The sequence below is a fragment of the Haemorhous mexicanus genome, chromosome 3 (genome assembly GCF_027477595.1).
Source record: "Haemorhous mexicanus isolate bHaeMex1 chromosome 3, bHaeMex1.pri, whole genome shotgun sequence".
Lineage (NCBI taxonomy): Eukaryota > Metazoa > Chordata > Aves > Passeriformes > Fringillidae > Haemorhous > Haemorhous mexicanus.
The window spans coordinates 7,990,007-8,131,875 of NC_082343.1; the positions used below are offsets into that span (position 1 = coordinate 7,990,007).

Consider the following 141,869-nt stretch of genomic DNA (forward strand, 5'->3'; position numbering starts at 1 on the left):
AATAATCTTGGGAAGACAAATGATTCAGGAGAGGTCAATCTGTGCCCAGGAGAAGCTTAAGAAATGCTTTCCTAATCTAAACTTGAAGGTTTTACCTTCACCATGGGCCATCTCTCAGGGGAGGATCATCAGAGAGCAGCCTCATTTTGGAGTGGCCTCACTTGGAATGGAGATTGGACCAAATTAGCTCCAGAGGACCATTCATGCCTGCTCTGCACCCACAGGGAAATCCTTCACAGCACAGAAATTCCTACCAAGGAAAAACAGTAAAAGAAGCATCCATCAGATGAAAAAGTAATATAGACTATATTCAATATATTTTTGTTTTCTTTTCCTCCCAAATCTACAAGTTTTAAAAGCTGTCAGGTCCAGCTCAGCTTTCATGTTAAAAAATACCATTTATACCCAGTGAGGCCATGACTGAGCTTGGATCACTTGCTGAATTAGGTTCTCCAGAGAAGTCACAACCACCACAGCCTTCACGTGACAATGTCCAGCCAGCTGAGATGGTTCCTGCACTTGTCCCAGAAGTGAACAGAGGGGAAGGGAAGGAGCAGGGGTCTGTAGAAATGCACATCTGGAAGTTTAACTTGACCCTGCTGCAGAGTTAAGTTAGCACAGCCTCTGTGCAGTTTTGCTGGCAGGACTTGGCCAGTGCAAAACCAGCTGGCACCAGGTTCATCTTCCTCCCCCTCTGCTTAACAGCCCTTTCATGCAAAAAGAAATTGACCCCACTGTACTCAGTAACATTTTTATCCTCCCTCCCCTGAAGTTCAGGGGTACGTGAGCAGTCATAAATCCATATTTAAAGTGCTGCTGACTGCTTTAGAACTTGGGCAGTAAAGGAAATAAAGTAAGCACATAAGCATGTAGCCCTTGCACTGTTAAACATGGCATCTAGTGCTGGGGATAACTAAAAGCATGGTTGACTAAGGAACTAAATAAAACTGGAAGGCACTACAGTATGATTTATATCACATGGGTTTTTCTGTAATTTTTGTAAGTGGAAACCAGGAATAGGTGCAGGACAACAAGAACAAACATATTTTAGGATTCTTACTGCAATCAAAGCACTGGGGACAAGGAAAGAGTGAAAGTATACAAACATACTTGAGCACTGGAATTTTTTTGAAAGAGAGAAATTCACTCTATAATGGTATCCATGTAGAATGGATGCTGTTGGCTTACATTATATCAGATGATTGATGATGGTGCAACATAAATAGCTAATGAGCAATGTAATCTGTATTATTTCATGCTTAGTTTCAAGAGGTGATACAAGAATAAAGTAAATTCTACAGCTTCATAAACTTCAGCATCTGTTTCTTTTTTCTGTTTGAAAACTTTTAACATCAAGCAGGTTTTGGGACCTGCAAGCAAGCAAGTTAAAATTGCTTCCTCATGTCTAACCCAGGATTTTCTTATTAGTCATTATGAGTAAAGATGTCTAATATAAGAATAGCAACAGTTTAATCCTCCACAGAACCCAAATATTTCAAGTCCATTGCTAATATTACCAGGTGAATTTGCATTGAACTGTGATATGGATTTTATCAAAGGCACTGCTTCTCTTCATGGAAGCTATGGATCAAATTTTCAAGACTGCTGCAGGGTCTTTACACACAGGGCAAGCTCACCATGGTACAATCCTCACCTTATTTTAGTCCTTTGGTAAAAGGGACTCAGACTGCTCCTGTACATTTCTGCAAATGCAGTGACAATCTCCTGTTCCCAAAATTCTTTAGGAAAGCTATGTATTTTCCTAAAGAAAATGCTGTCAGAGAAACTAAAGGAAAGCTTGAACTACGACTTTACCAGAAAGTCCTTTTTGGCTGTATGATTGCAAACGTTTGTAGATGAGTGAAACTGGTTTGAGTCAAACTTAAAAAAGAATGTGGAAATAACCATTAGCAAGCCAGAGGTGTCTGTGAAGATCATAGAGGATATATTGAGGGATATTAAGAGAGTGCTGCGATTCAGCTGGGGAAGATCAAAGAGAGCCAGATAACAGCCAGGGGACATCAGAGTACCATGAAAGTTGCTGAGGATGTAGGATAAGCCTGTGTAGTGCTGTGGGACATAAGGGAAGCTGAATAAGATATGTATGCCAAGAAACATCCCAGGGTGATACAGAAAACCAGAGGACACATCCTCATGGCACAGTTGTCTGAGAAGGCCTTGTGGTGGTGTGAGATGCAAGCCTCAGGATGATGAGGAAAACCAGAGAAGGTTGAGAATTGCTGGGGACACAAGACAGTCAGCTAACAGGAAGGAATGATACTGAATGCAGTCACATCTAGAAGGGCTACAGCTGCTGGGTAGAGCTACAAGGATGTTTGAAATAATCCAGAGTGTCCCTATTTTATGGTGAATAACACATGATGCTGGACATCAGTGACCAATAAAGACAAATGAAGAACAATTAGAAATATGCCAAGGAAAACACATCATATCACAAAATAGGAAAAAAAAATTAATTGCTAGAGAGCATAAGGGAGAATTTGGAAAATGCTTTCAGCAAAAAGCTCCTCAGCCTTAGGAACTTTCTTGGAGCAGCTGCTAAGCCTGAAGAAGGCTATAGCATGTTAGGGAATGAGAGAGCAACTGTAAGGTGCCAGAAACAGTGAAGCAGATTGTGAGCTGAATGACAAATGTGTAAGTTGCTGGTTGCTATAAGGGACCACAGTGTCAGGAAATGTTGGAGCCTGCTGTGCTGCTTCTGGAGGCATCCAGGAAGGATGCAAGTTGAAGGAACACTGTATAGGTTAAATAGCATCAAGAAATGTCAGAGAAGACCATGAACACCTTTAAACCTGTTGAGCAGAGGGATCCAGACTAAGGCAGTGAATTATTGGAGTGGCCACATAGAAACCAAGGCAAGGCTGTGATCTCCCAAGGGCCCAAGATACCAGGAGAAAGAATGCAGATTGCCAGGGGGACTGAAGAATCCTGCATATGAACTAGGCAAAACTGAAAGCTGTGAGATTGTCAGGAACCACAGGGTAAGGTCAGACTTAACTGAGATGTCTGGTTTCACCCTTTGACTAATAGAAGAAAGATGTGACCCAAGATAATCCTGCCTGCTTCTCTTTCAGAGAGCAGAACAGAACTCCTTTCAGTACTGTCTTAAAGCAATGTAGGCTTCCTGCTGAACAACCATACAAGGCCATGTATGGAAAATAGCTATCTATCCTATGTCATTGTATGTGTTTAAACTGGGCCTTGGAAACCACACGAGACCAGGAGAGGAAAATAATTTCTTTGGGACAAGGGAAAATCTCAAAGGACTAAGTTGTGTTAGGTCTGTGTGCTCATGCAAGGAGCCCTTCTGCCCTCCTCAGCACAGTCGTAAGCAGGTAAATATCCCCAGTCTTTACCAAGGGTTTATAAAATACTGAGAAAGAGAAAAGCAGCGTGGAAAAGATATTTTATTCATGCATTCATCTAACTCCAGAGCACTGATCCTAAATAGAGTAACATGGCCAATGTATTTATAATTCACAGTGCCAACTGGCTCTGGAGCAATGCCTTGCTGGAGCCTGGGCAGAGCGAGGCCCTCAGCCCCCATCTGGCAACCCAGTTTTACAGAGGAGACACTGTGTTTGAAACCTGCTCCTTGCTGCACATCTTCCCTGGGGAATGCCAGGCACCAGGACTTGAGCAGCACAGCTCCACCCTCCCTCTAGCACAGCTCAGCCCCAGGAGAGCCACCCTGCAGCCTGAGTTTGGATGGGGAGGTCCAAGGGGGAAGAAGACAAAGGGTTATTTTTTGTCAGATCTGCTGTGGAAGGCTGAAAACAGCCAGGTTTCCAACCTCTTTCCTTTGTTTGCCTTGGGTCTCTCTGTTTCTATATCAGGCTCTGGTTCAGCTTCCATTAACGCTTCCTCATCAACAGCACTAACAATGGTTTCTTCACTGAGGGTATCACTAGGATTATACTTACTGCCAGAATCCTCTGGCACAAAATCACTGTCTGAGTCAGAGCAGAGAAATAATTAACCCTCATGATACTTCTCTGAAGAATGAACAGAATACCTAATAAGATTTATGGGACATCAAACTGATGCTGCTCCTAAGGAGAAAAGCATCCGCTCGCTGAAGTTGTCATTGCCACCAAGGAGTGAGGAGGTTCCTGAGTGGACACAGGAGACATCCTCATCTCACCTTAAGGCAACCTGCATCCTCTTAATTGAGTTAGTTGCCTTACATGTCCAAACAGCAAACCACTTGTTTACTGCTCTGGCCCTGGATTAGATCATGGTTTCATTTCCTTAAAAAAAAAAATCTATCAGAGTCAATGGATTCTCAGCTTCTGTGAAACTGGCCAGGCTGGAGGAAAGTAGGGCAAGACTATCTTACCTGAAATTACCTGCATTTGATTTGCAAATGGCCTTCAAATACTCCTGATCATATTCTTGTTATGTAATTAGATTAGATTTATCATTTAACTTACTTACAATTCCACAACTAAAAGAGAACTGTCGAAAAATTTTCCCCACATATGGAGAAGAGTACTACCCCACAGAAGAGAAATAAGCACCAAAATATATACAAATTTGCAGGCTTTTGCTGTTTTCAACTCTACAGACGAGTTTTCCTTCCTTCCAAAAAGTAATCAGTCACTTCAGTGGCAGACATTTGCAACCAAAACTAATTAACTTTCTAGGTCCAGCAGGATCCCCTCCCAAAAGCTGGTAATGTGTCTCAGTGGGGTAGAAAAAGGATAGTACAGTCCTAGCTGGCTGGGAGGGATCTCTGGAGAAGCACATATGATACAGATTTCTGTCTGCAAAAAAACAGTAGTCTGCTAAGATCTGGAAGCTCAAAATCCTTTCACTTCTGCTGGGAATTTAGTTCAAAGCAGCTGCATGTAAATGTTGCATAGCAAATGCTACACTGGCAAATCTTTCTCATGATTCTTGTTTTTAAAGCAACAAGAATAAACTATATGGAAGAGGAGCTTGCTTTAGGACAGCCAGTTTCACCCTGTTTTAAACTAAAAGTGAAAACAACCCTAAGGAAAAAAAAAGGGAAATATTTGAAATATGTATGAGCAACTGCACTGCCCTGCCTCATCTCTTTGTGCTGCATAAAGGGGACACAGATTGGCTGAATCTTTTACAGAGAGAGATCAGGCCACAGATTCATCAGAAAGCATGCAGCTACCATTCCCAGTTCCTGTCCCTCCCAGCCAGGAGTGGGTAAGAGGCAGGGAGACAAAGCAGGAGGATCAGTAGCAGGCTGGGAATTGCCTGAAGGCTCATCATCCTTCTCCAGGCCCTAAAAGAGTGAGAGCAGTGAGTATTTCCTCCTCATTCACATCCCTTGCATAAGTGTTTCTGGTATCTGTGCACCTCCATACTTCTGCCTCATCTAAAAGAAAGGGGAACTCTGTCAGTAATTCCTGAAGGAGGAAGATCACATCAACCTTTGACTTACTCACTGCTCATTAAAAAAAATGAGATCAGTAAAAGTTGCTAATGGAGAGAGAAAAACACCTCAGCAGGAACGCAATGGTTAGGGCACATTGTAAATCTTGTTGGGAGCTATCCCTTCAACATGAAATTACAGCCATGGCATGGAATTTATGCAGATATTCTCCCTGCCCCCACTCCTAAACACCACCTAGGTCTCCTTTCATATTTTTAATCTTTTGAAAACACTAACCTTAGAGATTTTGAGGTTAAAATTCCCCTGCAGACCCAAGCCAACTAAAGAGCCAGGTTAAACCTTGCATGACAAGGGTCTTAGCAGCAGTATGTTGGAAGTAAGGAAGCCCTTCCCAGCACTGATCCCAGCTCTTGTGTATGCTTTATGTGGGTCTGTGAGCCCAGTACTACACAAGCTCTGGATCAAACACCTCTTAGAAGAAGCTGCCATACTGCAGACATCCAAGGAATGTGTGTGCCTGCAGTTGTTCCAGGAACTGGCAACACAAATGTCAAGCATCCATTTTGATGCTAATTTGACCATAATTTGGACCTCCACCCTCACCAGCCGTGACCAAGGACAAAGACTTGAACAGGGGAGCTTGAGGAGCTTGCAGGGTCTTTATTCTGCTGGGCATTCTTGGCCACAGCTTCTCTGCACAAAGTTCTGCTGCTGCTCTAAGTCTGGGAAGGGGTAAATGGGGAAACTGCTCCTCTGCTGCAGCTTCCCAAGCTATACCAGCCAGGCTGCCCAGCAGGCCCATGTGCTGGAATCCTCCTCTGCCTGCAGCCCAGGGGATGGGAGAAGCTGCTGATTCAGATCCGCTCCCCCTGCTCAGCCCGTCCTACTTCTTGTGGAAATTCCCACCTCTTGAGATCTGCCTGCAGAGTAGGCTCCTGTGGACACCCCCTCAGCTACCTCGGTCAACCTGGGCCAGACTTAAATGGATTAAGTAGGAGGTTTTTGCTAGCCCAGTTTGATTGAAGTGGGTTGAGGGGTACTTACACATGCATTTCTGCAAACACATCCTGAGAGGGCATTAATTCCCGGGAAGAGGCATTGAACAAGTAGCAGGGACTACACAGCACTTGTACTGCCACAGCTAAATCAGGAGTCCACTCAAATGAGGCTCTGTGGATTCAGGGACAGGCATGAATTTTCTTTTCAAAGAGTGAAAGCTAATATTTCCCACCAGCTGCAGGTTGCTGCTCTCACAGCAGCACAGGGGGAAGGAGAAGCCTGTTACTCTCACTTGAGCAAGAAGTTGGCAGGGTTCACCTGCCAGGAAAGTTCAGGCCTGAGCATTACAGCTGCTCTGTCTCCCTTTCTGTTGGCTGAACTGAGGAGGAGGCAATTTCCATCTGATCCAGGCTCAGACAAGTAGCTCAGAATTAGAAGTCAACTTCAGTTAAAAAATTCGGAAAGCCCTTCCACCGCAGCTGCAGTTACACAGCTCCAGAGGATTTGGGAAGGTATCACTGTAAGCATCTAATCTCTCTTGCCTCTTCTGGTGCTTTGTACTCAATTACGTCAGCCAGGCAGCATGAACAGCACAGGTAAACCAGCCTTAAGTCATGCCTATCAAATAAAAAGCTTTGCTGCTTAAAGATTAATGTAAGAAATCAATGTGCTTGCAGCTTGTGCCAGCAGATGATCTAAGCCCATCTTAAGCAGGCTCAGAAACTTCACGTAATGGTGATACAAAATCTATGAGCAGTTAATGCTGAGACTGTCTGTCTGCTTCCAGAGTGCTTCAGATGCTGGTTCATGAGCTGGCTACCAGATGTGCTTCTCTTTTCCCCGAAGGCCATCACGAGGACTGCTATTTCATTCTCAAATCTCAACAGCCAGCGTGGTGACAGCAGAGAGGCTGCTCTCTAACATATGTCTCCTGCATGACAGCACATCCATTTGAATACCTTGTTATGCTGAAGGAACTGAAGTGACCACTTAACAGGAAGGGATGAATCTTCCCAGCTATCAAAACTGAGCAGCTTAACAAGAACACTGTCAGAACAGCATCCAAAAATGAAAGGGCAGTTTCTGTTCAGGACAGAACATAGGAAGGGATGACTCTCTTGCCAGAGTAATGGCTGTTGCCATCCACATCCATACACTCCCTAACAAAGTGAAATTAGACCATATTAAATGACATTGTCTTTTCTGATGTTAAAGCAAATTAGGGAACCAAGCTGCATTGGGCAAGGTCATTGCTCAAGTGTCTGGCAAGTGTAGATCACGGTGTGCCCTGATCAGGGCCATGTTTGGAGTGTGCTCCTTTCTCAGGAGCAGGGGCACGGGGAAAAGGAATGAGGATAGTGACAGGTGTTAAAAATAGGTTAGAAACTGTTGTAAAATAGCTGATAGATCGTTAAGCATGTACTGCTAGTTTGGTTCTTATATTGTAAAAGGGGTTAAAGGGTAGTTACAAGAAATCCGGTACTCAAGTACTATAACATACCTCAGGCAAGCGCACCCCTCCCCAGGCGAAACGAGCCAGCCTGCACAGAACTGTAATGGGCCAATCAAGCGCCTTAAACCTGCATGCAAATGAAGGATCCAAAAAGAAACTAATCCGGAGGGACAAAAAACAGGATAAAAAGGGGCTTCTGACCCACTGAATCGTGCTGCTCCATTTGGGACATCGGGAACATCGCTGCTGAGAAGGAGCCCCGGCGCCGGCGCTGCAGCATCCTGGACGGGAGCGCTCCTGCTCGGCCCGCGGGTCCCCTTGCTTTGGGCCTTTCTTTTTTATCATGAAAGCTGAAATCACTTTAGTACCGGGAGCCTGCTCTCGTTTTTATCAACAGGTTTTACCCTGCCCTGAAGCTGTGACTCGGCTGTGACAGGCACCAGGACAGGGCCCTGGAGTCCTGCTGTCCACATACAGCCTCAACTGCCATGAATTCTCTTTTAACCACCAAGTGTCACCAACATTTAATTATCGTGCTAAGACAATATGAGCCTGAATCACTCTGTAAGATGCTTGTGTCCAAGAAAATAGAAAACTGGCATTGATGTAATTAACTGTGTATGGCTCAACCTGGCAAAACCTTCAGCCAAGCTGCGTAAAACATCAAACCCCGAAAAAGGAGCCGCGTGCTTTGTGCTCCTTCAGGAGCTGCGGAGTGAAACCTGTGGCTCAGACTGGCGTGTTAGAACCCATCCAGGAGCACAAACTGCTTCCCGCTGCAGCCTCCGTTCTCATGGGCACGGAGACTCAGGAGCCAGTGAGAAGTCAAGACCTCGAATCTCAGGGTATTCAAGATTTATCTGCATCCCCATGCACATAAAAGCCCTTTCAAAGGAAAAAATAGCCCCGCGTGATTAAAGTCAGCATCAGTACAAATCCCAGGCTGGTTTAGACCGTACACACACAAGAATGGAATGTATAATCACAATGCCGGGGATTCTCCTTAACTTTGCTAAGGGCTGGGTTGAAGCTATTTTGAAAGAAGCAACTGTATCTCCTTTAAGCATTAAGCACTCTTGGCAGTAATAATTGCCTTGTAACTAACTCCTCATTAGCACTCTCTCAGACCTGAATTACTGCGCTGACTTTCTGTTGCTCCCGGTCCAAGAACAGGATTATCATCCCGGCACCAAAGTCTGCTCTTAATTATACTGTTACAGATACCAAAAAAAAAAAAAAAAAAAAAAAATCATCCAGTGAAATAACTGGAATGACTCTGGATTTAGAGCAGCATAACTGAGATCAGTTTGTCCCATTGTTTCCCATCTAATCCACAATTTAGCATGATAAAGCACAGTGTTCTATACAAAGCTTCCTTTACCTGGGAAGACCAGCTTGTTTTACCCACCAGTAATACGTCATGGTGACAGATAACTATTTTAAAGAATTTAATACTCTTATCTGAATTCCTTATCCAGGAGAAAAAAATAGTTTTGCCAAAAAAAAAAAAAAAAAAAAAAGAACATGGCACCTGCTTTAGATAGAATAAAAGCATTAATGTGAAGAACAGGAAACCAAATGTCTGACCCTGAGTGATGCTAAGCAGCTGCAGCTTCCATGAACTTTGCAGGAGTTGTAAGATCTCTGTGGATGATATTTTAAGATCTAATGCAATGCTTTCTCCACTGTTTTATTTCAGTTTGTCATTAATGCAAAGGAGGACACTAGATAAAACACCTGAAGAGATCACCAAGTACAATCCAGATGCCTGAACACAACTTTACGAAGCAGAACTTGCAGTGGCAATGCATGTAGGAGCTTGATCAAAGAGAGATAATTAATCATGTACATACAGGTTGGATGAGGGGAAAAGGCCCGAGGAAAACCCACATGAAAAGTCTTCATCACACAAGTACTTACATTATTGCTTCATAGCTTTTTATGGCCTTAAATCCAAGCAAAAAAAAAAAAAAAAAAAAAGACATTATCTAAGGTGGTCTAGGGAATACAGCAAGGATATACAGAGACAGACTGAGGAAAGGGTAAATGAGGTTTTACAGCATTCCACATTTCATTTGCAAGTGATGGAATGGGCCGTTAAGACCGTTGGAATGATTTCTTGCATGGCAGAAAGCAGAAACTCAAGAAAAGAAAGCAAGATAAGTATGTATGTTTTAGCAGAATTCTTACTAACTACTAAATTATTATTGGCTGCATACCAAACACTCCACACAGTGATAAACAACTGTTCATTTTATTTCACTAAACAAAAAGCCCATTGAAGGATTTCTACTATTACTGCACTCACTGGAACTCACTTGAAAAATACAGTTTTGGACATAGATCAAATACAACTTACAGTTGAATAGCTGCAGTGGTCTGACTTACTTTCCAAACATGTCAAGAAAATGTTCTGTTCTCGGGGCAAAAGGAGAACAACAGAGCACAGCAGTGCACTAACTACAGGTATCAGACATTCCCTGGGGCTCAGAAATAGCTTCTCTTCTTAATTGTGGAGAGTTCAGCAACTGGCCCTGCTTTCAGGGCATCTGGGCTGGGGGTGGTTTCATATCCAGCCCCTCATTTTTGGTGGCAATCCAGCAAAACCAGTAGGAATTCCCATATTCTGTCTTGCCACCAAAAAAGGTACATTTTCAACAGCTGTGGCAGCACAACAGCACATAAGGCCACACATTAAACTAGAAAACCAAGCTCATCTCAGTATAAAAAGAAGTGTTGCTAAAAATGGTGCTGCTTTTAATCCCAGCGTTGGTTCCATCCCCAGTGCAGAGTCACAAACAGCTGTGGCAGCACAACGTGGGGCCACAGGTGGTGATGGCAGTGGCAGGGATGACAAAATCCTGAAGATCTGCAGCCAGGAACAGGTTATGCAGAGCTGTGTACCAGGCTGTACAGAACTGTCATTGTGACACATCCCATTTCCCTCAGAGGCAAGGCCAGTTATGAAATCCCTCTCTGCTCTTTGCCCTGGCTGCTGCAGTTTGTCACCTCCAAAATTGTGCCTATAGAACAGTTTTAGAAGCTGCATCCCAAAATGGATCGTGGAAATCATCTAGGTTATGGGAAAAAAAATATTACAATGGGTTTTTTTTCTGATCTTGCTTTGTTGCATTAGCCCAACTGCAGGGCTAATGACTGGGCACTGGCAAGCTCCTGAACCACTGCTGTGTCAAAGCAGACACAAAAAGCCCTGAACATTTGAGTCGAAACTAAAATCCTCTCTAAAGTGCTTATGACTGCACAGCCCAAAACTGAGGCTCTTTCAGAAGGTGCACCTGTGTCCCACTTGGAGACTTGGACCCAGATTTGGTGAATGATGGTTCTGTAAAATGTGTGTTACAGGGTTTGTGCTCCCCACACATTTCTTTTCCACGTGTTTACATCCCCTACATGTCTGTACAACACTACCAAATGCAATTCCTACTCTGCTGTTATAAATAGCCACCCAAACTTAAGGAGAGTTGAGAACCATTCTTTCCAGGTCAGGTTCTGAGTCTGGGATGATTGCTTTAGACTCTGCCCATATACCTATCACCTGATAATCTGTTGATTCTCAGCATCTCTGAAAGGCAACTCTTGTAGATCTGAAGCTGGGTTCTGTGACACATCCGTGCCTAAACCCTGTGAACAGTTCTGGAAAGAAAGGAAAAAAAATCCTTAAATCTTTCTACCCTTCATAGCCCCCACTCATTGGTGCAAAGCCCTTTAGCAGAATTGTTTAGACCACATAACACCCACAAGTCACAATTTATGAAGTTTGTCAGCCTAATCACTGTAGACTTTTTCAGAGTAGATCCCCACAGTAACAATTATTTTCTGCTTTACTGACTCAGGGAATTTCATTCTAGTTTTTCTCCCCTTACCTCCCATCCACCCTTTTATTTCTAGGCCACATTTCTTCATTCTCTCTTGCACGTATTGTGCCTTTTGTGGCTAAAAAAGCCTGCAGCTATAGTATTTCCCCATGTTGCTAGTGGAGACTGCAAGAGCCTGCATAATTTGTCCCCTCAAATGCAGATCTGCCCTCAGCCTTCCGGTTTATTTTTTTGGCCACACTGGTGAGTTTCAAGTTGTTCAGTAAAACTTGGAGCTTTTGGGTTTTCAGTGAATTATCAGGAATTATCTGAATTACCTGAATTATCAGGGGCTTTTGGGTTTTCAGTGAATCCCTGTGAAAGAGAGAACAGAGACTGCAAGTTTTACGTGTTATTGTCACTGCAGCAGCTACACAAGCCGTGTGACATGAGCACAGCTCAGCTCTGGCTCTGGCTACAGGCTTTGTTCTACGAAGGCACAGAAATCATTGCAGGAAATGGGATTTTAAAACATACCAGGAGAAATCTCAAATCTTTTTTTTTTTCCTCCCTCATTTCCTTTTTAAAGGGGATTTTAAAGTCAGCTCGATGTAAAAGCTTTACACACACCCCCAGGCCTGAAGAGCAGACTGCCCCAACATTTCATCATTTTATTCCACGCCATTCAGCTGTAGTTTAGCGATGCCTCAGCACCCCTCAGCAAGGCAGACCAGGGAAGGCAGCGAGGGGCTCCCACACATCCTTTTTGCTCCACACGAAGCCAACTTCCACCTTCACGCAGGTTTTCCAGCCTGCCAAAACCTGGGAATTGCCGCAGCGGGGAGGCCCGGCCGCGCACACACAACACCTCAGGTGCACAGCCCTCACCCCCCAGCCTCCCCACTGGCCCACCCGCCTCCCCAGCGTCCCCCGTGCCCTCAGACCGTGAAGTTACCGTGGAGACAGCCCGTACCTGGCCTGGCAGAGCCCCGCAGGTGCCGGCTCCGGGCGGGTGGGCGCTCCGCCGGCGGCGGGGTTCGAACCCGCCACCCGCCGCCCTCAGCCCGGGCCGCCACCGGGCGGCTCTCCCTGCGCGGCCCCGCCGCGCCTGCAGGGGTCGCTGTGGCGGGAGCGCTGTGTTACGCGCGCCGCGATTGGGCGGCGCTGTGGCGCGGGCCAATGGCAGGCGGCGTCTCAGCCGCGCGCCCGCCCGCCCGCCTCCGGTGCCATCTTGCCGCGGCCGCGGGGAGGGAGCGGGCCCCGCCATGCCGCACTTCCAGGCCTGGGAGGAGTTCACCCGCGCCGCCGAGAAGCTCTACCTCGCCGACCCCATGAAGGTGGGATAACCCGGATCGGGAGGGGAGGGAGCGCGGCCCGGCCGCGGGAGCGGCGATCTGGAGGCGGCTCCAGCTGCGCGCAGCCCGGCGGGGGCGGCGGGCGGTGTCGGGCCGGGGGGGGATTCGCTGGTGGCTGCACGGGGGAGGCAAGAATCGCAGAATCGCAGAATGGATTAGGTTGGGAAAGCCCTCTGAGATCGTCGAGTCCAACATATGGCCGAATCAGCCATATTAAGTAGTCCAGAGATAACCCTAAGTGCCACGTCTGCTTATTTTTTGAACGCTTCCAGGGGTGGTGACTCCACCGCCTCTCTGAGCAGCCCTTTCCAATGTTTAATCACCTTTTCTATGAAGAATTTTTTTCTGATGCCCGCCCATAAGGCCCCTAGCACACCTTAAGCCTGCTGTCAGGGAGGTATAGGGAGAGATAAAATCACTCCTGAGCCTCCTTTTCTCCAGACTGAGCAACCCCAGCCCCACTGCCCTGCTCCGGGCTCCCTCCAGCACCTCCACGTCCTTCCCGAAGTGACGGGGCCAGAACTGGACACAGCACTTGAAGTGTGGCCTCGGCAGTGTCGAGTGCAGGGGAAAAGCACCTGCGAGGGAGGGCATTGCTGGTTGGTGCTGCAGCTGAGCATCCTTTTCTGTGGAGCGGGAGGAGGCTCTCGTTTACGAGCCCGAGAGCATCCCTAGGGAGCAGTGTGTCAGGTGGTGTTATTGGCAGCTGGGATGAACCTCAAGGGCTGAACTTCAAAGACATTGAGCTGATTCACCCGCTATACCTGCGTGTTGGAAACCGAGGTTAAGAGTTCTGCTGAAGTATCAATAATTCGTTTATGAGTTTCTAGCATTTAAGACCTGCATTATTTGAATTTGTCATTTCATTAGCTCAATACGTTGCATTGTTGCCTGCAGTGATGTTTCAGACTGGAAGGTTTTTGTATCCTAAAGAATAATTCCTCAAGGACTTAACTTCTTGGTTTATGACTGTTTCTTGTTTCTGGTCACTTTTTTTGGAGTGTGGTTTATGCAAATATTAAAATTAACCTCAGTCTTCAGAAAAAGCATCATAAAAGTTCACCTAAAAAGCAGCACAAAAATGTGATGTGAAACTCACACCTGAGAAATCTCCAGTAAAAAAGGCCTAGTGTTCTTCACCAAAAATAGGGGAACAAGAGAAACCTTCAGAAGATTAGATTAATATCTGATTATTTAAAGCAGATTAGCTCTGCCTTTTAATTAGCACAGAGACACTATATGTGATTGCTGCTGATAATAAAATTGCCCAGTTTTGCCTTCCTAGGCTCTGTGACATTCAGTTAAATGAAAGAAGGGATGTCACCGCAGCCAGGACTTGTTCTTCCCCTTTTCCTAAAGGAAATCTCTTCCAATCCATGGCAGTAAATTTGTCTGGTTACAGAGGGGTTTATATAGGCCCTGTTGTCACAAGTACCCTCCTGTTAATTTGGCAGAGAGTTAGCCCCAGCAGTTTTGCAGTTGGGCTTGCTGGGAAGCTGGAGGAAGAACCAGATCTGTGGGAGATGGGTGTGTGTTTTGCAGCCAGGTACTGAGTGGTCTTGCCTTGGCAGGAGCAGGTTATTGATGCATTGAGCGTGTTCCTGCTGCCTGTGGCAGCCTCTCTTGTGCTTTTGGGGCTGCTCTGCAGGGAGCTGTGCTCTTACACTGCTGCTGTGCTCAGGAGGTGGCAGTTTGTTAAACAAAAAGGATCAGTCTGTGATGAAATCCACTCTGGAACAGGAATTTCAAAATGTATTTGTAGTGAAGGAGGTTGGTGACCATTAGCACGAGTTTCTGACAATAAAAACTGTTTGCAGTGTGAGTTCAGAATGCTCTCAAAGGCCACCTTGCTTTGTTTCTGATGTTAGCTGAGGCTGCAGACTGTGCTCAGGAGGAGCCACTTCATGCTCAGCCACTGAGGATGTGGATTTTTATCAGTGTGGCTTTGAGAACTTTGGTGAGTTGAGGGTCCAGAAGGGCTGGGTGGGTCAGAGCCCAGGGCAGGTGACTCCAGGAGTAGCTGTGATAATTACCATAGGAGAAAAAGTGTTGATGTTGAGCCTACCCCACTCAACTGATCCCTTTCAAGTCTTCATGTACAGCTGCTCTTTTCTGAAGTGTTTCAAGCTCACAAATTCAGGCTTCCAGTTGTTTTTTCTGGGGTGTGACACACAGCCAGGGGGTGTCTCCTCTCGACAAGACTCTAGTGGTTTGTCCTGCCTGTCTCCAAGGTCTCTGCAGCTGTTGTTGCTGTATTTGCAGGGTTTTTGAAAGTGCCCAGTGTTAACCCTGCTGATGCTGCTAGAAAACCAGCCTAGATTGTAAGGCAGGGAAATGTGGTGGGTCAGCTTCCACAACACCTTGGCTATGGGACTATGTGCAGCTCCCACAGCACCAGAGCTGAGGACTGCCACAGAGGTGCTGAAAATATGGAGCAGAACATAATTATAGTTAAGGGTAGTCTGAATGTGGGCAGATTCCCTTCCATACATACTGAGAATTGTTAGCTGTCAGTGCTAATTCCTAAAATATTTTTCATTTCAGGTCCGTGTTGTCCTCAAATACCGACACTGTGATGGGAACCTCTGTATCAAAGTAACAGATGATGTGGCTGTAAGTACAGAGCACATTCCCCTTTCAGAGCTTCTTGCAGCACTCACAGACTTGTGTTTTGCTGTCAGTCAGCTTGGGAGCTCTTGGACCCTGCCCTGAGAGTGCCTTTGCTAAAAACTTGTACTCGGCCTTCCCTTGTTGCTGAGTCTGTGATTGACACTGACCAGTTCAGGAGCATTTTCAGACTGGTGGTTACTGGTGTGAGTGGGGTCCTTTTTATCTGCTCAGAGTGGTGAAAACTTCCAGCCATAGGTGAAGTTCCCCTTTTGTGATAATGAGGCTGAGTGACAGCAGTGTTACAGCTAAGGAGTTGTTTTTCTGCAGTCCAGGTTGTTCTGGTATTCTGCAGTCCAGACACAGTATTCTGCTCTTCTCTTGCCTTCAGACTTGGAAAAGAGTCAGATTTCTTCTTTCCAGGAAAAGTAGTCTGCCATTGGAATTTCAAGTGCCTGGAATGGATGTGAAACTCCAGTAAAGGCACTTCTTTGATAGGGCAGGAGGGCTTAACATGGGTGAGCTGTTGAGTGTGGAGCACTGATAACGGGGAATTTAAGGGTAATTTTGTTGAAATCTCCTGTAGGGGAAGTTGGAGGCAGGTGATTCACAGACATAAGCTCTTCTGGGGCATAGGCTACCTTACCTGCTTTCAATCAGAAAAGGATGTTACACCAGGTGGGGGAAAATGGGGACTGGTTTCAGGATTTTGGTTGGGTTGTTTTAGTGTTTGGGGGTTTTGTTTGTTTGGGTGTTTTTTTATTTTAATCATACTCTATGTTACCTGTTTAGGGCTCTCTTAGGTTTTGCTTTGCTTGGGGTAGGGTATGCTCTTCAATAGGAAATACTGAATTTTATGTCCCTGGCAGTGTATCATTAAGGACTGTAAAAGGCAAAATAAGCTTGCTTTCAGAATATAAAGAATTGGCAAGGAACTTCAGGTTTAAAATCTGTTTCTGTGTTTAGACAACACAAAAAAAGGGCAGCTTTAAAACCCAGGTTTTAACAGCTTTTTGGAGCTAGATGAAACTAGGATAAATTCAGAGTTTCCCTGTTTTCAATATGGGAGGCATGAGCATTAGGGAGAAGCTTAAAAGCAAACACAGATATGTTTGTGCTCTGAAACAGGGTGGATGTGTTGGTGCTGCCTCCTGGTAACTACTGAACATTTCAATGCTCTCCTTGTTTTGTGTGCTCCAAGCACAATGAATACACAGCAGCTACAAACAAGATAAAAGCAGTAGAAGTGAGATCTGATATCAGGAACTTTGTCTTGCAGTGTTTGCTGTACAGAACAGACCAGGCACAAGACGTGAAGAAGATTGAGAAATTCCACAGTCAGCTCATGCGACTCATGGTGGCCAAGGAGTCCCGCAGTGCTGCCATGGAAACAGACTGAAGGGCTGCCAAGAAAATCACTGCTCTGCTCATATTTCACTGGAAGCAAATCTTTGGGATTTCAACAACAACCAAAAAAAAAAAAAAAACTGGGGCAGGAGATGCTTTTATGTACTGAAGTGGACTGATGACAAGTCTGAAGCATTTTCACCCCTCAGACTCCACTTTGGAAAGCTAGGAAAATAAGTGCTTTCAATTGAAAGCTTATATTTATTTTTGGGTATTAAGCAACTATTCTTACATGTTAGGTATGCTAAGAAGACAAGTAAATATTTTAAATCTACAGTATGTTAATGCAAATTTGTTAGGCCACAGGCATACTTCTGGAAAGTTACTGTAAAATTTCATAGAGATTTCATTGTGTTCCTACCTTATGCTGGTGTATTCTCAAAATGAGAGGGTTTATTAGTCTAATACTGTAGCATGGTGACTGGGTTTAATAAATATTTACATACATTATATAAATCTGTTGGGTTTAGAATAACAGATGTTTTCTGAACTGAAATGTTGAAATTGCCAATTTGTACTACCACTGTCGCTGGCAGCACTCTAGCTTTTGGTATTGCACTCTGTCATAAGATGTGCAACATTATCCATAATGCAGTTTGTACAACTCTTATATTGGCTAAGTGATTAAACTTCTGTATCTTAAAAATTAAAACAGAACTTCACTTGAATATTCCTGGAGATCTCTGAGAAACTGGGAGGGTTTTTTTCTGCTTGTGCAAGTACTGTTACTCAAAAACAGTCAGTGGCTTTTTTACATACTTGAACTATTTTGTACTAGCTGGGGTTTGTTTTCCCATCCTTGCTTCAGGCAGAGTTGAAGTTTATCAGCAAGACAAATTCTAGAAGCTCTTGCCTATTATGCTAATAGAGAATATCCAACTGAACAGTACCCAGACTCCTTACTCTAGCAGCTTGTTAACTGCAATTTCAAATGTTACATGTGGCAGGTGGATGTCAGCCAAATGAATAAATGGATGCAAACACCTTAATAAATACTTAAATACCACTGTCAGAAATAGACCAATGCTCCTGTAGCTTAGATGTGTTTCTCTCAGTAACCTCTGGTAGGCTGATGGAAGCTTTAATTGTCTCTTGTAAAAAAGCTTTTTGTTTGAAAACCCAGTAGCTAAAATTGATACTTGCTTTGGCTAGGTCTTGCATACTTGAAAACAGAGGAGCATTTTCATGTAATTAGGCTATTGGTATAACTAGGTGCTTTCAGAACTGATTTTTTTGGGTTAAACCAAGCCACCAAAGTAAAGCAGGACCATACTTGTAGTGGCATTTTTATAAAACTAAGCAATCTATTTAGGTAGCTACCTGCTGTCACTTACATAAAAATAATGGAGCTACTGGGAAGCAGTGAACTTTTCCACATTTGCCAAAAGCTTGGAAAAAACCCACCAGGCTTGAATATTGCATTAGAGTACCCTTTCAGCTGAACATAGAATGTTGCAGTTGTTGGAAAATACTGCAGCACTGAATTCCTGGTGACTGCTCAAAATTCTGGTCTGCAACAGTGACTGATGTGTGTAACATTTTTGTATTGGCTTTTGAAATATAAATAAAGCCAGAGAGAAGGCTGGACTCGGTTCATTGTTAAACTTTCATGAGTTACTGTAATACTGAAATTTTTCTTTGGTGCTCCAAATAACTTTCCTAATATTTGCAATAAAGTAGTAGAGAGACTGGGTGTACCAAGTGGCTGAAAGGCTTCAGCTTTATACCCCAGCAGGTTTCAGAGGAGGAGCAATTACAGCACTGTATGTTAGAGCAGCAACTTTCAGGCAAAACAGGCAAGGGAATGCATTTCTACTCTTCTAAATTCAGAAATGATTTCCCTAAAACCCTGTTTTAGGGTTGCCATTTTTGTAAGAGTGATGTGTTATTAAGCCTGTTCTCCATATACTCAGAAAAACACTAGAGTTGTTCTGTGCAGTCAGAATACTAAAGAAAATATTACAAAGCTGCTGCTTAAGAAAATTAAATGCTATGGAAACTTGTTCAGAAAAATATAGATGCTTCATGTCTTTGTCCTGGAATTTTCAGCCATTTCCATACTGTGTCCGTGGGGCAGTAGAGAAGCTCTGAATTCCAAGCTCTGTCTCTTTCATGCCTGTACTCTTGCTGAGGGTATGTGTGCTTATGTACCCTGATCCCTTCCCTAATAAACATCCCCTGAGCTGCTCCATCATGCTGCCAGCCACTTGAGTGTGTCCTCTGGTTTGATTAAAAAATCAGTTTATAGTGGCTGCTGCAGCAAAGAGGTGCTCACAGTAGCTGAATCTCAGCTTGCCAGGGACTGCTGCTCTCCAGCCAGGAGCTGGTGCCAGTTACAGGCTGCAATCAGGCAGGAGCACATGGGCAGCCTGTGCAGTGACAGACAGGTGACCTTTGCAGAAATGGAATGATTGAAAAAAATAGGATGCTTTTCCCTGCTACAGCTAATTTTGTTGCTGCCTCTTAGTTATTGTTCTGTTGGGTGAGAGTAGTTTAATAAAAAGATAGGTGCCTTCTTATTGCTCCAAGACCTCGGGTTAGTTTACCCATGGAATTTATTCTCTTTCTTTGGGGTTCTCACCTGCTGGGTTCCCTGAGTGTCTTGATTTCAATTCTTTGTGCAAAGCACTTCATATCTGAGTTCTCACTTATATGCAGCTACTTACATGCAACCACTTCTGTTTCCAATTTTAGGGGTTTGAGCCCTGAGCTGCTCCATATGTAATCCATTGTGGAAGTGCATTCTGGAGTGCAGGAAGATTTTTAAATTATCTGTAGAAGTGATAAGTGAGAAGTTTGGTCACAGGTCTTTGTTTTAGAGAGCCTTTTGAAAGAGGCCTTCCTATTAAAGTCCTGACTTAACTTCTGGGAGTGACAGGTTTATTCTGGAAAACTGGATGCTTTGGTGCTGGAGTCTGTCAAAATGGGAAATGGAGCCAAAGCCAAGCAGGTGCTTTCAAAAATGTTTTAACTTGTCAAAAGAATTATATTTCATCTCAGTAAGTTTCTTCACACAGTATAAAAGTAGGTAACAGCATTTTGCTGGAACAAATGTGAGGAAACTGTTTTCTGTCAGTAGGACTGGGATGATCACTTGTTACTGTAGGCTGATCTTAAAGGATTAAGTTATTTTAGATGTTCTTAGGTGGTATTTGCTGGGTCTCCAGGAGGAAGAAAGGAAGATTGAGAATCTTGGCTCCATGTTCTTAGAAGGCTACTTTATTATTTTATGATATTATATTAAAGAATACTATATTAAAATTATACTAATGAATATAGAAAGGATACTTACAGAGGGCTTAAGAAGATACTAATTAAAACTGTGACTGGTCCCAGCATTTCAGCACAGCTGGACTTTGATTGGTTATTAAGTAAAAACAATTCACATGTTGGATAAACAATCTCCAAACTACATTCCAAAGCAGCAAAATTGGGAGAAGTTAATGAGATAATATTTTTCCTTTTTCTCTGAGGCTTCTGAGCTTCCCAGGAGAAGAAATCCTGGCGAAGGGATTTTTCAGAAAATGTAACAGTAAGGTTCTTAAGCGTCCATCCTGCTCTAGGGAGGATGAATCCCCTCACTTGGATCACCTGGAAGGATAGAAACACAATTACCTTACTCCCTGCTTTCTCCCTGCTGGCCTGGGGGACCACAAACCTCTCACAGGAATTACACTGTAACCACCTCTTCAATGAAGTTTGGATCTGAAGTGGAAGTACAGAGAGAATAAGTAGTTTTGGGTTTTTTTCTGTAAATTTACCTAGGCTGCAGATTATGCACAAGCCCAGATCCTTGAAGATTCTGTGAGCATTAGTGGGTGTCCTTAGGGAGTAGGAGCTTGGTTGAAAACTGGTGTTCTTTGTACAGTGCTGTGTGCTGAGGGACCTCCCAAGTGACTGAAGCAAAGCTGTTTTGATCAAATAAATCCAAGGACTCCTTCTGTTAGATAACTGTCTTAAAGGAGCTTCACTTATTTTCTTTAGGAGAAACTAGTCTATGAAGAACTACATCTAATTCCTTGCTTATGTTAATAGTGATTTGTTTTTCAAGACATAGGGGTGTCTCTTCTGAAATGCCAATACTACTTTAAGGGTAGACGTTGTGTGACTCAACACAACTTTTGTTTATAAAGATATTATCTGTTAAAAAGAGCTTTGATAGTTCAAGGACTGGTATTTGAATACAAGCAAGGGTTGAATTGTCTTTGTTGCTGGGCATGACATAAAAACATGCCTTTCATCTCTTATTACTTTCACACAAGCAGATCTTTAGTCTAAGTAGACTCTTCAGGCTGGCTTTCAGATAAACCTCCCCACCCTGATGCTGGGCTGAAGTGTTTGAGTCACTACAGACTGGAGACAGATGTGGGCTTTTTAGTCTGTAGAAATGTTATTTTTGAGACGAGAACGATGCCTAAATGTATTTTAGCAGCAGATTAGTTACTCAGCAGAATGCAAAGCGTGGTAGTTTGTTAACCCCTGCTTGTTATGCAAGAATGTGTGTGTGCCCAGTCCCAGCTCCAGCAGAGTAAATGCTCCTGGGGGAAAGTGGGCTTAAACTGGACCATGGAACACTGAGGTCTGTGGGAACTGAGCAAATAAAAACATGGTCATGGCACGATAGAAGAGTTAACTGCCTTCCTGCAAGTCCAGGCCCATGCTGTTGAACATGATCTCTGTTTCTGGGGAAGGTGAGTCCTTATGTTCTTACACTGTGCCAGGGTGGTTGTAGGGGTGTGTTCCTGGAGTCCTGTGATGGGAAAGCAATTACTCTCTGCCATTCCAAAAGCTTCTTAAGCCCTGGGTGCCATCTCTGAGTGCTCTGGTGTGGAAGTGCCTGGTATTCCAGCAGGAGCCAGTGTGCTCAAGCCATAATGACTCCTCAAACAGACAGTCCTGGGTGTTGGGAATATTTGGATTACAAAACCAAGAGTACAGAGCTTCTCTTAAACTGTAATGCTGGTATTTATGAAAGTGTTTTCCATTTAAATCAAGACCAGCTCTGAGGATATTTTGCTTTGTTTAGCAAGTTTTGGTTTTGTGCTCACATTCTTTTGCTGCCTTTTTGGTGGCAATTCTTGGTAATTTTTTTTAGAACATAAAAGATCAGTCATACCGTGAGGTCTGGGATAGATGGATTCTTTTTTTTTTTTAATTTCCTTTGAAGCTGTGTGTGCATGTTGGGTTCTTTTTCTGTCTAGAAGAAGACATGTTCTGCTCATGAAAGGACTGGTCTGCATCGCCCTGTGTCCTGCCTTTACTGAGAACCTTCCTGAGCTGCAGGCTGTGCTTACAGCAAGATTCCAAAGACTGGCTCCTTGGAGAGGGGCTTGAGTTTTCTGGACACCTCCTCAATGGCTGTGCAGGCTGCTAGTGAGCAAAGGAGAGTTCAGGCAGCTGAAATATGCATTTTAACTGGGTTGCTCATGCATGTAAATACAGCCACCTCCACTGCAGCCCTGCTAGCATTGTGTGCCTGGGAGATGAAAGGCTCGCCTCGGGGAGCTGACAAAGAGCTCTGGCAAACTGAGTGCGGCTCCAAATGCTGCTTTGCAAAGGCATCTGCTCGGGAAGGAGTCAGCAAGGCAGGGGATGAACTAATGCCTCAGACACTGTCCTGTGAAATTCGGCGTCTTGCTTTAAGTTGCCTTAAAAGATGGCTTTTAAATTTGGGGGCAGGAGGCAAACTGACCTTTTGGTGGTCGACAGTTCAGGGGTGGGTGTGGCATTCACATTCTCTGAACAGAGATTCTCTCTCTCAGAAAACTCTGCATTGAGATCAGTTATTGGGTTAAAAGGGAAAATAATCTAGGTGTCAGTTCTTTTTTCCTGGAGAAGCACAGAGAGAAGAAAGAGAAAACAATTCTCATCTCTACTTGCTGCTCCTGTTGTTTTTGCACATGTGGAATGTGTTAGGAAGATTGTTTACCTGAAGTGATTTGTCAATTGGATTCTGCTGAGGATTGTTTTGTTTCCTTAACCAATTGGAAAAAGCTGTCTGGAGACTGTCACGAGTTTTCTTTAGTATTCTTTGAAGTATAGCATCTCTTTAATATAGTATAGTATAATGTAATGTAATAGAGTTTAATAAAGCAATTATTCAACATTCTGAATCAATGGAGTCAGATACCAATCATTCCCTGCATCGGGGGCACCCTACATTACTTTAGGTGGGTTTTTTGAAAACACATTTTCTGTGGCAGTGCTCCCATATAGCTGAGGTCAGGAACCAAAGGAATAAACAAATTTCATCAGGGATTGTTGGTTTGTGCCCAGAGGCAAACCTTCTGTGCTTGCTCACACAGCAGAGCCGGGTGACCCGTGAGTAAAACCCTGCAAAAAAGCAGCCATGGTTTGAGCAGAGCAAACAGCTGCTCTGCAAAGAGCTCCTGACCCTCCACAGATGTTGATGGTGCCATGAATGTGCAGGCTGGGATTCCAGAGCAGCCTTGGTCCTTAGAGCAGCTGGCTGCTGGTCCCCCTTGCCTCTAGCACCACTTCCAGTGGGTCTGAGCCTCAGCTGAACTGTTCCCATTCACCAGAGCATCAGAAAAGCCCTTGATGTTCTGGAGAGCTGCTGGTGTGGTGTTCCACCTGGTTAGTATGCTGAGATGGTCACAAAAGGTCAGCTGAGGGTTATTGGTTTCTCTGTGTCTGCACTGAAGGCACTTGAGAAGGTAGCTTCATGTGAATAAGCCTCAAGTGCTTATTATTTCTTATCAGAAATAGAGGACAGGAAAAAATGCAAATTTTCATTAGTTAAAATTGCCAAATAGAATGTTGTGCTGGCTTTGGCTGGGGTAATTTTCTTTACAGTGGCTGGTGTAGGGCTGTAGTTTGGGTTTGTGCTGATAAGAGAGAGATGTTTTTGTTGTTTGGCAGTGCTTGCACACATCAAGGCCTTTCCTGCTCCTCACCCACCCAGCAGGGAGGGGGCTGGGGGGGCACAGGGAGCTGGGAGGGGTCAGAGCCAGGCCAGCTGACCCCACTGACCCGAGAGACATCCCACACTGGGGCATCCTGGTCAGCAGGGAAAGCTGGGGAAGGTGGAGGGTGGGGGGATGTTGGAGTCACTGATTTCCCCAGGAACTGCCCTGTGGGATGGAGCCTCTCCTTCCAGGAGGTGGCTGAACACCTGCCTGCCCATGGGAAGCAGGGAATTCATTCCTTGGTTTGCTTTTCTTGCATGTGCATCGGTTGCTTTACCTCTTGAAGTGTCTTTATTTCTATCCTTGAGTTTTCTGACTTGTACTCCTCTGATTCTCACCCTGATCCTGCTGGTGGGGGAGTGAGTGAGTGACTGTGTGGTGCTTGGCTGCCAGCTGGGGTTAAACACTGCCAAGTATCTGTGTGGTAGCTGTAATAAAGGGTTGTGACCCTGGCACACAACACAGTTGCATTTTTAACTTTCATCCCATGGAAGTCATGTTTACTGTGAAATTCAGCACAGTCTTATTTGTAGGTAAGTGAAATCTACGTAGTCCTACAGAAGAAAGATGGACTGCTGCTAATCTTTTTGGTGTCTCAAGAAAAATAGTACAGAGCAGTTTGAAGATAGATGCCCCCAAAGGGGTAGAACTCAGTCAGTGCATTTGGTATGGAAGAAGAAAACTACAAAAAGGGACAAAAATTACTTACAGAACAGTTTAGGGACATGTTGCTTTAGGGAAGACTAGGTTTTAATTTAGGTACTATTGCTGCTCATAACAAAAGAGAGTGAGAGCTACACCAAAGGCTCTGGGCAAAGGACAGCTTGAGCAGACTGTGATGGTTGGGCTGAAGAGGTTGAAAGATGTGAAAGGAATTGTAATCACAGATCTGTGATTACTTGTCTGTCTGTCTGTCAAGAGCCCAACAATCCAAACAGGAGCTGAGATGGTGTGGAGGTGATGAAAAAAGAAAATTGGATCTTAGGAGTGAAGTAATACCTGAAAACTGAGACTGAATGGTAAAACCTCAGACATGATGAGGAGCTTAATGTCTGCTTGTTTTGTTTTTCCTGGTGGGATGAGCTTCTACAGCTTGACCTTCTGAGGCTTGTTTAGCTCTCTCTGCCCAAGTTTGCAAGACAGGCCTTGGAGAACACGGCTTCAGAGAACAACAACACACGAAAATGCAAGTTAGATGCATTCTCGGCGTTTTCCCTCTCTCGGGCACAGCCTGTGTTTCTCTCGAGTTCGATCAACTCGCAGCGAGCGCTGCTGAGCCCGGCTGGAAGCCGCAGGGCAGCTCCCGGGCGGTGGCACCAGCGGCTCCCGGCCGTGCCCAAATCCCGCAGGGCAGCTCCCAGCACCGAGGGGCTCCCGGCCGTGCCCAAATCCCGCAGGGCAGCTCCCAGGCCGTGTCCGGAGCCCGGGGGGCTGCGGGGACAAACCTGCTCCGCTCCGGAGCCTCTGTCCCCGGGCAGAACGACACCTCCCGGCGGGTTGCGGAGCGGGGGCACGGCCCCGGAGGCTCGGGAGGCTCGGGAAGCGCGGCGCCCGCTCCGGCCCGGCAGGTGAGAGCGAGCGGCGGCCGCGGTCCCGGGATGGGTTTGGGAAGTTCCCCGGCGGGGAGAGGAGCTTTGGCTCCCCATGCACAAAGGAAAGCTCTTTTCCAAGGCATCCCGTTTGTCCAAGCCCACCTCGGGCGCTGAAGGTCCGTAAATGCCAGGGAGTTAAAGAGTGCGCGGGGCTCCGCGGCTGCTGCTGCTGCTCCACGCATTCCTGACAATGGGAATTGTCCGAGGGCGGGTAACGCGCTGGGACCGCTGGGGACTGAGTGCTGATTTCGGGAACAGGAAGGCCCTAACCTGCATTCCTGGTAGGGGAGCGTGGGTGGCATCCCCAACAGCTGGAGCCAGAGGTAAGGTCCCTGCTTGGCGGAATCCTTTTCCAGGGTAAGGTCCCTGCTAAGCGGCTCTTACCAGAGCTTATGGAATAAAAACATTAAAAAGTTTTATTTTTTATAAGTAAAAAACATTAAAGAATTATGCTATATATATGTTTATAACATATGTATATATATATAACATAAATTTTCGTGTTTTCCATAAAACATAAAAATTTGTTTTATTTTATTATTAAAATTTCCATTAAATTGTTATTTCCATAAAATTGTTATGGAAATAACAATTTTATTTATCGTTCCTCGGGAATGTGGCCAGGTTTCCCTGTTTAGTTAAAGTAAGTAGCTTTAACTAAGGGCATGTAAATGGTTTTGGTTTGGTTTATTTGCTTATTTCTAAATGGGAATATGAAATCGAGGTTTTATTTATTTATGGATAATTTTGCCAGACCTGAGGATGATTTGATTGAGTACTATATGCGTAATTCCCTTTGCTGAACAAGCATTTTAGGCACGAGAAGAAAACCTTGTAAGTTTAATGCCCATATTTTGTTGCATAACTGAGCAATCTGCAAAGACTAAGCAAATTATGTACTCTGCTCAAGCTGGGCTTAGTTTGCCAGAATTCAGTTGGGATTTTGATTGCCCAGGAGTTAAAACATACCATTTTTAAATGCATTGCTTAATTTTCCAATTCTATTGACTTAGGCTGCTTTCTCTTCCCTTCTTTCCTAGCCTAGCTTTACCTTAAATAAGAGGAATTGCCTAGTAATTTTAGGTGAACCTACAAGATAGGATCAGTCTTAGAAGCCAGTGTCTCAGAGTCACTCAGAGAGCCACAAAAGCAGGGTTCATATCTGGGTTGGCACTGCTCCTTGGGGATGCTGTGCTTCTCCCCTGAAGCAGATATTGCTCCTGTTTGAAGTAAGCTAAAGCTGAGGCTGGAGTGCACAGATTGCTAATGCTTACTGAAAATCGATGGAAGATAGCCCCCAAAAGCAATTAAGCAGCTTTGAAAATCAATCCACAGTTGAAGTTGTCCAAGGACAGGGATTAGATCTTTGTCAGAGCTGAAGTCTTTGTGGGGAAGGTCCTGGCACAGTGTCAAGTCCGTGGCTCTTTGTTCTACATCTTTTCCTGTCTGAATGCATTTCCAGTCAAAAAATTAAAAAAAAAATCATTCAATCTTGAGTGAGATTTGCTAAACTCTGCTGGCTTGTTGTTTTTCCCAGAGTTTGTTGTTTTATTTTATGTGATCATAGCATTGAAGTAAATAATTTGAAATAAAGCACGGTGGGTAATAACCAGTGCAGCCAGCATCCACATGCAATTTGTCTGTATGAATTGCCCAAAATAGGCTTTGGATTACTGGGTGTTCTAAAAGGCTTTTTTTACCCCCTGTTGATTTACTGTACTTTAAGTATTTGGTCATTCTGTAGGGCACTACCATTCCTTTCAGCCTGTTTGTTTATCCAGGGTTTCAACAAAGCTTTCAGACCTACCCAGGGTTTTTAGGCATCAAATGGCAATGTTTTAATCTTGTAAGCACTGTGAAACAAGCTCAGGCTCCATAGTGGAAGGACCAATTTGTTCTGAGTAATTACAACTGGTAAATGAAAGTGTTAGGGGTAATAATTCTGGACTGGTAATACTCCCAGAAATTCTTGTTGCTCAGTAATAGTTTGTCAAGTAATTTGTCAGTGGAGAAGTGGCAAAGCAGAGCTGGGGGTGGTAGGTGAAGCACAGCTTATAGCTCTGGGCATAGTAAATTGATTATCTTACATGTTCCTATGCACTTTTCTTGTTGGAGTATTCAAATTCTGTGGCCAGATGAGCAGAGGTAAAGCCTTGCCTTTGTGGTAGAGTGTGCACTATTTCATTGAGCCTGCAAGAGTATTTTCTTCATGCCATGCACAATCCCAGAACCAGGGCAGACTTCTGCAAAGTGCAAGTTCCAAAAGTGGCAAATAGATCTCTAATTACTGTCTAAGTCCCTGAAGAAAAGTCACTTGGAAAGTAGAGCATCTTGCTTCTCTCTGAAGAGCTTTGGTCTGCTTGTAATTAATGTTGAAAATACTTTTTTCCCTTCTGAATACCACTGCTGAAAAAGTCCTGGATTCTTCCTCTGCACACATTATTTTTAATTAAAAGCATCACTGTGTGTGTAAATGGGTATTTACATCAATGGTAAAGCACAAAACATCATCTTCTAAAGTGGCATTTGCTGTAAAATCTTGGTCATGCTAGACATGGCAGGATGGCTGGCAGTGATTTGAATATACCCTGGGGTTTATGGCTGGTTCTTTTAAGCAGCATTCTGAGTTTTTTCTATCTATTTAAGCATGTTGTTATTTATGAAATGCTTTCTGATTGGCAGGGCTGGGAATATTTTTGTGGGAATTGTGGTAGCCATGCTTTGTTAGCTGTTCTCCCTTATAATGCATTTGCCAGAGAGAAGAAATGACCTGTGGTCATATTTCTGGAGGGATCCTGCTGCATTGAAGAACAGGAGCTGTTTGCCAGGTTTCCTCCCTGAAAATTGAGCTGTCACCTAACATTCCTCCAGCTTTTGAAACATCTCTGCAGGAGATTATTAGGTGGAATCCATGGGACAAGAAAGGGCTCAGCAAATTTTTGGGTTTTGTCGTTTCTTTCTGTCTCAAGCAATTCTCCTCACATTTATTGCACCCAGCAGTCAAATTTTGTTCATCTTGTGAATTCTGTAGTTAGGACACACAGCTCTCTCCCTGTTTGTCCTGTATCTGCAGCCTGGGTGGGCTTTGCTGTCTGAGAGAAAACAAATCTTCCTCTCAGGTAAAACACCCATGTATGATGAATCAAAACCCAAGCTCTGTTGGAGGACCAAGCCCTCTTGGGTGCTTCATCAAGAGTGTTAATTGCTCTCATCTGGTGGGTACAGGTAGTGCATTTTTCTAGGTGAAGGCCATGAATCCAAACAGAACTAAAGTATTGTTATTAAGGGAGAGATAAAGTAGCAAGAATTGTTCTTGTTACATGTTTACTCTGGCACATCCTTTTGCTGTTGCAGTTATTTGACAGAAAATGATGGCTACCATCTGTTCCCCTCCTCTGGCAGCATTCAAAGTTCCTTTCCTCCTTGGGAATGAAGTTTTTGTACAGAGACAACAAGTTTTGATCTCTTTCTGTTTCCATAGCCACATTTAATATTCTTTTTTCCTTTTGCATTTACAGCTCTAGGCAAAATGAGTTGATTATCTTATATATTATTTTGCACATTTCTTGCATTGTACTCAGAGTATGCAGGTTTTGTGGCCAGGGAGTCTGGTGTCCCAGAAAAAGAAGGAAATCTGAAATAGTAGATGAAGTAAGGAGTCTCTCATGGAGGTAAGAGGGTGTCAGACATCATCGAGGAAGGAGGAATTGTGGCATCATAGAAAAAAGAGGAAATGTGGAAAAGTTGGACATCACAGAAGACTGAGGTCATCTCACACTGAAGAAGGAGAAGGTCTCACACATGGGGAAGAGGGAGTCTGGCACCATGAAGGAAGAAGGGAGTCTGGCATCACAGAGGTACGATGGATTTGGACACCTCAGAGGTAAGAGGGAGTGTGGATCACACGTGGAAATGGGAAGGAAGGAAGGATTCCAGGAAGGAATCATAGAGGTGAGAGGGAATCTGCCATCATAGAGGAAGGAGAGAGTGTTGCACAGAGGTAAGAGCGAGTCTGGCATCAGGAAGGAAGAAGAGAGGGACATCATTGAGGAAGGAAGAGAGGGGTCTGACATCACAGGGCTGGACATCATAGAGGTAAGAGGGAATGTGGTGTCCTGAAGGAAGGAGGGGGTCTGGCATTGCTGGGAAAGGAAGAAATCATCACAGAGGTAAGAGAGAGTCTGACATCACAGAGGAAAGAAATAATGTGATGTCACAGAAAAAAGCAGGAAATCTTCACTACTGGAGGATGGAATCTCATCCTAAAGGGAAGAGGGAGACTGGTGTGACAGAGGTCAGAGGAAGTCTGGCAGCACAGAAGATGGAGGTCATCTTGCTTCACAGAGGAAGGGAGGGAGTTTGGCATCACAGAGGTTAGAGGGACTCTCACATCATGGGGCAAGGAGCACATTCTCATGCTGCCCTTAATACTTGGAGTCATGATCCTAATTTAAATTCACAATGTGCACCTCATCTGTCTTGCAGTTTGCCAGAAAATTCCTCTGGCAGTCTTTATATTCATCATTTTTATCTCCACACCTTCTTTTAACTGAAGGGTTGTCATGTACTTTGTTCTTATGTACCTCAAACTGCTTGCACTCTTTTTTTTTTATCCCCTCCTCTAAAGCAGCACATATACATCAATTCTTCATGCTTTAATAATTAAAGGTTTCAGTAACACAGTTTTCTAACAGTGCTAATACAAAAAGCTTGTAAATCTGCTAGCTGGAAATCTCCCTGATTCCATGGAAGAATCTTAAGGGACTCAGACTGATGGAAGATCCTGAAGTAAACAGGAGGGGACATGCTGTGCTGTTCCACCAAGCAGTATGGGATGAAAACAAGTCTTATCTGGAGATCAGGGCAGGCAAAACATTGGCAATAACACCATGGCAGGCAAGGAGGGCAACCTTTTACTCTTCACTGCTGGAGGATTTGGTGAAGCTAAAATTAGAGCACAAATTTGCCCTAAGGCCTGAGGAACAATTACCTGGATCTCATTTCCTTATCTGTAATATCTCATTCTTTTGGTTCATTTCCACCTCCTCTGTAAAATGCAGATGCTGGCACAGGGTGAGGAGGTGAACCTCATTACTGCTAGAAACTCTAGTGGAAGGCAAACCAGAACCACGTGCTGCCCGTGATTTCTTTTCAGACACTAGGAATGAAATGTTGAGGTAAAGCTCAAGATGTGGTGGAGAAGAATTGTTTTAAAAACTTATTAGTGGCATGGTTTCCTTCCCTCTCTTAAATGGAAGATGGGACTTGAGAGAGCTTTCAGCTGTGTTCACCCTCCATTGTATACCAAGCTGTTGTCACTTCTCTGCACCTGTGCAAAAAACCTGTTCTTGCTGGGATTTGAGGGTCACTAAATAGAGTAAAGGCTGGCTAGGATAAATAAGATAAAATCTTTGCATGATCTCACCTTAATGCATTATTATGGTAGTTTGAACAGCTCTTTCACCCTTAATTATCATGAACAGTGCTGATTTAAGAGTTCTTTCTTGGCTTTTCTGTCTGCAGAGTCTGAAACAGAAATTATTGCAGATGGAGAATGCATCTCCTTTCCCCTGAATCATGCACACAGTCATTAGATCACATTAATGGGCATCACACAGATCCCAAGCTGGATTCTGTCAGTTTGTGTAGCCCAAAGGCTTTTTTTAGACTTTTGAAAGAGAGTGGGTTTGTTCAAACATAATAGAAGCAAAATAAGGAAAATTGAGGTAAACAAATCATGTTTTTAAGCAGCACAGAATAATGTTTATTGCATGGCTTTGAAAGAACAAGGAATGTTGCTTAGATATGTGTTCTTGTAAATTGAGTTTCTTCCTCTTAAGAAAGCAGTGTGCAGTATTTTAAATAATGATTGGGGTATGAGCTTTGGCTGGCCAGTGATTACAGACATTCTGCCCTGGGTGAGGCAAAGTACATAACAGTGAACTTAGTCCCATACCACTTTCCTTTTAGGCCTAGTTAGACTTGGGTCTCAGTGCCTGTGGACTCTCAGTGTAGTACTGGAGAGTTAACAACAGATTGGAACTGTAGGAAAAACGAGGTGGGCATGTCTGGTGTAAGGTGCTCAACCACTCCTCTGGAATAACGAAGTACAAGTGCTGTAAGTGCAAGCTCTGGGTGATGCAGAGGTGTTGTGAGGGTCCCCAGGACAAGGTGAGAGATGAGAATTGACTCCAAGTTCTCAGAAGGCTGATTATAATATAATGTAATGTAATACAAATATAATATTATATAATAAGTATAATATAAAATACATTATGCTATATTATACTATATTATACTATACTATTATATTAATTATAAAACTATACTAAAGAAAGAGAAAGGAGACATCAGAAAGCTAAAAAGGAATGGTAATAAAAACCTGTGACTGACCAGAGAGTCTGACACAGCTGGGCTGGGATTGGCCATTAATTAAAACAATTCACATGCTGGATAAACAGTTCTCCAAATTACATTCCAGAGGAGCACAACATGGAGAAGCTGAAGCTTCCCAGGAGAAGAAATCCTGGTGAAGGGATTTTTCAGAAAATATCACTGTGACACAGAGGGGCACTCGCAGAGCCTGAACTGGCCCTGTGCCTTGTTCCTGTTGGCCAGGGGACAAAGCAGCTGAAGAGCTGCATGGCAGCAGTGCCTCAGTGCCAGAGGTGTGGGGTGTTCCTCAGCAGGGGACCCCCAACCCTGGCTGGGAGCAGCATGCCCCATTCCTGGGGGAGGCCTGAGGCAGTGTGCTCTCACTGCTTTGGGGACGTGACCTCACTCCTTGCTCACAGCCTTCTAATTAAGTTCCTTCTGTACTGGTTAATTTCTGATTGTGAACAGCCTAGGAAAAAAAAAAAGGTAAAATAGGATGATATCATCTCTTCCTGCTGTTTTGGAGATAGCATTGTGTGCCACCTCCCTGTGGCAATAAAAAATGTAAATGCTAAATTTCTTATCGAGACAAGGCAGAAACTCTGTTGGATTTGTATTTCCTGTCTTTGATTTGCTTTGCTTTATTTCATCCCATGCCTGCCTCTCCTCCTCCCCTCCAATGTTAATGCAGCATTCCATGCTCACCTGGGAGATGTTATCACTTGTAGGCAAAGCAATTTCTGCTGTGCTAAGCTATTTTCAAGCTTGTCATGATGCTCCATAAACTGCAGAAATAGGAAGATTTTCTTCTATGAGTGACTTGATGGTTTTCTGTCTGTTTCTGGTGCAACATGATGGCAGAAATGTGATGCCTGGGGAGGGTAGGGTGAAGCAGTGGGGACTGTGCCATGTCTTAGTTGCTTGTAGGCTGTGGCAGTGCTCAGGTACTTTGTTCCAGGTGCCATGAGTTTTTGAAGTCCTTCAGTGGGGTTGTTTTTCCTTCAGGTCTCTTGGGAAGAGTAACCTGCAATTGCTGCTCTTTGGGCAAAGCAGGGTGTAAACAAAGGTGCTGCAGCAGAGAGTGCCTTTCTGGTAAAGCCTGATCTGGGACTTTATGTAAGGGAACAAAAATACACAGAAAAAAACCACTTCCAAGTGGAGCTGTTCTTTCTCCTGCAGGGTAATTATTAATCAATAAACCTTGTGGCTCTCAGAGTGTGCCAAGTGCCCTGAGCTGCCTTGCAGTGTGCTGGTAAGCCAGTCCTGGAGAGAAAATGTTATTAACCCTAAATCATGATTAGCCCTGAAAGCAGCAGAGTCTCACAACTCCTGCCTCAGCCATGCAGCAGCAGTTTTGCCCTGGCAGGGTGTGGTAGCACCCCCAAAGCTGTGGGTGTTGTGCATCATTTGTTGCAGCTGGGTGGTGTTTGGGCCAGAAGGCATTTCCAGCATTAAGCTGAAGGTCTGCACAGTTGCTTATTTCTCCAAAAACATATTTCAGATGGATTCTAATGCTGCAAGGCTAAGATGGATGGTTATTCATAGAAGTAGAGGGGGATTTTACCACTGAGCTGCTTCACAGATGACCTCTCTGAAAATGAAGAGCTCTGTTCTCTGGGGCATCTCTTCCTGTGTGTTGATGAAGACAAAGCAAGAGACAGGACACAGCTTTAATGTAAATAATAATTGCTCTGTTCCTGATGTTAATGCACAGGTAGGGGACAAATCAAAATGCACAAAGGTGCTGAAAACCAGGAGTGTTTCCAATAGGGAGCTGTAAGATACTGTTAAGGAAGTTCTGGGGTTTTCTTGCAGAAGTATTTCATGGCATGTGCTTGGCCTTCTTCAAGAGGAGCTTGGTTTTGGACTATTTACTGAGCCCATTGCACTTTAACATTTTTCTTTGAAAATGTGTTTTTAAAGCAGCAAACCAAAAGCATTTCTCCTTGAACTCTTTAGGCTAAAAGTACTGTCTAAGGTATTTAAGTGTTGTCTGCAAACAATATCCACCCTAGGGGTACAGCAAAGTCTCAGAGCCTAAGGACCACGGAATAAATGGAAATATTTCCTTCTATGGTCTTGCCTTTGGTCACATAAAAAGAGGAAAAAGCCAAACCAAAACATGAAGTCCCTTTGAAGCACTCGTTTATAAAGGCATGGTGCCAGTGTGGTTGCCTCAAGAGACTTCAGACAATAAAACCACCGGCACTTTGTTGTTGACATCTCTGAAAAATGAGGGTAGAAAATTGTTCTTGTATCTGTTTGTCCTTCCACGTTCATGGCACTGTATTGCTGCATCGTGGAACAAGTGTTAAGGAGCTGATAGCTTCACCACACATCCCAGCAGTGATTAGCAGAGGAAATTCTGGAGCAGGTGCCTCACAACTGAGGCTGCCTCCTGCTGCTCAAACAACACACAAGAGCTCCAGAGAAGCAGCTTGAATAGTGAACTTGGGAAATCATTGCTCTGCGTGGCCTCCTCTGGGCCCAGGCTGGAGCAGCAGCAGCTCATCCCTCCCAAAGCAATCCCCTTGGGTGAGCTGGTGGAGTTCAAACGCTGCTGACGCACTTGGTCCTTCCCTTCCCAGGCACTCACAGAAAAATGTGACACTCTTGGAGCTCTGGGGCCTGTGTTCATTATCATCAGGAATTTTACAGGCACTTTCAAGGCAACTGGGAGAGATTGAATACACAGAGTCTCTCTCTTAGCAAAAAATAACCCAACCAATATCAGAGGTGGCTTCTTCCAAGTCAGGATGACATCTCGTGCAAATCAATTTGTCACCAGCCCCAGCTATCTGCAATGGAAGTCAGGATTCCTGTGAGACCTGAAGTTGGTTTTGGCACTTACTACTGGGTGGTAAACAAGCTCATCCTCCAGTCTGTTTGGAATTCTCTGCAAAAAATGGGAGGCTGTTGACACAGCCAGTTCTTTCCACCCGTGGTCCAGGGTGAATGCAAAACACACAATTTGAGCATGATCCCTCCCCAGGTCTTCTGCTGCAAAAATTCTGCTGTCTCAAATGTCCTTGAGAGGAGATAGGGGGAGCAGAAATGGTTTTGTAGCTCTGGGTGTTGACATGAGGGTTTCTGGCTCATGGAGGTTCAGTTCCTGGGCAGAGCAGCTCCATGTTGGGAGCTGTGTCCCTGTCTCTGTGCTGGCAGGAAGGAATGATGAATCTGACTCCATGTTCTCAGAAGGCTAATTTACTATTTTATGATAATATATACTAAAGAATACAGAAAGGATACTAACAGAAGGCTAAAAAGATAATAATGAAAACTCGTGACTCTTTCTAGAGCCCCAACACAGCTTGGCCCTGATTGTCCAATGAGTCCAAACAACTCACACCAGAATCCAATGGAACAATCACCTGTGAGTAAACAATCTCCAAACACATTCCACATGTGAGCACAACACAGGAGAAGCAAATGAGAACAATAAGAATTGTTTTCCTTTTTCTCTGAGGCTTCTCAGCTTCCCAGGAGAAAAACCCTGGGTGAAGGGATTTTTCAGAGAATGTGAATGCCACAGGCAGGGGCCGTGGCGCTGATGCAGCAGGAGCCAGGACAAAGAGAGCTCTGGTTTTGGAGGCAGCCCAGCCTGAACAACAGGGCTGGCACTGACAGCAGCTCTTCTGTTTGCTGGGGAGCTCTGGGCTTGGCCAAGATTTGGAATTTTCTGTGTGGTGCTCACACAGTTATGGTGGTGAACCTTTCTAGTCCAGACATGGCCCCAGCTGTGTTGTGATTTTGGGGAAGCTGCTGTTTTTTCTCCACGAAGGCTTAGGAGTAGAAGTGTTATAAAATGCTGTGGTAGGTATCATTTCTATGTAAAGTGCTCTGAGGTTTCTAGAAGCCCCTCCAGTGGTGCTTTGCAGTAAAATTTAATTGTGCTCAGGATGCTCCTAAACTGCATTGGTTTGTGTGCTGAGGCAAGCTGAAATTGGATAATTTCATTCTGGGGAGAGTTATGGCCTGGGTGTTGTAAAGGTGGGGAAAAAGTGTTGTCTTGTGCTCCAGATAACATTGTGAAGAAAAACAAGTGGCAGAAATTATGGAAGCACCAGTGAAACAAAGAAAGAAATCAAGTTTTTTCAGTGCCTATCATCCAATAGTTCCAGCATCTGAGGATTCAGACACTTTCAAAGCTGTAGCACTTGCATGTGCAAAAAAATAATTTTTTTCTTTTTTTTCTATATATTTGTTTAGCTTGTTCTATCTGCACAGTGCCTGGACAAATGTTCAATCTGCACAGATGTTTTATGGGTGCTTATCTTTACTTGTGTTTCTATTTATTTAATTATTTATTTATTGCCAGCCATTAGAAAATTAAACTCAAGAAGTTGACTAAAACATGTCCTGTCTCATAAAGGCACTTAAACTATTCCATTCAGTTTCATTCCTGCTCTAATCCTGTGAATTCCTGTTAACTTGCGCTAAAATTCCCTGTTTGATCCAGGAGTAAATTTGGTGCATTCTGAGGACTCTTTGAACCATTCCAGAGCATCAAATTACTCTGCAGCAGCAAAACCAACAAAACCTCCTGGCTCTAGAGAGAATGAAGATGTTCTGGGTCATAAACAATCCTTGCCCTACAGAAGTTTTGAAATACTTGATGTCTTAGTAATTCCCCAGCAAATGAGTGTTTGAAGCATGACATTCTTTAAAATTATGCATTAAAATGATGACAGTACTGTTCCCCAAACCACCTTACTAAGGTTTCTTACACTTAAAGGCAAGCTTGAAAACATTAATTATTAAAGACAAGTCTAAGTGTTTTTTCTACTTGCAGCACGAAACAGTCCAAATATATTCAAGATGATTTTCTTTTCTTTTCTTTTTTTTGGGGGGGGAGTGTTCTGTTTGAAGCACAGCAGCCCTGCAGCTGGGTTATGCAGATGTGCTGTGAAATCAGGCTGCTCTGCACCTTGACAGAATTTTGTCACTTTTTCTGGCAATGTGATCACATTTTAGAGCATGGCCTTTTGTTTTCTCTTTAAAACAGTTCACAGGGAGAAGGAAAGGGAAGGTCTGACTGCCCTTTACACTGCTGTTCAAGGGTTGTGCAAATATATCCCTGCTCCACTTCCTGGCTGACTGGGAGCTACAGGGTGGCTGCCCTCACACTGCTGGCTTTTTATTCTGTATGTATAATCTGTCTTGCTTTTCTTTCCTGCTCAATCTGCAGCAGTGGACATGCAAGCCTTGCTGAAGAGATGCTCTGCCCTAGGATTTGTGGGGAATCTAGAACTTTAGAGGAAGAGAAGGCATTAAATGTGAATTGTATGATTGTAATTATTATGTTATATTTATGTCATATTTACATTATAATGACTAATTGCCACATTATCCCTTTAACTTACTTGGAGCTCTGTTTTTATCATGTGTCTTTTATTTAAAACAATTCTTCCTCATTTGGGCAGGTTGAAACATTCTGTTTCAGAAATTTCACAGAAGGATTGATATCCTGTGAGTGCCAGAACATCCTGCAGCTGGAATCCTGTCCAAAAAGAGAAAAGCCTTCACCAAGGGTGTGTGTCTCTCTGAGCTGGGCTCACCAGAGTTCTGTTCTTCTCTTGCAGGCATTATGCTGCTCGAGGTGTTCCTGGTCCTGGGGACACTCCTCATCTACTTCTTCTTTTCCAAGAAGAATGAAGAGACACTGCCCTTCAAAGATGGGTGGTGGGGCAGGGGACAAAAGCCTGTGACCAAAGAAGACTCCAGTATTAGGCCATTTAAGGTGGAGACTGCAGAGGAAGAGCTGAGTGTAAGCAAATCTCTGTGCTGGGGGAAGGGAAGGGAAGGAAGAAATGGCCAAATGATGTAGAATGTTTGGAAGTAATTTTTAAATTGAACCAACAGAGTGCCAGTGATGTCCAGGTCTTGGGGGAAGGGATTTTTCAGTACTTCAGAAGATAGGTATGAATAGGCAGATCTCACTGTATAATTTTGTTCTCAGCTGGCTCTTGCATGATTGCTGGTAAATAAACCTACTCTGCAAAGCCTGATAAACATAAAAATCATATTACAGATTACTCAACTCTGTTTTTCTGTTTGTGCATTTCCCTCAGTTTGTGTAGACCAGAATAAGAACAATGTCTTGTTTTCCCCCCCTTTCTTTCCAAAGCAATTACAAATACCTCATTTTCTTGACTGCTTTATGTTTGCAGCTGTGTTGGATGCTGATTCTTCTGTAATTAATAGTCTACTTTGGTCAACACTAAATTACTGTGGTAATTACAGTAAACACATACGTTGCAGAATTTGTTGCATAGAAAGATTTTGATTGTGTGTGTTTAAGGCAGGGATTGAACAATTTCATAGATCTTTGTGGAGTCATGGTTCAAACAATACTCATGGGATTGCTCACATTATTAATTTATAATAGATTCCTAATTTCTCAGCAAGGCCTGGGGTCTTTAACACTTTGCTTACCCTTCTTAGTAATATCAAAGGACATTGCTCTCCATTCTGCTTTCCCCTTACACTGCAGACACTAAGATGGATAATTTCTAACTTTAAAGTGATTGAGCAGGATTAGATTTCCAGACCTGCCTTTCAGCTGCTCTGTGGTTCTGTTTGCAGTAGGAAGGGGCTCTTGGCTGTCCTCCCCTGCTGAGTGATTTTGGAGTGATCTTGCAGTGCCACCAGCATCCCCTGAAGTGCAGTGGGAAGGTGACTGATTGGCAAACTTAAATTTCAGTCTGGTTTCACCAACTTTCTGTCTGTGCAAAATCCTTCTGAATGTTTCCTGATGAAAGACCTCCCATCCCTGAGTTTGGGAAGGAAAGCAAAAGATTTGGGCCAGATCCAAGCAGTGACTGTGAGGAAAGTACCCAGGAAAGGCAGCAAGTGTTACCCCTTGCAGCCCCAGCGGTGCCAGCAGAGCAGCTTGCCCTCCGTGGTTCTCAGCCTGGCAGCCAGGTTAGGCAGCCCTGCAGAACAAAGGCTGAGAACAGCTGGGAATGGAAGGGGAAGGAGGCCACCTGCAGGAGGAAAAAGAACTGGAACAGCTGATGGAGCATCAACAAAAGGCACAGTTGTCTAATTAGAGATGCTATTTCCATTGTTCTCGTTTCACGTGGGATAACTAGAAACCACACACAGCCCAAGACAGCAGATAAAAGGGCTTTTAAAGTCTCTTCTCTCTCTTTCCCTGTAGGATTTATTTAGGAGACTGGACCAGGCTCGATTCACTGAGCCATTGGAGAACAGCTGCTTCCATTATGGAACAAATGCTGTGCACCTCAGGAAGGTTGTGTCCTACTGGAAAAACCAGTTCAATTGGAAGAAACAGGTTGAAGTCCTCAACAAGTACCCACAATTCAAAACAAAGATTCAAGGTGTGCTGTTTTTTCCCTTAAAACATAACCAGCAATAGATAAATTTGTCTGCAAGGGAGTTTGGTGGGAAGAAGGCTCTGGTTGTGTCACAGGGCCTTCCCTCCCTGGCTGCCATGGTCTGGATCCTTGGCATCACTGCTGAAGGAGCAGGGAACTCCTTGGGGTTGTAACTGAAGCCTTCAGGACAAGGAATGACAAATGGAATTCCCTGTGCATGAGCAGCCTGTCAGCTGGTGTTAGCAGGAGCCAAGCACGAGTGTTTGGAAGCAGAAGAGGATCTTAAGCTGTACACATGTTCCCTGCCTTGCATGCAGCCATGCAAAAACTGCCACAGATGTCTCCTCGTGCTCTGTGAAGCTGCCCAGCTGCTGCTGTCACAGTGAAGCCATCAGCCTGGCAGCCCTCCTCAGCCTGGCAGGGCAGATGTGCTCTGCTGCACCTTTTCAAGCATTCCCAGGCTTGGGAGTGCACAATGCCTCTCCCCTGGGGTTGATGTGCTGCCAGCTGTGAGGGAATGATTTCTCTTCCTTCATTCTTTCCAAAGAGTTCATTCAGCCAAGGTCTGCTGGTGCTGGAGCTTGGTCAGGCTGGGCTTTTTAAAATGCCTGATTTAGGGTGGTTCTTGGGTCCAGTTGTAGGTGTAGAGCACAGCAGGCAGTTGTCTCCCATGATGGCAAAATTTACCCTTAACAGGGTATTTTGTTCTGTTTTTGCTTGCACCCATATTTGTGTGTTATTTCAAAAGGTACAGTTTGCCATGGTACTTTAAATGGATTTGGGACAATAAATGGTGCTACATAGTGGTTAGAGCTTAAAGCACCTATTTAAATGATGGTCAGTGCTGAAAAAGATAAAACCAGAAAGTCTTTCCTTGAAAAAGAAGAAAAAAGCACCGTCTGGGACAAGAAAGGGAGGAGCAGCTAAGGACAATGCACTATGTATAGCAAGGGGAAAGGAAATTTCAGTGTTGGGAAAGATTACGGAGAGCAGATATGAAAAGACAAGGTCAAACATGCTGTGGATCAAATTCCTACCTTCTGTCATCACTTGAAAGCTTTTCAGAGAGTGCAGAGATTCACAGAGGTGTCAAGGATGGGGAAATCTCAAGGCAGTGAAAGACGATGGGATTGCTGGTGAACTGGAGTTGATGTGAGTAAAACAAGCTTAAAGACATCAAGAAATGAGGAATTCAGGGAACAAATTCCTGTTTCCTGGAAAACAAAGCTCTGAGTTAGTTTGAGGAAGAGTAGCTCACCTGAAGCAGGTAGTGCAATGCTGTGTGAAGCTTTCCTGCTGGGAAGAGTCAAAATGGAAACCACACTGCTGATTTTACCTTTTACTGATCAAACTGGAGACTGGCACTAGAACAGAGGTTCCTGGTTTGGTTTATTCACTTAAAGAAATACTGAAAGCTTTGGACAAAGGGTAGGAAAGAACTACAAAAATGAACACTTTAACTCATTTAGTGAGGCATAAAATCCTTAATTTGGCATGATTGGTTTATCAGCAGTTAAGATGTGTGACCTGATTACAGGAGGCTTCCACAGACAGAGAATATTTAGTGAAGGCTTTTAAGATTCCTTTTGTGCAGCATTTAGAGTCAGTGGCTGGGCACAGAAGCCAGACATATTCAAATGGAAAGTAAGGCATGCACAAAATGAGGAAAGTGATTCATGCCCCCAGACAAACAGCTGCACCTTGTGATGGATTCCCTATCTCGTGGTGCCTTCAAGCTGCAATTGCAGGCCTTTCAGGAAGAAAAATCTCTGGCTGGCTGAAGCCTATCCTGTGCCATGTAGGGACATTTGGGTAAAATTTAAGGGCACTTGGACTAAATGATGTAATTGTCTCCTCTGCCTGTAAGTTGGGTGAGTCACTGTGTTACCGTTGGTAGATTGGTTCACTCCTATGTCTTAATTTGCCAATTTATTTTAAAACAGAAATAGCCAACCTCATTTGGCTGCTGCGATGCTTAATTGCCCATTATAAAGTACCTTAAGGTCCTTGGATAAATGTTTACAGAGAGGTGCACCAAAAAAAGGGACTGGAAAAAAGCTTAATTCCTAATCTGTTCTGTGATTAGTTTCAGTGTCACGGTAAATTTGGGTGTGCTAATTAATGATTTTATTTTTACAGGCATTGATATCCATTTTGTTCATGTAAAGCCTCCTCATCTGCCTGAAGGCCAGGCTGCAAAGCCACTGTTAATGGTTCATGGTTGGCCTGGCTCATTCTACGAGTTTTACAAAATCATCCCTCTCCTGACGGATCCTGCGAGCCACGGCCTGGGGGATGAGCACATCTTTGAAGTCATTTGCCCATCTATCCCTGGTTATGGTTTCTCAGAAGCACCCCACAAGCAAGGTATGACACAGCAGAAGAAATTGAACCCCCACAAGCCCAGTCTCACAGTGGGGCAGCCTCTGTTAGCAGAACAGCAACTCCTGTTCCACACTTCTTGTTTTCCCAGTGAGGAAACAGAGATCTTGTGTGTTGTGTGGGATGAGGGACATAAGGGGGTGACTTCAGGTGGCATCACTGGCTAGTTCCTGGAGCAATGAAGTTACAACTCAAGAGTTGTAATTGCATCCATGAATTATCTGTGAGTGAGCAGGCAGGGTAAATTTAATTTATTACTGTTCCTTTTTGGTGTTTTGCATCCATATTCGACAGCATTGTACAGGTAGGTGAGAAGGAAGAGTTGAAACAAAGCAGTTCATGTGTCCACATGGCAGATTGCAGCCACATATCTCCTTGCTCAGCTTGTGCTCTGAGTTATACAAACACAAACTGCAGCAAATTGAGGCAAGGTAGTGTTTAAAGTGACACTGAGTTTACTGTTTAATTCATGTGCAGATGTGGAGAAAGTTGGGTGTGGTATTTGCTGGGTCCCCAGGACGAAGGAGGAATTGAGAATCTGACTCCGTGTTCTTAGAAGGCTTATATTATATTATATTGTATTGTATTGTATTATATTATATTATATTGTATTATATTATATTATATTATATACTATACTAAAGAACAGAGAAAGGATACTCACAGAAAGCTTAACAAGATACTAAAGAAAAACTCATGACTCCTTCCAGAGCCACACAGCCTGACTGTGATTGGTCATTAAGTAAAAACAATTCACATCTTGGATAAACAACCTCCAACCACATTCCAAAGCAGTAAAACACAGGAGAAGCAATCAGATAATTATTGTTTTCATTTTCTCTGAGGCTTCTCAGTTTCCCAGGAGAAAAAATCCTGGAGAAGGGATTTTTCAGAAAATGTGACAGTGACAGTTTGGATTGCTTTTCTCTGCTTCCCTGGCTTTAAGTATCTGCTTTAGTATCTGAGTATTAAGTGTTTCTATTTTAAAAACATCTTTTGTGACTGAATTGGACAACTGAGTCAAGAGTACTGACTACCTTTTAGTTTGGTGCATCAGCAATTCACTGATGGATTTTATTAAAAAAATCCACAATTTTTGTGGTCAGCATTCAGAGCAGTGGAGAGGTCTGCAACAAAGGCTGGAGTTTGTCCTCCTTGGTTTCTGCTTGCTGTCTGTGCTTGGATGCTGAGCAAGGGCTTGCATGCAGTCAGGCAAGGAGGAAGGGACTTGTAGCTTTTGAGGAGCTGGAACATTGCCTTGATGCGGAGAACCAGTGCTGCAGGGTCAGAAGTGTGGGTGGAATTAATGCAACAAAAGTCTTCTTTCCTTTAAATGCAGGCTTCAATTCCGTGAGTGCTGCTTCTGTTTTTTATGAATTGATGCTCAGACTGGGATTCAATGAGTTCTACGCCCAGGGAGGTGATGCTGGCTGGCTCATCTGCACCAACCTGGCCCAGATAGCACCCAGGTGAGTACCCCCTTGGTGCAGCTCTTCTACTCTGTGAATAGTTATTTCCTGTGCACTTGGGAGCTCCTGCCCAAGTCCTCGCTGTGTAGGTGTGACGTTCACATTCTCTGAAAAATCCCTTCACCCAGGATTTTTCTCCTGGGAAGCTGAGAAGCCTCAGAGAAAAAGGAAAACAATTTCTTCTCTCATTTTCTTCCCCTGTGTTGTGCTCATGTGGAATGTGGTTGGGGATTGTTTACCCACAGGTTCCATTGGATTCTGCTGTGAGTAGTTTTCATTGGCCAATGGGGGCCAAGCTGTGTCGGGTCTCTGGAAAGAGTCACCAGTTTGCATTATTATCTTTTTAGCCTTCTGTAAGTATCCTTTCTGTATTCTTTAGTATAGTTTAGTTTAGTATTCTTTAATATAATATATTATCATAAAATAATAAACTACCCTTCTGAGATCATGGAGTCAGATGCATAATTCCTCCCTTCATTGGAGCACCCTACAAATACAATACGTAGTTTCTCCCTTTGGTGCTCAGTGTTAAGTAAAGATCCAAAATTACATAACTTTAATTTATATTCAATGTGTTTTCTTTCAAACAGTTGTGCAGCAGTTTGGTAGTGGCCTCACTGAGGTCTGGAGTGGAACAGCTGCTTGTAAAGAAAAAAAAAGGAGGATTTGTGGCTTAGTGCCCTGGAGTGTGTGCTGATTACTGACAGTTGTCCCCTTGACTTGCCATTTTTGTGTGAAAAGTCACTACAAAGGGCAGCTGAGGTCATGATGTAATTAACAGGTTAGAATTCAAGTATGTCCATTCCTGTTAATAACATTTTAAATGTCACAGGCCACAGCACCAAGCCTGGCAGAGTTCAAGAAGCATTTGGGCAACAATCTTAGGCACATGGAGTGATTTTTGGGGCTGCCCTGTGAAGGGCCAGGAGCTGGACTTTGATGATCCTTGTGGGTCCCTTCCAACTCAGGATATTCTATGATTCTAAATACACCAACTTTGAACTTTTGTTAACTTTTTGGTAACTTGTGGGTTTTTTTTTTTCCTTTAGCCATGTGAAAGGTCTCCATTTAAACATGGTCTTGGTTACGAAGCTGGGGCTGTCTCACCTGCTCTCCATCCTGCTGGGCCGGTACTTCCCAGGGCTCTTTGGATTCCAGGATGAAGATGTCAGGAGGATGTTCCCCTTCTTGAAGAAATGGCTCTACAAGATCTTGTCTGAGTCTGGCTATGCTCACATACAGACTACAAAGCCAGATACTGTTGGTAAAACAAACAAAAAATACCCCACAACCTTTTTTTGAGCTCGGGATGCCTAAGTCTCTTCACTTTAGTTGTACTTTCATAGATACAAAATGTACTGCTTAAAATATGTAGAAAATAGGGGGATTTTGCAGTGTATCTGCACATCCACACTGCGCATGCTCCAAGTGCCACTGACCTCATTTTCCAGTTTTCATAAATAAAATAGATTGTTTAATATTTTTCCACTTCTGCTATCACTGGGGACTGTAATTCCATTTCAAATGCAGCTCTGCTGAGAGCAAAAAATAATTTCTTCTCAGAGAATAGATCACATTCAAGTAATGTAAACTACAAAAAGCTTTTAGCTGTCTCAGCACACAATGTAGCTTATTTATTATAGTGATAAGTAATACTTGAGAAGTAAAATCAAATTTCACTTTCACTCATTGTTCTGAATCACCTGCAGACTTTCAAGGAAAAAAAAATTGTAGCTGTGAATGTTCTTTCTACATGAGCTAGTCACTCAGATGGTTTAACTGCTTAAAGTATCTGAGTATTAAGTGTTTCTATTTTAAAAACATCTTTTGTGACTGAATTGGACAACTGAGTCAAGAGTACTGACTACATTTTAGTTTGGTGCATCAGCAATTCACTGATGGATTTTATTAAAAATATAGCTAAGGGAAATTTTTCTTAATGGTTTTCCATAAGCTTACCTACAGAGGCAGGTATGTTCTTAAAATGTGTAGGCAAAAGGATAATTGTATGGATTTAAAAAGATTTTGCTTCTGTTAAGTTTTGGGTTCTAAAAATTGCCAGGCTTTTGTGCTTTAGGAAAGAGAGGGGAGCTGGTATCTGAAAGATGCCTGAGCCATGCTCCTTCTCAATCAGAATTCTGGCTGATTCTTGTCCTTACCTGTCATGTGTGGTCTGTCAGAGCAGACTGGGAACCAGCAGCCAGTTCATGCTTTGGGGGCTGGAGCATTTCTGCAGTTCTCCTAAGGACAAAGAAGAGAGGATCAGGGCAGTGGCAGGTTCCTAAAGGGGGAAAAACACTCTGAAGAAATTTCTGGCAGGAATGCCTACATTCCAAGTGCTCTGAGGGTCAATGTCAGTTTTTCTCTATGTAAACAGATGCACTCTACTCACAGTGAGTAGCTGAGAACAGACTTGTCATGTCCAGCACATCTGCAAAGTGCTCAACAGAACTTTTTCAAACACTTGCTATTTCAGTTAGCAATAGTAGTTGCTTAATAACTGAAATCCCACTGTCATGTTCAAATAGCAGTTACTGGTGAACTTGTGCCAGCTGCAGTGTTGGGCACCTTCCTGGAAGGCTGGGTTGAAAGGGTGGAACTTCAAATTCCACCTAATTCCCAACTTCAACTTCAAAGCTGTTCCCAAGGAAGTTGCTGTTCCTTGGGAACAGCTTTTTCTCATGTTTTACTGAGAAGCTGGGACAGTTTACAGTCCTGTATTTCACAGCACTAGGATGTGTGAGCAAAGTTCCAAGTGCAGGTGTGTTCCTTCTGTCCAAGAAAAGCAAACTATAAAATCTATCTGAAGGCTTGTTCTACATGAAGGCAGTTTGCTATTGCTAATTCAGAAGATGGACCATTTAGCAGAGCCTTGCTGTTCCTTAATGACTTTCTAATAATCCTTAAAATGTTTTTGCTGTTAGATAATGCTGCAAATCCTCCTGGTCATGTGTAGGCATGTGGGGTTTGGCTCTGCAATGCTGTTTAATACATGACAACTTCCAGATTAATGGAAGCAAACCCTCCTTGGCACATAGAGCTTAATCTTATTAGCTCACCAGAAAAAAAGAAAAGCCAGCAGAAATCCAATACTGTTCCATCAGTTCAAAAAATGTTCAGTGTGAGCTAATGTGGAGCCTGCTCATTTCCAGACACTTTCAGATTATGATTTGGCATTAAATGTCTCCAACTCATTGTACTATTTGATTTATTTAAGAGAGCAGCTGATGGAACAGCTTTGTAAGGTTACATCCCCTATATGATAACAGGCAGCTTCTCTAACACTCCGAGTTCTGCAGTTGGATATCAGTTACAGGTAAATTTTCCTCCTCCTTTACAGGTTGTGGTTTGAATGACTCTCCTGTGGGACTGGCTGCATACATCTTGGAGAAGTTTTCTTCATGGACAGATATGGAATTCCAGAATCTAGAGGATGGAGGACTAGAGAGGTAAGCCCTTTCTCCCCTGCCATTTTGCATGAGGTGACTAAGCCCAGAGTCACAGCTGAAGAGGTTTGTCTGAAGTGGTCACCTCACACCTCAGGGAGCCTGGAGTGACCACAGCTGGTGCTGCACTCCACCACACAGAGAGGCAAACAGGTCATGGAGGCTGATGGATTCCCTTCCCACTTCCATCTCTTAGAAAAGAAATACACCCTGCAACTCCTGGATATTAAAAACTGACTTATGGGGAAGAATCTCATTAGGACACAAAATCCAAAAGTTTAACCCACATTAAGATGCTGGCAACCCATGATTCATTGTAATATGAACAATTAACTCCCTGTGGATTGGCTTTGGATAAATTGTTACAGCTTCATCTACCTACCATTTGCTGATAAAGGATTATGTTTAGTGTGCAACAGAAACCAGAGCTGAAATCCCCTTTGAGAGCTACCTGGCAGGAATGGAGAGAGGGGGCATGCTATGGAAAGCAGATTTGCATGGAATGTTTGCCCTGCATATAGCTAATAACTTTATATTAAATATGCACTGTTTACAGCACATGTTGGTGTGTGAGGACTCACAGCAGCATTTCAGATTATCATTAATAAATGGCACAAGCTGCTGCATGTGCTGTTCTGCTCCCACCCTCCCAGTCTGTGGACAGGAGAGACAACCATGCTGGAGCCTAAGGTGCTTGTTGGAATCTCTTGTATTTGCTTTATATCTTATATTTGTTTTATATCTCTTGTATCTGGGGTTCCCAGATGAAGGGAGGAAATTATGAATTTGACTCCATGTTCTTAGAAGGCTAATTTATTATTTTATGATGCTAGAATATATTAAAGAATACTAAACTAAACTATACTAAAGAATACTAAAAGGACACAGACAGTAGGCTAAAAATATATTAAAGAAAAATTCGTGACTCTTTCCAGAGCCTTGAAACAGCTTGGTCCTGATTGGTCATTAAGTCAAAACATTAAGTGAAACCAATGAAACAATCTCCTGTTGGATAAACAGTCTCCAACCACATTCCAAAGCAGCAAAACACAGGAGAAGCAAATGAGGGAAGAATTGTTTTCCTTTTTCTCTGAGGCTTCTCAGCTTCCCAGGAGAAGGATCCTGGGCAAAGGGATTTTTCCAGAAAAAATGACTGCCACAGAATCTGCCCTCCATGTAGGAGTTAAAATGTGACTTCCCAGTTTGTGTCTGAAAGCTTTTAGCATCCTTAATTGGTCACTGGCAGACAGAGGGGGAGTAATAACTTCACCTCTCCACACTTAACCACTATTTATTTCCTATAATTTTTTTTTCCCTTACAACCAAATCAAAGTCAAGCCCCTGCTGAAGTGATGCAAATCAGCTTTCAGTTCTAATTAAGCAGTGTCTAATTAAGCTTGCCTTTTCAGGAAGTTCAGCCTGGATGACCTGCTCACCAATATCATGATCTACTGGGTGTCAGGCTGCATCGTCTCCTCCATGCGTTTCTACAAAGAAAACCTGCAGAAGGGGATAGGCACACAGAAACATGAAAAGTAAGTGTGGCTTCCTCTCTTTAAATATTTTGCCCTGATTTTAATTTTATAGTTGCATGCCTTATAGATTCCTGCATGCTGAGGAAAACCACTGCTCTCTCACAGTATTCCTCTGCAAGACAGACCAGGTAGCTGATGTACTGTGCTGTGCTTGCAAAACACGGTGCTTAGGCAGGAATCCTGAGCACTCAGTGAGGAGACCTGACTGGAGGCACTGCTTGAGGGCCTCCCATTCATGGTGTAGCCATGTAGTTCCCGATTTTATTTCAGTTACTAATCAGTCTGTGACTGAGTCACACAGTCAGTTTTGTTTAGTTTAGTTGGTTGTAGTTTTAGTATGTTCCTGGAAAAACTTTGCCTGTTTGTGCAAAAGGCTTATGTCCTTCCTTTGGAAGCCACTTCAGCCTGCTGACACACTGCATCTTGAGAAGTCAGTGAGACTGTGCCTGCTGCTGCTCAGACTCTTCAGGCAGCAGCTTGGTTGCATGTACTTGTGTCAGCCTGAGTATAAGTGAAGGCTTAAACCTGCCCTGAGGTATTTGCACCCACAGCTTAGTGCCATGCTATTCATTTAGCTGTGAATTATGCTCCTAGGAAGCTGACTCAGTTCCTGAAGCTGTTGTGGCTATGCTGTGGGCAGTATCTTGCTCTGGTTCTGCCTGCATTGGATGAGCTGTGTAAGCTTCTAAGTGCCTGGAGGACAGAGTCTCAGAGTCTTGTGCAAAGTTCTGACCTCAGCCTTCCAGTGCCTACGTGCCCAGCACTTTTTCTATCCACATTTTAAAGTCTGTCACTTCTGACAATGCAGCTTATGTGTATGGGATATTCAAACCTAGAAAATGTGCCTCTTAGAACCAGCACAGATCATTCACACCCCTCAAATCCAGCTGCTTCCTAATGTGAAGAATGTTTTGTAGTGTGCATTTGTGCCAGTTTAAAGGAAAAGCCATTTTACAAGGTATTGCTCCACATATAGAAATGTTGCTTCTGAACTAGTCTAGATTACCAGTATTCCTCTCTTCTCCCCCCTTATTAAGTAACTATTCTCCTGCCTACCCTCCAGTTGTCCTGCCAGGCTTAGCATATTTGAGTGGTTATCTTCTCTGTAAATCTCTCTCCAGCTCTTATCAAATTGTGTGCTTGCCCATCAATTTGAGCCCTGTGTGCAGCAAGAGGAAATTTGCTGCCCACCACCTCCTAGGGCTCTCCTCTCCCTTTCCATGCTTCTGAGCCTCATGCCCTGGATCCCCTGCAAAATTTCCTTAAATCACTGTATGCAAAAATAAAAGAGAGGTTTTTTCCTTCAGGAATTATAGTGCTGTCTTCAGTTTTAGGATCTAGAAGTCCAATTTTTAATGCCTAACAAGAGTGTGCCCAACTGTTCAGGAACATTTCCTTGGGACTTTTGATTTGCTGCAGATTTAAGTGTTTGGAAGATTACAGTGATTCTCTCTCCTCTCTCAGGCTCACAGTACAGGTACCCACTGGCATTGCTGCCTTCCCCAATGAAATCCTGCACATACCCCAGGCTTGGGCCAAGAAGAAATACACCAACATTGTCTCCTTCCACTTCATGCCTCGGGGCGGCCACTTCGCAGCTTTGGAGGAACCTGAACTTCTTGCTAAAGATATTCTGCAGTTTGTTGACAAAGTAGAGAAAGAGCAACTCTGGAAAAAGAAAGGGGAATAACTTCCCTAAGAAACAGCAGGGTAATTACTTTTAGCTTAGCACATGTACAGGGCTTACTAAATCTGCTGTAATCCATGTAATTAGATTTTATTGTTGACCAGATGTGAGCAAGGACAGAAAGAAAATTACAGTGTATACTGCCATGGGGACCAACAGATTTTGGGCTGGCTTTTTTTTTTTTTTTTGTTCAGTTAAGCTAAGAAAGTAGCATGAAGAGTGCTTGAGTATCTTCTGAAATACGTTCTGTAGTATTTTTGACTCTTGCTTTGAGATTAAAAAATAGACCTCACAGCTACCAAAGTACCTAGTAACAGTAAAATTGTTATGAAAGGCTTTTTTTTTTTCATGGCACCAGTAAAATTTGAGTTGCTGTGAGTATGAAGTTCCTAACATAAAGAGTAGGGAGCAGCCTGGCAGGACCTAACTTGCATGAGTGCATCAATCAATCAGTCAGCATTGATGAGCTACAGTATCTTTAAACTGCCTTCTGCTGGCTGCCTTTCTCTTCAAACATGGGCTCTAAAGCAGCTTCCTGGCTGTAAAGAAGCTGGACTGTCCTGTGCCAGGCTCCTGGGATATGTGAGGAGCAGCTGAAAGACACAGGTGCCTGTAGCTCAGCCCAGGAGGTGGGGCTGGGTAGGAGTAATTGCAGCCCCAGCTATCTCTGTACTGAATTTGTACTCTTAAATCATAGCCCTAGGTAGGCTCAACACACTGTGGCTTTGCTCTGCTTTGGCAGGGTGTTATAAATACCTCTTGCTAAAGAATAAAAATATTATTAATTCAAAATTAAAAGAAAAGTGAATTAAAAATTTTAATAACTCCTGTGTGGTTATTTTAATTCTTTTAACAACTGAGATTTTGCTTGGTACCAGCTAGGAGAATCATCAGCTCAGAACCTATCAGTTCTGTACTCCATCTGTCACAGAGGTCAGCTTGAAGGCAAAGTGCTCAAAGAAAATTGAAGGGCTGTATGGCTTTACCAGCTCCTGTCCCTAGTGTGTGCAGCTGAGCTTCAAACAGGTCTTAAACCATCTCCAGATGACTGATTTCAGTGTGATTTTGTTCTCCAGTCACTTCTGATGTCCTTCTCTACTTCTGAAAGCACAGGGAAATACAATCTCTCAATAACACTTGCATGGATTAGTATTATTTCACAATAGTAATTGAAATGGAAGCTAAGATCAGAAGCTCAGCAGATCCATGCTCCATCCCACAAGGCTTTGGACTCAAGCATACCACACAGCTTGTTTCACAGGGGCAATGGGCTCTCCTGCCAGGCACATTCAAATCCTAGTGCTGAGAGCCACCACCACCAACCCTGACAGAAAAGCATCAGGGCAGATGGGCTGTGGACCAGCCTGGATCAGTTTTCTGAGCAGAGATAAGACCTCTTGCTCCCTTTCCCCTGCCTGCTGCACCTGGGTGCTGGTAGAGAGAGGCAGAGGAGCTCTCAGGTCTCCCTGCTAGATTTGATCCTCAAGCTGTTCTTCAGTTAAGACTGCTCCTTGCTTCCAGAACAGCAGTGAGCACTAATTCCATGATTACTTGGAAATGTTTTCATTCAGTCAAAACTTGTCTTCACATTTGTAAAATGGTGTGTGATGCAGGCCAGTCTGTTTTGAACACTCTGGAAGAAAACACAGAATCATTTCCTTTGAAATGGACTCTCCATGGAGAAGAACCTCCCCAAACTTGTTTCAGGAGCAGCATGGTGAAAGAGAGATCCTTATTCAGGAGGAATTGGCTCACCTCTGACAAGAACAGCTGCTACACCCTGCACACCCTCCTGCACAAGTCTGTCCTGCCTTGCTCTGTACACCAGGCAATTTTCTTCAGGGTTTGATAAGCTACTGTCTGAAAGAGAGACAAATCTGGACCTAAAAGGTCTAGATTTTAGGAGCTTAAAAATTATAATTAAATACCTGATATATAGCAGAGTTTGTTCTGAATTTTGATGTCACACTTTTCAAACCTTAAGCCCACAGCTATCAGCAGCTGTTACTCATCACATACTTACTTACAGTTAGATAAAAATGCAGTGAAATGCTATGACAAAGTGAAAAAGCATGAAATTACCTATACAGTAGTTGTAAAACCTGCCCTCAGTTCCTCTTCCCTTTTCAAAATAACCCTCTGGTTTTAGCAAAACACAGCAAATCTCACCACCTCTAGTGCAAGGTTTAACACTAATGAACTGTGAGCCTGTGGTAGCATCTGCATCTCATCCTGTAGGGAGCAACTCCCCCAGGAGCCTGAAATCTGGATTTGACAAGCACCTTGAGTGAATCCAGATTCACTTCTGATACTCTCTTGTACTGGCTACAGGCAATTATTTGGTACAGATAACCAGAAATAATTTAACAGTTTTAACATTTAAGTTTTAACATTTCTGTTAGCAAGTAGCTGCATATCAGACTATTGCAATAACAACAAGCAGTACAAAAGGAGTCCCTGCTCTGTTACAATTGTTCTTATTTATGTTACCCAGCTGAGAACCTGCTATTCAGCCAGGGAATTTTCTCTAAAAAGGCTAAGTGTGATGCTCTTGGGCTGGCTGAGCTGTTTCTTGGGAATAAGGCTCTGAAAGAGTAGCTACAGCCTTCATCATAACACAGAATATGGTGACACTTTGATACTAAACACATTATGTTTTGCTCCAGGGCCACTTCTTAATGAAGCTCCAGTTTCTGGCCCAAAGTTGCCCCAAAGTCTCTGCTCAAAGAAAGTGCTGTCCTAAAAGCTCTGCCACATTAAATTGCTCCAAAACATGCATTTATCCCACGCTGAAACCAGAAGCAGCTGACCTAAACCCTGCTTTTTAATTATCTAGTCAAAGGTCATTAAGAGTCTTGATAAGGGGTTTGGAACCATGGAGATGCCACTGAAAATAAACAACTTGTACTCTTCCTCCCCAGCTGAAGTGCTTTGAAAAGTGTCTGCTTCTGGTATGGAAAAATACAAGTAAGGTCATAATCTTCTCACACAGCTCCAGATAAACAAACTCCCACTACAACCAAATTTGACTTCTGATTTTTAAACTGCAAACCATAATGTCCTGAAAAATCCAAGTCAGCACATGCAGCCTTTGGACATCTTACACAACAAGACAGGACTTCATATACATTAAGCAAAAGTGTCAGGCATTACTCAGATCCTGAATGGAAAAAAATAGGAATAGAAATCACACTTTCATAAGAAAAAGGAAGTGAAACCATCATTTGATGGAAAATAGGATGTGTTCAGCCTAGCATCAGAGCTAGCTCTAGATCCATGAAGGGTAGCAGTCATCACCACTGAGTCAGCTGCAATTGCTCAGGGCCAGGACTGAAGTCAAAGGCAGTCAATCAAATGCACAATTCTGTTTTACAGCAAGTGCAATACATAATATGCACTAAATGAAGACACATTTTTGTCTGCAAGAGCAGTGGAAAGCTCCTCCTGGTGCTGTGGAAAGAGACATGGAATAAATCCATATTGATTTCAGTGTAGCTTATTTTAAACCACTGAGAAATGATGCTTCTTGTTTTACTTGCTGTAATAGCACTTCAAGGAACATAAGTCACACTAAAACTGTCTTGCTCAGGATTAGTTTTCTTTCATGGAAGAAATACCCTGTGCAGTGCCAGACAGCCCTGATGGTGTTATGCCAGTGCTGCTAGAAGAATTAGCCCCATTACAATTGTCAGCTGTCTTCTGGAGAGCAGATATTTATAAACAGACCTGTGCTGGGTGGTGACAGCTCCTTCCCCTGGCTAGGTGTGCTCCAAAGCTCAGGCTTCCAAATCCCTTCCTGACTGGGTTGAAAGATGCTGAGGATGATGGTGCCCTCCCTCTGTTTAATAACTGAATGTCTGCAGTTTTGAGGATGTGATGAACAATAAAAGAGATGGAAATTGATGAAAATGAGTTTCATCACCCCTGCTTACATGAAAGATAATCCTTTGCAGCAGTAGTTCAAACCACAAACTGATCAGAGGGAGTGCAGCACAAGGAAGAGGTGAGCAGAAACACTAAGGGACAAACTCCAGTCAAGCCCCCAAGGAACCAAGAGTTCTTCAGCTCTTTTTCAGACAAGCCTGCAATGTTGGGTTATTTTGTGTACAAACACATTTGTACCTCATGAGTTCTAGGAATTCTTGTACAGCCTTCAGGGAGCTAAGGCCCAGCCCTGCATTTTTGTCTCAGTGCAAGTTTTTTTAATCACCCTAAGTCTTTTGTGGCTCATAAAGCTTTTTACAGTAATCAGAAGGCAATTCTTAATATTTCAGAGAAACCAGTGGCAAAGAGGGTTTAAGCAATATCTCACACAAACTGGGCAGAAGAACCCTGATGATGTCATTCTCCTAATTTACCCACTCTTTTTCTTTTTTAAGATAAATAGCTTAAATGATTCCTCTTAAAGGTGCTCAATTGATTTATTTCTCAATTTTTGCTCTTTTCTTCCCAGCAGATTCTGATTCCCCATCTCAAAAGGGAATTAATTTTTCCTATTTCATGAACATTTTTGAAGTTACACATTTAAAATATAAAAGAACAAGAAAGCCCTACTTCATTCTCTAAATCTAGAATCCTATCATAAAGAATTTCAATGCCTGCAACCAAATTATGGTACTTAGCAATTCTTTAAAACACTTGTTTTTTCCAGTTTCATCTGTGGGGAGAGCTGCTGGTTTTATTTCTCTGTCTCTGTAGATGGAGGGGAAAAATACTGATAATTTGCCTTAGGGGGAAAAAACCCATTTAGAATTCCAAATAAGTTTTGACATGGAACATCTTCACTTGAAAGAAGCAACTTAGTGCTTTACATTTCAGGAGAGCAGGCTATAAAAAAGCCAATCAGTCTGAAAATCCAAGCATAAAGCAGCACCAAATGCATGAAAGATTTTCATACAGAAGGAAGGCCAGCTGTGTACAAAAATACATATCTCTTAAATTTCCTCAGCTCTCAATCTTCCTCCTGTAGTGCAAATTTAAAAAAAAAAAAATTCAATGAACATCTAAGAAGCACAACACACAGGTACCTTTCAAAACCAGCCCCTAATTTCTATCACAAACTTTCACCCTTTTGGGAGGTTCACAACCACAGAGCAGCAATGATGAGACAGCAACAAAATCTGGCTCCTGTTTTATTTAAGAGCATCTTATGACATACCATACATTGGACTTCTAGAATTCTGTCTTCAACATCACTTTTGAGAAGAGTGCTTTCATTAATTATTAACCAGCACTTAGTTAACCACTGAGTCTGGGAGCAGATATAAAAATTTCCCTCTCTCCTCTTGGCTATTTACAGCCCCACCTATTTCCACTTGAAGTTGTATTGGCTGCAGCTGAGATGCTCCCTTCTAACCAACAGGATGTGGGATGCAGAGCAAATGCCAGGACTTCACCCAAGAACCAAAAAATTATAGGGAAGAATGTTCCATTATAATGGAACAATCTTCAGTCTCTCCACTTTTAGTTGTTTCCTTTCTGTTTTTATCCTTCAGACAGCTGTCCTCAGAAAGAAAAAAACAACTCCTGTACTTCTGAAATATCTGGAACAGGCACTTGCAGCTGTTACAGACAGGTGACAAGCAGAAGCCTTCAAGAAGTCTTGTCTGGATGTGACAGAGAAGGAATTTGCAAGACCACTTTCAGATAAGACACTTGACCCTGACCATAATTTGGAATTAAAAGTTTGCATTTCCTTATATTGTTGCAGTTTTGAGACAATAAAGGGTGTCTTTTCTTTGTAGTCAATAGACTTGGGATAAAGCTCCCTTCTCCCACAGTCTTCTGCCTCTCACCTCACTTTTGCTAAAAGCCAGGTGAAAACTCTATGGTCTGCTGCTTCTGGGATGAAGAAGCAGCAGACTTGAAGCCTTCTCTTCTTGAAGAGAAAGCTTCCAAAAGCAAAAGGCTTCCAAACCACTCCTAACCAGATTATCTGTAGAACAGACACAAGAAAGCTTCAGTTGTGCTGCCAGCATGTGTGGGCAAGCAGAGCTGGGAACTGGACTTCTGTAAAAAGACAGAAAGAACATGGCCTACTGCTACGCTGGAGCACTTGGAAACTTAGCCAGCACAAAGATCTGCTTTTGGCTCAGGATATGGGAAAGGCCCAGAGGAAAACAAAGCACAAACGTGTGCACCTCATGCAAATGAGAAATTGCAATGATTTGGGTGTTGAGGATGTGTTGTAAGAGGGCTGGAGGTGAGCCAGATGGGCCTGGCACACAGAATCCTGGCACAGAGCTCTGTGTATCCAAGCAAGCCAAGGCTTCTGAGCCTCAGCAAACCGTGTAGAATTTTCCTCACTCTGGAAGAAATTCATCTGCCCTGAAGTCTTTGCAGAAGTGTACCCTGTGGTACAGTATCAAATGAGCTCCATTCTTCAAAGTGTCAGAGGCTGCCCTGTCAGCTGTGGCACAGAGAATCCCATCACAGACCATGCTCTGGGGCTTCCTCCTGTGAAGGGAGAGTGTCAGCTTGTCCAGGATTCCTCCTGTGGAGGGAGAGTGTCAGCTTGTCCAGGATTCCTCCTGTGGAGGGAGAGTGTCAGCTTGTCCAGGATTCCTCCTGTGGAGGGAGAGTGTCAGCTTGTCCAGGATTCCTCCTGTGGAGGGAGAGTGTCAGCTTGTCCAGGATTCCTCCTGTGGAGGGAGAGTGTCAGCTTGTCCAGGATTCCTCCTGTGGAGGGAGAGTGTCAGCTTGCCCGGGATTCCTGCTCCCGGGAGCACTGCTGGAATGTCGGGAAGGACTCGGCCTCAGCGTGGGGGAGGCGCTGCTCCAACTGAGCAATGCGAGGCAAGCAGCAGGAGCTGGATCCCAACAAATATGGGAGCTTCTGGGAGCCACAGTCAGCAACTCCAGCTGGGCCATTTGCTTAGGCTGCCTGCCAAAAGGTTTATAAAAAGAACAGTAAAGAATGTGCCATGGCTTTAAATACGAATTTCAAATACAGTGCAGCCAATATCCACATTTGTTGAGGCTTCCATCCCTCAGCTTTTCTCTAAGGCTCAGTCAGGAATGCAAGGAGTTTCTCCTGCTGATCTAATTATATTCCCTTGCAGATATCCACCAGCATGAAGGAATGAAGCAGAGCCAGGGCAGTTTCCTAATTACTTCTAGCTCTCAGAGAGGGACCCAAAAGATAATAGTGAAGCAAGCACAACACAGCAAAGATGCTAAACCAGCCTATAATTTGTGTGTTGCTGTACACAGCTCTTGTGATAATTTACTAATAGGTGACCCCAGCCTTTTCTCCAACTGGGGCCTGTCCTAATACCACAGACATTTCTATGAGTTTAACTGCAACAGAGCACAGTGGCAAACAGGAATGGCTGCTACACAAAAAGTTAAATAAGCAGGTGATTTCCCCATCAGAAAATACTACTGCAATTTTCAAATGTTTCAAATACTTCTGCAGTTTTCACTATGAATAATGCTGTGTTGTAAAACCTGCAGAAGAAGATAGGAATCTTTTAGGGATCACTTTTTCCTGTTCTGTCAGTGACAGACAGCAGAGAAGGGAAAGAGCACCAGAAAAACAAAGCAGCTAAGAAACTGAAGTCCTAGAGTAGGGACTGTTTTCTTTCCTCTCTTCTTCTCAGGCTCTGTAGTCCTTCAGCTTGGCACAAACCTCTGATCAACACCTCCTCTACATGGACACGTTTTTGCAGTGTTTGGGGCTCTTGCTTTTTACATCTCTTTGGAATACAATGAAGTGAGGCTCCGGGTATAGATTTCTCTTGGGAGGAGCACTGTTTTACCCCTGTGATAACAAGATAGAACCCTTGACACATGAACTGGTTCCTCATATGCCAACAATGACTTTTTAGCAAGCTGTAACTTTTCATTACCTCAGGGGTTTTCCATATTCTATATCTGAAGCACCTTAGCATGAGTGGAGGTGGGTTCATTCAAGTTCACAGGAGAGATGGCCCTGCCTGTGCTGAACCAGTGCCAGCCACAAGGAGTGTCACCACCAAGGTTCAGCAACCTCCCAGGCACAAAAAGGAAATCAAATCATTAAAGGAGTTTTTGTCCTCAATATGACACATACAACCTCACAGTGAGTATCAAAAGTCATCTGTTCAAAAAATTGAGTTATATCACAGAGCATAAAACCCCCACAGCAGCAGCACAGTAAACAGGTCAAGTGTGGGAGCTGAATGATTTATTTGATTCTTCAATAAGCACACACATAAGCATCCACTGCTGCTGCAGACACCTGGATGAGATGGGGTAGTTCAGCTAGAAACAAGTCAGAACAATCACAGGCTTCTGATCTAATCAACACAACAAGCTGCCTCCTCCCTGTGACCTCACATCTGTGTGAGAGACTCACAGATGAGTAAAAAATTGGAGTCTGTTGGGTTTTTTCCCTTCTTGATTCCAACCTGGAATGGCAGTGTGTGCACAAGGTACACACCACCTCATAATGCCATGATTGCTAAAAATCAAAATGCACAAACACACATGCACAAACCCCTGACTAAACTGCACACTGAAGTGAGAGTATAAAATAGTCTGACAAATTCATGCCCCCCTCACTAGCCAAGGCTCCTCACCTGCCTTTTAAGAACCAGGAGTTGCATCTTCAGCTAACAGGATGGGTTTGTAATCAGAGGGCTCAGAGCTCCACAGGATCCTTCTTGCAGCAGCCAGGTCTCATGCTCAGCACTTGCCTGAGTGCTGTTCTTGGGAAGCTGGAGTCAGTCCTGCAAGACACTGAACATCTGCACACATTTATGGCATAAAATCTCCTTCGAGCTCAAGATGTTGCTGCTTTACAGACAGACATGCTAGAAAAGGTCAAAATCAGGAAATAACAGTTTAACAACAAGCAAGGAAACAGAGGGCCAAAAGCTTCTACCCATAGGTCACCAAGATTCATCCCCTAGAGAAATCCAAAAGTATTCAAATTCCTCATGGGACATACTGTCATCCTAAGGCTTGTGACAGTGCTGTTATGAAGAGTTCATGACCATGCTGTGAGGCAGCCAGCAAAAGGACTGTTTCAACACACAGAGAAAAGAATAAATAAATCAAGACAGCCTGAAATCTTTCTAAACTCAGTGTTTTATTGCTCCATGATTATTAGTTACACTTTGAGACATTGCACTTCAGAATAGATTAGCACCTACTACATAATTTAAAAACTTAGTATCTTACAACTCATAATTGGCACTATAGAGAAAACCCAGAGATCTGTCATTTTAACCCAAGACTAAAAGAGATAAAATGTTTACATCCTTTATTGTTGGCAGGTGAGCTTTCGTTGTGGAAGGCCCTTAAAAATAGTGAACAGAAACGAAGAACCTAAATGCCCTCCAAAAATATATAAAAACAGTATCAGATAAATCACTCCCTTCTTTACACCAGTCTTTTTGCTTTGGTACTTTTAGTACCCAAGTGCACAGTTATTCCCTCATCTCTTTCAAGGAAAAAAAAAAAGTAACATGATCAAAACTATGCTGACTACTTTGGGTGAATAGAGGAGAGACTCCCACACACCATTCTCAGCACCCACACAAACAGCATTTTCATCAAAAGTGGCATTGTCTCAGGATTTAACACATCCCAAGAGGTTTATAAATAATAAATGTTGGGGGTTTTTAAAAAGGGAAGAATTATTTTGAAAAAATAAATGACAGCTCTAATAGCTGCATTGGCTTTGGTGACCAGTTATCTAGATGCAGCATAAGTTATCTTCATAAGGCAAGTGATGAGCTAGCAGAAGTGAAGTCCCTGAGGATCAGCATCTCCACGTTCAACTTATTTGTTTCACAACGTGTGTAGACAGCCTGGAAAACAATCAGTCCCAAGGCATCTGCTTTTTAATCTCCCAGCACAGCTGCAGACCACACAATTAATTATTTCTGTACCTTTTCTGCAGGCAGGAATACATAAATAACGCCGAATACTTCGGAGGAGGAGGCAGGGAATTAGTTCTGCTAAACCTGGGCCAAGTGCTCCACCTTGTGTTCGTGCTCACAACAGAGCTCAGAGAGAAGCTCCCGATGCCTGCTCCCCCCCTGCAGGTCCTGCGGTGTAGCTTCTGATTCCTTCTGCCTGGGAACAAGTGTTGTCCATAGTGCCGTAGGACTGCTGCTCCGCGGGGGCCAGCACGGTCCTTTCGGTGGCATGGGGACGCAGAACCTGCGGGACGTACATCTGAAATCACAAGTGAGGGCTCTTAGTGGTCTCTCAAAGCACAGTGCTTTGAGATGGGATACCTGGAGGCAGTCCTGCAAGACACTGAACATCTGCACACATTTATGGCACAAAGTCTCCTTCAATCTCAAGGTGTTGCTGCTTTACAGACAGACATGCTAGAAAAGGTCAAAGTCAGGAAATAACAGTTTAACAACAAGCAAGGAAACAGAGGGCCAAAAGCTTCTCCTATCCAGGAGAATTTTCCCCTTGTCACTCTTCTCTTCATCCTTTCCCCATTCTTCACTTTAACACCTCAGGCCTTTTGCACCCTGCTGGAGGCTTCCTGGTGCAACACTCCCCTGCACCTCTTGACTGTGGCACCAAGGCCTTTCCTCCTACCTCAGTCCTACATCCTTCTCAGTGACACGTCAAGCAAGACCTGCTACGTGTCACAACATTCAGAATCACAGCAGTGGGAATTGGCTGCATTTGGCAGCTGTCCAGATGTGAGGCTCTGTCTGGGGCAGGGCACAGAACACAGCACACGGAGCTGCTGGAAGCAGTGTGTCTCAGCTACTCCTAAAACAGCAGCCAAAGGCACTTTTGGAACACCACCTGGGACCATCAAGGAGCCCAGCTGCAGAACTCTCTGGTCTCACATGCACATGGGGAAATCCCACAATCCATGCAGAATAATATGTGCTACACAAGCTCTTTGGTAAGCAGGGTGAGAAATTAGGTTTTTCTAGGAAAAGTAAGGGAATAGTAGTAACTCTTAGCTTCTTACTGAAGATGTTGGGACTGTTGGTACATCTGTGTCTTTTCCTCTTTCACCTTGTGTGTCTTCAATCTGTAACCAGCAATAGGTAGAGAAGGAGAGAGAGACAACATCAAACTGGTGGGTGAAAACAATACACACAGATCATGAGCACCCAAAACTTGCACAGACAGATCTCAGTGCAGTTCTGGCACTCTCTTCACCAGTCCTTCTACACAGAATCATAGAAAGGTTTGGCTTAGAAGGGACCTTAGAGATCACTGAGTTCCAAACCCCTGCCATGGGCAGGGACACCTTCTACTAGGCCAGGTTGCTCCAAGTTCCATTCAGCCTGGCCTTGAACACTTTCAGGGATGGGCATCCACAACATCACTGAGCAACCTGTGCTAGTGCCTCAGCAACATCACAGCAAAGAATTTCTTACTACTACCTAATCTAAACCTATTGTCAGTTTAAAGCCATTCCCCCTTGTCCTCTCACTAGATACTCTTGTAAAAAGTCTCTCTCCACCTTTTTTTTGTGGGCTGCCTGGAAGGGAAGCCTTTTTTTGGAAGGTTGCAATTAGGTCAGCCCAGGCTGAACACCCCCAATTCTCTCAGCCTGGCCTCATAGCAGAGGTGCTCCATCCCTCTGATAATCTTGGTTGTATTGTCTGGATTTGCTCCAAGAGGTCCATGTCCTTCCTTGTGCTGGAACCCCAGAGCTGGATGCAGCCCTGCAGGTGGGGTCTCTCCAGAGCAGAGGGGCAGAATCCCCTCCCTCAACCTGCTGGCCACACTGCTGGGGATGCAGCCCAGGATACTTCTTCCATACTGCTTTTTTCTCTCAAATTCACTTCCTGCAGACACAGACTTTCCACTCTGCCAAGCAGCCTACCTGTACTACAGGCTCTCTTCAGCCATCTTCCCATGAACAGACACTGCCAGCAGGAAGGAAGAGACAACCCACCAGGAATAGCTGGTGCTCCATCAAGCACACAGGTAGGTGCTGAAAAATCAGGTATCCATCACTTACCCTATAATTCAGTGGGCTCAGGTACTTGAAACAGCCAAAACAAGTGTAAGCCAAGCAAATAACAATAGTGATGTTGACAACCAGCAAGGTAAACATTGTTGTAGGTGCTTTAAAACCTAGAAAAATATCCAAGAATACAATATAAAAACACATAGCAGAAAAATTTAAAAAAAAATCAAAAGAAGCCTTTATTTATCCCCCTCATTTTCAGAAGCCTTATGGATTTTTTTTTTTTCTTAGAGGAATGGGCAGCCCACTTCCAGCCACAAACAAGAGAATGTCATTATACACTAAGTTCTCCCACTTTTCCTAGAGGCCAAGAAATATTGCTGTAATACATAATGATAGACAAGACTCAGAGTGATTCTTCTCCTCCCTCATTCATCCATTCTGGACCCACTTCTTAAGCACTTTCATTTATGATCTGTGAAATATAATATTAATTGCATTGATTAATTATGATGATGGCACCAAATTGGATGGTTTGCCATCAGTTCAAAGGGATGGAGGTGGGGCAAGAGGAGAATCAAAATGGTCCTGGTAGATAAAACCATCCCACCTGCTTTAAAGGATCAAAACAAACAAACAAACAACAGCAAAATAAAACTGTATGTAGAAAACAGCAAAAAAGTACAATTTGGAAGGAAAAATAAATGTAGATATGAGGGGTAACAGTAGCACTGCAGCATACAACTTCTGGAAAGCAGTCAATAGTGGGATGGTATCAAAGGACATGGGAAGAGAGGAAAATGAAAAAAAAAAGTCTCTGGCACCTATACAAAAGAATTCAGCTCTACTAAGCCTTCAGCTGGACAGACTTGTCTACAATAAAATATGGCCAGAACTGGGAAGAATCCAAGGAAAAAGATCAAGAGAAGGAACAGTAAATATGAACTAGGCTGATAGGTAAGTTTTAATTCAGGGAAAGTGTAATAAACAATAGGAAAGGACATGGTTGCCTAGCATGGAAAAAGTATTAAAGATTACAGTGACTTCTTATTTTCCAGATCCACCAGAGAAATATTCTGAAGAAATTAATCTCATTTTGCAGTAAAGATGACTTGAATAGAATATTAGGAGAAAGTAAACATCACTGCAAGCCCTAACTGTTTCCAAGCTTCTTCAGACAAAAGAGGCAGCACCAACTCTCAGACATTTTTGTGGTAACCCCAGCATATGCAGTGGCACAGAATAGACAAGTTTTACACTTTAGCAGGTTATAGAAGCTCTGTACAGGTCTGTTCACAAAGGGAAAACCACCACACACATGCCAAAAACAGAACCAAAAAAGCCCTACAAACACATCATTGTTCAAACCAAAAAAGGAAGTGAAAAAATCTCCCTAGGGGTGTTCTGGAATGTCCTTCAGAGGAGGTTGTTTTCATAAGCACAGGTTCCACAAGTATTTATCAGGTGGTGAGGTGTGTCTACACCAAAGCCAATGTGTAGTGCAAACCACAAGGCAAACAGCAGAGATTAAGGAAGGAAAAGTCTCCCACATCAGTTTTCCCTGCACTGTGTCCTCAGAACTCCTGCCTGCCAACAGCTCTGGAGAACATGGGATTCAAGTGACTGTCCCAGGAGATGGGGCTTGAACTGCAGAGAGGATCTCAACTCTGTGGTGAGAGGGCCAGTGGTATAGGGTGGCAGGCATGAGTTGAGAAAGAATACAGGCACTGAGAAGGAAAAGCTGAGTACAGCCTCTCACCTTCTATATGCAGTCAAGTGGTTTTTGATCCTGACTGAGTATTGGGGGAGAGGTCTTTCCAGCCTTACATTAACAGATGAGGAGTGAGAAACCAGAGTATTGTCACTGGACTCTGCAACCAGACTGAAACACCCATATCAAGCTAACTACACAAGTCAATGACCAAGCAATCAAGCTTTACACCATAAACTGATTTATTTTGCAGATAAGGAAGCAGAGCCCTCTTGTCCTTCCTTCCTTCCTTTTTTTGGCACAAGAAGCATCAGTGAAATCAATGGCAAAGAAATCAAAGTATCAGATTCCTACCTCTCAGACTGTACTGTGCACTGACAAACCACTGAATAACATCCTGTAAACAGGATCCTCTACACTGACCAAGCTAAACATGGTAATCCAGCCTGTGTTTTCCATTATTAAGGTCCCTGACAAATGATGGTTTAACCATGCAGAACTAGAAAACATCATAACAAAGATTTAATTTTTACTTCACCAGGATTTCATTCCTAACAATTAAAGAGGTGCATCAGATGCTGTGTGCTTGGAGTTGATTTTTCTAAAGCATGCTCTAGAAATTCTCCTGGTAATTTAGAGGAGATTTGTTGGTCTTCCTGGTTGCAAAAGCAGCTCTCAAAACAAGTGAAAAAACAAGCTCTCAAACATACAAGTAATGCAGGAACACCTATTCAAATCCAAGGACAGCCTGAAGCAATAGTTCCAAGTGCCTCTTGCATCCACAGGGAGCTTTCCCTCTAGCTTTACCTCTCCCTACAGCTGGATGACAGCCTGCCAACAATACCTTTCTGACTGCTGGTAGGCTAAAAAACACAATGCAGATGTAATCATTTGTCATGAGGGCACAATACAGTCAGCTGTCAGGAGCTTCCTTCTAAAGAAGGGGAACCCAACCCTTCCAGCATCACTGACATGCCCATTCCATGCCAAATGCTTTCTCCTGTATCATGGATAAAATCCCATAAGCTGTTGCCTACCTTTTTCTGACATCAAAGCTGTTGGTACAGCACAGCCAATACAATCAATGCCAAGTATTTGCAAAACACAGAATATTTGTATTTTAAAGATAAATTACTACAGAACATGAGGTTTTAAACTCCAATGTGGGGAAGAGAGTCACCATCTCACTGCAGTCTCCCATGTAAAATTTGATGGATGATGTAGAACACACAGGGACTAGCATTAGCCAACATTTCAGCATTTTTCCCTAAGTGATGGCTGTACAAGCCAGGCAAATTAAACTTATCCCCAGGCTGCACAAATGCAGGTAGTGAAGCCAGTGATCATCTTACTATAAAGAACAAATTCTGAGTAGATTTTTGTTCTATGGAAAGATTTTTACTGTCTGTCACTTCACAGCTCAACTGGCAAATTCCAGGTGTACTGATTTAAGGAATACATGATCTCCTGTGAAATGAAGGAACATGGAGCCCCATACTAACAGTTTAACATATCAGCCATCCCCATCAAAGGCTCTTGTGCAAATCTTGTGAAGTTCACAGAAAACCCCCATGATTCCCCCTTTAGGGAGGAAATAGAAAAGTTCACAAAGCTTTATGAGAGCCCACATCTAATACAGGGATGCTGGCAAGAGAGCTGGGAGCTGGAAAGAGGTCATACTTACCCAGCCTCACAAATGAGTAAAAATAGAGCCAGAAAAGGCAGAGGATGGGAGCTGCCAGGGCCTGATTGACAGCTGCAAAGTGCATCTTCTTCTCCAGCTTGGCAGGCAGATAGGCATAGTAGAGGTTGTGACGGTCCACCATGTGCTTCAGGAGGATGTAGATCAAACCTGGCAGGGAAATCAGGAGAGCCAAGCAGAGGCTGTTGGAGGTTTGATAAAAAGCAGCAACTCTGTGAGGAGATCTGCACTAACCAAGTGAGTGGATGCAGCCCAGGCACAAGGGAGTGTACAGCTGCAAGACAGCACCTGCTCCTAAAGCTTAGGAGCTGAGCTTGCTGCATCTCCATCCCTCCCCTCTCCACACACTTCCCTGTCTCTGTGGTGCCTCTTGTGCACCCAGAGAGAGCCCAGAGCTCCTTCCAGGTGCTGGCACATGAGGCCAAGCCAGTAGGGAAAACTTCCCAACTCCCCTTCTACTGTTGCTGATAAGGAAGACATGACAGTGGCTTAACATCTCCCTCTCAGCCTTCACCAGATTCATGACTGGATTTCAAGTCAGCTATTCCTTATCCAAACAAACAGCCAGCAACTGCTGTGGCAGCTATGAATTGCAACAGCTCTGGGATGCAGTGGCACATTCAGATATTTACAACTGCATACAAAACAGAATGAAAGTAAATATCAATTACATTGTTACAGAAAAATTGGCCACATTCTCCCAATAATAAGGTTGTTGATTAAACCAGTTCTGAACAATATCTAATTTAGATAATTATCTTGTATCTAGCTCTGTAAAGTTTTGGATTAGAAAATGAAAATACCAACTATATAAAATTATTTAGTACTACTTATGTCTGATCTAAACCCCTCTCTACCAAAGCCAGTACACTCAAATTTGAGAAATAAAATAAACATCTAATAGACATTAAATGTACTTTCAACTTCTAAAGGCAGTACAAGAGCTAAGTAATTAATCATCTTTTCACTGTTCTTCCACAAGAAGGGAAGGAAACTTGGATCCAAATCCTAAGGATTATCAACATTTGAATGGGAATAAGAATGCAGAGCTGAGCCTTTCAAACTTCCCACATGCCCCACCTCACTCTCACAGTGCCCACTGGAAAACTTACCAAAAGGGACAATGATGGGACATGTGATGCTGTAGGCCATGATGACAGTGAACACACACAGCATCCAGGCATACATTGCTCCAAATTCATATTCAAATGCCTGTTGCTAGGAACGAAAACAAAACACCCAAAACTCTCAAGTCATCCATCAATGTGTCAGGAGTTAAGAACAGATTCCCTAAAGCAACAATTCACCTTATCTTATTCATTCTGAGAGATCAGTTACTTCCCTAAGAGGCAGAAATGATGTAATTAGATGAAGTATTTTGTGTTTTAATTACCTGGACATACAGAAAAGGTGCTGTTTCCTTGTTAGCCTTAAAGTAATTTCTCAGAGAAGCTGCATCTACAAGAAGCAGCTCCTTAAAATCACATGGCAGAAAATAATTGTGCCAAACTCAGAACCTTCACCTCACTGTAGTAGCTACATACAGGCTTAGGTTCCCATTGGAACACCTGGAATTTCAAGCTATGGGATGACACTTCACCTGGAAGTGAAAGACCACCTCTTAAAATGGAATATAGGCAAAAAATATATATTTTGCTAGGTGTATGTTCAGTTTAAAGCAAGTTGTACACACCTGATGGCTGACAGAAGAAACTAACTCTAGATAGATTTGAATTTAAAAAACCCTGAAGTTCAGACTATAAGATAAAATCAGAACTGTTCTATAAAATCCAAATCACAAAACTCTGACTTAGAGCTATGAAGAGATTGATACCTGAAACTCAGAGCTTGGGTTTTGATTTTTGACCATCTCTGACTGGAATAAATCCCTCCCTGTTATCTGTGCTGTGAATGAAGGGAATATGAACCTGCCGTGGACAAGTGAAACAAAGGCTAAAAAAAAAAAACAAATGTCAGGAGATGATAGTAAATGGTATAAAGGATTGGTGCTGCCACTGTTTCTGACAAGGATCAGCCATTGAAATGCCTCCTGCTCAGGAGGGGCTCCAGTACCTGTTTGATGTTTTTCCTCTCTGCTGTGGACTTGGCCATGATCATGCGTATGGTGTAGAGGATGAGGCCCGGCAGGCGCAGCAGCTCCATCCCATTGCCCACGAAGGCTGAGGCAATCACATAGTTCACAAAGAAAGCTCCCTGGTCAGGCAGGAAGACACATCTGCCAGGAAAGACACCAGACAATGACTGGGAGGAAGGCAAGCAAACACTGGAGGTGTACAATGTATCCCTACTGCCTTTGGAAATCTCTTACTGTAAGAATAAGCACTATATGGGTTAGGAAGTGGCCAGCAGGACTTCTGATAATCCTGTTGTAAAAAAACACTGCACAGCTACAAATGCAGCCAGGGTACTATGGAAGAGCCTGGCTGAGGTGCAGTTCAGATGAGGAATAAACTGTTCACAAAAAGATGCAGCAGCCTGATGGGTGGCTGACAGGCAGCAGATAAGAGCATCATCTGATGTCTGCAACAGCAACCTGACACAAGAGGAGATAAGACTGCAATAGAATAATCATCTCTCCTAACTTAGTAACTCCTAATTGTCTTCCTGTGACCAATTTTGATGCTGCATTCGGAAATCTAATAATTGCATTCTATTCTTTCCCTCCAGGCACAGGAACTTAAAATAACCAGTATCTGCAAATTTGCAATGTAATGTGTGTAGAAACATACATTTTCAGAAAGAGAATTGCTGCAGCTCTGTGGTCTCACTGTAATCCTTGAGAAGATCCCCTGTCCAGTAAATGCAACAATCCTCATCCAATTCCAATATCTTATCATCTTTTCTGTGAAGAAATTCTTTCTAATGTCTAACCTTATTGTCTCCTCCCCTTATTCAGAAGCTCAGCATCATCCCAAAGTAGTAACCCTGAGCAAATTTTAATAAACACTAACCAAGGACAGTAAACAGATTAAAAAAACCCCACAAAACAATAAAAAATAATAAAAAACCCAAACAAACAAACAAACAAACAAACAAAACCCCAAAACTTAAGTCCAAAGTATTTCTTTACAAAGGAATAGCAAAGAGACAATATTATTTAGCTGATACTTACTCCAGCCTAACTGCAGAATCAGATGATTCTCTGTCAAACAGCCAGCGGAAAAAAAAATCCAGACTGAAAGAAAGATGGTGAATGTAATTCAGACACCCACACCTTAGCACTGCTTAAAAATGCTTCTCTTTTTAAGCAGCTTAAGTCAAGATAGTGCATAGAAAGAATTTAATCAAATAATCTAAACACTGCTTCAGCTTTATCACAGTTACTGATAGCTGGAAATAAGAAAAGAGGTACAAAATTAAACAGAACAAAACCATCTACTTCATATTAAAGTTTTATTATTAATTTTTAGATAGGACAAATACATGTCATCCAGGGAAACAGTCAAAAACTGTAAAGGTGGGAAAAAAAGGACAGCTCCAACTGAAGTATAAGACACAGTCAGAAATCTTGGTTCTCAGCTATAATGGTGAGTATGGGCGGCTTTTAATTGGCCATTGATCTTACAAGGTCTTAAATCTCTTTGTTAGATGAAAAGCCAGGCTTTGGAAGATTTTAAGGGCTCTGAGGATCCCAGATGTAAGATGAATATTGAAACCTAATGTGTAATGATAACATAACCACACACACTGAAGGGAGTGGGGGTACATTGACTATACCTCACTACTAGAAAACACAAGTAAGATGTCTTATTATAAAAGTACTCAGCCATTATCTCATTAAATTATGATTCTTTACCTGGTCAGACCAAGGGAAGGCAGAATCAATACCATGAAGATCAAAAATATGTAGACTTTATGCATCATTATTCTGTTCTCTGCAGATCTATCAACATAAAAAGGCACTGAGTGAGAAACTCATACAAAAAACTGCCACCATATGAAGGATCTTTCCTGAACAGTGCCAGCACTTGTCAGACTCCCAGCTTCCCCTACCATATCACATTGCTACCAGATAAAAACCAAACAACTGTGAGATATTCACCAATATGGACCAAGCAGAATTTCAGTGTCTTCTTGGGCAACAAAAACACTGCTGAATGTTAATCCAGCCTCTGGATGAGCACCACTGCAGGTCTGCACCACATGCATGGGGATTGCAACAAGTACAGCTTGTCTCTCACCCAAAAACGCTCAATCTTGCAACAGCTTGGAAACAAACAGCTCTTCAAGTGCCATGCCAGGAGGGATTAAGCAGTTCAGAAAAGGCCACCACTGCCAAGAAACCAGACACTTAGACAACCTCTCTGTCAGGTGTCAAGTCTTGGGGAACAACATGATACTACAAATTCTATACCCCCAATACAGCAGCAGGAATGTGGATCCAGTGACAGCCTGTTGCCAGAAAAGTGCAGCTCTATGAGCACTTCAGACTCCTAGAGGTGGTATCTGATAGGGCTTTAAAACCATAGGGATTTTATTATAGGAACACTTGGGCACTGTGAGACCTATCAGTGTAACTACACTGAGGCTTGAAATCAGACCTGTCATCTCTAGTGACTTCAGAAAATTATTTGAACTGATGGAGAAGGGCTCAAAGTTCATGTGTGCAGCACAGCTACCAAAACAAAGTTGATGAAAAGCATACAACTGTGACAAATAAACAATAGACTCTAGACATGGTGTCTTAGAAAAGCATTGTATACAAATTCAAAAGCAAACCCACCAGATTTACTTTAGAATATAAAAACAAACAATGACTACAAGCTTTATGGATAAAGACTGAGTGGAGTTGAGATTGAAGCACCATGCTTTTATCTGTGTGTACGTAAACAGGGCATCAAATCTGGTACTGCAAAGCAAACTGTGCTGAGTTCTCCAAGTCAGCAGCTCATTAGTGGGATTGACATCTCTGGGGTGCACCAGCTCCGAGTGAAAACCTTGCATCAACACATCTGCTGGGCCTTTGGCCCTATAAATCTTCTCAGATCACCACTGATATCCAACAGATCCGAGCTGTGAACCAGGAGTTACAACCAGACCATTTTGTCATCAAAACAACAAAAAGATGCATGCCCTTTTTATAAGTTGTCAGCCTGGAGGGGATCTACAAGCTTTATGGATAAAGACTGAGTGGAGTTGAGATTGAAGCACCATGCTTTTATCTGTGTGTAGGTAAACAGGGCATCAAAGCTGGTACTGCAAACCAAACTGTGCTGAGTTCTCCAAGTCAGCAGCTCATTAGTGGGATTGACATCTCTGGGGTGCACCAGCTCCAAGTGAAAATCTTGCATCAACACATCTGCTGGGCCTTTGGCCCTATAAATCTTCTCAGATCACCACTGATATCCAACAGATCTGAGCTGTGAACCAGGAGTTACATCCAGACCATTTTGTCATCCAAACAACAAAAAGATGCATGCCCTTTTTATAAGTTGTCAGCCTGGAGGGGATCCAAACCACATGGTCTATCTTTCCAGAGAGCAAGTTAATTATGGGATTAGAAGCACTTCCCATGCTCCTGTTGAAGCTACACCTCCTGAGCCTGCTCAGACAATTTTTTTTTTCCTGATTAAACACAGAGGAGCAAGGAGGTGAGCAGGGGAAAGCATAAGCAAATCATGTGGTCATATTAGATTTGCTGTGTGGGTTACAAATTACTCAAACCCTGAAGTGTGGTTATAACACTAGAAAGAGACAAGAACAGAAAATTCCCTGCTAGGAGAGGTCTGCAGATTTGAGATCTCTGTGAAAGATCAGCACTTCATTTATCTCAGTAGCTCAGCTGATAAGGTAACAACAGAGGAAAAAGTTGCTTACTTTGTCCAGTGGGACTCCAGCAAAGTTGAGTAGTAGACAATTGTTGGTAACAAAGCTGAGAAGGACCAGAGCAAGAGTGTTGGGAAAAACTGACTGATGACAGGATTCTAGTGGGGGAGGAAATAAGAATTAGTATTAAAAAACACTTTAATGCAGTTATGGTAGAACAGAGATGCTAATATTTTGCTTTTTGTAAATTGTAGCAGGATGAACTGGAGAAATTATATTGAGATAGTCTTAAATTGAGTAATGAGGGCTTAGCAGTGGCATGCAAGACAAAAAACCAAAGTGAGATTTGGAATTAAATTCCATGAGAGTGCAGTCCCACAAGTAGTTTTTATGTAGTTTATACTAGCTTGGGGAAATATTTAAAAAGAACAGCTTGCAAGTTCCTTTAGCTGCAGTCAAACTAGGATCAGATATTTATGTCACCTTGCTTTGAAACCTATATGCAAATTAAAAAAAAAAATTACCTCAGAGTTAAAAATCTGTATTTCCCCCTTTGTACCATAAAAATCAAAATACAAGTTGGATTTGAAATTTCATTTTTTGCAAAGATTTCTTGATTACAACATTTAGAATTGTTAAAGTTTGGACTGAAAATTTTTACCACAAATACATAAATATGTTATAATAATATAAAATCTCAGATAAAAATTACTTCAGACTATTATTCAGGAACAAAAGAGGGCTAAAGACCTGATTCTGGACTTATGGTTTTAATAAGCAGCTACATGAAACAATCCTGCAAATTTCAACTGAAGGTAAAACAATGAAACCCTATCAATATACCAAAATTTTGGTCTGATCCACATCTATATCCAAACATATGGCAATACTCACATTAAGGTAGTGAATAGGTTTAGTGACATTGAACTTGTCCATGGTTGAGATGATTATGGAAGGAGTAGTAAGAAAAAACAGCACAATAAAAAGAAGTAAATTAATGCAAGCCCATCTAAACCACCATTTCAATCCATGGACTGAAAGATTTTTCCTGGAGAAAGAAGTAAAAATAAAAAAGGCATTAAAACAAGCAGCAAGCACTTGCTGTTAAAAAAAGATATATACACTATCTGTCAAGTAACAGGTGGCACTGCTTCTTCTAAACTGAGCTTTCAAAGTTATATAACAAAGCACCACACAAGTTCCAGTTGCTATTAGAAATAAAGAGAACTGTGCAACCCCTCTTGAATGATACTAGAAATTGTGCTTGCACAAGAACATATCTAATCTTTCATTACACAAACACAATATCTAATCTAGTTAAGGTTTGGGATGAAACACTTCCATTGTTCAATAATACAGAAGTACTAAGCAGAAATGGAACAAGAAGAGACAGAGAGAGGAAACAGAATTTTTTGCAAGGAGAGTACCTATCAGAGGCAGAATCTACCAAAAAATTGTGATTTGAAATAAAATTTCAAATTTGCAAACACTGGATCCCTTCCTGCAGCAACTATAGATTTTAAACAAGTAAAGTTCTTAAATGTTATTTGAAACGGTTGCCAAAAGGACTGGAATGATTTGAGCACCAGGCAAAGCCAAATATTCAGAACAAACAAACAGGGATACAGAGGTTCAGTAAGATCCCTGATTATATCCCTGGGTCCCTCTTCTTCAAGGTGAGGGGGGAGAAAAGGAAAAGAACAGGAGAAAGACCAGAGTTTACAGAGTGGACCAAGTTACACTCATCACATGGCAACTCAGAAAAATATATACATATTTTGAGGATACTCAGCACCAAAACCAAGTTGCTTCCCTCAGATCTTTACAGTAGATATGCACTAACCTCAAAAAAAAAAAAAAAAAAAAAGAAAAAAAAGAAAAAAAAAAGAAATACCAAGGGGCAGATATAAACAGGATTGGGTTTTTTTAAATTTTCGGGTAGAAAAACTCCAGCCCATTACCCCAATAATGCCCACAGACCCCAAGGTCAATGAAGAACACCAGTAATTAAAATAAAGAGGCAGATCAGCCACACTTCAACACCACATAAAGTTTTGGTTTAAGGTTAAAAAACCCCACACTCATCCCTGTTTGTCCTGTGCCCATTCTAATTCTACATTCTCACCAACAAATTGATCTAAGACAGGAACCTTACCAACAAATATTCTCAGGGTAAGGAGCATATGTAACCTCCCAGCTGGATACACACAGCTCCCTGCTGTAGGGTGATGGCTGGGGTTCTCCTTTACACTTAATGCTCTGACATTTGCAGGCGTTGAAGTCCTTAAGGATGCTGTAAGGAAGAAGTGGAAGATTTTTCCAATTTTTTACACCAGAAAATACTAAATATGTAATGAGAAAGTCTGGGAATAGTGATAAAGTACTTTTTTTAAGTTTAATAAACTGTGATCAAGATAGAGCTTAAACAACACTGTAACATATTATGCATTAAGAACCATTATTTAAACGGTTGTTACCATAGGCCTGAGATCTGTTTTGTTAGAAATAAAAAGTAGTCTTGGTTTAAAATGTTTACCAACATGAACAACAGCAATGAGTCATATTAAAAAAATAAATTAATAAATCAAAGCCTGAGAGCATTGGGAAAAAAGAAAAGACAGAGTTTTCTAAACACATCTTTACATAATACAGCTGTTTTCAAATCAAAGTAGACTAATGAAATGAGACTGCAGACTAACCCCTTACACTAGTATCAAAACCAGCCAATTTTGCCTTGAGTACCAATTCTCAGAAGAATTTTTAGCATACTAGTGTCCTCACAATTCAAAATTTTAGCCTCTTTCACCCACTCCTAAAATAATCACAGTGCTTAATTCTATCTTCCAATATTATGAATTGACTGACACTCAAAATATTTAAAGAAAATTTAAACATGCCCAGAATAAATGCTATCAAAGATCTCTCAAAGGAGAGCAGTAGAAGGGTGAGGAACACATTCAGAAACTATTTTATTACAGTAGCACAGAAACAATATATATAATATTTAAATGGGGTGACTCCAAAATCTGTGAACATGCTTTTTCCTCAGTTGTGGTCTTAACATAAAGAAGACAGAGAACCACACACAAGAACACCAAACTAACAAACACAACCCTCAACCCCCCAGACCTTTTCCTTACCAGAATTCAAGCAGTGATGTCAGATTGCCAGCATCTTGCAGCAGCAAGTATTTAAGACAGTTGATTATTCTTTGATAGTTTATTTTTAAAAAATACATACAGAGCAAGTTTTAGCCATCATTAAAAAGCTTCTACAACCACCTGAGCCCCCAGAACCTCACTTCTGGTGTCCTATTTCTCTCATCCTTTTTCAGGGCCCTGCAGAGCACAGCATCCTAAGGGCACCAAGCAACTTTCTAATTTGATGGGAGCCTCAGCTTCACACATAATTTAATATAATTTCCCAGAGAATGGAGTCCACCACTAAATGAAAAAAAATATTTTCAGGTCTTGATGATTGAACTCAGAGATGCCTGCAGTCCAACTCAGAACTCTTGCTCAAGGAGGGACTATCCCATCGAAATTGTACACAACACATCAGCAGCTAGAGAAGGAACTTCAGTGCCTATTTCTTCTTTCATTTTCACATCTCCAAATGTTACTTCATTACAAAAGTAAGAGAGGAGACAGATTTCATCACACAATCACTACTCAATGAAAGAGTAGCAAGCAAAACCTTCTCTAATATACCAAATCCTTGCAAGAAATTCTACAAGCTGGACTTCCTTGAAAAACAGCCTCAAAAACTGTCTCTCTAATATGACTTGAAGGCCAAAAGACTGCAGACAATTTAAACTACAGGGGCTAAGAACAGAAAAAAGCATGATGTGTTATGTTGCAATACAAATATTATTCTGCTTCCCTTTACCCACTTTGTGTTAGTAAAAGATGTTTACAAAGTGCCAACAGAGCATGAGAGGCTACACACATTTTTCTCTGCAAACGACTGAATAAAAGCACAAAACAATTTCTGCTATTAGGTCTAAACATAGATCTATAACAACAGATAAGAGATATAGAGGATAGGTGTATCTGTCACCTGTGGCCAGGTCCCTCACTGAGCCTACCCTGCTGAGATAACTGGCAGTGTAATTTGTACTCACTCTGATAGTTTGGTAATTGGACCATTTGCACAGTAGGAAATGGAGTTGTCAGTAACTCATATTCAAGAACCAATTAGTCTGGCCTCCTAAAAACCTACCCTGATGGACTGGATCCCACACAGAAGAGAAAGGCTCCTTATCCCATTAAATGTCCCAAGCCTTTTAGTCCCTTAGGTAATTTCTTCATTCAAAGCATAGAGGCTAAAGCACGTTTATGGAAAAACTTACCAGAAAGTAAAGCAGAGCAAATCCACAGAGTGGTGAAAAAGAAGAAAGGAAGAACCAACATAAGCAAACAAGGGACATAAACAAGAGATAGTTGTACTATTTTAGTAAAAAGAGAGCAAACAAGACAATGAACAAAACTTACTAGGTTGCCATGGATTTCTCTTGAAATGTTACAAAGGCCATTCCCAGTGGGTTATTATGAACAGCTTGTTCCTCTTTTGAATACTCTTCCTCAAGTTCATTTCTAACTTTGGTATAATAATCTACAGCATCCTCCTGTGGGGAGATTGATGGCTGTTAGATGCAATGTACCAGATGGCCAATATCCTCATTAACACACAGTTTACACAAACCATAGTCACTCTTCCTCATGCCACTCCCACAAATTACAGATCATGTCACAAGGCAAAGACAACAGGAAGATTTGCTTGTACTTCAGTTTGTGCACTAAGATTACATTTCAAAAGCTTCAGGGAATTCCTTTTCTATGCAGTACAAGAACATGGCAGATAAGCCATGAATGAATAAAGAATTTTCTGAAGGTCAATGAAACATGACATAAACACTATTTTCTACTCCTCTAATAACCTACTTAGCTATAACTAGAAAAGAACAAAATCTCTTACCCTTTCACATCCTCTCATTTCACAGCAGCAGAATTGACCACATGGCTTAGGGTTGATTTGGACCCTCTTGCCATACTTCTGATGCAGGTGTTCATAGTAAATCAGGCTTTTTTCTGCCTGTTTTCTGCACAAAAAAAATACACCCATACCATTTTGCAAGAAAACAGTATCAACATCAAGCTTAAAAAGATTATAATCCCTGAGAGGAAAAAATTATGCCAAGGACTGATAGCAAATTAATCAGTCACCAAAGATACTTACAAGCAGTTTATTTTGGTTATTTATATAATTTATTTGCAAGTCTGTAATATCATTATACAGCCTACACTTGTAGTGAGGTTCCAGGAAAAATAACAACTCAATGTTATTCTTGAGAGCCCAGAAGATAACACTTGTCTCTCCTGGGATCAGCACCTCTGGCCAAAGAAGCAGGGTTAACAGCTATTCATTCAATAGCTCAGTTTTTCACTTTGTACTGCCTGTCTGTCAGTAACTAAGTACGTACATACATAAATAATCAGCAAGTCAAAACTTAACTTAGGCAACACACAACATATCACACCAACAAGAGATGGGCTGAGCCCCAAAAACCCCTTTAAAACACAGCTGAATCTAACTGAAGTCCAGACCAGAACTTGAAGAACAGAATCCATCTTTAGGATACACCAGGTTAGTACTGCTGGTACATGTTGATTAAGGACTAGCAAAACATGAATGGAATTATGCTAAATTTGTATGGGTTACAAAAACAAGTACCTTTTTTTGAACAGGTTAATAAGCCTGGCTACGTCGTAACACAGCTGGACCTCCAGCACATTGCAGGTTGGGTAGGCATCCCTGAAAAGAAGCAGCACATGAGAACAATAAGAACAGAAAGTACAGTGAAGAAACTGTTTCAAAGAGCAGCACTGGTACCTAAATGACATCTCATCACTCATTTCATTTCTGAATGAGGTATCAGAGAGCAGAGACTTGCACAGACAGTCATTGGAAGTTACTTAATGTGAGATGCACAGCTTTATTCCAAGTAAAAGTTGTGTGGGGGCATGAGTGGAAAGTGTGGATACACAGACACTTTCTTAAATTCTGATTTTAAGAACAGTTCACTAACTTGACTGAAATATAGTCTTTTCTGAATTTTAAACAGTGCAAAATTCAAAAAACTTATCTACTTTGGCAGGGAAAACTACCAGAACAATTTTACATCTCCTATTCCTAAACAAAGATGGAAAGAAACTTTTTACAAGGGCATGTAGTGACAGTATAAGGGAGAATGACTTCAAACAAAAAGAAAATAGGTTTAGATTAGATATTAGGAGGAATTTCTTCAGTGTGAGGGTAGTGAGGCCCTGGAACAGGTTGCTCAGAGAAGCTGTGGATGCCCCATACCTGAAAGTGTTCAGGGTCATGTTGGATGGGGCTCTGAGCAACCTGGCCTGGTGGAAGGTGTCCCTGCCCATGGCAGAGAATTGGAACTTGATGCTCTTTAAGGTCCCTTCCAATCCAAACCATTCCATGACTCCAGTGCTATCACTCAAGTGTGGAACTTACGTGAAATGGTTTTGCACTATCTCTTCACTTGCACTTTTTGGAAGACCAGTTATGAACAATGTGCACTTAACCTGGGAGAGAAGATGAAAGTTACATTTTGATAAAATACATTACAAAAGAAAATAATATAAAGAAGGCCAAAACATAGCACAATTAGCTCTGTAGTAGAGTGGGGAAAAAAGGTAGGTAAATTCTGATTTTGGTGGGAGCTCATCTATTTAAGATAGCACCTTCTACGTTGGAAATAGGTTACAGCAAAATTTCACAAATCCCTCCCCAACCCCTTTTCTCCATCCGTTTTCACAATTTACTCAGTAGAGCATTGCTTTCAGTCAATTCCTTCACTTTTATGTCACATTCTTGCATGCAAGAGGCACCTTAGCAATTTGGTTTTTTAGCATTATCCATTGTCAGATACACTTTTTATTACTCCAATACAGACACTTACTATGTTTTCTTCTTTATATGTGACATACTTCATGTGATGCCTCATGAAGACAACAGTCAGAATCAGGTAAACAACAGCAAAAACTGTGTGCAGCCAAAGAAGATTATTGCTGTCAGACAAAACAGAAATATGAGAAACAGGAAGAGCCAATTGTCCAGCTGATACAAGCAACCATCAGAATGATAATCAGATCAAGACTTCTCACTGAACACAAAACAAGGAAAAAAGGCAGCTACTGAATCAGTCACACCTATGCAGATGCCTTGGACAGCCAACGGGATTATTTCCTTCTCATAAAATTCTGTGGGTCACGGAGCTAAAAAGAAAACAGATGCTCCATGACATGGACATTTGTAGGCAGTGTTTGGCTTTTACTTTCTCATTCACATGACCTATATGATATATATGACATATGACGCTATTTGCCAAAATGTTTGTTATTTACTTTATTATTTACTGCGCTGAGTGCATAATTAAACTCTCCTTGAACACAATCCTTACTCAAATTGAAAACAGCATCATATAGGGAGTAAATTCTGCTCTTCTGATAGCTCCTTCTTCAAAGCTTACAAAAGTTCTGTTCTGTGAACAGCTCTTCAGTTTTGTGAAGAGCATTAATAATTGTAATTAAACTAAAATACAGGAACCTATTTCACAGATTAAAAAATCCAACAAAGTAAAAAAATCCCCATTAGATACTTGGTTTCATAACATGGTTAAACAAAACAGAAATTCTACTAGACATAGTGCCAGGGATGGATGTGGATTGATCAAGAATAAATCAGAAGATTTCTGCAGCTTTGTACTTCAACTATTTTACGGACTTTTTAAAAACACTTTGAAGTAATTTTAATTGTAACCTCTGATGGGAGAGATATGCACACACATAAATCTAATGTAAGGGAATTTAAATCATCCCAGCTGCACATTCCAGAAAAGCTATCAGCTTTACCTCCCTTCTGAAGCATGGTTTCCTTTAATGGGGAAATTTCTGAAAAAAATATCACTGGGTGTGCAGTCATTAGCCAAGAGAAACACGTGGTGTAAGAAGTAAGAGCTGAGAGACCAGAAGCCCAGTCTCAGGATTTCTTATCAGCACTGCAAGTGCACAGCCTGAAGCAGAACATATCCCAGTTTCAGTTGACAGACAGGGATTAAGTTATTCCAACCCCATGAGCCATGCTGCAATATCAATTCGTGTGTTTAGAGACCATGGCAGGAAACAGGCATCAGCACAGAGGGACTCTGCAAGACTCACCTGGTTTGTAAATTTACTATAGTTGTTCTTCCAAAACTATAGGGATCTTTATCTAAGAAGAACAAGAACAAGTAGGAAAATTAACTGGTGCAACAGAAAGTCATCTTTTATTCTATTTTTTAATGAAGTTGATATATTTCTTTTTAATGCTGAGCAAGTTCATTGATAAAATGATTTAGAATAATAATCAATGCTGGTTTACTCTGTCCTGTGTTTTAAAGTTGGAAAAAACACCCCTAGATTATACCACATTCAAGTCATCAAGAAAAACAGTTGAGTGTTTTAAAAATCTATACACTAGATCTTTGAAGCAGTTCTCTTTCTCCCTCCAATCTCCCTTCATTAACAATATTGCTTAGGGATTGAACATATTTCCTTCCCATTTTTCTTTCATCTTAACTGATTTCTTATCTCAGGCTTTTAAGCCTTATTAATTTAGTGTTGACAAAACAGTGCTGACAACCTTGGTAAGGTCAAAAATGGGTTTACATGACATTATTTCAATAGACTGTCAAGTACTTAAAAAAGTTATAATACAAGTGAAGGAAAATTGAGCAAATGATCACAAAGAAAATGGAGTTTAGTGTATCTAGAAAGCTAAACAATCCTTCCTGCCCAGACTGTTAAACCACATTGCAAGTTAAGTCATCAAAACTGAAAGAACTGCAAATGCACAAAATCAGCTTACAGTGAAGAAGAGGAAGAAGGGGAGAGATACTAAAGATTTGGTTTCTGCTGTATTTCCTAGACTCACAAAGGTTAATGGAGAAAAACAAGCTATAGTGTCCTGCTTTATTAAAAGAGCTCATTTTAATACAACAAGAGAATTGCCAAGAAAGAGCTCATAAAAGAGAGGTCAAAGATGGAAGTTCCAAAGGTAAACAATACAAAAAGGAAAAGGTACAATGTATCCTATTACAGACAAGAGCTATGTCACAAGGTTTTAAAATCCATGAGCAACACTTAAAACACGATCTTGAGGAGACTGATACAAAGTCAAGTATGAAATGGGATTGTAAGGGCTGATAACAAAAAATGGAAGAATGTATAAACAGAGTTTAACAGAGCTCTCACTCAAAGAACTCAAGTTTCCCACCAGCAAACTGAAGGGCAGACTAGAGGACATTGCAGGTGCCACACTGGAAGACATAATGAGGACTAGACTGGAAGAAACATGAAATGAACTTTATCTAGTCAGCATTGGCAAAGTCTCTGCAAGATTTGTCCAATTTTGAGACACAAACCAAGACATAAAGGAACAATGGCAGGCAGTGTAGCCAAATAAAAATTCAAGGCATGGCTGGTGTTTTTATGATCAGCCAAATGGAAAACATTTCTCATTAAAGACCAAATTAACTGGTTTGTTTATGAGAAAGAGGCAAAAGCAGATAAAAAATGTTTATCATTCTCAAACAGCTACAAGGATTTTGTAAAGAGAAAAAGAATAATCTATTATTTCTAGTGACAGATGAAAAAATTGATTTTAAATTGATTGACACAAAAGAGGTTCAAACTGCATACTAGAAAAAGATTTCTCAGCTGTGAAGATGTTTTCCATTGACAATCATCACCAATAAAAACCATAATGATCAACCCCAGTTAAGAGGGCATGGGTAAAGTTAATCCTGCCTTGAGCCTTTTTAAGTCATGTCATCTAAGTCTTGTCTGCAGGAGGTCTGCAATCTTGTTTCTGACAACTGTTTAAAGAGCCCCCTACAATCACACAAATTTCACATCAGACTGAGGGGGTGTGTTGGGTTTGTGTGGTCAGGTTTAGGTAACAGGGGGGCTACAGGGGTGGATGCTGTGAGAAGCTGCCAGAAGCTTCCACCATGTCCAAAAGAGCCAATTCCAGCCAGCTCCAGGACAGACCCACAGCTGGCTGAGGTCAAGCCAATTAGGAATGATACTAATACTTCCAGGATAACATATTTCAGAAGAAGAAAACAGTTACTGTGCAGATCTAACTGCAGACAGAGAAGAGCAGAGTGAGAATATGTAAGAGGAACAACTCTGCAGACACCAAGGTCAGTGCAGAAGGAAGGGCAGGAGGTGCTTCAGGCACCAGAGCTGAGGTTTCCCTGCAGCCCATGGTGCAGAACCATGGGAATGCAGATATCCACCTGCAGCCCATGGAGAAGACCCACACTGGAGAAGGTGGATGCCTGAGAGGAAGCTGCAGTCCTGTGGGAGGCCTGTGCTGGAGGAGGGTCCTGGCAGAGACCTGTGGACTCATGGAGAGAGGAGCCCATGGTGGAGCAGGTTTCCTGGTGGGACTTGTGACCCTGTGGGGGACTCACACTGTGCATGAAGGAGTGCACCCTGTAGAAGAGTGACTTAGGGTGCAGCAGTTTGTGAAGATGGCATCCAGCCAGAGTCAACCCACTAGAGTGGTTAAAACACCACCTTATAAACTTCACCAAAATAAAAAAAAAAAAAATCCAAAGAGTTTTTGCTATTATATAAAATAAAGAACTGTTCTAAGAATACAAAATAAGAAATTCTTACCAAGCAGATCACCTGAGAGATTGACAGGCAATATCACACACACAGACAAAATGCTGATGGCAATCAGCAAGCAGATGATGTGCCGCTGGAAGGCGAGGTAATGGATGGCATCTTCCCCACACCTCTCGTGAATCTCATCATCACTGCATCAGCCAGAAAAGCACATGGTCAGCTTACTTAATCTTTTTGGGAGTGGTTTATGAACATATATGAAATCCTCAGTCTACTCAGTGACATCCCCCTTCCCATCAATCCCTACTGGCTTTCAAAATGGCTGTGTTCTTTCATGTGTAAATTCAGGTTCCATAAGTGTGTTTTTCTTGTGCAACGCCACTACACAAAACTTAACACTTGGGAATTTAAGATTGAAGCAATTATCTGAAGAGCAAATATGAATCCAAATTCTTTTGGACTAGAAGAGGACAAAGTCTTTTGCTGTGACCTCCTCTTTATGCCAGTCACAAGCCTAGCTCTCCAAATTTAAGATCAGTGACAGTATCCACTCATCTCCATAAAGGCCCCCTGGGAGGAAAATTACAACACAACCACCTCACTCTTATGACAGCCAGCTAACAGGAGATATAAAAGGCTTGGGAATGAACCCTCACCATCTCTCCACTGTCAGCAGATTACATCATCAGAATAGGAGAACTTAGAAAAGGAAGGAACTGAACAAGCAAAAATGAAGAAGGACAGGTTTAACCCCCATCCCTTTCATATTTCAATGTATCCAAGCTAGAAATTGATTTTTAAAATCATGATCTACTAAGCCCCAAGAGACATAAAGAACACACATCACATGTCTAACATTCAGTTTCCAGGACACACTGGGATGGACTTTCCCTGGTTAGCCAATTCCAGCCCCAACTAAATCACCAGTTCTCCACAGAAACCCTTGCAGGGAAATCCCACTGCCTGCCTGGGGCTGTACTGGCTTCAAATAGGGGAACACTCACAAGCTACTCTTTGAAGAGTAAAATCCTAGAGTGTAATTATTAGCTCTGAATCAATATAAATGCTATAGATTTACTCAGATTCACACACTGTCCCAAGACTGGGAGGTGCCTGGGCTTCTAGCAGGACAACTGTATCCTGAAAAAGTATTTCCATAAGTTGACCTTGCTTTCACTTCCTTTTTTCAACCAACCAGAAGCACCTGTATCAGTGCTTGTATTAAAACTCTATCTACTCAAATGGAAAAATAACCCCCAAAATTTTGGAATGCAAGCCACCTTTCTAAATTAAGAAAAATCAAAGCAAACCACAGCTCACTATTTCTGTTTCATATACTTACTGCATCCGAAAAGCAGCTGTAATCCAAGAACAAAACCCCTATAAATAAAATAAAATAAAATTTTTAAAAAGAAGCTTTTAGAAACTGACATACAAAAAATAGAGTCTAATCCATCCAATTAAGACAACCTCTTAGCTAAAAAGCTAGTAGCTTCTTGCTCTGAAATACAAGGGACTAAGACAAGTTAATCAGTTAAATGCTTGTAAAAAACACTGCCATGACTACATTAAAAGAAAGGCTTCTTATATAGGTTTACAAATCCCCCAGTGAAACTGGATAGCAGAATTCACATCTCACTGAGCATCCCACTATGGCTCAAAAAACCCCCTTCTCTCTCAAAAGGGCTCCTCTTTCAAGTGAACATTATCCAACTAAATAGACATGTGTTACTCAACAGCTAAAGTTGCTTTAGGGTTTTAAAAAGATGAAGTAAAGTACACAAATAGCAGAGCAATCCTGATCAAACACTAGTATGCTTCTGATGCTCACACAAATAATTAATTGCAAGGCTAGATTTTAAGTTGATGCATGTATATATAAAATGTTGAAAACTTAGGATGCCACCACTGGACAACTCTTGCATGGCTCATTCTGAAGTTGCAACACAAAATTATTGGGGTGTACCAATTCAACAACTTCAGAAAGACCATGGAGGGAGCCAGTTATTGGCTAAAATATTACCCTCCACTTCAAACCATTTTGATTATTGAGAGTGCATAACATTATTATTAGCCTCACACTTGCTCCAGTTTTCTCAACACTGTGAGGAAAACAATGTACAGTAAAGAACAACTAGGTATTATTTGCAATGTGAACTCAATGTAACTTTTCGAACTGTTATCCCAGTACAAATTATCTACTAGTCTTGTTTTCACTCTCCCCTCCCCCTTTGAAACAATAACATATAGTCCCTGTCTTAATTAAAAAAAAGAAAACAAACAACAAACCAGACTTAGAAACAATGACACAAGATACTGGTTTTATGATATGGCAATAGTTTGTCAGGAAACAGAGATTATGCATGGTTCTATAAAAACACAGTTAACAATGCATTATTAATTTTTGCATAGAGATCAACTTCCAGTTTAATGATGGTTCATTGAACTAGATGGAATGGCAAATTCCAGCAGATTCCATTCAGAAAGTATTATCAGAACTCTGGAATACTTACCTTATCATATTCAAGATCTTCAGGTACTGATGATGATGTTGACAACCGGTTATATCTTGATTCACTAAAACACATTAATTGATGCTTTTAAGTATCTTTAACAACAGATGATGGAGCTTTACAGAATTATTTCAACTTTAACAATTCTGACTAAGGGATGTAGTACAAACACACTCTTTCACTTATGAAAGCTGTGGTTTTCACCCTGCAGCGCATGCCTGATTATAGTAACTTGTGTATGTCTCCTGTTGAACAGGACACGTGAGCTCCTGACATGAGAGCACAACTGAACTTGAAAGAAAATAACATTTTATCAGGATATTAAAGCCACAGTGATGTAACAGAATGCAACACAGGTTTGGGAGCCTAGCCAGGAGCAGATTTGCAAGCTGCCTTCCTGTTTGGATATTCCTCATTACACGACATCACTTCTGTTCCCTCTACTTTTCTTCCTTTATGGTACAGCCATTACCCACAATTTCTCATTACAACTAAATCTCTGCAAAGCCACCTCCTCAGACAAACAGTCCTGTAGCAAGGCTAGAAACATTTAGAAACTCTGTAGCCCTCAAAAGTAGAAGAGTGCCTGTTTTCAGTTTGTTGCTAAAAAGAAATGTTGCAATGGTAATTACAGGACGACACCTGTTAGAATAGAGTGTGTTCCTGGGTGTCTCTGTAATTTTGGCCAGCAGGCTCAGCTCACAGTCCAGCAGGACAAAAACACAGGCTCCTGGGTGTCTGACTGCTCCAGCCTGTTGGTCCCATGCCTCCACAGCCCAGTACCAAAGCACCTTCATGACTGCTGCCTCAGCCAGCTGGATTAAAGCCTTCTCAGTTATTGCCCATTCTATTTTACATCATCTATCTTTCACAACTGTCCATAGATTACACCTAAAAACAGGGTTTGAGTTCTTTCCAGTTGCTCAGTTGTGAATTTACCATAATTTGATTGCACCAGGAAGAGGCTTGCTGTTAAAGTTCCCCCACTTCACACACAGCTTGGATTTTAAACATCCCAACATATCATCCTACATCAAAAAAATAAATGAAATGCCCATTTGAAATATTACTACAAATCAGTGAAGAATTTCAGAAACCTGCAAATGTCAGTTTTTATTTTTGAACCCTTGGGAGATTTTGTGGCATGGGCTGTGCAGGGAGCTCTGGGAATACACTGGGCTTGAGCCAAGATAAACAGAATGGTGAATATCCCTCTGTACAGAAGCACACTGCAAACATCAATGTGCAGCATGTCAGCAGACAAGCAGCCTCTTTCCTTCCCTCCACTTCCTTAACCCACAGCTGTAGGATGAAATCCAAGGCAATGGAAACACAGGACTTATGGCTGAAACCATGGACAGAAACTCTCTGAGGGGGATGTATTCACAAAAAGCAGCGTGAGGGCACTTTAAACAAACATGTGCAAATGATTACAAGCATATCTAATTGATATAAATGCACCTAATATAAGCCACATTTACTCTACATTCTTCCCCACTCCCCAAATGATTCAAAAGTCAGTCTGATTACATATCTTTTTTACCTTTCAACTTCTGACACCAGAGCAACACGACCATAGTCCCAGAATCTCTTTCTTATAATGGAAAACAGTAATATTAAAATCTAGAAAATAAAAAAGAAGATATTATAGTATTTCTTTTTCCCATTTCAAAATAATCATTCTTAGGTGTGTAAGAACTGACAAAAAATGCTGTCCTAGCTCCTAAATCAATTATCATATGCCAGCCAAACTCAGTGGTGGCCATGCTACAGACCAACTTGTCTGGGACCAAAATTACCTATCTCTGATCTCTGCAATGTATTTTTAATCTGCCCCCTGTATTTTCCCTTTTTGAAAGGGACAAAGAAAACAAGAAAAAAACTCAATCACTGAGTATTTCATAGCTTCATTTCTTTTCTTCTTTTCTTTTTTTAAACAAGTTGCTCTGCAGAAAGCAATGAAGTGACAAGGCCTGTTTTCTATGCATATGTAGCATATACCCTCACTTTCTGGTTCCTCCTCCATCCCATGGAATTTCTTATTCTGAGCAACCTGTTTGGCTGGAAAGTGGTGTGAGTGATATAATTTACTGGTTTCAAATACTGACTGGCCAGCCAGGATACATGTCTAGATCATCTCTGTGTCAAGATTACACAGCTCATTTCCACATCTCACAATTAATACAAGCTTCTTATGAGAGCCTTCCTCCTAACAGGAAGGATTAATTTAGATCTTCCTCCTTCACCTGGTCATTAAACTTGGTGCAAGCAGGAAAGTTCTCTAGATTCTTCACAACTCTGGTTGAAATTGGCTGTAGTATTCTCCAGTTATTAGGCAGGACTGCCAGATAAAAATGGGAAGAAAATGAAAAATATAAACCTCACTTCCTTTGGAAACCGGCCTAGAAATAACATATCAGAAATCCATCAACTGACAGTTACTAAAAGGATATGTAGTAAAAATGTAATGAAAATAAGAATACAGGAATTGAAAGATAATTTTCAGTACTTTGTATTTGAAGAGGAGTCTTCTGCACTTCACCCAGCTCTCTACCTACCCTGCTTGAGTGCAGAGTTCAACAGCAAGGAACTCAAAAGCAGACTCAGTGTCTTAAAATTGAGCCACCGCTTAAAAAAAAAAAATAAAAGGCAAACACTTCAAGTGAATCTTATTAAATGCTGTGCTATTGGTGACACAGAAGTGTAAATACTGTAAATCCTCAGAAAATGGATTTATGGTAGCACACACCAAATCAACAATCAAATCAGCAAAGAATGCCACTACATAACTTAGAGGAATATCCTCTACATTCCTACAGAATGGCCAGCTCAGAGCACAGGTAATTTTAAATTTCTCTACAGCAGATTTCTAAAACTCAGAAACTTTTCCTTTTTGTCTATTTTACTACCATAGACCCTCTTTTCAGGTGTGCAGCCCTGTTTCTGGTGGTTGAAGGCAACCTAGACCAAGCTTACAAAAATAACCACAAGTTTTAGGGTAGTTTCAGGCCTGTCCTCGAGCCTCCAGATAGCAACTAATCATATTCCACCTTTTCTCAGGACTGAGCTGGTCAGTACATTATCTCATCTTCATCTACAGCTTCAGAAAATCTAATTTTAAAAAGCTGGTTTTTCATGAAAAAACATGAAAAACATGAAAATTTGAGCTGCAACCACAAAATTCACTACCCCCACAAAGAGATACTGTAAAACTGCACTCTCCCTACATCTACACATCCAACAGACAGTGACACCACCATCCCATCTGTATGCAAACATTTACCAACACCTGAAAAGTGCTTTGATATTCCCAGGATGGCCTCAACTCATTTCTTATTCTGAGCATTCTCAGAAACCAAATTCCAACCCGATAAATAAGAGAATTCAGAAGAAAATCTCACTTTTGAGAAGGTCAGAAGTACTTTCAATACAAGAAATAGAAAACTGGGCTTACAAAAAAGAAGGTTACATCAAGCAGCAGGACAGTTGGGATTCCACCAAAAGTTACTCCTTGGAGCACTGTGCTGCCCTGGGCAGTGCTGTAGCAGTAAGTCTCATTTGTTCTGTTGAAAGGATCACTCCTGTTCCCAAAGATGCCTAGATGAGAATGTCCAAAACCCAGAAAATAGAAAGGGTTCATTTTGTCTATTCCTTTAAAAGACAAAAAAAAAAAAAAAAAAAGAGAAAATAAAAGAAAAGGTGAAACCAACTTGTGAAAAATCTGGTTGGTATTAGTGAGATATACTAATATTACAAGTATAAAAAGTGCAGGAAGATGCAACCAGAGAAGTAGGAGAAGTACTTTGGAAAAGAAGGTGCCTTTGACCATCTCTTTCCTTCACATGTGAGATGTTTTGCAATTCTTGTCTAGGCACTGCTGGCAGGTTCAGCTACCAGCAGTGCCTAGACAAGAATTCCAGACATCTACTGCACCACATTCTCTCACAGAGATCTGAGGATAACTGCAGAAGATCCCTCCCCAAAAAAACTTGCCTATAATTTAATCTAGAACATCTAACTTCATATTCCAGCCTGGACTGTGATTCTAGGAAACACACAGGGCATTACATATTCCAATAACAGCAGTTTGAAAATTTTGTTCCCAGTTGATGAGCATGTGTGAATGCACCAGCTTGTGAACTTTGTATTTAAATGTCAAAATCTTGAGATCATTAACAAACTCTAACCACTAATTCCACAGAAAAGAACCACTACATAAATACACGTTTCTTTCTGTTCTTGGAATATTGGGTGATTTTCCTTTTTCAAAATAATTCAGCTGGAAGGCCAGCACAGCTGGCCAGTTACTGTATGTCACAAACAAGAAAGAACAAAGAGTATTTCTCAGAGAACAGACATCTACCTCATTTTAGTCAACTGACCTGATCAGATAACGTAGTACCATACAAGAATGCACGAGATTTGGCTATTGATACAAAGTTCTTTTTATCAGTGCAGGCAACTGCTCGTTTATTTTGGGGCTTTCCACTTCAAACATTTCCTTTCTTGGATCTTATTTGCGTGCTGATTCCAAAGTATTGCTTCATGCAGAACACACTCCTGACTGATAAATTCACAGAGAAACCACTCCCCGAAAAAAACTCAACCCTTCAAAAGCAAATATTCTAGGTCCTCATCACACAGGTCCAGGGCCACTACTTTCGGGATGTTTTGCTTTTAACAGGAACGCACATGTCTCTGACGAGATGCTGAAAACGAAACAAACAACAAAAAATACAAATAACTAAATATTCTCCTTTTAAACAGCGGGAAAAGAGAGTGGAGAGTACTCCTCCCCAGACAGCATTTGCTAAGTGCTGGGCAGCGCGACACGAGGAAGAAATTTTGTCTCAGCTAATGTGTTTCACCACAGGACTAAAAAAAAAAAAAAAAAAAAAAAAAAAAAAAAAAAAAAAAAAAAAAAAGAGAGAGAGAGAGAGAAAGAAAAAAACTCCAACAACGCCCATAAAAGTTGTACCGTGACTCTATCCTTGCTTTCTACGGGCTGAAATTTAGTGCTGCCGGAAAAGAAAGCATTTTTGAGGAGCCTTGGGGAATCTTCAGCACAAGCCTGCACGCTAAACTCTAAGCAACTCACTGGAGTTTATCAGACACTGCTTCCAATTCTCGAAAGCTGATCTTTTTAAACAAGCCGGCTGCCAGGCAGATAAAGGGCACGGGAAGACCTCCCACGGGTGGGGCTGAGCCGCAGGAGCCCAGGGAGCCCCGGAGGGGCTCCAGGAACGGGAGCCGGGTCCCGTGAGGCGCTGGGAGCCCCCTGCGCTCCCGGCTCCGGCAGGACGTGGAGCCGCGGCGGGCGGGACCGGCTTCCTCAGGAGCACATTGGGAAGCGCCAGGCTCGCCCCTGGAGGAGGGAGCGGGTCCCTCCGCTCCGGAGCGGGGTGGGCAGGCTCAGCGCCCCGCGGGGAGGGTCCGCCGCTCCCGGCGCTGCCCGCCCCGACCCCGCTGAGGAGGGGCCGTGCTCACCTCGCCCACTCCTCTCCCCGCGGCCCCGCACGGCGCCGCTCCCGCCCTCCCTCCCTCCCTCCCTTACCTGCGACGGGGCGGCCTCTCCTACCCCCGCCCTTCCCTTCTCTGCCTTTCTCTTCCCTGCCCTCCCTCCCCGTCACCTCACGGGCGGTCCCGGTCCCCGGCCCGGCCCCGGAGTTGCGAGCGCCGGCAACAAGTCCCGGCGTCTGCGCATGCGCGCGCGGCGCGCTGTCAGCGCTCCCCCCACAGGCCGCTCCGGCCGGGACAGGGCCACTCTCCCCGCCGGGACAGGGCCACTCTCCCCCCCGGGATAGTGCCACCCCTGCCGGGATAGGGCCGCTCCGGCCGGGATAGCGCCGCTCCGGCCGGGACAGGGCCGCCCCGGCCGGGACAGGGCCGCTCCGGCCGGGACAGTGCCACCGCTGCCGGGAGAGTGCGGCCCCCGCGCCTCCCTGAGGGAGCGGACCCTCAGATAACCGAGGGAAAGCTGCTGCTGTTGTCCAGCCTGGAGAAGAGAAGGCTCCGGGGAGACCTTCTAGCGCCTACCGGTGTCTGAAAGCAGAACTGAACAGAGCGTTTTATAGCACGGGAAAGGAAAACGGTCCCCAAGAAATGTGAGATAGGATTTCCAGAGGGACTTCACAATTTCAGGTCTGGTGAAGTGGGCAAGCACGCAGGTGGAAGTGGAGCAGGCCATACACTGAGATCACAGAATCATGGAATAGAGTGGTTTGAGAGGGACCTGAAATATCATCCATTTCCAACCCCTCACCGTGGGCAGGGACGCCTTCCATGAGAGCAGGTTGTTCAGAGCTCCATCCAACCTGGCCTTAACACTTCCAGGGATGGGACATCCACAGCTTCTCTGGGCAACCTCTGCCAGTGCCTCACCACACTCAGAGTGAAGAATTTTTTCCTGTTACCTAATCTAAACCTACCCTCTTTCATTTGAATCCATTCCCCTTGTCCTATCACTACATGTCCTTGTAAAAGTCTATCTTTGCCTATGTAGAAAGTCTCTCTCCAGCTCTCCTGGAGCCCCCTTCAGGTACTGGAAGGTGCTCTAAGCTCTCCCAGGAGCTTCTCTCCAGGCTGAACAATCCCAGCTCTCCCAGCCTGTCTTTGTAGGAGAGGTGCTCCAGCCCTTTGAGCATCTTCATGATCTCCTCTGGACTCACTCCAACAGGCCCATGTCTTTTTTGTGCTGGGGGCCCCAGAGCCAGACTCAGCACTCTGGGTGGGGGCTCACAAGGGCAGAGCAGGGGGGAGGATCACCCTCGCTGACCTGCTGGCCAAACCTCTTTTGACAGGTAGCTCTGAAATAAATTAACAAATTAATGGTAGTAGTATGAATGTTCCATGAAGTATGCATAGCCCCTTGTCTCCACACACAACTCATATGCCGTGAATTGGAAAAAACCCCAAGACCTAGGGAGTTTAGGTTAATGAGTCCAGGATAGAGCTGGGAAAAGACCAATTCCCAGATATCCACAAGGATATCCTATCCTTTAAGGGGTTCATTGCTTCCAGACAACAGGCTAGAAACACTGCACAGCAGCTCCCTGCCTTCCACCTCTTCTCTACACTTTATTATTATTTATCTCTTCTCTTCTCTACACTACACTATGTAGTGTTCCCTCCACAGCCATTTGATACCCAGCATTGCCAACCAGCCTCATCCTCCTGTGCCTTCATCCTTTGCTCCTGACTGGCAGGACTGACCTCACTGAGCAGCAGGCATATGAGGAAGAAGAAGATTATGGTAATGATGAAAATGTGATTGTTCAGAGGGAACCAGGGACCACTTGACTTTAAAGGCTTGCAGTCTGATGGATGAAGCAGCAGTGATGTCTTAGAACAGCAACCCACTCTAAAACCAAGAAACAATAATTAGGACATTGCAGAGTTTAGTCTGATGTTACATTGATCAAAACCTTGGTTATCTGCTGACTTTTATGTTTAAAAGGAATTCATGTCCCAGCTGCCAAGAAGCCACTACCTGCTCCATCTGACAGTCTTGATCCTGCCTCTCCATCTTTAACTCCTGGTATTCCCATGTATACAGACTCCATGCATAACTTAGGGCCCTGCATGCATGGCTGCTCTCCTGACACTTTATTCACCCACAGTTGTTTTACTCTGCCAAATCCTTGTTTCACTTTTCAGGATTGCCTGCTCAGTGGAAAGCAGCATCTGGCTGTACGTGTGCTATCTGCCTTCTCCCACTTCATCCCACAAAAAGGGCAAAGTCCTGCTTATCTGCAGTCACTGAGGGACATTTCAAGACAGAATTCCATCACTTACCTAGCAGATGCATTGTAGATAATATGTGATTTTAAATTGGCTGTAATAATTATGCTAGTTAGAAAATGACATAAAAGTTCTCAGCTCAGAGTGGTTCAGATTCACTGCTGGAATAAAGAAATCCCACTGTTGTTGAAGGATGTTAGTTTTACCTTTAAACACTCTCCTCTCTGGGGCTGTGTTGGTGGGAAAGTTGTTTAGCATGACTGTTGTAGAGTTATTGTTCCATCCTGTCTTTTCTGGAACAACTCTTCCTGTGGACAATTTATTTCAAAACAGGATTTCACAGTGGAATAATTGTAATTACTTTCTTTTAAATTAAGTAGATCTACTGTGTAGGTGAAGCCTCTGTGTGTGCTTGCAGCTCTTCCACTTCTAGGACCAAAATCTGCTTGGGTGGTTTTCTCACTGATTTCCTAAGATGCTCATACTCTTGAGTCTTGCCATGTTTTTCAAAATTAGGAAGGCCCTGCTCTGGTTAGATTATCTCACTCTGTAGTGTAAAACAGGTAATATTCAGTGATCTCAACACTGTAGTCTTGACATTCTTCAGTGTGATGACTTTTGCCTAGCTACAAAATAATTTTTCCCTCTCCCTCTCTCACAAGAATAACACCAAGCTTTTGTCATTTGTTTTTGTTCTTCCTCTGTCTAGACAGGCTCTTTAGCTAAGTGGTGTGATTTTGTTTATCTCTAATTTCAACAGCAGAGTCACAGTTCCCTCCTCCCTACCTCTTGTAAATAGGGTTTTGTTTACCACTGTCTGTTCTTTTGGTGACAAAAGCCACATACTGTCATTAGTTCACAAACGTCTAATTATGTTGCTAGAGCAGATGGAAAACCACCCTCAGGACTTAGGGAGCAGGTCAAGAGACTCTGAAATCCTTCCATCTTTCTTTTATTTTGCATCCTCTATATCCACTTCAACAGCTCTTTAGCACCAGGTTGAACAAGTGTGCAGAGTATTTACACTTCCACGTGTGACTCTTCCCTTGCTTTATTAAATGACCTTATGGCTGGAGAGCTCCCTTGTCACTTTAGTTTGATTTATCACAGCAGGATGTCCCTTGATGGGTGAATTCCCAAGAGGACTTCAATAGTCTCTGGAGGTGAGTAGCAGGTGGCCTGAGCTTTGCCATGCATGGCAACTCTTGCTGTGGTTTCTTCTCTCTGAAAAAACTCATCAGCCCAGCTTGCTGTTCCCTACTTATCTGCCTATTCAAATATACCTTAATGGATTTAATTCAGGCTTCCAGCCTGGCAGCCCTTTGCTAGCTTTTAATCTTTGCCTCCATCTGGCAACCTGTTTATGAGCCTCAGTGCCCCACAGGACACAGTGTGGGCATTATGGGATTTTCCTTTGAAAGGACTGAACATTAAAATGTTTATAATATAGACAAACAAGTAGAAAAATCTAGACAGATACAGGGATTTAAATGTCATAATACAGATCAGCAAGCAGCAAGTCTTGACTTTAATTGACAATTTACCCTTCTTTTCTCTCTATTCTTTTTAATTGTTTTTGGCATGATGCTTCTCATTCATAGGTAATATGTTTACTTTCAAGGTAGAAATTATCTTGCATTTAAGATGGGATGTATTTTTATTAATCAATATAATAGATTATTATCCAACGTATTTAACCAAATATATCTAGCAATATGTGATGGAAATTTGCTTTTCTTTTCTTTTACATTTTATATCAGATAGGAAATGGTGAATATAGCATTGGTATTGATGCTTGAGCATGATTCATTTTTCTTGTCATCTTCATCAAGTTATACTTGGATGAAAACTGGAGTTTTATTAAAACACACAGGAAACTGCAATCTAAAATAGCAGTGCTGAAAAGTATGGGAGGGAAAAGTAGGCTTATTGCAACACACTTTGCATAAACCTGATTTATGAAGTGGTGAATCCATGATCTTCCTCATCACTCACCTCTGGGCAGGGTGAGGTTTTAAACCTTGGTTTCTTTGGAGTAGTTGCAGGTGTGGAGAACCCCTTGCTGATATATAGGATTGTTAGGTTTATTGTTAGCCTGTCACAATGCAACCACTGTTGGTGTGACACACCTTGGTACAAAAGTAGGGCAGGGTGGCCTGAAACGTGGATGACTTCATTGTTTCCTGAATGTACACATTATCTTAATGCTTATCCATGCATTAACTCCATGTGGATGGAACCTGAAGGGACTTAATGCATAGGTGGCACAGCACTAACTATAATTAGGGCAGCTCCCTGAGAGAGAGAGGAAGATGGAGAAACCCTCTGGCCCAATCTGGTCTGTCCCACTGAAGAGGAGAGCACGTGGCCACATGAGGCATTGGATTTATCAGGCACCAGGTGTGCTTGTTACCAGTATGAAATATCAAACCACTCTAAGCCTGTAAAGTTTTCCCATTCCCAGGTACAGCACACATTAGTTTTCCTGAACAACTCCAGTATCCTCAAGAGCCTCTGTGCTCCAAAGTGTCCTCACTGTACACAGTGACTCCTATTGCAACAGTACTGAGACAAGCCCTGGACAGATTTAACATCCTTGCCTCTGGTTCTGCTTTCCCTGGAGCACAGAGATGAGTGGTTGTTTGTGCTGGAGCCACAAAATGCTCTAGGAGATCTTGCAGTCTAAACCATTGGTGGGTCAATTCAGCTGGGTTTGCTGCAGCCTTGGATTGAGAGAAAATTTTTGTGAAGCAAGCTCTGAAATCCTGGTTTTAATCCAAATAGGTCAGAAGAAGAACACTTGTTTTTCCCCTTTTATTTTTTTCTTTCCAAACACCACTAAGTTTGACAGCTTTGAAGAAACTACTCATGGTTGATCTGCTGTATCCACACTCTATCTGCAGAGAGTCCAATGAGATTCCCAGCTTTTAGACCTAAGAACCCTGTTCCAAGGCCTTGGCACAGCACTTCCTGGTTTACTGGCTTGATTTCCCTTAAAATGTCAGCATCAAACACACTGCTTGATAATTTATAAATTTACAGATTAAACAGTTTTTAAAAGGGCTTCTATAATGTGCAGTCTTTATTTTTTTTTTTTTCTTTTGGGCAAGAATTTCCCCTTCCCACTTCTGGATTTACAGATGAAAAGAATTTAGTGACCAAACTGTGAGGATTTCAAAGAGCTGGCAAGGTCTGAGTTACAATTTCCACAGCAGCAGCAGCGACTTGGCTCCTTTGCAGACAGAGTAGGAGAGCACAGGGGGCCACTAATGACAGCAGGATGATCCTGGTGAGCCCAAGCAGGGGGTCAGGTGCCAGGGATGCAAGGGGCAAGTGGCTGGGGTGACTTGGTGACAGGATGCAAAGTGGCTTAAGCAGGAAGATGTGAAGAGCTGTGGCCATGGCAAACAGCCACAACCAAGGGCAGTGAGGCTTTTTCCAGCAAGGAAGCTCCTGAGCCCGGGGGAGCATGGCTTTGGTAGAGTATGACTGGAAGTGGTGGGGAGCAACAGCATCCAGCCAGTTCCAAGTGCATGACTGCTGCCTGAAGCACACCACAGGCACGTGGATCCTCTCTGGGTGCTTTCTGCACCTCCACTTTAGGGAAGCAGACTTGCCTAAATCTATCCATTCCTTAGTGTGTGATTTCCTGTTGGACATATTATCTCCATACTTTCTGATTTTCCCATTCTTGTCCCTCCCTGTCCACTCTTTCCTTCCTCTTTGTGTAGTATTTAATTTCTTCCCCCCATTCATCCTTTCTTGTATTTCTTTTCCTGTGATTATTTTACTCTCTCTTAATCACTTCCTTTTCTTTCTGCTTCATCTTTCTCCTTTCAAATGTATGCAAAGAATGTAAAGGTATTTCCTCACATCTCTTCCAGCTGGACTTGGCATGTTTGACATTGCCTCATGAGTGGGAGTGTGGTCTAATCTGTGTGTAAAGGGAAAGTAATGTGGTCACTGCAAGCTGAGCACCTTAGACATACAGGTGATCTATGGATCAATGGAGAACTTTGTTCCCTGTAACAGATGGCTTGTTTTACTAAGGTACTTTAAGAATTAGAGTCTGTTGCTGATTAGAGTTTTGTTGGTAGAAGCTGTGGTGCCTTTGAAAATCAGCTTATTTATTTTGGTGTCTAAATATGGACTTGAAAATTTTGGCCAAGGCAATTTGCTCAAGGTCATAATCCTGACTCAGGGACAGAACTGGGAAAAGAGCCCAGATGTTTTCAGCCCTCCTTTCCTACTGGTGTTATGTACAGTTTTGGTAAAGCAGATGTTTATATTTAGATTCATTGAAGTAGATGTTTATATATTCAGGTTATATAGAGTTAATGATAGAGTGAGTGCTCAGAATTAATCTGGGAGAAGTTAAGAGCAGGTCCTGCAAAGTAGCATGGTTTCTGGAATGAGATGAACTCCAGGATGAAAGAAAGGATCAGTGTTACATGAGAACACCTAGGAAAACTTTTCCTGCCTTCACACCATGGTGCACCTTTTCTTTTACACCCTGTCTGGGTCAGTTCTGGGGCTGTACAGGCACAGCTGAGAGAGCAGGTGCTGCATGCAGAGCCCTGGCAAGAACAGACCTGAGGTTTAAGGCCCCAAATTGCCAACTGCCCTGGGCAACATGAGCCAGGGTGATTGGGATTCCTTTGGAACCATAGTTCCTGTGAAGATTAGAAGAGTTTCATACATCAACGTAAGAACTTGAATTTATTATTCAAATGAACATAGTGAGAACATTTCTCAGTGGACATGAAATTGTGTTAAGGGACCAATTCCCATCCACTCAGGAAACAAGACAACTGTGTTCTGTTATTGCTGTGGTTTCTAGATCAGTTTCAAGGTAACCCAAGCAACAGTATATTTTCATGTCCTATTATGAATCACAGCATTTTCTCATTTAGGACAGCACTTGTTCAACAGTTTACCAGTCTGGGAACATGGTGAAGGCCAGAGGTAAGCTCTGCTACCACAAGGGACTGAAAACAAATCAAACAGTGAAGCTTTCAAAGAGTTTTAAGAGACAATTTTCCAAGTCCACTTCACAGAATGATTTTCAGATTCCTCCCACTGGATTTGCAGAAATTGAACTTCCTTGAGAACATTGTTTTCCTGGAGTCTGCCTTAGAAGTTTTCCCACAGATCTGGTCAAAATGATCAAGCTTTTCAAATTAATTCTCAGGTCGTCTATGTCTCTGCTTAAATTGCAGTAATTATTTCTAGTTTTGCTGTCACAGGATAAAATATTCCTTGCTCTATTTTAGAATCAAAGCTGAAAAAAGGGACTAAGCACCCAAGTTTTGCTCAATGAGAAATAGAAATTCTTGTACTTTTGAAAAATCTTCTCCACGTGTATGATTTGTCAAAAGGTGCTGAATTGTGCACTGGCAACTGCTAAAGCTAAGAGCCATGCTGCATAGATAAAATAAATTTTAGTCACCATACCTTTAGTTCTTCAGCCTGGAAAGCTGACAGATGCCAGCTTCAAAAGCATGGCATTTCCTGCAGAATCACATGTCAAAGCCAAAATTAAGGTTTGGAAATGCATTTGGTTGCTCTGTGGAAATGTTGGTCATTCCTGGATTAATGGTTTCGAATAAGCAAATGGCAAGGTAAGAAAAGGAAAAAAAAGAAAAAACCAAACAACTGAAGCTTGTGTTTCACGCTTCAAGTGACCTGACCAAGTGGGGCTAAATTCCCTTTTAAAATCAAATGACCATGATGCATCTCCCATGGTGCTGCAGTATGAATGCTAAAAGGATTAAAACTGGTCAGGTCACAGAGCTTTATTTTTTGCTCTTCTAAGGGCCATGTTATATCCGAGTCCTTATATTCCTTCTTTACATAGATATGAGTGCATGGCAGGAAATTACATAATTTCCTGTGCCATGAAGTAAAATATCCTTTACTTCTGTTTTGGAGCCAAATACGCAAAAAACCAGTCATTTTTCCAGTTCTTTACTTCTGAATTCTTTTAAATTAAATAGTAATATCATTCAAAAATGTTAGAAATCAATACCATGACAATATAAACATTTAAGTGAAAATAGCTTTGTAGTAACTGTTTGAGTAGGAGCAGTTTATCTACAGACCCTCCTTTCTGAACATTGTAGCATTATTTGAAAACAAAAGAAAATTAGGGGGCTATTTTGGTATTTGTTTCTGTGCAATACTCAAAGGTCTAACAAACTACTCAATCTAGACAGAAGGGGAATGGAATGAAGAGGATAAATAATAAATCACCACTAACAGCAACCAGCTGACTAGATTTTAAAAATGAGTTAATGATTTGAAATTTTGTTAATAGATCTAAAATCTTTTTAAATCCATTCCAAATATTCGACAGGCCTTTAAGACCATTCTCTGGGCAGGCATCAGCACTCTGAAGATGAAGAAAAGCTTCCTGCAAAAGTTGAGTGCCATGCTTACAACCTCTTTCTGTTTCAAAAGAATGAACATCAAGCATCAGGATGAGGGAGTATAGTCTGATCCAGATCATCATTTCCAAGATGGTTTTGTACCTCTTGAAACTCCCAGTTTCCTGGAAACCTCTCAGACATGATGTCCCTGTATGAGCCCAGCTCAGCCAGAGCTCAGACAAGCAGGCCTGGTTCTGTTGCTGGGCCCATTCAGAATTCCACCTCACCATCCTTTTGATCACAGCCCCAGTGTGCTGTTAACATCAAGGACAAAAGCCATGTGCAGGTAATTATTTTTGAAACTAAATACATCTAGCTCCTATGGTGTAAAAGCCAGTGACATGCAATAGCCCCAGAGTCACTGCAGCAGCAGATGTTACAGATGGAAAACAACCATGTGGGTAGTTTAGCTCATTTTCCTGTTGTTGCAGGTATCTTTTTGCCAATCAGTAGATTTGCTAAGGCACTGCCCAAGCTAATTTTGAATAGCTCAGTGAGGACTAGCAGAAGCCATTGGGCAGCTGCTCCTCCCTCTATCTGATGTATCAGATCAGAGAAGTATAAACTGTCAATTCTGTCTTGTCATCAGTGTGTGTGTTAGCACTTAATTTTGCCTTCTACAACCTTTCATTGGGTTTTGTAATTTTCTGTGCAAGTATCAGGCCTTTTTAGAGTTTTCTTGCACTCCACTAACAAATTACTGTTTTGCACAAAATCTCAGAAGTTGTTTTTTAGGTCTCACTCATCTTGGCCTTTCATCTTTATTTTGGGCCTGCAGAAAAAAAACATTTTCCAGCAAAGTTAGTAATGCAAATTATTCAACTTGCATTAACACATACTTCATAATCTTTCTGCCTTTACAGTTTCTCCTGGCAATAGAAATAAATTACAGCTGCTAGAATACAGTGTTATTCTTTCTCTGTCTGAGTTGGGGTAAAGTGATTCATTTTCTCTCTTTCTTAGCAAAAGAGGACAGTCTGTTTAGTGAAGCAAAACTTATTAGAGCTAAATTTAACTGGAGGAAATACAATCCATAATTAAGCCAGGTTACTTAGTGCCTCAGATGCAGTATGAAGAGTATTCCAACTGTATTAGCATGGCAGGAAAAGGGGGACATCACTCAAGTTTTGGAATGCCAATTGCCACACAAACTTGGCACAGAATCAGTAAAGGCTATGGGACATTGGATCTGCAAAATAAGGCAGAAGAAACTTTTTTTAAATAGCTGATAGACTTCTATGCTATAAATAAACTTCTACACTATAATACAGTTGCCAGGGAAAAGCAGCGTTTTAACTAGGCTGATAAATGGGCTCTGATTAGAAATTAAGTGGTGCTCCTACAGAATTCAGCTATTTCTCAGTAATTAGGACATTCCTTAATGAAGTGGACTGTGGTGTAAAGCAAGCAATTCAGGGCTGTATGCTTATTTATCTGATTCAACTGCATTAGCTAAATGTCAGTGTTTTTGCCAGCAGCCTATGCTGCAGCCATCAGAGGGGTGATGACTCCTGCTTCCCCAGCTAACAAACAAGGAACAGACTGGGGCAGTGGGGAGGAGACTGCTGAAGGCATAGAAAATGCTGTATTTAAACAGTTGTGTTTGCTTTTCTGTTAAAAAAAAAATAAAAATCCTGAAGATCTCCTTTCTGCCAGAACACAGGCACTGTGCAAACGCTGCCAGCACAAACCGCTGCGAGCGAGCCAGCTGACATCAGCTGACCAAGGACATGGGGGGACTTTGGACATTTTATCCATTCCTCCTCTTCAGACAGACAGCCTTTTGTCCTGGCCATCTGACCAAAACAAGCTCATGAGTAAAAGCAGATGCTGCCTGTGGAAGATGTGCTTATGTCAGTGCAATCAGTGGTACAGAGCACCAGGAGGGAAGGACCCAATAGGATGTGATCTTTCAGATATTTCCATTGGAGATGGCCCGTTCAGTGTGGCCTGTACTGGTGATGAGGAAAAACAGTCTCATGTCCTTGCCTAGATTAAATGAGCTGGACAATTTCTGTATAGCTCAAGCAGATGATAGTTTGGACCACAAAAGTTGCTACTGCAAGGAGAGTAAACACTAAGAACTGAGTCTGAGGTTGCAGCATCTTTGGAATGAGATCTGTGCACTCAGAGCAACCACAATTCGTCTCAGACATGGGACAGGAAGTTCTATTTCACAGAGTCAAGGTAGCCAGAGCTCACAACACTGATCCAAAGTCCCTTTTATGACTTTGCACCCAGTGGAAGGAGGAAGGGAATGCATGAGAGGCAGGTAAGTCAGGTAATATCTGATTGAGCACAGAGCCTTTTGGCACAAAAATTAACAAGGCCAAATTTTTACATCAAATCCCAACCATCAGAAAGATCAACACAACTGCATTGAGTGGTTCTGCAGTTTTCAGTCTAGCCCTGGGAGACACCCAGATGTCTTGTTTTATCAGGCCTTACCTTCTGGAAACTTTTCCATGCCAGATACTTGCAGAGCAAGCTGAGGTCATAGGGAGCAAGCTCCAGGGAGCTGTACTGGCCCACAGAAGTTGCCTTTCACATCACTCAAGTAAGGGTTGATTTAATATGGGCTCAGCTCTAATACAAAAGGGTTATGTCCATGGCAATTGAAATCTTCAAAAGTTTAATATTCAGACCCTCAATACTGCAAATACATTTCAAACATTCTTGTGTCCCGAGATAATAGCTTCATAATTAGGGCAAGTCTTTCATACTTTCTCTTTGATCCCACTGGATTTATTTACCAAAAGTCATTGCACAGATGTGCCCAGCAAATATCTTACAGAAGTGCTTGTAACAAAATTAAAAGCTTAAATATAGAGATTCTCTCTCCACTAAGTACTGGCTTTTATTAAAACTGGGAGTTGCTCATACTTCACCCCTTGTAGCCTCTTTGAATCCTCTGTTTGACATTTCAAAAGTGCCATGCAGGTTCTAATACACATTACACAGAAAGAGCTATTATAAAATTCCTGACTTTTTCTTGTTTGCACGACAAAAGGGGAATGACAAATCCTCCAATTGGACCAGATAATCACTCTCCTGTGAAAAGCCTCCAATATACATCCTCTGTTTTCTTCTTAGCTGAGCTCCAAGTGTGTTTGGTCAATAATTTTATTTTGGGTGTGAAGCCCATAAATCACCTTCCAATACACATTGGACAGTGGAGAGTCCTGGTGGATTTGGCATCAGCCACAGGAGAAATCACATTCAGATACAGGAAAGCTGGGTGCTGTTGGAGCAATCAGACATTTTCAGTTCATGTTGTCATGGTCTTTTGAAGAACACAGACTGCAGAGTAGGGCCACTCTCTGGGGCAAAGACTAATTGGATGGATAAATAATTATGGGATTGGGTCTTCTGACGTAAGAGAGAGACCATTACAAATCCATGGACTGCAGTTTTACCCAAGTGACCATATAAACCTAACAAATTCCATGCTGGAACTGAGCTGGCCAACATTTAGAGAGCCCACGTGCAGAAAGCTTTGTCAGCCATCTGAACATTGCTCAGGTGGTTTCCAAGCCTCTGACACAGCCCATTGTGTGACCAGCTCTTTTGCCCCAGCCTCTAGGAATCAGTAATGTGCCATTTGGCTGGAGAGACAGTCCTGAGGGAAGAGCTGGGTGTACGGAGCTTTCCCAAAGGGATGAGGGAAATCACAAAGATTTCAGGAAAAAACCTTCCCTTTTATTCCCAAGCACAGGAGTGTTTGACATGAGCTGAACTTGAAGCCAATAAATGAAGTGGATATTTTTCACTGCTTTTGTGTTTGTGTCTTGGCAATGGATGTATTTTGAAGTAATATACAAATGCATGTCTAAAATTCATGTCCGGAGAAAGATGCTGCACAAAGTGCAGGATTAAAGAATGCACTGCCTTAGGCCATGCACAGGCTGTTACTTTGTAGTCTGTTCCATTTTCCTCTTAAAACTCAATTTAGCTAAATAAGGTGCCCTTTAACATCTAACAGAGGCTTTATCATGCTTAAGAAGACAAGTTTCTTAAAAGGCTGTAAAGACAAAGTGAACAGGAGCAGAAGTGTTGAGTGGGGCTCTTTCAGACGGCTTTATTGCCTTCCCCTGGGTACAAAACAGGCTGCCTCCCTCAGCTGACACTTGTTTTAATGAGGGATGAGCCACAAAGGGGTGATTTTGTACAAGTTCATTACATCCATCCTCCAGCCAGACTGTCCTCAGGGCACACCATTCAGCCTGGGCATTGGGTGAAACTGGACCAATTTAAAATCATTTACAGAGGCATATGAAATCCAAAGGGCTTTTGATGCTGAAGACATTTGTATGTAGGCTCAGGTATGTGGCTGCTGGAGAGGATGAGGATCTGCCCCAGGTGCCATGCTCCTTCATGCTTTTATCAATCACGTTTTATTTCTTCAATTCAATTCTCCTGGGATTGGTGCCAAAAATAGATTTCCACACCTTATGCCAGCAAAGGCTGGGAAAGAAAAGGGTGTAAGTTTCCAGTTTAAATGTTACAAGGTAAACATCCAGCCTCCTCACCGCAGCCTTCAGATCAGCTTCACACTCCAGAGCCAGTGCTCTACTGGGGCTGTTAACAGCATTCAAAATACTGATATTCTTCATCCAGGCTGGGGAATACTGCAGTGGTTTCTCATGTTCACTGAGAAGTGATTTGCCTTTACATAAAGCCCTCTTCTTCTAGGCATGAGTGTTATGAAACCCCCAGGAATCCATAAAGAGTGATGGGGAGTTTTTCTAAAATGTCACACCCGTACATCTTCCATCCTCTGTGATTCAGAAGCAGCACAAAAGCCCATAAATCATTCAGCTGCTGTGACTCACTGCCCTGATTCATACACTTGACACAAATATTCAGAAATCAAAGTGGAACCTAACCTCCCCACCCCAAAGATTAAAATGATTTTTCAATGCTTGCCATAAAAATGGACTTTTTTCCAGCTAAAGTTAAAGCTTCTCCTGATTGTTATTGGCAAGTTCTCTGCAGTAAAGATTGATGCTGCCTTTAGGAATCATAAGGTGTAGTGCATAAAGCAATGTATTCTGCAGTTGTGCTTCCTCCCTAGCAAGGCTGAGCAGGGGACACCCATTGCTCAGGGGGCTTCTGGGCAAATATTTACATGGAATTAAAAAAGAAGAAAAGGAACTTTCTTCCCCGTGACAGAATCTAGGAGCCCCCTAAACCTTGTATTAACTCTGCAGTGGATGAAGGTGTTAAACTGGCATGTGTCTACCAACAGGGGAGTGATCCTTTCAAGTCCTTTGCTTCATCCCCACTTGTGAAATTTGTTGTGCCAGTGGGACGAGGCTGGCTATAAAACCCCAGCACCGGGGACCTCCATCCACCTCGGACAGCCTGCCAGCACATCTCTGCCGAGAGCAGCCCCAGGGAGATTCCCCCCCTTCATCTCTGCCGGGCAGGGAGCTGCTTCTCCGACGGAGGAGGATGGACCTGAGGTGTGCCTGGATGCTCTGCGTACTCTGCCTCAACCTCACGGTCCGAGCGTTTACCCAGGAACGCTTCAAGGAGGTGGTGCTGAAGCAGCTGGGGCTGTCCGAGGTCCCTAAACTGCATTCGAGAGACTTGGAGGATCTGGTTATCCCAGAGCACGTCAAGAACAAGTACATGTCCATGCTGAAGCGGCAGAGGGTGAAGCGCCGAGCTCTGCCGAGCCTGGCTGGCATCCTCAGGGGCATCCCGGGACACACAGGTAAGGTTTCTGCTGCTGGCAGCATTCCAGGCATCCTGCTGCCGCGAAAGGAATCTGCCAGGGCTCTCCCGGCTGGCAGCAGGATGGGCAGAGGCAAACCCCTAAGGGGAAAGGGGAATGAGGGTTGGGTTCGGCTCCAGAGCTCAGCTGGGCAGAGGAGGTGCATGCAACAGCATTGAAAAGATTAACGAGCACCCTTTGCACCTGGAGAGGGAGTCCCGCAGTCCTTGCAAAGGACAGCGTGCTGCTGGAGCTTGATAAAAGCCTTGGTACCCTGGGAACAGTTTGGGCAGGTGGGAGGAAAAAAAAGTGCAAGCCAAGGTTTTGTGTGAAATCTACAGCAAGTCCTCCAATAGGAATCACACCTCTTGGAGAACGTTTCACTCTCGCTCATCTCTTTCTTGTTTAGGTTGGTTTTTTTTTTTTCAGGAAAAATTAACCAAGGAGGAAAAATAGCCATACAGATACGGTAGTGGCTGTATAAGGGCACTTAGAGCCTATTGTGCTTTCAAAGGACATACACAGCACCCTGGGCAGCAAATGAAAATACTTTTTCATTCCAAGTGGTGCAGTGCTGCTTTCATGCCCAGCACTGGCACAGAGGTGCACACTTCTTGAGGTCTGCTCAATTTGGGGTCATATTATGCCAGAGATTTAGTTCTTCCAGGCTGCAGAGGCTCAGACACAGGAGAATAATTCGGGCATTTACAAGACATTGGTTTAAGTGTGCATTAGAAAAGGTGTGTTTAGTGGCTGTCTCTGCAACTGGGAGCACGGAAGGAGTGTGTTGTGATGATAATTGTGCATGAAATGTGGTGGCTTTTCTCAGCAGGGTGGCAGTGACAGGCCATCCTTTTTGTCCCCAACTGCACAGGTATGACAGGGGAAGTCCTCTACTCCGACACAACCACGCGCCAGAAGCTGATGTTTGACATGGAAGGCAGAATACCTAGAAACAGCGAAGTCACGATGGCTGAACTGAAACTCTTCAAAAAGCCTGTGGACAGAGCAAACCTGCCTGCCAGGCAGTCCCTCAGGCCTGTCTCCAACGCCAGAGTCAGCGTGTACTGGGTGCAGCAGCAGCACGATGGGACCAACAGCACCTCCCTGATAGATTCCAGGTAAGAAAGGGGCCCCTGCTGGAGTTACAGAGTTTGGGTCCTCTGAGGCGCATTTGGGTATTGTGAGGTTGTGCCTCAGCTCAGTCTGATGGGGTTTGCATCTGTACAACCATGTTGTATGGCCTCTAAATCCAGAATGAGCTTTTAAGAGCAGATATTATGCTGAGATGGCAATATATGATGATTCTTTGAAATAATCTAAGAAATGATGTCATGTACTGCTGCATCTTCCTCTTTTAAGTCCCCCACCTGGTTCAATTCTGTGTCACTAATTCAAGTGGGTAACTGACTGCTGGTCTTCTTTCCACTGGCCATTTTATTAGCTGGTTTAAACAAGTAAATGATGCAAAAATAATCTGATTCTGTAGCAGTGAGCTCTGTGGAAGTTTAGCAACCCTTGAAGGCAGAACTAGATTGAACTGGAAACTTATGGCCCTATTGCACCTCAGACAGGAGCAGGTGGGAGCCTGGTGTTCACCAGGCTGTCATCACCAATACTGATCCTGCACCATGATCCTGCACCACCTTATTTTTTGCATGAACATGTAGAGAGGGTTTTTTCTGACCCTTCAGTGTCTGTTAGATCTGCGCTGTCTTTTTGAGGTGGCAATTAACTGCTGCGGGTGCTTGCCCAGAGAAAAAATGATCATGTAATCAAGGCATGTGACAACCTACAGGAAAGAAATTATTCTGCTGCAATAACAGCGCTGCGAGCCCGGGATTTATCTGATGGGCTTTTCTAATGCCAAGCCCTTGTCGTGCAGGCTGGTTCCTATTCGTGAGTCGGGCTGGAAAAGCTTTGATGTGACCCAGGCCGTGCATTACTGGCTGCGAAGCAAGGGGCGGGAGCCGATGATCCTGGAGGTGTGGATCGAAGGGGAGAGGCTGGGCAGCTACGCCTCGGAAATGGCCAAAGCCGTGCGCTTCACCTCGCAGGACCCCAGGGACAAAGCCCTGGGCAAGCCTGAGCTGGTGCTTTACACCCTCAACTTGGATGACTACGGGTATGTAAGAAACCTAAATCTGCACTGTCCCTGGTGTAGTTTTGTCCCTGAATTATTGGGGGGAGAGGGCAAACCCAGGGTGGGCAGCTCTGACCCTCGCCAGTGTTTACCAGCTGTGAATAGAGTAGTTAGAAAGCAACTGCTGTATCTCACCTCTCCTCCTCCCATATCTGTTGTCTGAATACCCAAACAAACCCTGAGCAGGTTCCATGTCTCAGAGCCCACCTATGCTCTTAGCAGCAAGGACCATTTGTCCCGCTCCGCAGTTTCCAGTTGCAACACCCATTCCCGTTTCTCCCTTGGCTTCCAGGAGCCCTGGGGACTGCAGGGAGGAGGCGGCGCTGGGGAAATCCACCTGCTGCCGGCAGAAGCACTACATCAGCCTGCGGGAGCTGCCGTGGGCGCAGCCCTGGATCCTGGAGCCGGCGGGGTTCCAGGCGTACCGCTGCTCCGGGAGCTGCCTGCAGCCGCCCCGCGCCCCGCGCCGCCCCGGCTCCGGGCAGCGCTCCTGCGCCGTGGCCGCCAGCTCGGCGCTGCCCATCATCTACCTCGTCAAGAGGGGCAACCACACCGAGATTGAGGCGGCCGAGTTCCCCAATATGATCGTGGAGAGGTGCAGCTGCGTGGCGGACGGCGCGGCGCTGGTGTGACCGGTGGGTGGCCTGGGTGTCATCCGTTCCCTTCAGCCCTGCCAAGAGCCACCCCGGCCCCCAGCCCCGAGCGAGTGATGAAGGTCCTGGGGGGTTCCTGCCTGCGCCGGGGCCCTGCTGCCCTGCAGAGAGAGTGCACTTGGGGGCACTGTCCCTGTAGGTGGGCTCAGAGGAGCGTGCATTTCACATTTGTGAGGGGTACCTTGGGAGCCTAGTGCTTCTCGGGGCCTCCGTGATGCCAGCTTAACTTCACTGAATTTATTTCAGCCCCCACTCTGAAGTAATGCAAACAGCTCCAGATAAAAGAACAAAATTCCATTCCTTCACCATCACCAGGTGAAGAATAAATTCGTGGGCTCAGCTTTTCATTCTTAGGCTGCTGTGTTTGGTCCTTGTCTTCCCAAGCTGTGTTTTTGGTGAGCTGTAGAGCAGAAGCACTTACATGTATAGAGTGTATGGATAAATGTGTGTATTGTCTACATAATGGATAGCTACATATTGATTACTTACATATATATATATATATATATGTACATAAAATATTGCCTAGAGCTCAAAGGAGAATATTTATGTGCATATGTATTGCATGTACATATACATATCTACATGTACATAAAATATTATCTGAAACTCAAAGGCTTATATTTTTGGTCCCTGCACCACGGGCTTCACACAGTTTTAGAGAGAATTTAGAGTCCTGGAATCAACAGGAACATTAGGACTTGTTTGCCTGAGTAACAGTTTGTTTTTCTGATTCTGTACTTCAATTTAGGGATATTTTTATTTCAATTTAGGGATATTTTTCAAGTTGTGTGTGCTTTCAAATCATGGAAACAATAAAATACAAGTATTAAAGTCGCCGTGTGTTTGCTTATATTTATTCTTAGATCTTAAATGGAGGGGAAAAGGTCTGTCATGCTTCTGTGAGTATCCAGTGCCCAGCTCCTATAAGCATGCACACAGCAACAGCTCTTCTCAGCTACCTGTGTGATTTTATCTGCTCCCCCAGGGGCTGGGCTGAATCCCCAGGCAGAGCAGAGCCTACACTGCCAGCGCTTCATCCTGAGCTGCTGCGGGGTTTAAGCCAACACTTTCCGAAAGAGAAAACCGAGAGTCTTATCTGCCAGCAGGAGGTGATGCTCTCCTCGTGAGCCGCAGCGGTGACAGAACCTGCAGGGGTCAGATGGAGCTGTAGCGCAGGAAGGGATGAGCTGCCTCCCATCCCCTTCCTGCCCATGAGAAGCATTTTAACCCTGACCCTTCCTGTTGGACATACCCGGGAGAAACGCTGTGATCATGTGGTTTAATCCCTTTGTGAACTGCTCTGAGCTGCAGGCCACGGTGTCGCCCGTGCTAATTATTTCCACCTTTGTGTCAGACTTCTCTCCTCAGTTCATAACCCACTGAGATGGCAGTGGCTCTGGGGATGAAGCATTTGCTGCTGACCTTCTCTGTTGGACGGTGGGATGTGGTCACTGAGGCTCTGGCTGAACCTGCTGCTGGTGCAAGGGCTCTGACATTTGTTTGTCTGGCTAGGGTGACCATGGATGAGGGGAAAAGAAGGACCTGTTTGACTCTGTGGCTATGTGCTATCCATCAGGAAATGTGAGTGTTCCTGCTGCTCTGCAGGACCCCGGGTCTGAGGTCACCCAGGCATCTCTGCCATCACCTCATGGGTAGGCTGGCACCTCTGACTTGTGTAAACACCTGTGGCAAAAGAGCTTTAGGGGGAGGAACAAGGGCAAAAGCACAGACTCACCATTCACCAGCGCTGGGCTACAGCACCATGGGTCTCTGGAGTCAGAACTGGATGAGTCAGAACCATCTCTGGCATTCCCTTCTCATGACTATGGATCTACCTAAAGGCATCGGCATTCAGCCCCAGGTCCTCTCCACCCAGCTGGGGCAGGGCGTAGCCTGAAGGCCAGGAGCTCAGCTATCACCAGGAGGAACAAAGCCGGTGATCCAGCCACACACTGAGCCTGGGGAAGAAAGTGTTTGAGCTGGGGAAGAAAGTGTTTGAGCTGGCTGCTGCCCGAGAATGAAGAGGGTTAACCCTGGCTTCCCTCCAACCTCCAGCACTCGGACTTCAGCCATCATTCATCCTCCATCCCAGGGGAAATTCCGTGCAGTGCAATTTGGGGCAGGCTGCTGAGGGAAATGGGGAGCAGAGCATCCCAGGAGCAGCGGCGTGGACGAGGCTCCTCCCTCCCCCGGGACCCTGCGCTGTGCCCGGTGCCTCTTGCGTTCGGTCTGGCTGCCTTTGCCGGGTGTCCTGCGGACAGGAGGGACACAGAAGCCAGCGGTGGGTCTGTGAGCATGTATCTGACACCCGGAGGGTGGGGAGGGGAGGTGGTGGCCAAGGAAACCTGGTGTTACTGTGGGGAGTGTTAAAAATAGGTTAGAAACTGTTGTAAAATAGTTGATAGATCGTTAAGCATGTACTGTTAGTTTGGTTATTGTGAAAAATGCATATTTTATGATTGGCTTTTCGCAAATATTAAAATGAATATTATATGAGTTGTGATAGAAAGTTATGCTGTGTTAATTTTCTTAAGTAGTGTGGTAAATAGAGTTTTAGGTTATAACATAATGTTAAAATAGAAACTATGCTTTGTAAGATAATTTTTAAAGAAAGGACTCGCACTGAGACAGCAGCCACAGGACACCTACATCTTTCAGAGAAAGAGAATTTATTGCCCCATTATCAGAAGAAATGAACTTCTTACCACCTCGCTCAGCTCTGAAGACACCGTCAGGATTCAGAGGAAGAAGCTGACACTGCTCAGACAGAATGCTGTGTTTGAATGGAATTTATGCATCATGGATGAGGTGGATGAATATGCAACAGGCTGTTGCTTTTAAGGGTTAATCCTCTGTTAACGTGGGTCCTTTTTCGGGCTTATTTTGCCCAGAAAGAGGTACCCGGACTGTCCGTAACTCTTTGTTTCTATTGTCTCATATTGTCTTAATCCTAATAGTCCAAATTATTATTACTCTAATTACATTACTATTTTTATAACCATTTTATTATCATTAAACATTTAAAAATTTAAAAAAAACAAGTGATTGGCGTTTTCCACAGTTATTATATTGTAAAAGGGGTTAAAGGGTAGTTATAAGAAATCCGGCACACAAGTACCATAACATACCTCAGGCAAGCGCACCCCTCCCCAGGCGAAATGAGCCAGCCTGCACAGAACTGTAATGGGCCAATCAAGGGCCTTAAACCTGCATGCAAATGAAGGATCCAAAAAGAAACCAATCCGGAGGGACAAAAAACAGGATAAAAAGGGACTTCTGACCCACTGAATTGTGCTGCTCCATCTGGAACATCGGGAACATCGCTGCTGAGAAGGAGCCCCGGCGCCGGCGCTGCAGCATCCTGGACGGGAACGCTCCTGCTCGGCCCGCGGGCCCCCTTGCTTTGGGCCTTTCTTTTTTATCATGAAAGCTGAAATCACTTTTTTACCGGGAGCCTGTTCTCGTTTTTAACAGGGAGAGCTGTGGGTATTGCCGGGTGCAAATCTGTGAGCGATAAAGCCCTGCCTGCCCTGCTGCCTGCATGGACACTTGGATTTATCGCCAGGGCAGCTGCACGGATGTCACAGCATTTCTGCTGGGGCTGGTTTAGAACTTACATTGGGATTGAAGCTCCCCACTCTTGGGGGCACAGGACACTGATAAAAACGAGAGCAGGCTCTCGGTACTAAAGTGATTTCAGCTTTTATTACAAAAAAGAAAGGCCCAAAGCAAGGGGGCCCACGGGCCGAGCAGGAGCGCTCCCGTCCAGGATGCTGCAGCGCCGGCGCCGGGGCTGCTCAGCAGCGATGTTCCCGATGTCCCAAATGGAGCAGCACGATTCAGTGGGTCAGAAGCCCCTTTTTATCCTGTTTTTTGTCCCTCCGGATTGCTTTCTTTTTGGATCCTTCATTTGCATGCAGGTTTAAGGCCCTTGATTGGACCATTACAGTTCTGTGCAGGCTGGCTCGTTTCGCCTGGGGAGGGGTGCGCTTGCCTGAGGTGTGTTATGGTACTTGGGTACCGGATTTCTTATAACTACTCTTTAACCCCTTTTACAATATAATAACCAAACTAACAGTACGTGCTTAACGATCTATCAGCTATTTTACAACAGTTTCTAACCTATTTTTAACAACACTATTCCTCTAAACTCCAGATGGCTTTGCAATGAAAATGTTGCAGACTTGGAGGCTGGGCTGATGAGGAGAAAGCTCCGGAGACTTCTACACTGCAAACTCCTGGGCAGAAGGCTGTGGATGAAATACTGCCACACCTGGGATTTTTTCAGACATCAGCCCGTGGTACAGGTAATTGTCTCCCAGCCTGTCATCTTCAATCCAGGCTGCATTTGCTGTGACACCTTCTGTGTGCTGCTAGCACGGGATACAACTTGTAATGCACACAAAGGCTGCCAAGCTGTCATGTTCTCCTTTCCGTCTGAGCAGCAGCACAGTCTCTGAGGAAAGGCAGAACATCTCACATACCTGGCAGCAGCGTGCTTCAGCATTGGCATTGATGCTGTGCTGTAATACAATAAAAGGGAAGAGCAGTGCAGGGGTGTAATGAACCCCATATAGCCAGAAACGATTTTTAAAAAATGGAAAGGTTGTTTAAGGCAAAGCCAGTGTTAAACCATCAGGCATCCTCCTTGTGAAAAATGCCAATCACTTGTTTTCAAAATTTTAAAAGTTTAATATTAATAAAATGGTTATAAAAGTAGCAATATAATTAGAGTAATTATAATTTGGACAGTTAGGATTAGGACAATATGAGACAATAAAAACAAAGAGTTACAGACAGTCCGGGTACCTCTTTGCGGGCAAAATAAGCCCGAAAAAGGACCCACGTTAACAGAGGATTAACCCTTAAAAGCAACAGCCTGTTGCATATTCATCCACCTCATCCATGATGCATAAATTCCATTCAAACACAGGATTCTGTCTGGGCAGTGTCAGCTTCTTCCTCTGAATTCTGACGGTGTCTTCAGAGCTGAGCGAGGTGGGAAGAAGTTCATTTCTTCTGATAATGGGGCAATAAATTCTCTTTCTCTGAAAGATGTAGGTGTCCTGTGGCTGCTGTCTCAGTGCGAGTCCTTTCTTTAAAAAAGTATCTTACAAAGCATAGTTTCTATTTTAACATTATGTTATAACCTAAAACTCTATTTAACACACTACTTAAGAAAATTAACACAGCATAACTTTCTATCACAACTCATATAATATTCATTTTAATATTTGGGAAAAGCCAATCATAAAATACACATTTTTCACACTCCTGCACTGATGAAAGCACAGAGCACCCAGTTGCTGCTCAAGGAGCAGGAGGTGTGTGCTCTTCACCTGGAGGACTTCAGGAGCCCTGTCGGTCAGGCAGTCCCACACTCCAGGTCAGGCTCTTGTGTGAGTGTTCGTGTGGCAGCTGAATCTTATCAGAAGCATGAGCTTATCATGAGTGCCAGCTCTGGCTGGCCCTGGTGGCAGTGCTCACAGGGTGACCTTTGAGGGCCTGCAGTGGTTAATGGAGCTGGACATGGGGGCTGGAGCTGCTCCTATCAGTCTCAGGAAAGCTTTCCTCAGGAGAGAGGCTTGGCCGTGCCAGCAGCACTTTCTCTCTCCGTTATCTCTACCCATTATCTCTTTTCTAGGAGAGAGAACAAAAGTTTCAAGCCACATTAAATGCTACTGCTAGCTGGATTACATTGGCCTGTGTGATCTTTCCGTGGTTTCATTTAAATCAAAGCTGCTTTCCCGTTTCCTTTCAAAATCTGTGAGAAGTTGCAGCTTTTCCCAGCTGGTGAGGCCTTTTTTCCTCTCCCTCTCTTGTTTTTTCCCTTTTGCACTTCACAGACTCCTACCAAGGGTGTCTGACACTTTGCCTTTCAGGGCAGCCTTCTAATTGCCTGTGTAAGCCAGGGGGATGCCCAATCCACATCCCAGCCAAGGTGATAATCAGGGAGCTCCTCTGGCTATGGCTGGCAGCAGCTGGGGTCTGGGGAAGGGGAACCGAGGGCAAGCAGGGGTGGGGAGGTGATAGGAGTGGCAGGGAGGATGACAGATCCTGCAGGGCTTTGATGTTTTTAGAGGATTTGGGCTCCCCTGTTCACTCCTGGAGCAGGTGAGGAGAGCAGAGTGAACAACATCAGCACATTTCAGAATAAAACAGAATAAAGAGCTCATCAGGACTGCTGCCTCTGGCCTGTGCTCTGGACATGCTCAGGCACTCCAGGGCTGCTGGGGTGCCTTGGTTTCCTGAGGTAAAACCAGCAGGTGTAGAATGGCCAAGAAGGAGTTTTTAACCATGGCAGGAGATAAGAGTTATCTGGAGATGCTGGGCACTGGAAAGTCGTGTAAACAATCCACAGCTCTCAGTGATCTAATTTTGATAAATGTTGAACCAGAGTGGGTTTTTGTTTGTTTGGGTCTTTTCCCAAGCTGTTTATTAATTTTGTTTTAAAGCTTATCCTAAAGTTAATTTATGGGTTTTCTGTTTACATTTTTCCTTCTGATTTTAGTTATGAAAAAAATCTGCCTCTTTGGAAACCTGTATTCCCTTTGAAGGTCTGTTTTCTGTTTGATGAAAATGAATGCAATCAGTTCATGATCATTACTTCCCAGGTGACTGCCAGCCTCCAGCCCAGTGGTCAGTGTCACCCTTGGGAGGTGCCAGGTGCTTGCTGGATGCTGGGTACAGCATCACACTGGCCAGAAGGTGCCATCTATAACCACCAGACCTCAGAGAATTGTTTAGGTTGGAATAAACCTCCAGGATCATGGAGTCCAACCATTAACCAGCACTGCCAAGCCCACCACCAAACCATGGCCCACTGGTACCTCCAGGGATGGTGATTCACTCACCTCCCTGGGCAGCCTGTTTGTGTTTTCACTGAGGTGTGTCATGTTCCCAGAAGATGTTTCACAAGCTGGCTGGCTCCTTATAAATGCTCCTCTTCTCTTCACAGAGCCCAGACAGGTCTTTCAAGAGCTCCTTGCTCCTTTCTGCCCTGCAAGTTTTGTGCAAATTCCTGATTCCTTATGCCAGGTTAGAGAAGCAGGCCAGGCAGCTCCTGCATTCAGGCCACCAGGACACTTTCCAAGTGTGAAAAACGCCAATCACTTGTTTTTAAAATTTTAAAAGTCTAACAGTTATTAAATGGTTGGTTATAAAACTAGCAATATAAATAGAGTAATAATAATTTGGACAGTTAGGATTAGGACAATATGAGACAATAGAAACAAAGAATTACAGACAGTCCAGGTACCTCTTTGCAGGCAAAATAAGCCTGAAAAAAGACCCACGTTAACAGAGGATTAACCCTTAAAAGCAACAGCCTGTTGCATATTCATCCACCTCATCCATGATGCATAAATTCCATTCAAACACAGGATTCTGTCTGGTCAGTGTCAGCTTCTTCCTCTGAATCCTGACAGCATCTTCAGAGCTGAGCGAGGCAGGAAGAAGTTTGTTTCTTCTGATAATGGAGCAATAAATTCTCTTTCACTAAAGGGTGTCCTGTGGCTGCTATCTGGTGCAAGTACCTCATTCCTTTCTTAAAAAAAAAAAAATCTCACATAGCACAGTTTCTATAACATTTTGTTATAACCTAAAGCTATATTTAACACACGACTTAAGAAAATTAACACAGCATAACTTTCTATCACAACTCATATAATATTCATTTCAATATTTGCGAAAAGCCAATCATAAAATACACATTTTTCACACAAGCCTGCCCAGCTGCTGGCTTTAAATCCAGACTAACTACCCTGGCTTAGCCCAGCCTCTAGCAGAGCTGGAGAGCAGTGGTGCCTGACCAGACCCTCCTCTGCAGCTGGCTGAGGTCAGAGTTGTCACCTCCCTCCCTTCAGGTGTCATCAGGCATGCTCATCTGCAAAGCCACCCTGAGTTCTCCGCTATACCAAAGCCAAGCCAGCTGAGGTGGCGGTGCTAACAGGGGTGCAGGCATTACCATCTCCAGACAGATGTCTTGGAGAAAGCTTTAGGATTTAAAAACAGCACCTTCCTAAGAATAGGCATTGCTACAAACCAACCTTTCAAATGCCAACATTGTCCAGAAAGCAAAATGTTGGCTAAGAATGAGTTGTGGGGAGATCAGAGGGATTGATTGTGGCTGTTTCAGGAGCAGGCAGGATGGTGTAAAGGTGTGAAAAATGTGTATTTTATGATTGGCTTTCGGCAAATATTGAAATGAATATTATATGTGTTATGTTAGAAAGTTATGCTGTATTAATTATCTTCAGTATCGTGTGAAATAGAGTTTTAGGTTATAACATAATGTTAAAATAGAAACTCTGCTATGTAGGATACTTTTTTTAAAGAAAGGATACACAGTGAGATAGCAGCCACAGGACACCTAAATCTTTCAGAGAAAGAGAATTTATTGCTCCATTATCAGGAGAAACTAACTTCTTCCCACCTTGCTCAGCTCTGAAGATGCCGTTAGGGTTTAGAGGAAGAAGCTGACACTGCCCAGACAGAATCCTGTGTTTGAATGGAATTTATGCATCATGGATGAGGTGGATGAATATGCAACAGGCTGTTGCTTTTAAGGGTTAATCCTCTGTTAACGTGGGTCCTTTTTCGGGCTTATTTTGCCCAGAAAGAGGTACCTGGACTGTCTGTAACTCTTTGTTTTTATTGTCTCATATTGTCCTAATCCTAACTGTCCAAATTAATATTACTCTAATTATATTACAATTTTTATAACCATTTTATTATCACTAAACATTTAAAATTTTAAAAAACCAAGCGATTGGCGTTTTCCCCAAAGGTGACCCCATGTCCCTGCTCCTCAGCAGCACCCGCGGCACTCGGCTCAGGCGCCCTGTGCGGGAGGAACGAGGCTCTGGCAGCGCTGCTGGGAGCGGACCCATCCTCCGCGTCAGCCCAGTGCCACCTACAGCAGCCAGAGCAGAAGCTGCAGCACCGGCAAACCCATGGAAACAATTCCAGCACTTCCAGTCAAAGGCGTGTTCACATCACTGAGTGGCCTTGGAGGAGCCAGAGCAGAAGCTGCAGCACTGGCAAACCGATGGAAGCAATTCCAGCACGCTCCAGCCAAAGGCGTGTTCACATTGATAGTAAAAGGTTTTAAAATCATAGAAAATTCGGGGAATGTGAAAGAAAGTTAGGCTTAGCAGGCCCTGGGGAATGTTAGGCTTGTATTTGCTAGATCATGTGAAACTGCCCCTGTGTAGTCAGTATATGATAAATTATAGAACTGTTAGATGTGATTAGATATAATTATTGCTTAAAGAATCATGGGGAACTCTAACACACTTTAACACACTACTTAAGGAAATTAATGCAGCACAACTTTCTAACATAACACATATAATATTAATATTTGCAAAAAGCCAATCATAAAAGAGGCATTTTTCACACAAGCATGCATATTTGCTAATCATGTGAAACTGTGCCTGTGTGGTCAGTATATGATAAATGATATAATTGTTAGATGTGATTAGATATAATTATTGTTTAAAGAATCATGAGAAACTATGTCAGGGGTTTGAGGGGGATCATGAGAAATCCATGCTTGGATGAAATCAGTGCATACAACAGAACAATGTAATTTTAATAATTAATATGTAAGCTATATAATGATAGAATATAAAACATGTTTGGCTCCAAACCATGTCAGGTCAGATTTGGGTCTGTGCACCCCTGACACCCAGAGCTCTTCAATAAAAGCACCTGCATGTAATAATTCTGTGATTATGTGTTCCAGAACACTAACATCACTGAGAGGCCTTTGAGGAACTTGTTCCTTATCACTGTGCAGGTGAGGACAATGCAATGGAGCCTTCTGGTTGAAGGCTGGCAGCTTTGCTGTGTCTGCTGCTGGTGATACTTCTAAACTTCCAGCAGTTCCTTCTCTCTATGACCTGTCTTGTTCCCTGCTGTTTTGTGTATTAGGTATACTCAGTTTTATTTCCAGGGAAGAGATGGATCTGTATGCAGTGAGGAAAAGCCCTCTCTCAGGCTTGTGCTAGTGTTTTTACTCCTAACTTTTTTCAGTCAGTAACTCTGCAATGCCAGTGAAACACAAGGCAGTGGTTAGGTGTTTGAAATAAATGCATTTAAAATGACACTCCAGAAGTGTGACTTCTGTAAGTCACACCACTTGCTTTCTGGGGAAGCAATTCTGTAGGAGAATGAACCTTTTCTTTGGGAAGATATTCACAGTTTTGGTGCATTTACAACCAGAAACATCTTTGAAAGCTAAAGCTACATAAATACTCAGGAAAAGACAGACACAAGCTGCAAACTGCATTATCCTTTGGCTCTGGACTAGAAAGATCACCTCTGTTCTGATGCCATTCTCTCCTATAGAAATTGTCCATGTAACACTGGAACAGGTTTAGTTTATTTATTTTTCCCAACTGTTGACTTTCCTGTTCTTGTCCAAATTCTTAAAAAGCTTCAAGCACTTCACCTACTTGTTTCTCTTCTGTTGAAGGATCAGTCCAAGTCCTGTTGTTACCAGCTTTTTTCAAAAGGGTGCCTTTTGAGCATGTGAAACTCCTGAGTTGCCAGTGGGCACCCCTCTGGCTCTCCAGACACAATAATGCTCTAGGCTAATCCTCCATGTGGGAAGATCCTAGAGCAAGTGCTTGTTCCTTTTTTAACTCAGCAGGAGCTAAACAATTCCCAAATAAACTTGCCAAAGTGTGGAGCTTGTTCAAGGGACAGTTGTTGCCCTCTAAGTTGGATGTAGGGCATTTCTTCTAATTCTGGCACTAGTGAAGATGCAGTTGGTCAATAGTGTTTGCTGCTACTGGTGATTTAAAATATCCTAACCAGTGTTTTTATGTAATCCTGCTTCTGGCTGGCACAAATTTGTTAGAGCCACATCAGGGAACTGATTTGGTTTAATCAGGAACCCACAACACTAAAGGCAAGTGTGTGACACACGGGGTAGGCTTGGAAGTGGCTGCATCAGTAAAACTGAAGCAAGAGAGAGCTGCAGTGAGGGGAAATAACTTGGGTAGGAGTTGCTGCCAAAACACACCACTAACATGGTCAATTCACTTTTGTCCCACACTCCCCTGCCCAAACTAGAGAGGAGCTTGAGTGTGCTCAAAGAGCTGAAGGCTCTTTTGTCCCACACATTGTCACTGCCTTTTAGAGAGCTGGTGACATCAAAGGTTTGCCACCCGGACAGGGACAGCCAGATCTAACACCCCCACCCACTGGATTTACACCAGCAAAACTTCACCATGCTAAGGTGACCTCCCAAGCACCCTGCATCCCAGTTTCCTAATGAAACAGTCAGTAAACACACCCATTTCCTTTCCAACAGAGTCCACTTGTCCTGTCACAACCTCCATGAGATGTGATTTGCAGAGCCTCAGTGTTTCTCTTCTTCCAATACCCTGTGGAAACAGATCCCCAGGCACTGTGTCTATGATGATATCCTTCCCACCTGTCCATCCTTTCCAAAACTCCTTAGGATGCTAATGAAGCTTGTGGATGTGAGTTCAGAAGCTGGGGATACTCAGTTGAAAGGATACCAAGAGCTTTTATTTAATAACATCAAATACACATGCAAAAAAAAGTAAATATTCCCAAATTTAACCAGAGGTTTTCCCTTTAGGGGGCTTTGCAAATAGGGATGGCTTGATCTCATCTCTAGACAGACCTCTCACTGAAAAAAGCCTTGCTGCTCTTTCCTTCAAAGTGCCTCCACATTTCAGTCCCAAAGACATCAATCCCATCTTCAGCTTCTCTAAACCCAGGGCTTCCAGTTCAGCAGCAGAGTTGAAAGCCAGCAGGTCTATTGGTTCTACCTCCTGAAAAGAGAAGAACATTTGAGAAAAACATTCAAGAAAAACAGGAGTTCAAGAAGCATTTGGGCAATGCTCTCAGGCACATGGTGTGATTCTTGGGGCTGTCCTGTGCAGGGCCAGGAGCTGGACTTTTGACTCTTGTGGGTCCCTCAGAAGGTTCTATGATTATCCCAGGATACTCCCAAGAAAACTGAATGTAAAACATCAGTTTGTCATCTTGCCCAGCAGTTCAGCAGCTTAACCTCAGCTTCCTGAGGCACAGCAAAGCTGACAGCCCCTTTTTAGCCTGATGCAGAATACAACCAATTAACCTCCAGAAGGAGCAGGAAGGAGGATAAAAGTTATTTCTAATACAGTTATGCTGTAATTACAGAAATTTATTAAGAAACATCTCTTTTTAGTAAGATTAACCCCAAAAAACAAGTTGTGAAGTTCACATCTCATCCTGCCACTAAAAGAAAATGTGGATTAAAATTTCATCTTCAAAGGAAATTGGTATATTTGCAAATTGACTGAAGGTAAAAAGGACCCCTACGGATAGTCTAATCCAATCCAGAGCCTTGTCTACAAAAAAAAAAAACATGGAATAGATGGGATAATTCAACTGCTAGAATTTACTAACACACTACAAAGGACATCAAAATCTAAGCTCATGTTGTTCAATATTTAAATGCACATACTGCTCATACAGTCTGTACCCAGAGCAAGGAATAACAGCAGTGGGAATGAGAGAACTCCCCTTATGTACTTGGCAAAAACAATTCTTGCCAGCAAAATCAGAACCTTTGTCCTGCTAAGCATACAAACCCCCAACTGGTTACCTCATTATTCTCACCCTACTTCTAAAAAAAAACCAGAAAAATTCATCAAGGACTACTATAAAAATATTTCCACCTGCAATAACAATCTGCCACAGCACTGGTGGAGTTTCCTGTTCTAGGAATAGAAAGTCTCACAAATACTGAGCAAAAGGTAAACAGTGAAGAATGGTAAACATCCTGTTTGAAACTTGCCAGCTCTAATAGTACAGTAGATGACAAAGCTCTAATTGATCAGATTACATCCTTGGTCTTTTCCCCACTGAACTGTAATGAACTTTCACACATCAGAGCTCAGTTGTTGCCAGTAGCTGACTTTATACCCAAGGTGAAAAAAGGCAGAAAATCCCAGTAACTCCCTAGCCTGAAAACAAGAGCTACACTTTTTTTATTGCTAGAGTAAGCCCAGATTCATTATCCCCAAAAATCTTTAACAGTAATATTATGCAAGGACCCATAAAGCAGAAGTATTGGCACCTTTTGCTGCCAACTATCAGTTGGGCTTTATCAATCCAGTGGGAAAAGCTACATTGCTGGAGCTTGTTTGCTTCTTCAGCTCTAAAAGCAGCTGAAGACACACCACATTTTGTCCTGCTTCATACTTACTGTGCTCTGTGACTGGTTTGTTTCCTGTGCCTTTGCAGGAACATTTTCTTGCTCTTCTTTCTGAGCTTGAGTCACTCCATTCTTTCCTTGGGTGTCTTCCTTTGGGGCCTCTGTCATTTTGCTGTTTTCTTCAGACAGAATTTCAGCCTGCCCACCTGTGCACACCTCTCCTTGCAGATCTCTTCCAGGACCTTCTGGCTGCTCCAGTGGTTTCTCACTTGCACTGGTAGATGGACTGTCCTCTGCTGAAGCCACAGAGCTGCTTGAACACTCATCTGAATTTCCAAGACTTCCATTAGCACTGCTGCCTGAAGGACAACTTCTGTCAGATGCACAAGGGGAGTCATCCTTATTGTCATCCTCCCAGCCTGAGCCTGTGGCCTCATCCAACCCTGGCCTGGAACAGGGAATACGTTACAAATTAAAATGCATCTATCTTCACTTTTTTTCTTTTAAATAATTTCTTTTAATTGCCACGTTTCTCTTTCCAAAACCCTCTTTAGAGAGATATAAGGAGCTACTTTAACAGCTATTTAGGTCAGTTCAGTTATTGCAAGAACTGTTCATATTGAAAACAACCTATAAATGCCCAAAACAGTATTACAGCGTTCCCAATACAGAAATGACTGGAATCTTCAACTTCTCTTCCATGTTACATTAGATGAAAGATGCCAGGGGAGAAAACCAATCTTTTAAAGTTCATTGTAAATTAATCTATGAAGAAAAGGATAATAGGAAGTAGTAGAATATAATAATTTAGAAGGGGTGGGGGAAAAAAGTGTCTATTTTTGCAAATGAAGTTTGTCTGCTCCATCTGGGACAGAATTATAGGAAAGCAGAAATGTTTACTTTCAGTTCTTTGATTTAATCAGTTCAGTTTTCTTATTTCTATTTCAGTCTACATCTCAGACTAGACTCTGCTTACTTGTATGTATCTAACTTTACATCCTTTTTAAAGCTTAAGGCTGGAGTATAAAAACAAGGTGTAACTCTTACCAAGGACATTTTCTTTTTTCAGATTTTATTTCACTCTTCCCAGGCTCACCCGGACGTTTCCGACTCTTGCCACTTTCTGATGACACTGCTTTGCTGGCAATAACCTGCAAGCCTTCAAAACAAATTTGAAAGTTTCAGTAGTGCCAGAATTAGAAGAAATGCCCTTCATCAGGACACAATTAACGTCTGGTGTAAATTCTATTTATCTTTTCACTTCAGATGCAATTTATAACACTAGTGGAAAAAATCACTATTGGTGATATAGACTCAAAGCTTGAACATAAACTGAGTAGCAGCAAAAGCTTTCCTACATGGATTTACTAAGAGTCAATTAAAATTGGATTCCTGAACTGAACTATCAGGTTCTTCATCCCATTCAGCCTCAAGTTTCACTATCTAGCTGTCAGCAAAAGAACAATATAGGGATAAATAAAGTAATGACAAAGACCAGGAAGTGAAACAAGGTATCCTGCAGCGGGATCCAATATCTAGTTTTTATGTACAACCCCTTTATAGTTTCACTGGGTAATTCTTACAGCTCAATTAGCAATTCTACCTTCACAGAATCTGGCTCTTAATCTCAAAATTAATCTCAATCTTAAACTCAGAATCTGGCTAGGTGACCTAGCTAAGCAAAGTGAAGCATCACTTGTATCGTGACCCGCAGTTCAGTGTGTGAAAAATGTGTATTTTATGATTGTAATTTCGCAAATATTAAAATGAATATTATATGAGTTGTGTTAGAAAGTTATGCTGTATTCTCTTAAGTAGTGTGTTAAATATAGTTTTAGGTTATAATATAATGTTAAAATAGAAACTATGCTATGTAAGACACTTTTTTTTATAAATAAAGGACTTGCACTGAGATAGCAGCCACAGGACACCTAAATCTTTCAGAGAAAAAGAATTTTTTGCTCCTCCATTATCAGAAGAAATTAACTTCTTCCTGCCTCATTCAGCCCTGAAGACGCCGTCAGGATTCAGAGGAAGAAGCTGACACTGCCCAGACAGAATCCTGTGTTTGAATGGAATTTATGCATCATGGATGAGGTGTATGAATATGCAACAGGCTGTTGCTTTTAAGGGTTAATCCTCTGTTAACGTGGGTCCTTTTTCAGGCTTATTTTGCCCAGAAAGAGGTACCCGGACTGTTCATAGCTCTTCATTTTTATTGTCTTATATTGTCCTAATTCAAATTGTCCACATTATTATTACTCTGATTGTATTACTATTTTTATAACCATTTTATTACTATTAAACTTTTAAAATTTTAAAAACAAGTGACTGGCGTTTTTCACAAGTGGAATTTAACAGACACTGCAGACAAAGAGAAAAAATTAAATCAAGCAAATTTCGCTGAAATTTATGATTTCATGTAACTGAAAAGAAACAATTATTTTTTAGATTTTCCTACTGAAGCGAGGCTCTCAGCGTGCAGTGTGCTGCCGTACCGATGCGCAGCGACTCCTCCTGGCGCTCGGCCATCTCGCGGTACTGCCGCTCGTACTCGGGGTCGGTGAACGTGTGCCGCGGCTCCGCCAGCTTCCGCTGCAGCCTCTCCAGCCGCCGCTGCTCCTTCTCCGCCTCCCGCTCCGCCTGCTTCTTCACCCACTCCGCCATCCTGCAGCGACACCACCCAACATCAGCGCTCACAGCTGCAACAGCAGCTCCTTGGCTGGGAGGAAACGGGAAAAGACAACAGCACCCAGTGGAATGACAGGAAACTGACAGAGACTCTGCTACAGAGAGGAGAGCGGGGTTTAGGGAGGCAGTGGGAAATGACAACAACACCCAGCAGAATGACTGAGGAAACTGACAGAGACTCTGCTACAGAGAGGAGAGCAGGGTTTATTTTGAAAGGCAGAAATAGCGGTTAAGTTCAGACATCCCCAGGACTGCGGTCTTGCAGCTTCAGAGAGAACTGTGAGAATTGCACAGGAGGAATTGTGAATTCTGCACCAAGAGGCGCAGAACAGTCTCTCAGACTCAGGCTGCAGTAAAATCACATCTGCTTTTGCAATAATAGAATTACAGTCAGGAAAGCCCTGTTAGCTTCCACTCCATCTGCACTTAAGATCTCACTTTTGCTCTTTTCAGTACTCAAAACATCATTTCATTGCTACAACAGGCAGTCACTTGACCTCTTTGGTTAACAGTGAGCTACAGGATGAGGTTATTTTATCATGTCAGCCTCTGAGGAAATGCCTTACGCTTTCTCATGATTGACATCCCTCAGTCTCCTTCCACTGAGATCCCGACATGCCTCTCTGTTTGTTGTCTTCTCAATCTGAGCACCCAGGGCTCGCAGCATCGACCCAAACCCTTCCAGAGGAAAAAAGGAAACAGGAATTAGCTAAACAGAAACATCTTGTCAATGTAAGCAGTCCAGCTTAGGTTGAACTCTTTAGTGCTTTGGCTACTGAGATCTTGGCATTTATATATATATATATATATATATATATATTTAATAACAAGATAAAGTCTATTAGGTCACATAACACACTCAAATCACAGACTATTTGTACCTGAAATATTTGTCCTAAGTGACCACTGAATGAAACTTGGCAGCCTAAGGTGACAGGTCCTTTTCAACACTATTTCAACTCTGCAGTCACGTCGGTGCATGCTACAGATTCCCACTAACAGAGATAAGCTGAAAAGGGATGTGAGGAAGATCTGGACTTCAGCTTCCCTGGTCAATCCTCAGCTTTGCACAAACTCTTTGGTTTTAGCTCAGAGACTTTGTATCAGTCACAGAGACAACAAGAGATCTGCCAGTATCTGAGGACTCCTGCTATCAGTACAGACCATGGCACAGCAGCAGTTTTTTAACCTAAGAATCTAATCACCAAGAAGCAGAATAAACAACAAACCTCCTTTTCCAGCACAAAGCCTCGGCTCCAGGCTATAAACAACTCCACTCTGCAACTCATCTTCATCGCTGACCAGGCGCCCATTACACTTCACATACAAGTTTTCTTCTGGGATGTTCTAAAAATGCAGCAAAATTGAGTCAGATCATTGAGCCAGAAAAAATGAAACATTCTGACAAAGAAAATCATCAAGCAGTCGTGTTTTCTTCCTTCCACGGGAGGAAAAATAAAATCAGACAATCTGAACAGCACAAATATTCTCTAACTGTGCTTGTTTTAATTCCTGGTTACCAAAGGACTGAATACAGTCTAAATCAGCTTGCAAACATGAACAGGGAAAAACTGTACTACGGGAAAAATTCAGAAACAACCTGTGATGATCTGACCATAACCTTCATTCCCTGTCCTCCAGTGCCACTAGTGGGAAGGAGATAAGAGGAGAGAAAGAAAGAGGGAGGGGAGGAGGGAAGGTGTTTTTAGGATTTCTTTTATGTCTCATAATCCTACCCTGACTTTGACTGGTAATAAATGAAGTTCATTTCCCCAAGCCAAGTCTCTTTTGCCCATGATGCTGACTGCTGAGAGACCTACCTGTCCTTATCTCGACCTTTGACCCCTTTTGTTACATTTTCTCTCCCCTGTCCAGCTGAGAAGAGGAAGGAGAGAGCGGCTTTGGGGTGCGCCTGGACCCCTGCCAGGGCCAACCCACCACAATGTGCATGTATATATACACACACACATATATATAACGTAGCGAAGAGGCCACAGGGCTCTCTTACAGCAAACCCTGCTGCTCAGCTAAGCGACAGCACCGAAAGCAAGGTGCGCACAAGTGCGGATCTTCCGCAGGTACCGGCGGGCAGAGGCCGCGGGCGGCCTGCGCAGCACCGCCGGCACCGGAAGCGCAGCGTCTCCCGAGGCCGGAGGGCCCCACACCGGCTCCCCGCTCCCGCGGCACTCACCAGCTCCCGGGCGCGGTCGCGGCGGAGGCAGAGCACGGAGCCGCCCCCGGGGGGCAGCGGCAGCGGCCGCGCCCGCGGCCCTAGCGGGTCCCGCACCCACAGCGGCTCCGGCCCCGGCGCCGCCATCGCTGCGGCCTGCGCACGTCACGAGAGGCGGAAGGGGGCGGGGCTACCGGGCCGCGGCCGCGCCCCCTCAGCCCCGCCCGGCACCTCCCGGCCCGTTTTTATCGCGTTTTTTTAGTTCGCCGTTCCTTATGCGAACGGTTCAAGGCGAATCCAAGGAGCCCCGCCGTTCCAATCCGCGGAGTTCGTGCAGCCCGGCGGGTTGTGCAGCCTTCCTGGAGCCCGTCAGGGGCGGAGCCGCGCCGTGGTTCCTGTGGCGGCGGCAGCAACGGGAGAGCGGGGGGGGAGCGCTCGCGCCCCCTCAGGGCCGGGGGCACCGCGGTGGCACCGCCGGGCCCCGCGAGTGCAGGAAATGCAGCGGGGATGGGCAGCCCTGCATTGTCCGGCAATGCCCTGCACTGTCCGGCAATGTGCGGCATTGTGCGGCCAAACACGGAGCGAATTCCACGCGAGGATTTGCAGCGCGTCCCTGTGGATCCTTCGCTTTGTTTACTCCCACCCGCTCTTTTGCACAGGGATGGGAACAGGCCCAGAACTCTGGTTATCTGGGGGCGATGCGCCTGGGTCACATAACACACCCACATCAAAGGCTATTTGTACCTGAAATATTTGTCCTAAGTGACCACTGAATGAAACTTGGCAGCCTAAGGTGACAGATCCTTTTCAACACAATTTCAACACTGAAGTCACTTTGGTGCATGCTACAGACTCCTGGTGACTCCCGGTGATCCCAGACATGAGGACAGAGTGGGAGATAGATAAATTCATTAGGAACTGCCCTGCAGAGAAGGATTGAGGATTCTTGTGGGTAAAAACCAGGACAGGAGCCAGCAGTGTGTACTTCCAGTCCAGAAACCCAAATACATCCGGGGCTGCATCCCAAGAAGGACAGCTGGCAGGTCAAGGGAGGCATTTTGCCCCCTTTCCCCTTGTGAGAGACAACTGCTCACTTTGAAAATTTGAAAAGGTTTATTAAACCTTAACAGAAGTGCAACAAAGGACTACATAAGGAAAAAGCTGCAGCACTGGGAACTGCCCCTCATGCACACCACACCCAGCTCCTCTTCACGACGGATGCTCAGTCTCTTATACCCCTGGGGGTTGCATTAGCCAACCCTGGCCCCTCCCAAAGTCTGTCAGTCAGCTCTTCCTTGCCATTTATCGGTGGAGATTGCTTTCCTGTAACTTGACTGGAGGTCAGGAGTAGCCATGCCTCACCCCCTAAGCAGCCCCTGAGCTTTTCCATTCCCAGCTGCCCCATGCAAGGGACGCATGTGCAGCCTTCTTCTACCTGTGCTAGACAGCCCAGCTGTCTGATGGTCACAACACGGGGGGGGAAAGGGAACTGTGGGGAGAACAGAGGACATCTAAACTCCAATAACATAACTATACATCACTAAAGCTTTTATTAATATTTGCACTATAGTTATCTTTTAATTGCCAGAGCCAATCATCTCATTATTGATCTATAACACCCATATGACATCCCATCCAAAGGGCTGTGCCCGGCTCACCCTCAGCACAGGAAAGGCAGCCTGTTGGAGCAGATTCAGAGGAGGGCTCAGTGCAGCTGGAGCACCTCAGCTGTGAAGACAGGCTGAGGCAGCTGGGGTTGTTCAGCCTGCAGAAGAGCAGGCTCTGGGGTGACCACCTTGCAGCCTTCCAGTACTTAAAAGATGCTCATAGAAAAGAGGCAGAGACAGATAGTCATGGGGCAGTGGGGAATGGGTTTAAACTAACAGAGCAGAGATTTAGATTAGATGTTAGGAAGGAGATCTTTGCACTGAAGGTGGTGAGGCACTGGCACATGTTGCCCAGAGAAGCTGTGGCTGCCCCATCCCTGGAAGTGTTCAAGGCCAGGTTGGATGGGGCTCTGAGCAGCCTGGTCTAGTGGGTGGCATCCTTGCCCATGGCAGGGGCTTGGAGGAAGATGATCTTTAAGATCCCTTGCAACTTAAGCCTTTCTATGATTCAATTATATAGTCACATGTAATGTGTTTAAATCAGAGTGAAAGCTGATCTGGAGCAGGAGTCCACAGTCAGCTGTTCATGACATGTGGTAACTACCTGAAAGCAGGAGGCTGAAGAATTAGTTAGGAAAAAAAATCCCACCTCTACCTGTTCAGGAAAGGATGTGTGCAGAGGTATGATGGTGATCCAGGCAGTGCAACCGTTGTACTCTTTGGTAGTTTCAGATTTCCTTCATGTCTTCTTCTTCAATATAACCATCCACACAGAGGATATTTGAAGGCAGGTTGCTGTCAGATGTCTCTGGTTGGAATTGTTTCGAACACTAGCAAAGATGTGGTTGGACTGCCCTGAGACCTGCAGTGTCTGTCATTTTATCTCCACTTTATCTCCAAATAACAATGTTTCCTGCAGTGCCTTTTTGTTTCATAGCAGCATGGGCAAGGACTGTTGCTCACAGTGTGATCTGCCCACTTCAGGTGTGTCCCCAGCTGAGGTGGGAGCTTCCCTGCCAGGGTGGCACCTGGAAAATCCCTGTTAGCAAGTGAGATAGGCTCCTGTGCTGGAGCCTGCAGCTGAATTCAGCTCTGAAGCATGGTGCTGGTTTAGAAAGGTGGGGGTTGTGTCTGAGCTTCTTGGCTGTTCCCAAAAGTTTGGAGATGTGGCTGTCCCACTTCATCATTGAATGATTTTTCTTTAAAGTTCACTCTCTAAAAACAAACAAGGTTCATTTTTCAGTATTGAACCTTTTTAATTTTTAAATTTGTTTTATTTTATTTGTTTTTTTAATTTGTTTCTTCAGTCTGCTGAAGAGCCCTGCTGCCTGGCCAGGCCTGTGACAGCATGGATAAGTGGTTCTCATGCCTGGCTGTCTTAAGCTGATGTGATAAAGAAGGAGGAAGCTGGGAAACAAAGAGGCAGAGATGACTTGAAGTGGAGACTTCAAAATGTAAACAAATGAGTAATAACTTAATTAAGGGGAATCTCCCAATGGGTTTGTCTTGGCCAACTCACAAATCAAACATCACCCACCATTTCTTACACTATAATTTTAGCTAAAATATTTTTGTAAAGGATTCTGACCCAGTCCAGACAATTCCCCACTGTCTTTATTTGCTACAACAGGTTAATATTTCTGAATTATGTGTCATGTTGACACAGTGGAGCCATTCAAACCCTATGTGTCTGTAGTCTGCAAAAGCTATGGTGATTTTTTGCTGGGTCAGGCCCAAATTCAGTTGACATTGTATTTTAAGTCATGTGGTATTGCTTGTTTCATGCCATGTCTGTGGCATGTCACCTGATGTTAAATTCCACCAGATCTGGGGTATTTTTATTCATTTGTGTTATCTGATTGAAATGTAATTGGTGAATGTGAGGTATGCATGTATACTTATACAGATGAATAAGTATTTTTTTCTGATCTGTGGGATTTCACTTGCATTCTGAGGGCATGAATCATTTCCTCCTCTGAAACTCCTGTTCTTGGCATGGAGGGTGTGGAGCTTGCCAGTACAAGCCAAACAGGTGGAGTTGTCCAGGAAAGAGTTGGGCCACAGAACTGCCCTGTGGATGTTCTGAACCAGTGTAACACACAGGTTGTTTGAGCAGTGTCTTCTCTGAATGTTTCAGTCTACTCTTTTATCTCTGGGGTTTTGTATCATCTCAGTGAAAAGTGGACCTAAAAAGAGACCCCACTGCATCCTGAGAGATGTCCATCCATGACAGCAACCCATCATTCCTAACTGTGACCTCTGGATTCTGCCTGCAGGTTAGAGCTGGGATACGCTGAGAGCAGGAGAGCTGACAGCAGTGGGGTGGTGCTGACACAGGTCAGGCCCTTTGCAGGTCCTACACCACCACCTTACAGGTGGGTTTGGGCTCCTAATGCCATTCCCTGTCCAGTGCTGGGCTTTGTGGTTGGCTGATTGTATCTGTGAGACTTGCCCAGATCCTTGCACATAGTCAGACTACAAGCAAGCAGCATTTAACAAGCAGAGGAGTGGTTTTCTCCCAGCTCAGCCCTACAGCAGACCCTGCTCTCAGGATTTATGCAACCATTTAGCTGGTTCATGTCAGTGGGCGAGTGTTCCTGTGTCTCTTGTTCTTCATTATGCTTCTATTCCTAGAACTCATCAAAAGTCTATTGCCTTGCTCCTCACAGAAAAGTCTAAATAAGTCAAAAGGGCTGTTATTATAATTTCCCATTTGAAATGTATTTTATGAGAAGTGTTATTCTCTTGGTAAAACAATGAACACTCTCTGATTCTGCAGTGGTGCTTTGGACTTAGTTAATAAATCATGCTTGCCACTTTTCATTTAGAAAGGATTTCACAGACATAATTAATTAAACCTGACAGTATCCTTGTGGGATAAGTAAGTACTCTGACTATTTCAGTGGTGACACTCAGGCAAACTGGTTATTCTACCTTATCAAATCAGTCAAAGGATCAAGTCTAGAATTTAAAACTTTCTGCTATCTTGACATTATTTAGGAGATGAGACCACCCAATTCTCTTTGTATTTCAACCTGATATCCATATGTGATGGAGATAGCGGGTGGGGTTCTGTGGCCTGGCTGTGATCTGCTTCAAATCCATTTATTGATTTGACATGGAACACAGATTTTTCAGTCTGTCTGGAACCATCAGACGTGTTACTGTCATAACACTGCAATTCATTCACTTGTTCATTCATTCACCCTCATTGTTTCCTCCAGTGTGTTCCATTTTAATGGTGGTATCAATGCTTTCCAGTGTTTTTTAATGGTTTGTCAAGACCAGGATCACAGTAAGGTACTTGCTGGTCCTTGTCTTCTCATCTGCACCTGAAAGATGCTTGTGGCAGTGAAGAACACAAAACTAGTTGTTCACTAGGGGTCCAGATTAGCAAGGATGGGTCAAGAGTTGTTCAGGTAAGAAATCAGTGTTCTTCACTTCTAAAAATGCTCCTAGTCATAGGTAAGAGAAAGGATGGAAGACTTCACTAAAAGTATAAAACAGATGTGTATGTTCCTTTTAGAATATTCCAAGTGTGCAGAGATATTTACCAAGGTGAATTTTGTCCACTGAGGTCACTTCCAAAATTTGAAAACATGTCCTTTTTAAGGGTGGGGGATTTTGTCTGCTAGGAAGTCAGTCATGTGCTATCATAAATATATGGAACTGGATCATCTGGATATATTTTCTTTTACATTTTAATGGTATCCCGAAGGGTAAATTCCACATAATGAATTTGCAATTAAATGTGTTGCATGCTTTCATATTATTTTTAAATGGAGGATAAGGGATGAAAAGAAACCTCTGTGTGTGTGTTCTTAGGACAATAACTGAGAGGCTGTATGACATGAGGGAACACTTTTTACTTCAGACAATATGATACTGTTTGACATGTCATACTGTTTGACAAAAACGTAATTAACTGTAATGAATCTAAGCTGATATTTGCAAGAGCAGTTTCCTGCCAAATGTCAATAGTCAGTTGCTTCACTTTCTGTGTGGTCGGTGCAATGGGGAGAGACAGGGAGTTAAGATACCTGATACTGGGATGGGAGCAGGTGGGGGAGAAATAAAAATGTTATTATACATTGTATGAATGCAATAGCTACTGTTTAATATTCTCATTGTCTCACAAGGAATGCCTGCATTTCAATCTCTAAACAAGTCTGGGGTGAGTAGATGGATTTTTTAATTTCTACAGCCCATAGTTGTTACTAGTGCAGATATTTAGAGATAATTAAGATTTTAAGTTAACTCTAAACCCAGTTTTACCCTCATATTGTGCTTAACACCTTTGTCTCCATCCTATGCAGGGATATTTAAACTTTGAGCTCTTTCGGGGGAGGAACATGCACTGTTCTGCACCTACATATGTGAAGAACCTGAGAAGCCAAGGTCCCTCTTTGTTTGGCCATAAGTGTCATCAGCCCAGTCAGCCTTGTTAGTGTTTTTAATGGCAATTTGAAATTTGGCAGCAATAGTTTGCAATGAATTGATTAATTAGACACCCAGGTAACGCTGTAGAAGGTAACACTTCAGGTTCTAAGAATTCCTTAACCTTGTGTTTTCTCTGCTTTGCTAGTCTGAATGCCTACATTTGGTCTGTTGTGGTTAATTTTAACCAAATACAGCTGGAGAGTGCTGAATGGGTCACTGTAGTGAACAGTATATTTTATAGGAAAATAATACAAAAACCAGGCCTCTGCCTCTTTACTTTTGCTCTCCCTCTAATGAAGCTTTTAATTACAGCTTGCAGACACACTGCAGAGACACTGCTTAATTACTAAATCTCTGTGTGGGGACTGGATTCTGGTTTCCTAATTATCACCTGTGTGTTTGACAACTTCATAAAAATCCAAAGCTAAGAGTGAGCATAAGCTATGAAATTGTGTATATTATATGCAAGGTACATCTCTATTTTCTGTCAGACCCCTGTACCTTAAAGTTTTTAAGAAACAGGAGAGAGAGAGAGGGAACATTGCACGGCTTTGCAATGTGGACTTTTCATCCCATCATGACACTGTCTGCAATAATTAGACCGAAGTTACACTCTTCTTGAAATGATCAGCTGAAGGGGAAAAAAAAGATCAGGTATCCTCATTTGTTTTTCAACTGAGATGAAAATTGATTTGGAAATGTTCCTTGCTAGAGCTGAAGTTGCATTTCCAGTAATTGGGAGGAGCTCCCAAATTATACTACCCCACCCACGTCTGCCTGCTTTTGGTTTACCTGAAGAGACTACAAAGAAACAGAAAGAGGAAAAGAGGACAGCAACAAAAGGGAGAGCACCCAGGACAGGTGTGCTCTAAAAAGACAGAAATTTCAAGCAGAGTGGCTAAGCCTTCATTTTGGGTTATGTTCAACAGAGATAGCACATGCTTGGCAGTCTGTGGCATGGTGATGTTCATAAATCCTGTTTAAAGCAGATGGTGACACTGATCATTTGACCTTTGATCAAGTGTTATAAGTCAGATCCTCAGCTAGCATAAATTCTCAAAGGTCCTCTGGCTTGAGGGAGGGATGCCCCAAGTTCAGGATCCAGTCTGTAGTGGAGAGAGGCCTCATTCTTTGGGTGCTGAGTTTGACATGGTTGCCTTTTGACTTGATCATACAAGCCCCACTTAGACAGCATTCTTGTAGGAGTAATATTTATCTTCTTGTGTAGAGAATGTTCTGCCAGCTTGCCAAGGACCTACAAATTAATAATAACCCATTCAGATATGTATTTGTTTCTCTTAGAAAAAAACATACAAATATTCATTTAGGGAAAATGTGTAGGGTTTTTTGTTGTTGTTGTTCTATACCATAAATTTGAGTTGGAGAATACTGACATTATAAGATTACAGGTATGTGTAGTTTCTTGTTGATTTGATATTGGAATAATTTTCCATTTTGTTTCCTTTTTGCACCCATGCAACTGAAATTAAATTGTTAGTGTGATGTTCAGGGAATACCACTGGTTGGATTCCCCTCCAGTGTTTCTTCTAATCCTTTCCAAAACAGAGGTAATTATATGTCATCTGTGAGGAATTTGTAATACAGCTCACTATGCCCCTTGAGGATCTTTCTTAAGTCATATGTATGTGAGGCCTGGAAAAATCATGACCTCACATGGTTAAATTTCAGTATTAGAAACATGATGATGATACAGCTGTACCTTTATTCCTTTGTGTCCCTGTCTGACTTGGGCTCTGGCCTAGAAGTGATGTTGGTATCAGAATACGCCAGATTGGTTGTTTCTCATAGCAGGGCTATGAAGAAGTTCTTGCCAGTGTGTGAAAGTCACAGTTGGAAAACCTTGTTGATGATGGTTGTTTTGTTGTGGTTTTTTTCCCCTCCCTCATGTTCTTTCGTATCAGGAAGTTACAGGAACAGTTTGTCAGGAGAAGCCTTCGTGCCAGTTGTAGCCCCCACATCTGCAGACCTGGGCATGGCTCTGACCAGTGTTCACTCCTGGTTTGTGCAGGTGTCCCCTTGCCTGTAAAGGTTCTACAGGTGACCTTGTGCTTCTCAGAACCAAGAACCTTGAGCATTGCAGATGTGGCAGGAGCAATCTTCCAGGCCCTCTGAGCCACATCCCGAAATTCAGGACTGCCAGGCAGCCAGCTTGTCCTTCAGTGTGCCACAGGAGAAGGGTGCTGAGTGCTTTTAGCAGGGGGAAGTGACAGTGACTCCCAGGAATGCTGGCTCTCTATTGGGCTGGGGCATATTGGTCAGGGCTAGGCCAAGAGCATATTGGGTTAGGCCTAGGGCATATTGGTGAGGGCTAGGCCAAAGGGCATACCTTCAAAATGGAATGAAGTGTGTAATGTCAACTTCAGTAGCATCTGATAAATGACTTCCTCTCACAGTGGGGGTTTATCCTGCATAAGCACAGCCCCTCTGCTGAATGTAGGACACATTGCCAACATGGAAGCTGTTCCTGGAAGCCTTGTAGCCCAGGGGAAACAGGCTGGCAGCCTTTCCTGTGGTTCTTTGCTGCTGAGGTTTCAAGTGGTGCTGCTTCTTTCTCTGTCCCGGGATCCGTGCCCTGCAGTCCATGTTTAATCCAACTGATGTTCTCCGCTTTAGTTGCCCAGGCTGTGGCTTGGATTTTAACATCACTTGTACACTGTAAGTTGTAGTGCCAAGACTTAGCATGCAGGAGTTGTAGTGAGTCCCCACAGAACATAAGATTTACCAGAATCATGCAATGTTAGCACATGCTAAAATTGTGCATTCTCATTTACCTTCTGTTGCTTGTTTGTTTTGATGAGTTTGGAGATGTTAGAGGAATCAAGCTTGAGCCTGCCAATACTACTGTCTGACACTTTCTTTAGATTTCAAAAACAAAAGATGATATTTTTATGTTATCACCTGTCTGACTTTTGGTAAAACTCCCCACTCTCATTGCAAAACTTAGGAGGTAATTTTGTCAGCAACTGACTAAGACATACAAGTCATATATGATGAACTGGTGCTGCCTGACAAATCCTTCTCATCACCAATGATCCCTGGACTCCTTTAAGGCAGCTGGGCCCCATGACAGCAGCTTTGTGGCACTCACAGAGCTAGTGAGGCTTGAGGCACTGTTTGATCAGAAGGAACCACTATTGCCACATGGTTCCTGTGCACCCTCGCTTCCGGCCCCTTCTCTGACACAAGACATGTGTGGTCAGAGCGTGTTTGGGAGACAGGAACTTCTAATTCTGGCTCTGGCACCTTCTTTCTTGTGATGTGAAAGCAGCTCTATGGGCACTTTAAAGGTGTTTTTAAAAGATAGCCTCTAATTGTGCCCACACCTGGGAATGTAGTCAGGGGCACACTGGGCCTAATTTTTAGAAATGAATATCTGTGAATCCTTTTATTCTCAGCTGGAATTGTGGACACTGAACATTGAGTAGTCAGGGCAAATTGTTCTTCAGTAGGTTTGTACATGAACTGTGTTGCAGAAGTTTCTGAGCATTAGGAAACTAATGAGAAGTGCTACTATAAAGTGCTGTTCTCAATAGCAACTGCAGTTTTTATACCGTGATGCCTTGTGAGATGTGAATTTGAGAAGAAGAGGAGGAGAAATGAAGAAAAATTACCTAAAAATATGGTACAGAAAAGTAGAGTCTGCAGAGTGTGTAACTTACAAAGAATGTTGGGAAAATAGGAAGCTTTCATTTCTTTAAAAACCCCCAAAGCTCTGTGGTCTCATAAGACTGAAAATAACTTCATGTTCTTTGCTGATGCTTTAAAATATAATGTCTGCTACTCCATCTTCCCTCTCCCTTTTCTGCTCTCAGGAGACCACTTTCTCCAGAAGTGGGTTTTGAGATTTGGGAATACTTGCTAAGAAAGATGGGACATGTCAGAACACTTCTCAGCTGTCTTAGAGCCAGACCTCAGAACAGTATTTTCATTTCTGAGACCCTTCCTCAGCTGGGGCTTGAGGAAGCATCACAAATGAGGCTTATGAAGCATCCATGCCATTTCAAGACAGTCTTACATTTTTACGAGGAACAAGCAGATTTATTTTCAAACAAGCAGCCTACAGAATATTGTTCCAAATAAATTAAGATATAGGGTGTCATTGCTGGTATTTTGGTCTGCTGTTTGCTGTTGGAGCCTGAGGACTTTGGTCTGTGCTGTCTGCATTGTACTAAAGAGTAGCTGAGTTTCCTTCTGCCTGCTATCCCCAGGGCCCTCATGAAGAAGAGATTCATATCTCATGAGATTACCCTACTGAGCAATGAAATTAAATAAATAATATTATCTTTGAGTTCTGTCAAGTATAGTAGCTCTCAGAGCCTTTCAAGGCAGTGTCAGCAGGGGCTGGAGCCTGCATCAGTGTGTGAAAAGGCATCCTTTACAAGAACAATGCTGCAGATTGAAGCCAATGGGAGCTTAAAGGGTGGTGGGAAAGAGTGAGCCTTCTTTTCCCCTCCCTAATTCAAGCCTGCAGGGGTTTGTTTTCCAGCAGGTGGGAGCCTTGGGGCAAATCAGCCTGCTGGAATTCTCCTACAACAGGAGCTCAGTGTACTTGTAGTAAGGATCTTATTTGGGAACCAATTAGGGCTTGTGTTGGTTGTTTCTCCTTGGCAGTTTTAATCAACTCATAACACAGAAGTACTGGAAATAAAAGATTTTGCAGTAGTTCCTGTTAGAAAACCATGGGCTGCCCAATTCCTTCCACAGTACAATACAATGCTTCAAAAGACAGCAAAGGTTGTTATCATAACTTAGTCATGTGTGAAGAGCCAGGAGAGCTAAAATCAGTTAAATAATTTTATTCTGCTGTAATGTTGGGAAGAAATATTCCCCAGAACAATTGTTCTTCCCTGTTCTGCAGAAAATTCTGCAAAAACCCACTTGAAATGTGTCTGTCAATGCAAACTAACTCAGGCAGCTACAGTAAATTTCAGATTCTTGCATTATCATTGCTGAGGAAAAACTCCCTTTTCTTTTTACTTGTCCACCAGTCCTTTCACCCAATGCCTTTAACATATTTCTATAATTAAAGTTCCCATCATATCTCCGAAATATGTTATCACATTTGATCATACTTCATCTAAAAAAATCACAGACACTCCTTGTCATACCATCCAATTTCCAGGCTTTGGCAGGGCTGTACAATAACCTCACCATTATCTGTTGTGCCCTATTCCCTGTCAGGTGCTAGGACTTGGTTTCTGTTTCAGTTAACCCTTTAGTGCACTCCAAACTGGCAGTATCCAAGAATAAAGCACAATACTGTCCTGAGAAATGGAAAAGGATTGGCCATAAGCTTAGAGAAGTCAATAAGAAGCTGAAGTTCTACTGACGAGGGGTTTCTTTTTAGGATTTTTTTATAGTGTCAGTGTAATAGGAATACAGCTTTTTTTGGCATGATATTGCAAGTCCTGTTTCCACCTTAAGATACTGAACTGTTGCATGCCAGTCCTTCAAAGCTGATAAGAAGAAATGAAGACTGTGGTTACAGCTACAATGCATTGTATGTACCTGGAACTGTTCTTAGCTCTGGATCAGGCAATTAAAGATATTTTTAACTTCCAGTCTTCAAAAGGTACTAGAGATTTTTTTACTTTCTATTAGAAAGTATACTGAAATATTAAGCATATCTAAAAGGCTATTATGAACAAACAAATAAGCAAACTAGATAGGAATAGGAATGGAGTTTCAGGATGTCATTATAGTGTGCTCATACAGGATTTTTATGACTCTTTCTACCAGAAGAAACTCACTAGACCACAGAAAAGAAAGAATCAGCACTATTCTATAGTAATGTTATTTACTCTTTCATGTTCTGTGGCACCCTGTTAGAAGGATGAGAGATGAGTTCCAGCAGTGCATGTGTGTTAATAATGGGCCATACAAATGAGATTATAATAAGAAAATCCAGGATGATACCTAAGGAATTAGAGCCAGGAGTCCCTATATAAAAGCAGGCATATGGCCAGTGAAACTTGAGGAGCTTGGTAAGTCTTTATAGGAGAGGATCCTACAAGTCAAACTCACCAAGCCTCCTAAAAATTTGTGGTAATCCAAAAAGAGAAGCAAAATCCAGAAGTCATGAATCTTATTCTCTGAACTATTGTAGGCTTATTTTCATTCTTTTAGAACTTTGTCCTTGAAATACCTTTTGGGAAAAACTTTTCATTGAAATGGTGTTAATTACCAAAAAAGTAAAAACCAGATTTACTGCTTTTGGGTTATGAGACATTAGAAAAATGCACTTTGTCTCCAAAGTAGGTTGTCCTGAATTCCCTGGCCATATGTGATGCTCAAAGTGTGAAAAGTACCTTTGGACTTTGGATGTCAGGACTGATGATTTTGCATTTAAAGCAGCTGTCTCCTTTAAGCTTTCCTGAAGAACCCAGGAATCCCAATAAATTTTTTGCCGTGGCACATGTAAACTTCCATTGTTATTTAAACAGGGACACTTTCCTTCGGGCTCAGTTTTCAGGGATACACTTTTTACAGGTGTAAATTAAAAACTATGAATCCTCCCCAGGAACCTGTGGAGCTTGAGAGTTGCTTAAAAGTAAACACTTGTGGAAGAGTTTTCTTTGAACAGTGGGGCCATAGTGTCTGATATATGTGAAGCATTTCAGAGAACTGCAAAAGGCAAAAGACACTATTAAAACACATGATAAAAGTGAGGGAAAGGCTGTGTCTACTACTACTGCTACTACACAACAACTTCTTATCTGTGTTTCCAGTGGGTGCCAATCTCTAAAGATAGGTGTGCTATACAGCTGCTAGTTCTGGCCAGTGTACTTTTGGTGTCTGTATTGACAGAGAATATAAATATTCCAAAGGATAGGAAGGTGTCCTGTGTGCTGGGCAACCCAGCATATCAAACAGCTCTGCAGTAAAATGGCTGCTGGTACTGTGCTGTGACTTCTGTGCCCTACAAATCCATGACATGGAAACCTTCAAAACAAATCCTAATAGAAAGCTATTTACACAGAGGCAAGATGATTGTAACTCATTTTGAGGGTTTTTAGGTGACTTGTACTTTCCTTAACAAGTGACAATGATTGCCACCCCTAGTAACTTCCCAGGAAAAAACAGCAAATGTGTATTTTTGTCTTTTATGTAGATGATTATTTAGGAATATGTTTAAATCTGCACAAAATGTACTGTTAATGCTAAGCTAAGGCTACAAATACTTTAATTCTGTCAAAATGCATTTTAAGAGGAAGATAGTTTTAAAGCTTGTGAGCATTTTGTACTGACACTTAACTTTAATTTCCAGGAGAAATTGTAAGTGCATAGCAGCCATAACCACAAACTGGGTGGCAGGCCTGCCAGGACTGGGGTGAGGATGAAGCAAAACACAGTCCAGTGTTTTTTAAGGATGGGATAGAAATTGGCTAGGAAAAGCTGTCCAGCCTGGGAGCTGCAGAAGGGAACACAGCAGGTATGGGACTGAGGCTGGCTGAAAAACTAGGGGAAGGTGGGAATTGTTTGGCATCAGAATCAAGAGGATGAAAGACAGAGAAAGAAAAAAAAACAAACAGAAAGAAGAGAAAAATGCAACTGTCTGAGCAAACACATTGCATCAAAGAGGTGTGTAAGGAATATGAAATAAGGAAATGGCCACCAGGCTGGGAGCTGGGGCAGGGAATAGGGGAGAACTTGTAGATCTGGAGTGCAAAGGTTGGATGGAGGTTCAATGAGTTAAAGAAGGTAAATTGAGAACAGGAAGGGAGAATTGGGTCTGGGAGGAGGTGAAAGAAAGTAGGAGTCAAGTGAAGGCTGTAGATAAATAAAGATTGTCTTTTATACTCCTTCCATCACCAAAATGTCTGAGTAGCTTTTAGATAAAACTAATAACAACCCCAGTTTTCCCTGGGTGATAGGAGAGGACCTTTATCTGTCGAGCTGGAACTAGACTAAGTCATTTGGATGTTTAGTTTGTGCTTTTGGGGGGATAGGAAAGAAATATTTCTTCTTTGATCAGAGACCCTTTGGAGTTTGGTGACAAACTGTGCATGTCTTTTGTAGTGGGAAGCCTTTCTCAAATGATTCTGAAAGATTACCTGCAGTGTTGCTTGAAAACAACCATACTCTGATCATACTCTGGACTCCCTTTTTTTTTCTTTTTTTATCCAGTTAACCTCAAAAAAGGCAAACTTCATCTGCTCTGCTATGTTTTGTTTAGCTTGTAATCTGTGCTGTTGCAAAGGGAAGCAGCTGCTGCAGTTTGTAGATGTTCCTGCAGTCTGTGATGTTACATGGGGTTGATCTGGTAGCTCTTCCTCCAACTGGGCCAGTGCATCACACTGGAAGCTGACCAGGAGCTATTTGGAAAGGTCCAAAGCAACAACGTGTTAGTTTTGCTTGTTTTGTGTTTCATTTTGTTTGGTTATTTTTTTTTTTCCTAGTAACATTTTGAAACAGTGTTTTTAGGTTGATATAATAGTTACAATTAATGCATCCTGATGGGAAAAGCGCCTGCCTTCCTCTGCTCAGCCTCCCAGGCAAGATGAGAGCTTCCCAACAAGAGAAAGGTGAAAGAGATTATTTTGAAATATGTCTTCTACTTGGACAGCCCAAAGGAGTACAAGCCGTGGAAATCCACCTCTTTTTTGCTGAATGAGGGCTGTCTACTTTCTGTGGAAGGTGCTGAAAACAACTTCTGATTTGAGTGTTCCTCTTTTCTGTTCATGATCATTTGAGTCTTCTTTGGCTCCAAGCTGCACCAGCTGTTTTCCACCCTAATCTTCTTTCCCGTAGCAATCTGGCCACGTTTGCAGCAGCAGTGGTTCCGCTGGGTGAGGATGAAGTACTGCAGTTGTCCTTGGCGTGTTCTTGCCGGCTAAACCAGTGGAATCTCATTAGGGTAGATTTCTTCATGGCCGCTTATGGATGCCTTAGGGTGGAAGATGCCTGTGGTCTGCAGAGATAAAAGGCCTTCGGAAAGGAGGAGCAAAGGCTTATCGGTGCTGCCAGTGAAAGATGAGCGTCTGGAGTCTTTTTAGAGTTGGGCCAGCTCTTTCTGTGCTGCTCTGTAGGCACTCGAATAGCATTTGTGGTAAAGCTCAAAGGGCCGTACCTGTTCCTACAGTGCTGGAAAAGCGCGGGTTTAATGGCATTAATCAGCGAAGGCGCAAAACCTGATAATACTGGAATCGTTTTTCCTTCTCTGGGCTTTCCCTGTGCTCCGCTGTGGGCAGACAATACCCTGTAGTCCTGCCTGCGGTGCTCCTCACGCCTTTGAAACCAGCCAGAGCTGCCAGCGGCAGGGCGGGAGCAGCGCTGCGGCCCTCCGGGAGACGCGAGAGCTCGCTCGGCCGCCGAGCTCCCGGAGGCAAACACGGGCTGGCCGCGGGAGGGGGCAGCGCCGGGGCCGGGACAGCCACGCGCCCCGCCCCGCCTGGCGTCATGGAATTCCAGGGCGCTCCCGCCAATGGCGGCGGGGGCACGTCCGGTGCCACCCGCGGCAGCCGCGGCGCGGGGGGGTCCGGGCCCGCCGCTGACCTCGGGGCTCGGTCACGCCCGGCCGCCAGGCAGGGCCGCAGCCGGGAGCGCGGCGGAGCAGCTCCTCCTGCGGGAGCAGGGAGCGGGAATAGCCGGACGGAGCGGCAGAGCTAAAGCTGACAGGGGCGACCTATGGATTGTTAACCTCCGGGCAGCTTCCTGCGGCTGGGAACTGGTGCTGCCCTCCTCTAACTTTTCCAGCTGCTCGTCATGGGATGTGTGTGTTGTGCGGGGAATTGATGCCACTTTCGGTGTCTGGCTTTTAGAGTTTACTGAGCGTTTGCAAATACTCTTATTGTTTAATACTGAACAGCTCAGAGTTCACTTCGGACTGTCCAGTAAGGGGCTGTTCTCTCATAAAATACTACCAATAGATAAATCAATCCACTGATACTTCTGTAAGTACAAATAAAATCCTCTGTGGTTTCTCTTTCCTGACAGCCACCTCTCATAAACTCACTGTAGGGTCAGAGGTGTGTGTGTGTGTGTGTGTGTGTGTGGCATATCTGGTCACGTCTGTGTAGTGCAGCCCGTTGTTTTTATCTGAGCACTAATGCAGACTATATCTATTTTAGCAGAGTGTTCTGCCCACGATAACACTCTCTTTCTTGTCAGGTTTGATTAGCCCCAAGTGAATGCTCACATGGCTAAACCACCTCTGCTGCTGGAGGTAGTTTGGATGTCTCCACGCAGAGCTGCATTACATCATCGACCGTAATAAAGATTTTGCAAATCAAATGTGGCTCCGTCTAATGCCTTAATGACAAACAAGATGGTGGCACCAGTAGTGGGAGCAGAGGCTCTGACTCTGTAGTTGAGATGCACTTACAGCAATTGCCAGTGGCTGTTCAGTTGTATTAGAGTGCAGGTTACTTTCCCCCAGGGCATTTTGATCCTGACATCAACAGAAAATAAAGAGCAAAGTTTCTCACTAAACATCATGGCAGCTGATGCAACCGGTTGGGGTCTGCTGGTGGTGACAGTGCTAAACTCACAGTTGCTTTTGCAATAGCTGCCTCTCAAACCCCAAACAGTGGCACAGCACTGATGCAGGAAATGAGGCTCCTCTTCCTTCCCCAACAGTAGGTTTTCCTTGTGAACCATCGTGCCTGCAGTGTGTTTCTGAGACAGAAGTATCCCCAGCAGTCCCCTCCTGACACTCAGCCCTCATTTTACAGACCAAGTACGGCCCTGCCACAGCAGATCCTTGCTGGGTGGGCTCTGATGGGCCAGCTTACAGGGAGAAATTTTGGTTTGCTTCTGTGTCAATAAAAAAGCCTTAGAATAACAGAATCAATTAAGTTGGAAAAGACCTCCGAGGTCATGGAGTCCAGCCTTTGCCGAACACCACTTGCCAATTAGACCATGGCACTAAGTTCCATGTCCAGTGTTTCCTTAAATACATCCAGGGAACAGTAACCCCACCACCTCCCATGGCATCCTGTTCCAATGTCCAGTCAGCCTTTCAGTGAAGAAATTCCTCCGAATGTCCA

At 43.2% G+C, this 141,869-nt stretch overlaps 5 protein-coding genes and 2 long non-coding RNA genes across 10 annotated transcripts; 4 read left to right on the top strand and 3 right to left on the bottom strand.

Moving 5' to 3' along the window:
- The first annotated feature begins 12,843 nt into the window (after positions 1–12,843).
- SRP9 (signal recognition particle 9) lies at positions 12,844–18,615 on the top strand. The gene is made up of 3 exons (XM_059840690.1): positions 12,844–12,996; positions 15,559–15,627; positions 16,901–18,615. Exons 1-3 carry the CDS (start codon positions 12,925–12,927, stop codon positions 17,018–17,020), a joined length of 261 nt encoding a protein of 86 aa, XP_059696673.1. The 5' UTR covers positions 12,844–12,924; the 3' UTR covers positions 17,021–18,615.
- An 18,894-nt stretch (positions 18,616–37,509) lies between these two features.
- On the bottom strand, positions 37,510–45,953 carry LOC132324516 (uncharacterized). Its single transcript, XR_009485659.1, has 4 exons — positions 45,278–45,953; positions 44,226–44,376; positions 40,305–40,481; positions 37,510–37,629 (listed from the first exon to the last, which is right to left on the bottom strand). It is a non-coding gene; the product is annotated as an uncharacterized LOC132324516 (long non-coding RNA).
- Positions 37,515–50,601, top strand: EPHX1 (epoxide hydrolase 1). Its single transcript, XM_059840695.1, has 8 exons — positions 37,515–37,694; positions 39,090–39,270; positions 41,407–41,634; positions 42,989–43,118; positions 44,168–44,382; positions 46,459–46,567; positions 47,974–48,099; positions 49,564–50,601. The coding sequence occupies exons 1-8, from the start codon at positions 37,515–37,517 to the stop codon at positions 49,787–49,789; spliced, it is 1,395 nt and encodes a 464-aa protein (XP_059696678.1). The 3' UTR covers positions 49,790–50,601.
- An 8,239-nt stretch (positions 50,602–58,840) lies between these two features.
- Positions 58,841–89,825, bottom strand: TMEM63A (transmembrane protein 63A). Of its 4 annotated transcripts, none has more exons than XM_059840692.1 (24): positions 89,714–89,825; positions 88,466–88,792; positions 87,538–87,734; positions 85,627–85,706; positions 84,084–84,147; positions 82,913–82,950; positions 81,619–81,761; positions 79,111–79,162; positions 77,853–77,961; positions 77,405–77,475; positions 76,610–76,690; positions 75,854–75,977; positions 75,370–75,503; positions 73,032–73,169; positions 71,771–71,924; positions 70,928–71,034; positions 68,907–68,993; positions 68,223–68,285; positions 67,163–67,325; positions 66,202–66,307; positions 65,072–65,239; positions 61,728–61,843; positions 60,723–60,785; positions 58,841–59,953 (listed from the first exon to the last, which is right to left on the bottom strand). In XM_059840692.1, the coding sequence occupies exons 3-24, from the start codon at positions 87,721–87,723 to the stop codon at positions 59,783–59,785; spliced, it is 2,418 nt and encodes an 805-aa protein (XP_059696675.1). In that variant the 5' UTR covers positions 87,724–87,734; positions 88,466–88,792; positions 89,714–89,825; the 3' UTR covers positions 58,841–59,782. The 4 variants fall into 4 exon arrangements, with proteins under 4 accessions (XP_059696675.1, XP_059696674.1, XP_059696676.1 ...); XM_059840691.1 differs by having other exon boundaries at positions 89,638–89,785; XM_059840693.1 differs by lacking the exon at positions 89,714–89,825 and adding an exon at positions 89,182–89,484.
- A 13,880-nt stretch (positions 89,826–103,705) lies between these two features.
- Positions 103,706–107,564, top strand: LOC132325761 (left-right determination factor 2-like). The gene is made up of 4 exons (XM_059843335.1): positions 103,706–103,970; positions 104,845–105,091; positions 105,856–106,095; positions 106,406–107,564. Exons 1-4 carry the CDS (start codon positions 103,706–103,708, stop codon positions 106,743–106,745), a joined length of 1,092 nt encoding a protein of 363 aa, XP_059699318.1. The 3' UTR covers positions 106,746–107,564.
- Positions 107,565–110,950: 3,386 nt separating this feature from the next.
- On the top strand, positions 110,951–116,496 carry LOC132324518 (uncharacterized). The gene is made up of 2 exons (XR_009485660.1): positions 110,951–111,076; positions 115,586–116,496. It is a non-coding gene; the product is annotated as an uncharacterized LOC132324518 (long non-coding RNA).
- A 1,795-nt stretch (positions 116,497–118,291) lies between these two features.
- On the bottom strand, positions 118,292–124,991 carry SDE2 (SDE2 telomere maintenance homolog). Its single transcript, XM_059840696.1, has 7 exons — positions 124,835–124,991; positions 123,873–123,990; positions 123,210–123,321; positions 122,451–122,620; positions 121,000–121,111; positions 120,004–120,400; positions 118,292–118,582 (listed from the first exon to the last, which is right to left on the bottom strand). Exons 1-7 carry the CDS (start codon positions 124,958–124,960, stop codon positions 118,364–118,366), a joined length of 1,254 nt encoding a protein of 417 aa, XP_059696679.1. The 5' UTR covers positions 124,961–124,991; the 3' UTR covers positions 118,292–118,363.
- Positions 124,992–141,869: the final 16,878 nt, after the last annotated feature.

Coding starts and splice junctions, on each gene's coding strand:
- SDE2 (XM_059840696.1), bottom strand. CDS start 124,960: ATGGCGGCGCCGGGGCCGGAGCCGCTGTGGGTGCGGGACCCGCTAGGG. Junction 122,621..123,209: donor GATGTCAATCATGAGAAAGC/GTAAGGCATTTC, acceptor GTGTCGCTGCAG/GATGGCGGAGTGGGTGAAGA. Junction 121,112..122,450: donor GGAGGAGTCGCTGCGCATCG/GTACGGCAGCAC, acceptor TTTGTTTTGAAG/GCTTGCAGGTTATTGCCAGC.
- LOC132325761 (XM_059843335.1), top strand. CDS start 103,706: ATGGACCTGAGGTGTGCCTGGATGCTCTGCGTACTCTGCCTCAACCTC. Junction 103,971..104,844: donor GGGCATCCCGGGACACACAG/GTAAGGTTTCTG, acceptor CCAACTGCACAG/GTATGACAGGGGAAGTCCTC. Junction 105,092..105,855: donor ACCTCCCTGATAGATTCCAG/GTAAGAAAGGGG, acceptor CTTGTCGTGCAG/GCTGGTTCCTATTCGTGAGT.
- SRP9 (XM_059840690.1), top strand. CDS start 12,925: ATGCCGCACTTCCAGGCCTGGGAGGAGTTCACCCGCGCCGCCGAGAAG. Junction 12,997..15,558: donor ACCTCGCCGACCCCATGAAG/GTGGGATAACCC, acceptor TTTTCATTTCAG/GTCCGTGTTGTCCTCAAATA. Junction 15,628..16,900: donor AAGTAACAGATGATGTGGCT/GTAAGTACAGAG, acceptor TTTGTCTTGCAG/TGTTTGCTGTACAGAACAGA.
- TMEM63A (XM_059840692.1), bottom strand. CDS start 87,723: ATGAACCCTTTCTATTTTCTGGGTTTTGGACATTCTCATCTAGGCATC. Junction 79,163..81,618: donor TCTCTCAGGTGATCTGCTTG/GTAAGAATTTCT, acceptor TGTTCTTCTTAG/ATAAAGATCCCTATAGTTTT. Junction 61,844..65,071: donor TTACTCATTTGTGAGGCTGG/GTAAGTATGACC, acceptor ATATTTTTCTAG/GTTTTAAAGCACCTACAACA.
- EPHX1 (XM_059840695.1), top strand. CDS start 37,515: ATGCTGCTCGAGGTGTTCCTGGTCCTGGGGACACTCCTCATCTACTTC. Junction 39,271..41,406: donor ATTCAAAACAAAGATTCAAG/GTGTGCTGTTTT, acceptor TTATTTTTACAG/GCATTGATATCCATTTTGTT. Junction 43,119..44,167: donor CTGGCCCAGATAGCACCCAG/GTGAGTACCCCC, acceptor TTTTTCCTTTAG/CCATGTGAAAGGTCTCCATT.